Source organism: Scyliorhinus torazame, chromosome 18, assembly GCF_047496885.1.
Source record: "Scyliorhinus torazame isolate Kashiwa2021f chromosome 18, sScyTor2.1, whole genome shotgun sequence".
Classification (NCBI taxonomy): Eukaryota; Metazoa; Chordata; class Chondrichthyes; order Carcharhiniformes; family Scyliorhinidae; genus Scyliorhinus; species Scyliorhinus torazame.
The window spans coordinates 50,355,378-50,458,536 of NC_092724.1; the positions used below are offsets into that span (position 1 = coordinate 50,355,378).

The following is a 103,159-nucleotide window of genomic DNA, read 5'->3' on the forward strand; positions in this document are numbered from 1 at the left end:
GGCCGAATGGCCGCCAGCACTGGAAATTCTATGATTATTAATGAGGCTAGCATTTTATTTTATTAATTAATTGAATTGTAGTTTCCTCAGCTAATGTCTCCAGCCCATTCATCCAGGTCTCCAGATTACTGATAACTTTACCACAAATGCATCGCTATCCTGAAAAATGCACTGGATTTGCTCCAGGCTGTCAGGCAGGATTGAACAGCTTCACTTCTGGCTCGATGCAAGTAACGTATTAAAAACCTGACTGTTACAAAGTAAATATTTGCAATCCTGAATTCACTGGAAACTTTGCAGAAACTTTATTCAAGCCACTGATCCATAATAAAGCCCATCTTTTTTTTCCCAACTATACCTTTTGGAATTCTAATCACTCAAATGCATTAAAGGCGCAGGCCCAAATCAGTGCACCTTTAATCTGATTACCCATTAACCATTTGTTTTTACCAGAACTTGGAAATTCACTAATCTGGAGTCCCATATGTTAAATTTTTTGAGGTTACAATTTTGGTTGAATGAGGCCTGACCTAGCTTGCTGGCTGCTATCCTTGCAGCAATCTAATCGACTGCATATTCTCATTGCTCTCAAATCAGTCTTCAGGGACCTCCGATGCCAATAACACCTGCGAGTCATGGATCAAGTTTTTTTCTGGATTGGAGGATGTATTTATTTTAATCTGGCCAGCAGTACAATTATTAATTTGTGATGTGTGTGGATGTGCGTGTCATCTTCTTTCATCCACTTCTTCAACTCTATTTCTAATTGATGTGACATGCATGTTGAGTATGCAACTGCAACTCTAGTGTTACAACTCATGATTTTGCTGTGGGTTAACATTTATCACCACTTTAGAGCAGCACGGTGGCTCAGTGGTTAGCACTGCTGTCTCACGGCACCAAGGTCCCAGGTTCGATCCCGGCTCTGGAACAGTGGAGTTTGCACGTTCTCCCTGCGTTTACGTGGGTTTCGCCCCCACAGCCCAAAGATGTGCAGGGTAGTGGATTGGCCATGCTAAATTGCCCCTTAATTGTAAAGAAATAATTGGGTACTCTGAATTTATTTTTTAAAAATCAGTGTAGAGCAACTCTCCTGATGAGATCTTGGACCTCCAAGGAAGTCAATGTGAATATTCCGGTTGCGAATCCACACTGGGATTCAGGATAGATGTGTTCAGACAAGATCTGCAACCTGATGAGGGCAATGCAAATAGTTTTACCAAAATGCTTTTTTTTTTTTTAAAGTGTTTATTCAAATTTTCCAACAAAATTTTTAACAAACGCCCCCCCCCAACCAAAAATAACAAAAAGAAAGAAACGCAAACACAACAGTCAAAAATTATACAGAACTTTTACATTGAGTTTCCCCATATACAGTAACCCCCTCATATGACATTCAATGGTACCCGTAGGGAAGCCCCCCCCCCCCAACCCTTGGGTTGCTGCTGCTGCTGACCTCCTCCTAACGCTCCGCGAGATAGTCTAGGAACGGTTGCCACCGCCTGAAGAACCCCTGCATAGACCCTCATAAGGCAAACTTTATCCTCTCCAGCTTAATGAACCCTGCCATGTCATTTATCCAGGCTTCCACACTGGGGGGCTTTGCATCCTTCCATAATAGCAAGATCCTTCCCCGGGCTACCAAGGACGCAAAGGCCAGGATACCGGCCTCTTACGCCTCCTACGCTCCCGGCTCGTCCGTTACCCCAAATAGTGCCAACCCCCAACTTGGCTTGACCTGGACTTTCACCACCTTGGACATAGTCCTCGCAAAACCCCTCCAAAACCCATCCAAGGCCGGGCACGACCAGAACATGTGGACGTGAGTCGCCGGGCTTCCCGAGCACCTTCCACATCTATCCTCCACCCCAAAGCACCCACTCAACCTCGCCCCCGTCATATGCGCTCTGTGAATAACCTTGAATTGTATTAGGCTGAGCCTGGCGCAAGAGGAGGAAGAATTAACCCTACTCAAGGCATCAGCCCACAGACCCTCATCTGTCTCCTCCCCAAGCTCCTCCTCCCACTTGCCCTTTAACTCCTCTACCGAGGCCTCCTCTTCTTTCAGCTCCTGGTAGATCGCCGAAACCCTGCCTTCTCCAACCCATACACCCGAAATCACCCTGTCCTGAGTCCCCTGTGCCGGGAGCAGCGGGAATTGCCTCACCTGCCGCCTCACAAACGCCCTCACTTGCATATTCCTGAAAGCATTTCCCGGGGGTAACCCAAACTTCTCCTCCAGCGCCCCCAGGCTCGCAAACGTCCCATCTATAAACAGGTCCCCCATTCTTCTAATCCCTGCCCGATGCCAGCTCCGAAATCCCCCATCCATCCTTCCCGGGATGAACCAATGGTTCTCACGAATCGGGGACCAAACCGAGGCTCCCACCTCGCCCCTGTGTCGCCTTCACTGCCCCCAGATCTTCAACGTCGCTGCCACCACCGGACTCGGTGTACCTTGTCGGCGGCAGCGGTGCCATCGCCAGCACCCTCGGGCTCGTGCCCACACGACGCCATCTCTAACCTCTTCCATGCCACCTCCTCTCCCTCCATTACCCACTTACGGATCATCGCCACATTGGCTGCCCAATAGTATCCGCACAAGTTCGGCAGAGCCAGCCCTCCCTGTCCCTACTACGCTCCAGAAACACCCTCTTTATCCTCGGGGTCTTATTTGCCCACATAAAACCCATGATACTCCTACCTACCCGTTTGAAAAAGGCCTTGGGAATCATAATGGGAAGCCACTGGAACACAAAGAGAAACCTCGGGAGGACCATCATTTTAACCGACTGCACCCTGCCCGCTAGTGAGAGTGTCAGCACATCCCAGCTTTTGAAATCCTCCTCCATCTGCTCCACCAACCGCGTCAAATTGAGTTTGTGCAGGGGCCCCCAACTCCCAGCCACCTGGATCCCTAAGTACCGAAAGCTCCTTTCCGCCCTCTTCAACGGCAGGTCATCTATCCCCCTTCCCTGGTCCTCTAGATGCACCACAAAGTTCTCACTTTTCCCTACATTAAGCTTATACCCCGAGAAGTCCCCACACTCCCATAAGATCCGCATGACCTCCGCCATCCCCTCCACTGGATCTGCAACATACAGCAACAGGTCGTCCGCATACAGCGACACCCGGTGTTCCTCTCCCCCTCGGACCAGTCCCCTCCATTTCCTGGACTCCCTTAGTGCCATGGCCAGAGGCTCAATTGCCAATGCAAACAGCAAGGGGGACAGGGGGCACCCCTGCCTCGTCCCTCAGTACAGCCGGAAGTACTCCGACCTCCGCCGATTCATAGCCACACTCGCCAACGGGGCTCTATATAGCAATCTGACCCAGCCGATAAACCCCTCCCCGAACCCAAACCTCTGCAACACTTCCCAAAGATACTCCCACTCCACCCGGTCGAAGGCCTTCTCCGCGTCCATAGCTGCCACTACCTCCACTTCTCCCTCCACCGAGGGCAGCATAATCACATTGAGGAGCCTCCGCACATTTGTGTTTAGCTGCCTGCCCCTTACAAATCCCGTCTGGTCCTCATGAATCACCCCCGGGACACAGTCCTCAATTCTCGTAGCCAGCACTTTTGCCAGCAACTTAGCATCTACATTGAGGAGCGAGATCGGTCTATACGACCCACACTGCAGTGGGTCCTTGTCCCGCTTCAGAATCCGAGAAATCAGCGCCTCGGACATTGTCGGGGGCAGGGTCCCCCCCTCCCTTGCCTTATTGAAAGTCCTCACTAGCAACGGGCCTAGCAGGTCCACGTATTTCCTGTACATAGAACATAGAACATAGAAAATACAGCACAGAACAGGCCCTTCGGCCCACGATGTTGTGCCGAACCTTTGTCCTAGATTAATCATAGATTATCATTGAATTTACAGTGCAGAAGGAGGCCATTCGGCCCTTTGAGTCTGCACCGGCTCTTGGAAAGAGCACCCTACCCAAACTCAACACCTTCACCCAACACCAAGGGCAATTTGGACATTAAGGGCAATTTATCATTGGCCAATTCACCTAACCTGCACATCTTTGGATTGTGGGAGGAAACCGGAGCACCCGGAGGAAACCCACGCAGACACGGGGAGGACGTGCAGACTCCGCACAGTCAGTGACCCAAGCCGGAATCGAACCTGGGACCCTGGAGCTGTGAAGCAATTGTGCTATCCACAATGCTACCGTGCTGCCCTTGAGAACAAATAAATCTACACTATATCATTTAACCGTAATCCATGTACCTATCCAATAGCTGCTTGAAGGTCCCTAATGTTTCCGACTCAACTACTTCCACAGGCAGTGCATTCCATGCCCCCACTACTCTCTGGGTAAAGAACCTACCTCTGATATCCCTCCTATATCTTCCACCTTTCACCTTAAATTTATGTCCCCTTGTAATGGTTTGTTCCACCCGGGGAAAAAGTCTCTGACTGTCTACTCTATCTATTCCCCTGATCATCTTATAAACCTCTATCAAGTCGCCCCTCATCCTTCTCCGTTCTAATGAGAAAAGGCCTAGCACCCTCAACCTTTCCTCGTAAGACCTACTCTCCATTCCAGGCAACATCCTGGTAAATCTTCTTTGCACCTTTTCCAAAGCTTCCACATCCTTCCTAAAATGAGGCGACCAGAACTGTACACAGTACTCCAAATGTGGCCTTACCAAAGTTTTGTACAGCTGCATCATCACCTCACGGCTCTTAAATTCAATCCCTCTGTTAATGAACGCGAGCACACCATAGGCCTTCTTCACAGCTCTATCCACTTGAGTGGCAACTTTCAAAGATGTATGAACATAGACCCCAAGATCTCTCTGCTCCTCCACATTGCCAAGAACTCTACCGTTAACCCTGTATTCCGCATTCATATTTGTCCTTCCAAAATGGACAACCTCACACTTTTCAGGGTTAAACTCCATCTGCCACTTCTCAGCCCAGCTCTGCATCCTATCTATGTCTCTTTGCAGCCGACAACAGCCCTCCTTACTATCCACAACTCCACCAATCTTCGTATCATCTGCAAATTTACTGACCCACCCTTCAACTCCCTCATCCAAGTCATTAATGAAAATCACAAACAGCAGAGGACCCAGAACTGATCCCTGCGGTACGCCACTGGTAACTGGGATCCAGGCTGAATATTTGCCATCCACCACCACTCTCTGACTTCTATCGGTTAGCCAGTTCGTTATCCAACTGGCCAAATTTCCCACTATCCCATGCCTCCTTACTTTCTGCATAAGCCTACCATGGGGAACTTTATCAAATGCCTTACTAAAATCCATGTACACTACATCCACTGCTTTACCTTCATCCACATGCTTGGTCACCTCCTCAAAGAATTCAATAAGATTTGTAAGGCAAGACCTACCCCTCACAAATCCGTGCTGACTATCCCTAATCAAGCAGTGTCTTTCCAGATGCTCAGAAATCCTATCCTTCAGTACCCTTTCCATTACTTTGCCTACCACCGAAGTAAGACTAACTGGCCTGTAATTCCCAGGGTTATCCCTAGTCCCTTTTTTGAACAGGGGCACGACATTCGCCACTCTCCAATCCCCTGGTACCACCCCTGTTGACAGTGAGGACGAAAAGATCATTGCCAACGGCTCTGCAATTTCATCTCTTGCTTCCCATAGAATCCTTGGATATATCCCGTCAGGCCCGGGGGACTTGTCTATCCTCAAGTTTTTCAAAATGCCCAACACATCTTCCTTCCTAACAAGTATTTCCTCGAGCTTACCAATCTGTTTCACACTGTCCTCTCCAACAATATCGCCCCTCTCATTTGTAAATACAGAAGAAAAGTACTCGTTCAAGACCTCTCCTATCTCTTCAGACTCAATACACAATCTTCCGCTACTGTCCTTGATCGGACCTACCCTCGCTCTAGTCATTCTCATATTTCTCACATATGTGTAAAAGGCCTTGGGGTTTTCCTTGATCCTACCCGCCAAAGATTGTTCATGCCCTCTCTTAGCTCTCCTAATCCCTTTCTTCAGTTCCCTCCTGGCTATCTTGTATCCCTCCAATGCCCTGTCTGAACCTTGTTTCCTCAGCCTTACATAAGTCACCTTTTTCCTCTTAACAAGACATTCAACCTCTCTTGTCAACCATGGTTCCCTCACTCGACCATCTCTTCCCTGCCTGACAGGGACATACATATCAAGGACACGTAGCACCTGTTCCTTGAACAAGTTCCACATTTCATTTGTGTCCTTCCCTGCCAGCCTATGTTCCCAACTTATGCACTTCAATTCTTGTCTGACAACATCGTATTTACCCTTCCCCCAATTGTAAACCTTGCCCTGTTGCACGTACCTATCCCTCACTAAAGTGAAAGTCACAGAATTGTGGTCACTATCTCCAAAATGCTCCCCCACTAACAAATCTATCACTTGCCCTGGCTCATTACCCAGTACTAAATCCAATATTGCCCCTCCTCTGGTCGGACAATCTACATACTGCGTTAGAAAAGCTTCCTGGACACACTGCACAAACACCACCCCATCCAAACTATTTGATCTAAAGAGTTTCCACTCAATATTTGGGAAGTTAAAGTCGCCCATGACTACTACCCTATGACTTCTGCACCTTTCCAAAATCTGTTTCCCAATCTGTTCCTCCACATCTCTGCTACTATTGGGGGGCCTATAGAAAACTCCTAACAAGGTGACTGCTCCTTTCCTATTTCTGACTTCAACCCATACTACCTCAGTAGGCTGATACTCCTCGAACTGCCTTTCTGCAGCTGTTATACTGTCTCTAATTAATAATGCCACCCCCCCCACCTCTTTTACCACCCTCCCTAATCTTATTGAAACATCTATAACCAGGGACCTCCAACAACCATTTCTGCCCCTCTTCTATCCAAGTTTCCGTGATGGCCACCACATCGTAGTCCCAAGTACCGATCCATGCCTTAAGTTCACCCACCTTATTCCTGATGCTTCTTGCGTTGAAGTATACACACTTCAACCCCTCTCCGTGCCTGCAAGTACTCTCCTTTGTCAGTGTTCCCTTCCCCACTGCCTCATTACACGCTTTCGCGCCCTGAATATCGGCTACCTTAGTTGCTGGACTACAAATCCGGTTCCCATTCCCCTGCCAAATTAGTTTAAACCCTCCCGAAGAGTACTAGAAAACCTCCCTCCCAGGATATTGGTGCCCCTCTGGTTCAGATGCAACCCGTCCTGCTTGTACAGGTCCCACCTTCCCCAGAATGCGCTCCAATTATCCAAATACCTGAAGCCCTCCCTCCTACACCATTCCTGCAGCCACGTGTTCAACTGCACTCTCTCCCTATTCCTAGCCTCGCTATCACGTGGCACCGGCAACAAACCAGAGATGACAACTCTGTCTGTCCTAGCTTTTAACTTCCAGCCTAACTCCCTAAACTTGTTTATTACCTCCACACCCCTTTTCCTACCTATGTCGTTGGTACCAATGTGCACCACGACTTCTGGCTGCTCCCCCTCCCCCTTAAGGATCCTGAAGACACGATCCGAGACATCCCTGGCCCTGGCACCCGGGAGGCAACATACCTTCCGGGAGTCTCGCTCGCGACCACAGAATCTCCTATCTATTCCCCTAACCATTGAATCTCCTACAACTATTGCTTTACTATTCTCCCCCCTTCCCTTCTGAGCCCCAGAGCCAGACTCAGTGCCAGAGACCTGGCCGCTAGGGCCTTCCCCCGGTAGGTCATCCCCCCAACAGCATCCAAAACGGTATACTTGTTTTGAAGGGGAACGGCCACGAGGGATCCCTGCACTTTCTGCCTGTTTGTTTTTCTCCCCCTGACTGTAACCCAGCTATTCTTGTCCTGTACCTTGGGTGTGGTTACCTCCTTGTAACTCTTCTCAATCACCCCCTCTGCCTCCCGGATGATCCGAAGTTCATCCAGCTTCAGCTCCAGTTCCCTAACACGGTCTTTGAGGAGCTGAAGTTGGGTGCACTTCCCGCAGGTATAGTCAGCGGGGACACCGGTGGTATCCCTCACCACCCACATCCTACAGGAGGAGCATGTAACTGGCCTAGCCTCCATCCCCTCTTACCTGACAGAATATAGCTGCCCTGTGGACTAACTAGATCTCCGCCCACCGACCCTGCTCCCAGTCAGCTACACTTTCTGTAAACTCCTGGCTCTCTTCGCACTCTTTGCGGAAATGTCGGAAACAAAATGAAAGGAGCGCCTTACTCCCTCCTCACCTAACTCCCTTGGTCACCAAACTCTCACTATCACACTCAAATGCACCAAATTCAGCACTCAGTGCAAACTCGACTGTAAAACTCGACCGGGAACCCATCCGGCCCCGGGGCCTTCCCCGCCTGCAAGCTCCCCAATCCTTTAACCAGCTCCTCCAGCCCAATTGGCGCCCCTAAACCAGCCACCTCCTGCTCCTCCACCCTCGGGAACCTCAGCTGATCCAAAAATCGTCACATCCCCTCTTCCCCCGCTGGGGGCTCAGATCTGTACAGATCCCCATAAAAGTCTCTAAATACCTCATTTATTCTCACCGCACTCCGCACCGTATTCTCACCGCTATCCTTAACTCCACCTATCTCCCTCGCTGCCTCCCTCTTACGAAGCTGGTGTGCCAACATCCGACTCGCCTTCTCCCCATACCCGTACGTCGCCCCCTACGCTTTCCTCCACTGTGCCTCTGCTTTCCCTGTGGTCAACAGGTCGAACTCCGTCTGGGGTTCCACCGCTCCCCGAGTAGTCCCTCCTCGGGGGCCTCTACATATCTCCTGTCCACCCTTAAGATCTCCCCCACCAACCTCTCCCTGCTCTCTCTCTTCTCGTGGGCCCTGATTGAGATTAACTCTCCCCTGACCACCGCCTTCAGCGACTCCCAGACTACCCCCACCTGCACCTCCCCATTGTCATTGGCCTCCAAATATCTTTCAATGCACCCCCGCACCCGCCCGCACACCTCCTCATCCGCCAATAATCCCACATCTAGACGCCACAGCGGGCGCTGGTCCCTCTCCTCTCCTAACTCCAGCTCCACCCAGTGCAGGGCATGGTCTGAGATGGCTATGGCCGAATACTCCGTTCCCTCCACTTTCAGGATTAGTGCCCTACTCAAAATAAAAAAATCTATCTGGGAGTAGGCTCTGTGGACGTGGGAAAAGAATGAAAATTCCCTGGCCTGGGCCTGACAAACCTCCATGGATGCACTCCCCCCATCTGGTCCATAAACCCCCTAAGCACCTTGGCCGCAGCCAGCCTCTTACCCGTCCTGGACCTAGAGCGTTCCAGTGCCGGGTCCATCACCGTGTTGAAATCCCCCCCTCCATTATCAAGCTTCCTACCTCCAGGTCCGGAATCGGACCCAGCATGCGTTTCATAAATCCGGCATCATCCCAGTTCTGGGCATATACGTTTACCAGTACCACCCGTACCCCCTGCAACCTACCGCTCACAATCACGTATCGACCTCCATTATCTACTACAATATTCATTGCCTCAAACGACACTCGCTTCCCCACCAGTATTGCAACCCCTCTGTTCTTCGCATCCAACCCTGAGTGGAATACCTGTCCTACCCATCCCTTTCTCAGCCTAACCTGATCTGCCACCTTCAAATGTGTCTCCTGGAGCATAACCACGTCTGCCTTCAGTCCCTTTAAGTACGCGAACACCCGGGCCCTCTTGACCGGCCCATTCAGGCCCCTCACATTCCAAGTTATCAGCCGGATTGTGGGGCTGCTCCCCCCCCGCCCCCCCCCCCCCCCCCCCCCCCCCCCCCCAGCCGACTAGCCATCTCCTTTTCTAGGCCAGCCACGTGCCCGCGCCTCTGTCACCCCCCCCAGTCCCCCAGACGGCAGACATCCACCCCAACCACCTCTCCTACTTCCAGCTCCTCTTTGGCCAATGCAGCAGCAACCCTATACCCCCCTCCCTCTCCTCGCTAGATCCACATCTAGCCCTTTTGCTCCCTTCATAACACTCCCATAAGTCAGCTGACTCCTGCTGACTCCGGCCTGTCCCGCCCCTCCAAAGTGAGAATCTCCCCTCCCTGGCAGTCAGTGTGCGCTCCTCTCCAGCACCACCCATCCCCCCCCGGCCCCCACCCCCGTCCTTCCCTAGCGCGGGAAAAAGCCCGCGCTTTACCTGAGCCGGCCCCGCCCCCTCTGGCGCAATTCCCCATCCCCGGGCCTCCACTCCCTTCGTGGGGGTCTGCCCCTCCAACACCACCGCCCGCACTCTCCCACAGTCTCCCCATCCAATCCCTTCACCCATCCCCATCCAGCACCCAAACCAGAGGAACATTCCCTAAACGTAATAAACACTATATACACAGTAAACATCCCCCCACAACAAACATTCAATTTGAGTCCAACTTTTCAGTCCGTATAAAACTATATGCCTCATCAGGCGTTTCAAAATAGTGGTGCCGATCCTGGAACGTGACCCACAATCGCGCTGGCTGCAGCTTACCGAACTCACCCCCTTTCAATGGAGCACCGCCTTAGCCTGATTAAAACCCGCTCTCTTCTTAGCCACCTCTGCACTCCAGTCCTGATAGATTCGGATCTCCGTGTTCTCCCATCTGCTGCTCCGCTCTTTCTTGGCCCATCGCAGGACACACTCTCTGTCCATGAAGCGATGAAACCTCACCACTACAGCCCTTGGTGGCTCGTTGGCCTTGGGTCTCCTTGCTAGGTCCCGGTGAGCCCCATCTAGCTCCAGAGGCCTCGGGAAGGCTCCCGCGCCCTTCAGCGAATTGAGCATCGTGCTCACATATGCCCCAGCATCGGGCTCCTCTACTCCTTCGGGGAGACCCAGAATCCGAAGATTCTTCCTCCTCGACCTATTCTCCAGGTCCTCAAATCTTTCCGCCCATCTCTTGTGCAGCGCCTCGTGCACCTCCACCTTCACCGCCAGGCCCAAGATCTCGTCCTCGTTTTCCGAGGCTTTTTGCCGCACCTCCCGGATCGCCGCCCCTTGGGCCTTCTCTGTGTCTCCACTAGCTTTACAATCGCCGCCGTCATTGGCGCCAGCATTTCGGTTTTCAGCTCCTCAAAGCAGCGTCTCAGAAACCCCTGCTGCTCCTGCGACCACTGCGCCCATGCTGCTTGGTCTCCACCTGCCGCCATCTTGTTTTTTCCTCCCTCTCACTTTTCGCTGCTCCAAGATCACTTTTTTCACCGCTCCACTCCTGGTCCAATCCATATAATGTCGGGGGGACCTTTTTGTCACCTTCCCACACTGGAAGTTGTCGAACAAGTGCCATTGGGGCCCCTCTAGAGAGCCCAAAAGTCCATTCCCGGCGGGAGCTGCCAAACGTGCGACCTACCTAGGCATAGCCACAACCGGAAGTCGTCCAAAATGCTTTTTTTTAAATCATTGACAGCAGGAAGACCAATGTTATGATCCAGGATGTTGCCAAACTGCCATCAATCAAAATTGATAATGTGATGCTGGAGGCATCAATAGCTTCACATATCTATGCGCCACAATTACCAGCAATCTTGTCAGTCGATGCTGAAATCAATATGCGCACTGACGAAGTTGCAGCTGTTAATGAAGAAGTGTGGAACAACAACCCAATGAGAATTAAAATACTACACGTTCACCATATCTGCATCCTCAGTGCTATCTCAGACATATTCTTGACGTCTCTTATCAGGATAAGTCACCAACTCAGAGACCCTAGAATGTGCCAATTCCATCAGCATATACTCATCACATTTATGTCCATGCTGGTTTGGCTACATTCGGCAGATGGTTGCCGGGCATAGGCATAAAGATCATCTTCAGTATGATGAACTGGGTCACGACCTGATGAATGTCCGTACCTCTGCTATAAAGGTCCCAAATGGGATAAGATAATGGCAGATATTGACATGGACAGAGGGAGATGATCACTGACGGCCATGACGTCTGGAAGCTGACTGTCCGGAGGGGTACTAAGAGGTGACCAGAAACCGAGCTCTCAGCCAGTCCAGAAGATGGCCCCAGTGAAAACGTCTCGGCCGTCTTCCTCCTGCAGCAAATGTGCCACAGACTGCCACGCCAGATTGAAGCTTTAGTCACACCACATATTTATAGACCTGCCTGCCAAAGCACAAACCATTGTCTCATGAGATGGAAGGCCGCCAAACATTTTTATAGATTTCAGCCCTCCATATCCACATTCCTCAACCGGGGGGGGGGGGTGGGAGGTCTGTTGGATGTTTAGTTCTGTAATCCAGGGAGCTGTCCTCATTGCCCAGTTAACTCAGTAGACTCAATACCGAGATCTTGAGGGTCAGTTTCACCATGGGCAGTTCATTTACGAACCAGATATCATGTAAAAACCACAACAGAAGCAATCGGTCACAAGCCTCAATGTTGAGATTAATTGTGTGGAAGTTCAAACCTTCCACATATATAAAAACAACTCTCTTGGGGAAAACTGGAGCACATTGGCCTCTTCCTGTACGTACTGCTGGCTGGAACGCCTAGCTGCATGCATTAAGTTCCCATTTGGTTCCTGGAATCAGGAAAGACTGCTGGAAAAAATTACCCGGGAGAGAGTAAACTGGATTACATCCAAATTTTCAAATTCAGAAGCAAAAATAATACTCTTTTATGTGAGTTCTAATTCAGTGTGGTGACCCTCCAGCTTTGTATATGGCTCAGTGTTACAAGTCAAGAGTTTCCTGATCTCTCGGAGTCAGAGTGGACAATGTAGGCCTCAGGAAGTGTCTTAAAGCAAATACAGTTCAAGTTCAGATTTTCAAAACCATTTTATTAATGAAAACTAAAACTTAAAAATTATATTTTAGATTTAAAAAATGTCTACATCTGGGTTTTTCAACATAATTGCAATTCATAAAATTATGGATATTTACAGCTCTTTTACAGTAAATTTACTTGGTCTCGTCAGTAACCAGAAGGCATATAATCCTGTTTCTGCCACAACTGGAAAAGATAAATGTTTGTATGGACCCAATGCTCCTTTTAAGACACTTCACAGTTCGGTAATGGGTGTGATGTTCACAGTGACCTTTATGATCTCTTCATTATCTCTTCATGCTTGTTATGGGAAGGCAGCCTTGTACTGGGGAGACTTTGTGTCAGTGTTATTTACACCATATTGATATTTAGAGTCCTACCTCTGCTCTTTTACAACAGTGTCCCAACCTCCACAGCTTGTATCGCATCAGTGTTTTCATGCCAGTCTCCAGTGGCCTCGAGTGAGATTGGCAGATTAGTGCTTCATTCGGGATTATTCTGTGCACTGATCTGGTCCACATTAACTGCCCCAAAAACATTTTACAGGGAGCCCTTAAAAGCCAGAGCCGACATTTTATCGTGTCAGTCTGGGCTACAGTCATTCGTGAGTGTTATAAATATCGTGCACATCTATAAAAGGTACATCTCAAGTATCAACTACATCCAATTTACTCTCCCATGAACAACCATTGCATAATCGCTTCGGGATGCAGTTAGCTCGTTTGATATTTCTTTCCTGATTTGCATAATTCTTTCAGGGCTAGTTAAGGAGAAATCGGAATCTCTTGGGAGAGATTGGTTATGTTGTTGATTATTAAAGCTATGCCCAGTCCATCTTAAATTATAGTTCGACAAGTCAAAATTAATCCTGGCAACCTGATGCAACGTGTGGTTTGAGGTGGTTGTTGTTGTTCGCACCCAGGCTGTGAGTAAACCAGCTCCATTTTCAACTGGTTAAATGTGATCATGTTGAGCAGAGGTTTGATACACCTTAGTCACAAGGTGTTCTCTCCTCTCCGGTGGCAAATGCCAACACTCACTAAACTCCAGATACACAAAGATTGCTTTCCCTCCAGTATCATTTAACAAGTTACCACACTTCACCTAAGCTGGGCATCAGGGCTGAGATTGATTCGGGAAAGTTTGGTTAGCTCAGATGGCTGGACGGTTGGTTCGTGCTGTGGAAGGAGGCCAACTGTGCGGGTTCAATTCCCATACCGCCTGAGGTTGTCCACGAAAGTCCCATCTTCTCAACCTAGCCCGAGGTGTGGTGACCCTCCGGTCAGCTCTCTCCCTCTCAAAGGGGAAATAAGCCTATGGTCCTCTGGGACTGAGGCAACATTTACATTTTACTGGAAAGTTCAACAGTGGGTGAGGACGGTATGAATAGCTGGCTGATTTCTCTTGCTAGTCTCGGAGATGTGGACCAATTTAGTGTTCCTACTGCTGCTTCCCCAGCTAAGATCAGCTAGCATAGTCGACTAGGAATTGACTATTTACCAGATTATTCTCCAAGCTATTTGGAAAAGCTGGAAGGAAGAGTCTTCGGTCAAGAACCTGACGATGATTTGAGTGCTGGTGTCTCCAGTGTGGCAGCTCCAGGTCACACTGTTAGAGCATTGATGAAATTCTCCATCACAGAAACAGAAACAGCAGGAGTTTGAAAACTGACAAGCATTAATTGAGTGACCCAATTAACAATCTACAACATACAGATCGAAGAAAATAAAACAAAAAATTTTGTAGAAAAACAAAAGTTAACAGATAGTTCTGTTATGAAGAGCAAACCCAAATTGGTACAGCATCTAAAACAGGCAACCTGAGGGCAGAGTCTGTGCCAGATTTTGGATCATGCCGGTTTTCAGGACCGGCAGTTTGGACCAGGTGAGGTACAGAGCAGGAATAGATTGGCAGGTGAAGCCGATAAATAGTCTGGTGCACCTCTGTGCTGATGCAGTACCAAGCTGTCAACTTATTAGTTTAATAAGAATTAAAAACATGCATGACAGCTTATAAAATATGTCCGATTTTCAGACATTTTCAGTTTTTGGATAGTTGGATTTCAAATATTGCACCTGTGCATCCGTTCTAATTAACTGGAGATTGCCTTCAACCTAATGAGAGTTGGACATAAAGGTTTGATTTCCCCACCCTCCCTCTGGAGAGGTTTCCCCCTTCATGCTCCACAGACGCCTGCAGCCACTCCAGTGGCTGTTATTCCTCTCTACATCTAGGTGGCAAGCGGTGGCAGGCCGATCTCACATGCATGGCACCAAAGTCAGTCCAACTGCCTGACTTTCTCACACAAGTATTCCAGCAGGGATCAAGCCAGGGAGTGGGGACCCTGGCTGGACTTTCCCTTGCTCAGAGGCCAGTCACTGTTGCACCCATGACCCCACCCAGCTAAAATCCATGAATTCTAAACAGATAAGTGAATCAAACAGAATACCTGGTTTGTACGATGCAGATATTTGAAATGATTGAGAAATAAATCATTTTGCTCCCCCCTACAAACTGGAAACTCTTCGCTGAAATGCTACAAGAAAAATTCATATAAAAATATAATCACTAATGGTCAGCATCATTGGGCACGTGTCGTCACAACATAGGATGCAATCAGGCAAAAATTCCAATATTTAAAGTATTTTCCAGGTGAATGTTTTGTTTCCAGTCTCGGGAAGGTGTTTCTCAGTTAGCGCCTTGCATTGACCACAGTTGGCAAAGACTGAAATTCAGAGATGTCACTCTGCTTCCAGTGAAGCTTAATGGATCGGAGGTTCAGCAAAATCTTTGAGTAGCTAGAAAATCCCATTTTGGATTATTCTGCTGCTAAAATAAAGCTGAGTTCTCCAAACACCTCCCCGCCCCCCTCACACACACACAGATTGTTATGGGCTTGTTCACTGTTGTGGAAAATTTGAAATTCAATTACTGATATCACACAATTAGGTCAATTTCTTAATACACACTGATGCAAAGCCTTACCTACTACAACAATTCTGGCATATATAATGCATTATTGTTTCTTCCATTCACGAGGGTGTACTCAATCACTGTTCTATTGCTACCAGTGTGATCAATAGTCCTGGTGACAGTACTAACAGGTGGCACAGTAGCATAGTGGTTAGCACTCGTTTCACAGAACCAAAGACCCACGTTCAATGCCCGGCTTGGGTCACTGTGCGGAGTCTGCACGTTCTCCCCATATCTGCGTGGGTTTCCTCCAGGTGCCCCGGTTTCCTCCCACAAGTCCCGAAAGACGTGCTTGTTGGATGAATTGGACATTCTGAATTCTCCCTCAGTGTAACCGAACAGGTGCTGGAATGTGGCGACTAGGGGATTTTCACAGTAACTTCATTGCAGTGTTAATGTAAGCCTACTTGTGACACTAATAAAGATTATTATTAACAGTAGAACATGGACTAAAAGATCACTAGTTTCAAATAAATCTGTTTCGTTTGAAGGGGCCCCTTTTCCCTCAAGGGTGTTATTCTTGTACAAACATGTATTTGTGCTATTTTCTGCCATGGGTGTTAACCAGTTAATCTTCCCGTGTTAAGACAGCGCAAAAGGAATTTTTGATGATACTACATTAAGCATTTAGGCGATTGGAAATCTAAGCCACACAGAGCAGCAGCAGCCTTTATGGCAAAAGTAGTTTGTCGGGTAAATAACTGGCAGATTTCACTTTCTCCGCAACACGTTTGTAGCAAGGAGCTGCTCCCAGTGCTAAGTCAGGCAATGGCTTACATCCCTTTGGAAAAATTATTGAAACATATGAGGACCTTCATCTGCTCACAAAAAGCTGCAACCTCTTCCTAATGTCAGGGGAGTGTCTTTATAGAACAACCTTTAATCATCTGTGGTGTTGGTGCGGAAAGAGTGGCACAGCCGGTGAAATATTGACTTGCTAGCAAATTTTGAAATCAGCCTCATGGATGCGATGTGGAGGGCCTCAGCCCCGAACAGTGTAAATATAATTGTAATATCACATTTGCTCAAGAACAGGCAAATTTGTTTTCCTTCTGTTGGAAGTGCAGCCACAGGAGAACAGAACTAGCTGGTTGCAGCAGTCCCCTCTAGTGGCCAACGCCAATACTGCTTCTGGTGACAGACACTGTTTGTTTCTGAGACTGGACTCCCAGAGCACAAGCAGCCTGTTTTGTTAAACCCCATCTTCAAAGAGGAGCAATGCTGAGGTTGTTAGCGAGAGATGGGGAAAGTTTTCTTTCTAGTTTTACAAAGGAATACTGCTGGGAGTGTGGAGATTCATTTACAGTTAAGAGTTGAAGTGGGCACGGTTTAAAAGGGTGAAGGAGAGCAAGCGGACCGGAGGTCTGTTTAAGAACTCTGATAATAATCGATCATTTTCGGCAAGCACGAGGATGATTTGAAATGATCGAGAAAGTCACCTTGAAAATCTCACAGGAACATCAGAGGCCACTGCCGTTTTAGGTGCAGTCAATCAGTGCTGGTTTTAACAGACATGTCCCCCTTGGAAGGCATGAAACCTGTGCCACGTGCCTTGTCCAAGTGAGTGACTGTCACATGAAATTTTACCAAATAGCACCCCCTGCCCCCCACATATTAGTCAGACATCTAGTTGTACTTTCCACTTTCTTGCCCTACAAGGGCTGAGGCCAATTCAGTGCTACCCGAGGTAAGATCAGCAATATACACCTTGAAGGAGCCTGGAATCCTCTGATTTATTTATCTCTAACACATGCAGGGATTCACTAATCCAACCAATTATGACAGGGGTCTGTTAGTAACCAACTAACGATCAAAACGTCAAAGGTGACCCCCTGATGTTTTCTTCATCAGTCGGAGGATTTGCTGAATATTCGTAAAACTTAGAATCCGTTTTCCCCCTATAAGATGCCAGCGTGCGAGGTATTTACGTTTTACATGGCACCTCCCAAGATATTATTTTTAGAAGAACCCACAACAGTAAAGACCGGAATGACCAACAGTCACTTATTTCAGGCTCACTAGAACCTGGTCATGATATTGGAGTCTGGAAATACTGCATTTAAGTTCATGGAAGCATAGAATTTACAGTGCAGGAGGTCATTCGGCCCATCGGGTCTGCACCGGCCCTTGGACAGAGCTCCCTACTTAAGCCCACACCTTGACCCTATCCCCGTAAGCCCACCTAACCATTTTGGACACTCAGGGCAATTTAGCATGGCCAATCCACCTAACCTGCACATCTTTGGACTGGGAGGAAACTGGAGCACCCGGAGCAACCCACGCACACACGGGGAGAATGTGCAGACTCCGCACAGACAGTGACCCAAGCCGGGAATTGAACTGGGACCCTGGAGCTGTGAAGCAACAATGCTAACCACTGTGCTAACGTGCTGCCCCATGAGGTATGAGAATAAGACAAGAGCATGGATCCCAGTTCTATGGATTTGAACCTCTTTTACTGACTCTGCTAAGGGCCTAAAGAGCGTCTTGTTTAAATACTACACTGCAATACTTCAAATGCTGACTATACATAGGTCTATGCCTCAAATTCCCTGCACTGCCATTTCCAGGCAGCTGTTAAACATGACTCCTGACAGCTGCTCATAGCCAAGGGGAAACCACATTGGTTCTGTAGTTTTAATGGGGCCCTTTCCCTTGCTTGATATATGATGGGATAGTTCCAGCTAAATGATATTCCTTTTTGTTTCCCAACCCTGGACAGCAAGAGGCGAGGGAACAATGTTAAATTTCCACTGACAGCAGTGCTCAGCTGGGTGAGAAGCCCAACACACAAGAAGCAACTAGTCTGCTGAGGATCAAAGGGAATTTGGAGAGACTGGTTCAAAATACTGGTTCAAATCTTCCCTCGGTGCCATTAGGAATGCACTTTAGGTAGATTCCAACTTGGATTGGGGAAAAGTGCAAATCAATGCACCAAGACCACATGGAGTTAGAAAGCTTTCAATCTCCGAGGTGATGGGATGACACATTTTGAGGTTCCCAGTAACATGGACTACTGGTCCTTGTTGTAGTTTCCCCACCTTGTGAAGATGACAACACATGCAAAGGAGGAGAGAGCTGAGACTCTGACAGTGCCAGACCAATGAGTCTCAGGTTAAGACTACTTAGGTGTCCAAGTTTGCATTAAACAATTAAAGGGTACATGGGTCTTCAAATCAGAGGCACTTCGTATTCTGCAGCAATCCTGTCACATTCTAACCCAAATTATTAATACTGTGTAGATACCTCCTTGCAACTTTGATTGTTATCGTGGGCCTGTCTCCAGAGTCCCAAAGCATGCCTTCAAACCAGGGAATCTGGTCTTTTCATTTAACTCACCGACAGGATCCCGCTTGTGAGAATACAAGACCCAGGGAGCTAGAGCAGAAGGGAAAATTAAAATCACTCCCAAAAAAAACATTCTTCCGATCGTTACTCGAATGTAGTGTCTTGGAAGGTCTCAGTATTTAACATTTTGAATTCCCGCTGGTTTTCTACAGTGAAACTAAGACACCGACAGTCTACAAACTGAAACAGATGTCAACATTCAGCCACTCAGGCAAATTTGCTTCCATTTCTACCACAAAATCTATTCAAAACAGAAAACACTAAAACAATCACATTCCAATTTGACCCTGATCTCTTCTGAATAATTTCCACATTCACTTTTCTCAGTTCTCTTTTTTTTCCTCCAGCCTTGTTCCTTTCCAGCGATGCTAAGAATCGAGCGGAGGTCAGCTAACTGCAGGCACCCAGCTGGTAATAAATGTGTTCCAGAACTTTTACAAAGGTTTGGTCCTTTGGTGTCTTATTGGCCATGGATCCCTTTAATGCAAAGAAATAAAAAAAGCGATTAAGTTGAGATCTAACCATGCCTGCAAATCGCTGAAACTGATTGAATTTCCTAACGTCTCCCTGAAGCACCTTGGGGATTGAAAGTGCTGTTGAAATGCAACAGATTGAAGTTACAGACAAGGCAAAGCTGCACAATGCAGCAATCATTGCATTTGGTGATAGGAAACATTTTTCCAGGAAACCTCCGCAGTTGTACGTACCCTGTGCCTGAGAATGCTTACTGATGATCTCCATTAATGCAAAATCCCATATCAGCCTGTTCGTCATTCCACATTTCCTGATTTTACTTTTGCTGGTCTGAGGTGCACATGGAAAGCGAAACCCAGATAAACACACCATCTGGGATCGTCAAACTGCATTCGAATATTTACGGGAGAAAAGCCAACTTACCTTAACTTTATCCAGATACGTTGTCTCCTCATTCCATTTGTCTTTGAACTTCACAATGTCCGGAGCTGCTTTGTAATATTCCAACAGAAGCATCTGCCCAGGGAATTTCAACAAAATGCACAGATTATTAAAATAGTCTTGTCTGCCCTTCTTTATGCCACCTTCCCTCCCTCCCTCCGAACAGTCTTGAAGAGGTGTTTCAATCTGAGGTGTATCCACTCTGCCCGGTGATTTTTTTAAAAAAGCATTGTCCCATTTAGATGATGCCCGTCTTTGATATTGCAAAAGGTTTTAACAGCAGCTTTTGAGGTTGCATGCACTTGCGGCTTCTGACCACTGGGCGGGATGTTATTATTGAAATGTTCCTGAAAGGTTTGGAAGCCAAGTTAGGTTTTTTTTCTGACAGAATTGTTACAGCGCAAGTGGAGGACATTCGGACATTGCAGCTTCACCAGTTCACCGAACGAGCAACTCGCTCATTGCCATTCTCCTGCCTTCTCCCTGTAACCCTCATCACTAGGGTTTTCTCCTTGCACAAAACACCCCTCTGTAGTTCTTATTGACATGCCTTCTTCAGTCATCGATGTTTCATTCAAGTGCGACCTTCGGTCAGAAGTCAAAAATGTTGGACTATTCCAATTGTGAGGTTTCCAATGGTGATTCCGGCCCGTCTCCTGGCACCCACCATCTATTACCATTGCTGTTGTTTAGACTGCACTTGTAGCAGAGGACGACATGAAGCAGGAGATGGGAAAGATGGGAAGAGGGTGGGAAACAGGCCAAAATGCAGTTGGGTAAATTATTGCTACGAGGGCTCCTGAAGTATGGGAATCATGCTAAAGTGCTTTGGTTCAGGGTAGTCACTGGGAGATAGGCCCCAGATGCTGACATTCACTTTCAGGGGTCACTTTGGGAGAAATTGGGTTGGGGTTGGCAGGGGAGAGATACAAAATTATAAAACCACTGGGGAGTGTTTTAAGCCGCACTGTCATCTGGCACGGTAGCATTGTGGATAGCACAATTGCTTCACAGCTCCAGGGTCCCAGGTTCGATTCCGGCTTGGGTCTCTGTCTGTGCGGAGTCTCCACATCCTCCCCGTGTGTGCGTGGGTTTCCTCCGGATGCTCCGGTTTCCTCCCACAGCCCAAAGATGTGCAGGTTAGGTGGATTGGCCATGCTAAATTGCCCTTAGTGTCCAAAATTGCCCTTAGTGTTGGGTGGGGTTACTGGGTTATGGGGATAGGGTGGAGGTGTTGACCTTGGGTAGGGTGCTCTTTCCAAGAGCTGGTGCAGACTCGATGGGCCGAATGGCCTCCTTCTGCACTGTAAATTCTATGAAACCTATGAAACTTCAGCTATATTCAGCTTGTAATAGGCCACCACGCTTCCAATTCCAGTGGGTCATACAACAACTGTGTCCGGGCAGAAACTCTGAAGAACATTTCTCAATGTGCAAAGGGTCTTTTTTATCTTGTGCAACAAATCTAAGTCCAGCAGTCAAAAAACAGAAGTACCATTTCATGTAGGACATCAGACGTTAGAAATGTATCCTGCACGTAGGTCATCTCCACCTCCATGGGAATGCCGTAGTCATTGGGCTTTTGCTGGAAGAGATAATAAAATGTCAAAAGCAGAGACAATGCACAGACCAGGAGATGGCCTTATTAGATGATCAGCATTAAGATGGCCAAACCTTCAGCCCATCTCTACGGCAGCGATGCTGCAAGTGACGTATGGTGTCATGTTATAATGTCCCATTACCACTGCTAATTTCTTGACCCAGTGTCCACCTGTAATTCACCTCCCCAAGAATGAAGTCATAGGCCAAGAACTTCCATTCCTGCTCAAAACAGGCACATTCCATAGAATCTCTACAGTGCAGAAGGAGGCTATTTGGCACATCAAGTCTGCACTGGCCCACCGAAAGAGCACTCTAACTAGGCCCACTCCCCTGCCCTACCCCTATAATCCAACGCGCATTGATCACGGCTAATCCATCTATCTCGCACATCTTTGGACACTAAGGGGCAATTTAGCATGGCCAATCCACCTAACCTGCACATTTTTGGACTATGGGACGAAACTGGAGCACTCGGAGGAAACCTACACAGACACGGAGAACCTGCAAACTCCACAGTCACCCAAGGTGGGAATCGAACCATGGTGCTGTAAAGCACCAGTGTTAACCATAGTTCCCCCTACAGATACCAAGCCTGAACCAAATCTGGTTTCCAGTGCTATATAAGGGCAGCACGGTAGCATTGTGGACAGCACAATTGCTTCACAGCTCCAGGGTCCCAGGTTCGATTCCGGCTTGGGTCACTGTCTGTGCGGAGTCTGCACATCCTCCCATGTGTGCGTGGGTTTCCTACGGGTGCTCCGGTTTCCTCCCACATTCCAAAGATGTGCAGGTTAGGTGTATTGGCCATGATAAATTTCCCTTAGTGTCCAAAATTGCCCTTAGTGTTGGGTGGGGTTACTGGGTTATGGGGGATAGGGTGGAGGTGTTGACCTTGGGTAGGGTGCTCTTTCCAAGAGCCGGTGCAGACTCGATGGGCCGAATGGCCTCCTTCTACACTGTAAATTCTATGATTCTATGATCACCAGTGAGCAGCCAAATTAAGACCCCACTTAGGTCACTGGCTGGAGGGATTTTGTATAGGATCCAGATTTGCACATTAAAGCAGTCTCATGCCCATTTCAGATGTCCAGGTTGCTCACAGAAATATTCCAAACAGTAGACTTTAGACATTGAAGGAAAAGCTGAAGGAATCCCCCACTCATTGCTTTTCAAAGGCAAAATGAATTTCAAACCGTAGAAATTTAGAGCATACAAGGAATAGAAAGACCTGAATTTTATGTAGCATACTCATGCCCTTAGGATATCCCAAAATGACTCAGCCAATGATGTGCTTTTGTAGCCGTGTCACTGACTTAGCAAGCATGTGGAAGGACCCCTCCTGTTGATTCCCTTATTTCCCATTTCTTTTATTTTGTCATTATCGTTTTTGGTCCATGGATTTTATTTTTTTTTAAATGTATTTTATCCCAAAACATATTAAAAAGTAAAAAAACGGGGACTTCCGGTTGCGGCGATGCCCTGCTAGCCGCACGTTTCGGCGGCTCCAGCTCCAACGGACCTTCGGGCTCTTTTAAGAGCCCCAACGGGAAATTTTTGGGCGACGCAACCCGGTGTGGGGTGAGTGAATAGGGAGTCCCCCCCCAACGAAAGAGGAAAATATCGGCGCCGGCGGCTGCAGCGCGAGGAATCGTCGACGAAAGGGACAGAAAGGGAGAAGACACAAGATGGCGGCGGAGAAAGCCCAGGCGACATGGGGGCCCGAGCAAGACGAATTTCTGAGACGGTGTGTGGAGCTACTAAAGAGGGAGGTGCTGACCCCGATGCTACAGGCAATTGAGGGGCTCAAGGAGGCACAAAGGACCCAGGAGACAGAGCTCCGCGTGGTGGAGCAGAAGGTGACGGATAATGAGGACGAGATCCTGGGCCTGGCGGTCAAAACACAGACGCACGAGGCACTCCATAAAAAGTGTATTGAAAGGATTGAGGCCCTAGAAAAAAGAGCGCGAAGGAAGAACCTTCGGATACTGGGTCTCCCTGAGGGAGTGGAAGGAGCGGACTGTGGAGCTTATGTAAGTATGATGCTAAGCTCATTGATGGGAGCTGAGGCCCCTGCGGGCCCCTTGGAGGTGGAGTGGGCCCCTTGGAGGTGGAGTGGGCACATCGGATCCCGGCGGGAAGACCAAAAGCGGGAGAACCACCCAGGGCGACAATCGTGCGATTTCACCGCCTTAAAGATAGAGAAGAGGTCCTGAGATGGGCTAAAAAGGTGCGGAGTAGCAGATGGGAGAATGCAGTGGTACGGGTGTACCAGGATTGGAGTGCGGAGGTGGCGAGAAGGAGGGCGAGTTTTAACCGAGCCAAGGAGGTGTTACACAAAAAAGGTGAAGTTCGGGATGCTGCAGCCGGCACGACTATGGGTCACGTACCAGGAGAGACACCATTATTTCGATACGGCGGAAGAAGCATTGACCTTTATTAAAGAGGAGAAATTGGATCGGAACTGAGGGACTGATACTGTAGGGAATGTTATTGTTATGGTTATGGTTGATGTAAATAAAGAAGTAAATTGGGATGGGGGGAGACACTAGGAAATGTGGGCGCCGGTGAGGGGGGAAAGAAGGGACATAGGCGGAGAATGAGGAATGGGAGGGGGAGAGGAAAGGGAGCTGCGCCACAAGAGGCGGGTCAGATAAAGGGATGGTCCCGCGCCAGAAAGATTATGGCGGGAAGACAGGCACAAGGGAGTTCCCCACACGGGGGGGGGGGGGGTCAAGGAGTGAGCAGGAGTAGCCGGGGTCAGTTGAAGTCAGCTGACTTGCGGAAGTAATATGGGGGGAGCAATCACGCTAGAAAGGGATCTAGCGGGGGGGGGGGGACAACTGGGTTGCTGCTGCGGAAATCAAAAAGGAAATGGCTAAAGAGTGGGTGGACGGGGATGGAATGCGACGCCTGGGGAGCGAGTGGGAGCGCGGAGGCGGGATATGGGACTGGCCTAGAGAAGGTGATGGCTAGTCGACACGGGAGGGGGGCAGGTAGCCCCCCAGTGAGGCTGATCACGTGGAACGTGAGAGGCCTGAATGGACCGATTAAAAGGGCCCGAGTGCTCGCGCTCTTGAAACGACTAAGGGCAGATGTGGCTATGCTCCAAGAGACACACCTGAAGGTGGCGGACCAAGTTAGGTTAAGGAAAGGATGGGTGGGACAGGTGTTTCACTCAGGACTAGATGCAAAGAATAGAGGGGTGGCCATATTGGTGGGGAAACGGGTAGCATTTGAAGCAAAGATCATCGTAGCAGATAGCGGAGGTAGATATGTAATGGTGAGTGGCAGGCTGGAGGGAATGGAGGTTGTGTTGGTTAATGTATATGCCCCGAATTGGGACGATGCGGGATTTATGAGACGGATGCTGGGTCGTATACCAGATCTGGAGGTAGGAAACTTGATATTGGGAGGGGACTTCAATACCATGCTGGACCCAGGGCTAGATAGATCCAGATCAAAGACCGGAAGAAGGCCAGCAGCGGCCAAGGTGCTCAAGGGGTTTATGGACCAAATGGGGGGAGTGGATCCATGGCGATTTCTTAGACCGAGGGCCAGGGAGTTCTCCTTCTTCTCCCATGTCCATAAAGTGTACTCCCGGATAGATTTTTTTGTTCTGGGAAGGTCGTTGATCTCAAGGGTGGAAGAAGCTGAGTATTCAGCCACAGCGGTCTCGGACCATGCCCCACATTGGGTGGGCCTGGAACTAGGAGAGGAAAGGGAGCAGAGAGCACTCTGGCGATTAGATGTGGGATTGATGGCGGACGAGGGAGTGTGTGGAAGAGTGCGGGGGTGTATTGAGAGATACCTGGAGGTCAATGACGACGGGGAGGTCCGTGTGGGAGTGGTATGGGAAGCACTAAAAGCGGTGGTCAGAGGAGAGCTGATCTCCATTGGGGCCCACAAAGGGAAAAGAGAGGCCGAGGAAAGGGAAAGATTACTGGGGGAGATTTTAAGGGTGGACAGGGAATTTGCAGAGACCCCGGAGGAGGGACTGTACAGGGAGAGGAGACGACTCCAGACGGAGTTTGACCTCCTGACCACCAGAAAGGCGGAGGTGCTGTGGAGGAAGGCACAGGGGAGGAGGTATGAATATGGGGAACAGGCTAGTCGCCTGCTGGATGATCAGTTGCGAAAGAGGACAGCGGCGAGGGAGATAGGGGGAATTAGAGACGAAAAGGGAGCCATGGTGCGAAGAGCAGGGAAGATAAACGAGGTGTTCAAGACCTTTTATGAGGGACTGTATAGGTCCCAACCCCCAGAGGGAGAGGAGGGGATGCGGCAGTTCCTGGATCAATTGAGATTCCCGAGGGTGGAGGAGCAGGAGGTGGAAGGCCTGGGGGCACCGATTGGGGTGGACGAGGTTATTAAGGGGCTGGGGAACATGCAAGCAGGGAAGGCTCCGGGACCAGACGGGTTCCCGGTGGAATTTTATAGAAAATACGTGGACTTGTTGGCCCCGTTGTTGGTGAGGACGTTCAATAAGGCCAGGGAAGGAGGGACTTTACCCCCGACAATGTCGGAGGCGACGATATTGCTAATTCTGAAGAGGGATAAAGATCCGTTGCAGTGCGGGTCCTATAGACCTATTTCATTATTGAATGTGGACGCCAAATTGCTGGCAAAGGTACTGGCATCGAGGATAGAGGACTGTGTCCCGGGGGTGGTGCACGAAGACCAGACAGGGTTCGTAAAGGGGAGACAACTGAATGTCAACGTGCGACGACTATTAGGGGTGATAATGATGCCCCCAGTGGAGGGGGAGGCAGAGATAGTGGCAGCAATGGATGCAGAGAAGGCATTTGATAGGGTGGAGTGGGAGTATTTATGGGAGGTGTTAAGGAGGTTTGGGTTCGGGAACGGGTTTATTAGCTGGGTCAAACTTCTTTATGGGGCCCCAATGGCAAGTGTAGTCACGGGTCGGCAAAGATCGGAGTATTTCCGATTATATAGGGGAACAAGACAGGGATGCCCGCTATCTCCACTGTTGTTCGCGTTGGCAATTGAACCTCTGGCCATGGCGTTGAGAGACTCCAGGAAATGAAGAGGGGTGATTAGAGGGGGAGAAGAACACCGAGTCTCGCTATACGCGGATGACCTACTGTTGTATGTGTCGGACCCAGCGGGGGGGGGGGGGATGATAGAGGCTATGCAGATGTTGAGGGAGTTCGGAGATTTCTCCGGATATAGGCTTAACATGGGGAAGAGTGAACTATTCGTGATACACCCAGGGGACCAGAGTAGAGAGATAGAAGGCCTGCCTCTAAGGAAAGTGGAAAGAAACTTCCGATACCTGGGGATTCAGATCGCTAGGAGCTGGGGAACCTTGCACAGACTTAATCTGACACGATTGGTAGAACAAATGGAGGAGGACTTCAAGAGGTGGGACATGCAGCCTCTGTCGTTGGTGGGCAGAGTGCAGGCAATTAAGATGATGGTCCTCCCGAGGTTCTTATTTGTATTTCAATGTCTCCCTATACTAATCACTAAGACCTTTTAAAAAAAAATAGACAGGAGCATCACGAGCTTCGTGTGGGCAGGGAAAGTCCCGAGGGTAAGGAGGGAGTTCCTACAACGTAGCAGGGACAGAGGAGGATTGGCGCTACCGAATTTGGGCGACTACTATTGGGCCGCCAATGTGGCGATGATTCGGAAATGGATGATGGAGGGAGAGGGAGCGGCGTGGAAAAGACTGGAGAGAAAGTCCTGTAAAGGGACGAGCTTAGAGGCGCTGGTGACGGCGCCGCTACCGCTCTCACCAAAAAAGTTTACCACGAACCCGGTGGTGGCGGCAACATTGAATATCTGGGGACAATGGAGGCGACAGAGAGGTGTGCAGGGAGCCCTGGTGGGGTCCCCAATCAGGAATAACCATAGGTTTGCCCCAGGAAGAATGGATGGAGGATTTCAGAGCTGGCACCAGTTCGGAATTAGGAGGGTGGGAGATTTATTTATAGATGGGACGTTTGCGAGCTTGGGAGCATTGGAGGAAAAGTATAAGTTGCCCCGGGGAAACTTTCTTAGATATATGCAGGTGAGGGCGTTCACAAGACAACAGGTGAGGGAATTTCCGCTGCTCCCGGTACAGGGGATTCAGGACAGAGTGCTTTCGGGGGTGTGGGTCGGAGAGGGCAAGGTGTCAGAGATATACCGAGAGATGAGGGAAGAGGGGGAGGAGTTGGTGGGCGAATTAAAAGGAAAGTGGGAAGAAGAGCTAGGGGAGGAGATAGAGGAGGGTATGTGGGCTGATGCCCTAAGCAGGGTAAATTCCTCTTCCTTGTGTGCTAGGCTTAGCCTGATTCAATTCAAGGTGCTACATAGAGCACACATAATGGGAGAAAGACTGAGCAGGTTCTTTGGAGTGGAGGACAAGTGTGGGAGGTGCGGCGGAAGCCCAGCAAACCACACACATATGTTTTGGTCGTGCCCGGCACTGGAGGGGTATTGGAAGGGAGTGATTTCCAAGGTGGTGACGGCCCGGGTCAAACCAGGCTGGGGGCTAGCTCTATTTGGAGTTGCGGATGAGCCGGGAGTGCAGGAGGCGAAAGAGGCCGACGTTGTGGCCTTTGCGTCCCTAGTAGCCCGGCGTAGGATTCTACTCATGTGGAAGGAGGCGAAACCCCCCGGACTGGAGGCCTGGGTAAACGATATGGCGGGGTTCATAAAACTGGAGCGGATAAAGTTTGCCCTGAGAGGATCGGCTCAAGGGTTCACCAGGCGGTGGCAGCCATTCCTCGACTACCTAGGGGAACGTGAGAGGGAAGACAGATGACCAGCAGCAGCAACCCAGGGGGGAGGGGGGGTGGAAGTTTTAGTTTATGTTAAACGATTAGATTACCATGTTGATTAGCCATTTGTTTATTGTTAAACTTTCTTTACTGTTATGTTTGATCTGTAAAGGGAAAAAATTTTGATCGAAAAATTTTTCAACAAAACATATTTTTTAAAAAAAGTAAAGAAACATAAATAAATCAAAGTGCATTCACCACATCTCACAGTTTGTACAAGTTTTTTCCGCCTTAGAACCACTAGGGGTAGAAATTAGATAATAGTTAATCAGTTGTATTTGATGTCTATTTAATTATAGTTATTGTTATTAATTAAAGTTGATTGAGTTTAAAATTACAAAGCTGGTGACTGTAGTTATTGGGCAGCCAAAGACCAAATACTTCGAGTAATAAAAAAAAACAATAGTTAATCCCAATTGTGTTGCAAATCCGGGTCAAGTGGGGCTGGAATTGACCGCGTACCAGTCCAGGGTACGTAACATAACCCAGCAGCCAATGTGCACACTACAAGATTCCACTAACGGCAATCAGATAAACAAAATCTGTTTTGATGGTATTGTCCCCAGAGGAAAATATTGGGAAAATAGTACCATCGGCACTTTTATGTTCATTTAAAAGGTTTTGATTTAACATCTCATCCTATAATGGGGCACTCTCACAGCATTGAAACGATCCAAATCATGAGATGGGACTCAAAGCCGAACCTTTTGACCTCTGATCTTAGCTAGAAATTAAAGTATGTGGCCCATCGTGTCTGCACTAGCTCGTTCAAAGCTCATTATTCCCATTACCCACACTTAATTTGGCCTTTTTTTCAAATATTTCCCAACAACTCCTGTATAGCTGTTAAGAATTCTACTTTCATCAGTGTCTCTAGTATAGCATCCCATGTACACTCTGCATTTAAAAATAAAATCTCCTAACCTCTACCTTTGTTCTGCGTTTCTAAACAGCTCTGACAATGATTGCCCACATCTGCTTAGGCAAAATTTTGAACTCCTGTCGCCTGTTAATCCTCTTTGTTCCAATGTTTTCCCCCAGTTTTTCTGGTCTCCTCGTCCCAACTTAGTAAATTTCTTCTGTAGCCTTTTTATTACTTGGCTTTTGGATGTGGATGGTACTGGGATTGTCATTCATCAGTTGCCTCGAGGGCATTAAGAGTCATGTACTTAGTGTGGGACTGGAGTCACATGGAGGCCACAGCAGGAAGAGGCAACAGGTTCTCTTCCGTTAAGGACATCAACGAACCAGTTGAGTGTTTACAACAATCCAACTTTCATGATCTTCCATGGGTGTCAGATCTATTGAACGTTATTATATAACACCTAAATCCAAGCTGACATGTCAGTGCAGTACAGAGGATGCATTAGGTTGTCAAGTGTGGCATCTGAGGCATTAAAACAAGGCCTCGGCTGCCCTGTCAGGTGAATGTAAAAGGTTCCATTGTTTGGTTAGAGGAGCACAAAATGCTCCCAGTGTCCTGGCTACTATTTATCCTTCAACCAATATGACAAACATTTTATCTGGTCGTTGTCATGTTGCTATTTGTGGGACCTTCCTGTGGATAAATTAGCAGTCACATTTCCTCAATTTAACATTGACTACACTTCAAAATATTTAAAGCTCTTTAGGGTGTCCTGTAGGTGCTAGATTATTGCAATTTTTTCTTTTAAGAATCCATATAAAGAGCATCCACTACATTTCCTCAGAAGTATTCAGTTTGTCCACACACAACTTTCCTTTTACAGAGTAATCTTTGGAGGAATTCCAGAGGCCAGGAAAATGTTATCCGCTGATAACCGACTCGCCTGAGTCAGTGTGAGAGAACGTGGTTCTCTAAACTATTTAAATTAATCAAATGAGGTCTGATTTAATAGTGCTGATTAATAATAACCTGGTGCTGTACATACCCACTTTAGATCATCAGGAACCTACGGAAAATCTTCTTTTGCAAATTAATAACAAAATAAAAGACGCTTCCTCTGTGCTTTGAGGTAGAGGGATACAAGACTTGGCAGCAAAGCATATAAAAATGGATGGGCTTCAATCTCTCAAAGCTCCACATGAAACGGATTACTGGAGCTCAAGAAATTTCAATTCACTGATGCTTCTTCAGTTCCTTCCGTCTCCACTTTCTTCAGCAGCCAGCCTTCCAGGACAAGGGCAGCATTAACAACATCTTCTGCAATGTGAATTCTAACCCACAGCTCAGTTCCATCGTCGAGGGCTCAGGAAAGGGAGACCCTGGCTTCAACTGCCTCGCAGGGAAGGCAGAGAGGAAGAAATTGGGATCACTTGCACCATCAATCCTACACTAACGCTACATCAGGTTCAGCTTCTAAATGAACCAGGGCCCATCTTCAGAGGACTTCAATCATCATTCCAGAGTATAGGCAGGTTATAGGCAAAACACAGTGATGACAGATCAGCTTGTTGACTCCATCAGCTGCAGACAAATGCTGTGATGTTATTGAGGAGCCTGACAATAGCCATCCCATTAGAAAACAACATGATGGTAGATGGATCACTTACCTCTGGAGGAGGCATGACCCAGAACGGAGTAATTTTTGATTCTAAGTTGATGCTTCCATAATGATACGGCCCTTAAATAAAAAGAGAGTCAGTTATGATGTTTTTCCTCTTCCCTGGAGATTGGTGTTAATAAATGCAATAAGATAGAGATACCTTCCATTGAGACAATGAACATTACCACAATGCCTGCCCTGCACCAAGGAATGACTGCATCTCTGTCTTTGTGGTCACCTTAACCTAGGCCCGAGGACCACTTGCAGCCCACCCTCGCTTCTTATGGCCTTGAGCTTTTATTTCCCTTTTGCCCCGCTTTTCAGATTTCTAGTTCATTCCGTCTTGTGTTAATTTTACTTTGTCCTCATTGTCACTTCCGATTGTGCAGCAGTTTAGCGCTGTCCTGCCAACTAGGCTATTCTAACCTCTGAGCCAGAAGCTGCGGGTTCGAGTCACACTCCAGGACTTGATGGTCATGGAAGGTGTGGATAGATTAAAGAAGTTCATGACATGGCCAAATAGGCTGAGTATCAACCTGCAAATCCTTCCAGTACACCCATGGCTGGCAGTAAGAGCGGGGGACTTCCTGGTCAGCCCTATGTGGAGTGATGCCCACAAGGATGTCGCCTTTGGCGGCAGGCTAGTGACTTGTTCCAGGAAATATGAGCTATGGAAACAGACATCAGCATGTGCTTTGTCTGCCTCATGTCACTAGATGCAGGGAAGCTTCTAAGTCCAGGCCCACTGCTTCTTTTTGAGTTCTAAATTTCACAGCTGGAATCCCCTCTGCCATTGACGTTCTCAAATAGATATTCATCATGTGTGTGTCTAGGCATCAAATGTCAATGGCCTGATCACAGCCCAGCCTGGATCAACATACACATACACAGTTTCTAGCGACAATCACCGACAGATGATCAGGGATAGATATCTCAGCTGACATTCCCCCACCACTCCCAGAACACAAAGTCATTGCATAACTGCCATCTTTGAGGGCGCTGAATTAACTTCATAGAGCCACAAGTTTGAAGGTGGGACCGTTCTGCTCTGTATGGTTCAATATGGTACTGAATCATACGAGTGGTGAGAGCACAGAAGCCATTCAGCCCATCATGTCTGTGCTGGTTCCCTGAAAGAGCAACGCACCTCGGCCCACTGTCCAATAATGCCTTTTCTTCATTGTGCTGTAATTTATTTTCTCTTCAGACAATTATCCAATTCTCTTTTGAAAGCCATGACTGAACCTGCCTTCACCACACTCTAGAAGTGCATTCCAGATCCCGTGCTATACCATGGCATACATGCTCCATGCACGAACATGTTTGCACACACCAACTTTACTGCATTACTACATTAATCATCTACCGCCTTAATGTTATGCCCTGAAATGAATGGACCTCTTACCACAGATAAGTGCTAGACAGGGCTGAAAACTGTTGGTGGTTCCCTGTAGTTTCAGCTGATAGTCCATCTGGGAATCAATGTCTTGCAGAGAGGGCAGGGCCCGCGTATATGGGTGACTGTGGTACCAGCCGACCAACGACAACCCCCGTAGGAATAGGTTCTGGCAAATCTGTAGAAGAGAACTTTGTGTTTAGTTCAGACAAGACAGAGTCAGGAGCGACTGCATTGCACAAACTGGTTGAAGACCAGCAAGTGTTCAAGCACCAAATGTCGGACAAGCACTGTGTTGCATTTTTTAACTGAGATTCTATTCCAACTCCCAGAGAGAAGCAGCCACGGAAAGGAGGTTGAAACACATTTGCATTTAAAGGAACTACATGTTGAGAAAGAAAGCAAAGTTACTTCTGCTACACCCGACAGTCACAATGTGTATTTATAGCCAGTCCGTTAGGTTACAACAATTCAATGCATTTATATAGCACATTTATTGAAGCAAAACAGGAACATGCTCAAACAAAAGCGGCTCGGCGTCAAATTAATGTTATTTTAGTACAGGCGACCAAAAAAATTAATCGAAGAGGTAGTAATTAATGTTTTAAAAGGAGAGAGCTGGAGAGAATTAGGGGCTAAATTCCAGAGCTTAGGGCAGCTGAAAACACGCCGTCAGTGGTGGAGCAATCAAAATCGATAATGCACAAGAGACCAGAATTGGAGGAATGCAGAGATCTCTGCAGGTTGTGGGCTGTGTGGAGCAGTGGGGTGGGGACTATGGAGGAGGTTACAGACATAGGGAGAGGCCACGCTATGGAGGGTGAAAATATTAAAATTGGAGCATTGCCAGCCAATGTAGGTCTGCAAACACTGGGGTGATAGGTGAATGGGACTTGGGTGTAAGTTAGGATGGGAGTAGCAGAACCTTTAGTTGAGTTCAAGTTCAAACAGGCTGAATGATGACAGCATTGGAATAGTCATGATTAGAGTCATCAATAGCACTTGATGAGGGTTTCAGCAGCAGATGAGCTGAAGCCGGGCAGAGTTGAGCAATGTTATGGAAATGAAAGAAGGTGATCTTGGTGATGGAGCAGGTATGTGGTCAGAGACTCATCTTGGGATCGAATACGACACCAAGTTCGTGAACGTCTGGTTCAGTCTCTGACAGATGTCAGAAAATGGATGGAGTCGGTGGCTAGAAAATGGAATTTGGTTCAGGATCCAAAGATGGTTTCAGTCTTCCAAATATTTAGTCAGAGGAAATGTTCTGCTCATCCAGGCCGCCCGAACAGGCGCCGGAATGTGGCGACTAGGGGCTTTTCACAGTAACTTCATTGAAGTCTACTTGCGACAATAAGCAATTATTTATTTAATTTATTTATATTGAACAAGCACTCTATAAAATCAGAGACACTGAAAGGATCAGGAGAGATGTTGGTAAGGTACATATGAAACCTGTGTCAGGTGGATGTACCTTTAAGAAATGGGTATTTATCAAACAGCTGCAGTGATGTCAGTGTGTGGGTGGAGCTGGGCTCTGCTCTACCTTTTACTTTTGTTTTGTGCTGAAAGCTGGTTTTGGCTCTGTGGTTAGTTTCGCTTTCAGTTGGAGAGCTGCATATGAACCAAGCAGGTGTGTATTGATCTTTCTCTCTACAAGCTAAAGAATGTCTTCAGCTCATTGATGATTTCAAAGTAATACCTGTTTCTGTAGAGAATTCAAACCTGCAGTCTTTGTTAAAAAGTGTTTTGGGCTTATGGATGTTGTTAGGAAAGTTACGACGGGTTACCTATAGAATATTGTATTTGGGAAAGTATCAGTGTTTGTAGTTGATAAACTGTTTACTGTGTGTTTATAAAGTGTTAACTGAATTCATAGAATAAACATGGTTTTGTTTTAAAAATACTTTAGATCTCTGTTCCATCACACCTGTAAAGTGGGCCCTTGTGTTCCCCATAACCAAAATCTATTAAAAGTTGTGGGTCAGGTGAACGCCATGATATACTTTGGAGTTTTCTAAGCCCTGGTCCATAACACCTGGCATATTCTTGGATGATGTCGTCGAGGGCCAGTATGTTGATGCAAAATAGAAGTGGATCCTTGAGGGATTCCAGAGGTAACAATGTGAGAGAAACAGAGAAGTCATCAAGGGTGAATCTCTGGCTACAAATGGATAGATAAGAATGGAACTAGTTGCTAGTAGTTCCAGCAGGATGGATGACGATGGCGAGGTGTTAGGATGGAGCGTTAACCCTGTCAAAGGCTGCAGCCAGGTTGAAAAGCACGTGGAGGAATTGTTCACCTTTGTGACAATCAGACAGGATGCCATTTGGGCTTTGATAACAGCCATTTTTGTACTTTGGCAGGGTTGACACCTGATTTGAACTTTCAAGAAGGCTGGTTATGTATTTAGGAGAAGCCAAGACATTTAAGGGGAATTTGACATTTGAGAGGAAAGCGACATTAGGGATGGAGTGGCAGTTTGCAAATATGGCGTGTGCCAGAGTGGGGGGGGTCCTTTTGAGGAGAGGGGTGATGATGGCAGGTTTGAAGGAAAGGGGATCAATAGTTCAGGAGAATCGTTAACCATATCAACTAACATGAGAGTCAGGAAGGGAAGTTAGGGGGTCAGTAGTTTATTGGAAATAGGGTCGAAGGAGCAAGAGGTCGATGTCATGGATGAGATGAGTTTGGAGAGGTTAGATTAGATTATAACTCTAGATTGGGAATGTACTTTAGAGATAACCCAGAGGAAATTGGAAACTAGTTTTGAGACAGACGCCTGTGGCCAGGAACTGAAGACGGAAGTAGTCAGCAGATTTTGAGTTTCTGTAAATAACTACTGTAAACCTTGAATTGAAAAGTCTGAAACAAAGTTGAAAATAGGAATATTATCCAACAATTTACTCTTTCAGATTCCAGTAGGTCTAGATTATATTTCCACTCCCTCATTGGAGTATGGGCCCGTAACCCTCGACTGACTGTGCAGTGGAGGCAAACTTGGTGATCTAACCCTGGTTATACTGCAAAAGTGACCTTCGGTCTAAATCTTTCCATGATCAACATGTAATAAATGTAATAAATAGAGGAAATTTGCTGTGGATTGTTACTGAGCCTGAACATTTTAATTAAGTAGCAGGTTATCTCAAGCAATACAGTAACAGGTTCTACAAGATTTGCATGCGTGATAAAAACATGCTCAAAATACTCAGCAGGTCAGTCAGCAGCCGTGGAGCCAGAAATAAAGCTAATGGACTGCTTCAGGTCAGAAATAGAATAAGTTGGAAATGTAACAGGTTTTAAGCAGGGAAAGGGGAGGGGAGGAAAGAACTAATGAAAAGGTCCATGATAGGGTGGAACGCAGGAGAGATTAATTGACAGGGGGCAATGAAGGTACAAGGCAAAAGGAGATGGAAATGGGACAAGTAAAGAAACAAAAAGGTGGGTTGAGAGGAGTATGCGGAAATGGCAGAATCATCACCAATTTCTGTAGCCGAAAAAAAAATTGGGCAGCAAAAATGATCTAAAATCCTTTAACTCTGTTTACATTGGGAGGGTTGCAAGGTGTCAAATCGAAAGATAAGCTGCTGTTCATCAAGCTTCCAAATGCAAGAGAGAGAAGGACCCAGAGACAGACAGCAGCATCTAAAGGAGAGGGAGAATAAGGACCTAGAGATAGACAGTGGCACCTAAAAGATGTGGAAAGGAGGACTGAAAGAGGGGGAGAGAGGAGGATGCAGAAATAGACAGCAGCACCTAAAAGAGGAGAGGAGACCTGGAGACAGACAGAGAATCTAAAAGAGAGGAAACCCCAGAGACAGACAGCAGGATCTAAAAGAGAGGGATAGAGGGGGAACGAGAGACAGACAACTGCATTGGAGAGAGGGGAACCCGGAGATAAACATCAGCACCTAAACGAGATGGTGAGAGGGGAACCCAGATTTGTTCAGGAGGTGGTCATATCCCTTAGAACAGAGTCTGCAGATTTGGTCCTTGTCAGGGATAGGAGGGTGTGATTCCGAGTGAGGCAGGTAAAAGTGGAGGAGCCTCGGCCCTTGCATCGTCCAACATGTTTGAGATTCTTGCAGCCTCAATGGACAAAAGTGGAGGGTACAGGGTGGATAGCAAACTGACCATGCCACCATGGTAAAAGGGAAGCCATTCAAACGCGGGAGAGTTAAAAGGAATGCAATGGCAGTTGGGGACAGTATAGTCAGGGAAATATACAGTTCTGTGCAGCTGGATGTAGTCCAGAAGGCTACATTGCCTGCCTGGTGCCAGGGTTCAGGGAATGGGGGGGGGGGGGATGATTCTGTTGTCGTGGTTCATGTAGGTACCGATAACATAGTTAGGACTAGGAAAATGGTTCTGCTTGGAGAGTATGAGCAGCTAGGGGCTAAATTAAAACACAGAATCTCAAAAGTAATAATCTCTGGATTATTATCTTAGTCATGAGCAAATTGGAGTGGGGTAAATAAGATTAGAGAGTTTAATGCATAGCTGAAAGATTGGTGTGAAAGAAATGGGTTTTGTTTCATGATGCACTGGCACCAGTACTGGGGAAAATGGGAGCTGCACCACTGGGATAGTCGTCACCTGAACAGTGCTTGAGACAGTGTTCTGACAAGTCGTATAACTAGGACAGATAGGAGGGCTTTAAACCAAATAGTGGGGGTGAGGGATCAAGTGAGGAATGGTGTGGCAAAGCGAGAGAACAAGGCAAACGAGCAAGGTAGCAATAAAGGAATTGACAATCCAAGTGTGGCGGAACAGACAGAATGTGCAACAGCAGATCAGGTTAGAGGTTGTCAAGATAATTTTTTAAAAAAAGAGACGTTTCAGGCATTTTGTCTGAATGCATGCAGCATTTGTAACAAGATATATGGACTGACGGTACAAATAGAATTAAACGTGTATGAGCTAATTGCGGTGACAAAGGCTGGCACTGAATATTCAAAGATATTCAACATTTAGGACGGATAGGCAAAAAGGAAACGGATGTGGGGTAGCGCTGTTAATGAAGGATGAGATTAGTACATTAGTGAGCGGGGATCTTCGGTCTGAAGATTCTTTGTGTGGAATTAAGAAACAGCAAGGAGCAGCAAACATTAGTAGGAGGTGCTTATAAACATTAGTGGTAGTGCAGGGCATGGTATTAATTTGCAAATTAGAGAGTAACAAGAGTAACATAGTAATCACGGGAGACTTAAATCTAGCTATAGAGTGGGTAAACCTAATTGGAACTATTGCTTTGGTGACTGAATTCCTCGAATGTATTCAAAATGGTTTTCTAGAGCAGTATGTTGAGAAAGCAACTAGAGGACGATTATTTTAGATCGAATATTTTGCAGCGAGAAAGGGCTGCTTAATAATAATTGTTGTAATAGAGCCTTTAGGGAAGAGTGACCATAATATGGAAGAATAAAAAATGATGCATAGCTCAATCCAAAATTTGGGTCTTAAATCTAAACAAAGGAAACTACAAAGGTAAGATGAGCAAATTGGCTCTGGTGGATTGGGAAATTATATTAAAAGGTATGACAGTAGACAAGCAATGGCTAGCATTTAAAGAATTAATACATGGTTTACATTCCTTTGAGGCACAAAAAACCAACAGGAAAGGTGATCTGACCATGCCTAACAAAATTAATTAAAGATTGTTTTAGATCAAAAGAAGAGGCTTATGAAGCTGCCAAAACAAAAGTAGTAAGTCTGAGGATTGGGAGTGTTTTAGAATTCAGTAAAGGAGGACCCGAAACTGATAACGAACAAGAAAATAGAATATGAAAGTAAACTAGCAAGAAACATAAAAGCAGACCGTAAAAGCTTCTATAAAGTATGTAAAAAGCAAAAGATTAGCAAAGACAAATATGGGCCCTCTGTGGGCAGGGAGAGGATAATTTATGATGCAGAATGAGGGAAAGACAGAAATTAAACAAATACTTTGTCTCTGTCGGGTACAAAGAAACTTTCTAGGAATACTACAGAACCAAGGGACTCGCGAGAATGATGAAAGTAATTAGTATTAGTAAAAGAAGTAGTAACAGGAGAAAGTAATGGGACTGAAAGTTGATAAATCTCCTGGAACTGATAATTTACATCCCAGAGTGTTGAAACAGGTGGCTATAGAGATAGTGAATGCATTGGTGCTCAACTTCCAGAAATTCTAAAGATTCTGGAACGGTTCCTGCAGATTGGAAGACAGCAAATGAAAACACCATTAATTAAGAAATGAGGGAGAGTGAAAACAAAGAGCTACAAAGCTATAGTAGAGAAAATGCTTGAATCTATTATAAAGGATGTGATAACTGGACACTTAGAAAATAATGGTAGATCGGGCAGAATCAACGTGGAGTTCTGAGTGGGAAATCATGTTTGACAAACCTGTTGGGAATTCTTTTGAAAATATAACTGGCAGATTAGATAAAAGGGAATCAGTGGATGTGGTCAGGAAGTAAAGTTAAAGCACATGAGATTGGGATATTTCTCTGGCATGGATTGAGGATTTGTGAATGGACAGAAAACAGAGAGTAGGAATAAACAGGCCATTCTCAGTTTGACAGGCTCTGAATAGTGGGGTACCACAAGGATTAGTGCTGGGGTCCAAGCTATTCACAATCTATTGGGTTGCATGGTGGCACAGTGGTTAGCACTGCTGCCTCACAGGCCAGGGGCCCAGGTTCGTTTTCCCACCTTGGGTCACTGTGGAGTTTGAACGCTCTCCCTGTGTCTGCGTGGGTTTCCTCCGAGTACTCTTGTTTCCTCCCACAATCCAAAAATGTGCAGGTTGTGTGTAATGACCATGCTAAATTGCTCCCTAGTGTCCAAAAGGTTAGGTGGGGTTATTGGGTTACGGGATAGGGTGGGTCATGGGCCTAGGTAGGGTGTTCTTGGAGGGGATCGGTGCAGACTTGATGGGCTGAATGGCCTCCTTCTGCATTGTAGTAATTCTATATCAATGATTTGGATACCAGGATCAAATATAATATTTCCATAATATAACACAAAACTAGGTGGAAATGTAAGTTGTAAGGAGGATGCAAGGAGGTTTTGAGGCTAGGTGAGTGGGCAAGGACATGGAATATATTGTGGAAAAAAGTGAAGTTATTCACTTAGGTAGGAAAAACCGAAATACAGAGTATTTCTTGAATAATGAGAAATTGAAGAGTTAATGTCCAGAGGGAACTGGATGTCCTTGCTCATGAGTCACTGAAAGCTAACATGCAGATGCAGCAAGGAATTAGGAAGTCAAACGGTATGTTGGCCACAGGATTTGAGTACAGGAGGAAAGATGGCTTGTTGCAATTGTATAGAGCCTTGGCGAGACCGCAGCTGGAGTATTTTGTATTGCTTTTGTCTCCTTATTCAAGGAACGATACAGTTGCCACAGAGGGAGCACAACAAGGGTTCACCAAACTGATCTCTGGAGTGGCCGGACTGTCCTTTGAGAAAAGATTGAGGACACTCGGCCATTATTCTCTGGAGTTTCGAAGAATGAGGGGTGGTCTCATTGAAGTATACAAAATTCTTAGAGAGTGCGGCAGGGACTTCCAGTCGCTAAGCCGCACATTTCGGCATGTCCGGCTATTACGGACTTTTGGGCTCTCCAGAGGAGACCCAATGGAACATTTTTGATTGAATCCCGTGTGGGAAGGTGAAGTAAGGTCCCCCTTACGTTGTATGGCAGGGATTAGCGGTGGAGCGTCGGAGAAAAAGGCTTTGGAGCAGCGGCAAAAACGAGGGGGAAAAAACAAGATGGCGGAGATTGAGCAGCATGGGGGCCGGACCAGCAGGAATTCCTTAGGCGCTGTGTGGAGGAGCTTAAAAAGGAGGTGCTGGCGCCAATGCTGTTGGCGATCGAGGGGCTGAAGGAGACCCAGAAGGCCCAGGCGGTGGAGCTCCGTGAGGTGAGGGATAAAACTAATGAGAACGAGGACGAGATCCTGGGCCTGGCGGTAAAGATGCAGGCGCACGAGGCGGTGCACAGGAGGTGGGCCGAGAGACTAGAGGTCCTGGAGAACAGGTCGAGGAGAAAGAATCTCCGGATTCTGGGTCTCCCCGAAGGAGTGGAGGGAGCTGATGCCGGGGTGTACGTGAGCACGATGCTCCATTCGCTGATGGGTGCGGAGGTCTCTCCGAGCCCCCTGGAGCTGGAAGGAGCTCACCGGGTCCTGGCGAGGAGACCCAGGGCTGATGAGCCGCCAAGGGCGATAGTGGCGCGGTTCCATCGCTTCGCGGACAAAGAAAGTGTCCTGAGATGGGCCAAGAAGTTGCGGAGCAGTAGATGGGAGAATGCGGTGATCCGAGTCTAACAGGACTGGAGTGCGGAGGTGGCAAAGAGGAGAGCTGGCTTCAACTGGGCCAAGGCGGTGCTGCACAAAAAAAGAGTCAGGTTCGGAATGCTGCAGCCTGCGCGACTGTGGGTCACTTATCAGGATCGACACCACTATTTCGAAACGCCAGAAGAGGACTTTGTCCGCGAAGCGATGGACCTTTATCCAAACGGAAAAATTGGACTCGAGCTGAGGGGCTGTGGTTGTTGGGGGGGGGGGTGGGGATGTTGACTGTATACGGGGTTGTAAATATGGGTAAAGCATGTTTAATGGGTGGGATGATGGAGGGGGATGTGGGAAGAGTTCTTGTTACATTTTTTTTTCTGTTGATGAGATAGTGGGAAATGTGGGCGTCGGTGCTGGAGGCAGGTGAGACTCGGGGATGAGGGAACTGGGATAAGGCCGCAACAGGAGCTGCGCCACAGGGGGCGGGGCTGGCTCAGGAAAGCGCGGGCTTTTTCCCGCGCTAGGGATGGGGGGATGGAGGAAGGTAAGGAGGAGAGACTCCCACACGGGGAGATCAACGGGAAGGCGGGGGAAGCCGGGGCCAGCAGAAGTCAGCTGACTCACGGAAGTAGTATGGGGGGAGCAAAAGAGCTAGATGCGGATCTAGCAGCAGGGGGGGGGGGGGGAACACAAAAGGGTTGCTGCTGCACTGGCCGAGGGGGAACTGAAAATGGAAGAGGTGGTCGGGGCGGGGGGTTCCCCGTCGGGAGACTGGATGGTGCGAGAGGCGCGGGCATGGGACTGGCCTAAGGTAGGAGATGGCTAGTCGGCAGGGTGGGTAGCCCCCAATCCGGCTGATCACGTGGAATGTGAGAGGCCTAAACGGGCCGGTTAAGAGGGCCGGAGTGTTTGCGCACCTAAAGGGACTGAAGGCAGACGTGGTCATGCTTCAGGAGACACATCTGAAGGTGGCAGATGAGGTCAGGTTAAGGTAGGGATGGGTAGGACAGGTGTTCCATTCGGGGCTGGATGCGAATAGAGGGGTGGCAATACTGGTGGGGAAGCGGGTGTCGTTTGAGGCCAAGAACATAGTAGCGGACAATGGAGGCCGATACGTGATGGTGAGCGGTAGGTTGCAGGGGACGGAGGTGGTATTGGTAAAAATATACGCCCCGAACTGGGACGATGCTGGATTCATGAAACGGATGTTGGGGCGTATTCCAGACTTGGAGGTAGGGAGCTTGATAATGGGTGGGGATTTCAACACGGTGTTGGACCCAGCATTAGATCATTCCAGATCTAGGACCGGGAAGAGGCCGGCGGCGGCCAAGGTGCTCAGGGGGTTTATGGATCAGATGGGGGGAGTAGATCCGTGGAGATTTGCCAGGCCTTTGGCCAGAGAATTTTGTTTTTTTCTCCCATGTACATAAGGCCTACTCCCGGATAGGTTTTTTTTGTTTTGGGCAGGGCATTGATCCCGAAAGTGGAGGGAACGGAGTATTTGGCCATAGCCATTTCGGACCACGCCCCGCATTGAGTGGAGCTTGAGCTGGGGGAGGAGAGGGACCAACGCCGTTGTGGCGGTTGGACGTGGGACTGCTGGCAGACGAAGAAGTGTGCGGGAGGGTGCATCGAAAGGTATCTGGAGGCCAACGACAACGGAGAGGTGCAGGTGGGAGTAGTATGGGAGGCGCTGAAGGTGGTGGTCAGGGGAGAGTTAATCTCCATCAGGCTCATAGGATGAAGAGAGAGGGCAGGGAAAGGGAGAGGTCAGTGGGGGAGATTTTAAGTGTGGACAGGAGATATGTAGAGGCTCCTGATGAGGGATTACTCAGGGAGAGACAAAGTCTCCAGACGGAGTTTGACCTGTTGACCACAGGGAAGGCAGTGGCACAGTGGAGGAAGGCACAGGGGGCGGTATATGAATATGGGGAGAAGGCGAGTCGGATGCTGGCACATCAGCTCCGTAAGAGGATGGCAGCGAGGGAAATAGGTAGAGTCAAGGATGGCATGGGAACTACGGTGCGGAGTGCGATGAAAGTGAATGAGGCATTCAAGGCCTTTTACGAGGAGCTGTATAGGTCCCAGCCCCCAGGGGGAAAAGCGGGGATGCGACGATTCTTGGACCAACTGGGGATCCCGAGGGTGGAGGAGCAGGAGGTGGCTGGTTTGGATCGCCCATTGGGGTGGAGGAGATGGTTAAAGGACTGGGGAGCATGCAGGCGGGGAAGGCCCCGGGGCCGGATGGGTTCCCGGTGGAGTTTTATAGGAAGTATGTAGACCTGTTAGCCCCATTGCTGGTAAGGACCTTCAATGAAGCAAGGGAGGGGGGGACCCTACCCCCAACAATGTCGGAGGCGACGATCTCTTTGATCTTGAAGCGGGATAAAGACCCACTGCAATGTGGGTCGTATAGACCGATCTCGCTCCTCAATGTAGATGCTAAGTTCCTGGCAAAAATGTTGGATACGAGGATTGAGGACTGTGTCCCGGGGGTGATTCACGAGGACCAGACGGGATTCATAAAGGGTAGGCAGCTAAATACCAATGTGCGAAGGCTCCTAAATGTGATAATGATGCCATCGGTGGAGGGAGAGGCAGAGATTGTGGCAGCCATGGACGCGGAGAAGGCCTTTGACTGAGTAGAGTGGGAGTATCTCTGGGAAGTGTTGAGCAGGTTTGGGTTCGGGGGAGGGTTTAGTAGTTGGGTTAAGCTCCTGTACAGAGCCCCGGTGGCGAGTGTGGTCACGAACCGACGGAGGTCGGAGTATTTCCAGCTGTACCGAGGGACGAGGCAGGGGTGCCCCCTGTCCCCTCTGCTGTTTGCATCAGCAATTGAACCTTTGGCCATGGCGTTAAGGGAGTCGGGGAAATGGAAGGGGGTGGTCCGAGGGGGAGAGGAACATCAAGTGTCGCTGTACGCAGACGACTTGTTGCTGTATGTGGCGGATCCAGTGGATGGGATGGTTGAGGTCATGCAGATCCTAAGGGAGTTTGGAGACTTCTCGGGCTATAAGCTCAATGTGGGAAATAGTGAGCTCTTTGTAGTGCAGCCGGGGGATCAGGGAAGAGGGATAGACGACCTACCGTTGAGGAGGGCGGAAAGGAGCTTTTGATACTTGTGGATTCAGGTAGCTAGGAGCTGGGGGGCACTGCACAAACTTAATTTGACGCGGCTGGTGGAACAGATGGAGGAGGACTTTAAAAGGTGGGACATGTTGCCACTCTCGCTGGCGGGCAGGGTACAGTCGATTAAAATGGTGGTTCTCCCGAGGTTTCTTTTTGTATTCCAATGCCTCCCAATTGTGATTACCAAGGCCTTCTTTAAGAGGGTAAGCAGGAGCATTATGGGATGTGTGTGGGCGAGCAAGACCCCGAGGGTTCCTGGAGCGTAGCAGAGATAGAGGAGGGTTGGCGTTGCCGAATCTGGGTGGCTACTACTGGGCAGCCAACGTGGCGATGATCCGTAAATGGGTGATGGAGAGAGAGGGGGCGGCGTGGAAGAGGTTGGAGATGGCGTCATGCAAAGGAATGAGCCTGGGGGCGCTGGTGACGGCACCACTGCCGCTCTCGACGACAAGGTACATCACGAGCCCGGTGGTGGCGGCAACGTTAAAGATCTGGGGGCAGTGGAGATGACATAGGGGAGCGACGGGACCCTCGGTGTGGTCCCCGATCAGGGATAACCATCGGTTTGTCCCAGGAAGGATGGACGGGGGGTTTCAGAGCTGGCATCGGGCAGGGATTAGAAGAATGGGGGACCTGTTTATCGACGGGACGTTTGCAAGCTTAGGGGCGCTGGAGGAGAAATTTAGACTACCCCCGGGAAATGCTTTCAGGTATATGCAAGTGAGGGCGTTTGTGAGGCGGCAGGTGAGGGAATTCCCGCTACTCCCGGCGCAGGGGATTCAAGATAGGGTGATTTCGGGCGTATGGGTCGGGGAGGGCAAGGTGTCGGCGATATACCAGGAGATGAAAGAAGAGGGGGAGGCTTTGGTAGAGGAGCTGAAAAGGTAAATGGGAAGAGGAGCTAGGGGAGGAGATTGAGGAGGGGCTGTAAGTAGGGTTAATTCCTCTTCCTCGTGTGCCAGGCTTAGCCTGGTACAGTTTAAGGTAGTTCACAGAGCGCATATGACGGGGGCGAGGCTGAGTAGGTTCTTTGGGGTGGAGGACAGATGTGGGAGGTGCTCAGGAAGTCCATCAAACCATGTCCATATGTTTTGGTCATGCCCGGCACTGGAGGGGTTCTGGAGGAGAGTTGCGGGAACAGTATCTAAGGTGGTGAAAGTCCGGGTCAAGCCAAGCTGGGGGCTAGAACTATTTGGAGTAGTGGACCAGCTGGGAGTGCAGGAGGCGAAAGAGGCCGGCATTCTGGCCTTTGCGTCCCTAGTTGCCCGGCGAAGGATCTTGTTAATGTGGAAAGAGGCGAAGCCCCCCAGCGTGGAGGCCTGGATAAATTATATGGCAGGGTTTATCAAGTTGGAGAAGATAAAGTTTGCCTTGAGGGGGTCTGCGCAGGGGTTCTACAGGCGGTGGCAACCGTTCCTAGACTATCTCGCGGAGCGTTAGAAGGTCGGACAGCAGCAGCAGCAACCCGGGGGGGGGCATCTTTCTTGGGGGGGAGGGGGCAAGGGGGCCTTTCTGGGGGGCATTTGAGCAAGAAAATACATGAATGATCCGGGAAACTGATATGTACGGGAGGAATCCAATGTACAAAGCTCTGTATCATATTGACTTGCCATGTTCATGTCTTGCTATGCGAGCTTTCTTTCTTTTGTGTTATGGGGGGGGGGGGGGGGTTTGTTCTGCATGGTTGAAAATTTTGTTAAAAATTCTTAATAAACATTTTTTTTTTTTTTTTAAATAGAGAGCATGGCAGGGTCGACACAAGGACCCCCTGGCTGATGGGGTCTATAACCAGGGTGCACAATCTCAGAATAAGAGGTAGGCCACTTAAGGGACAGCGACGAGGAGGAATTACTTCACTCAGAGGATGGTGAATCTTTAGCCTTCTCTACCCCAGCTGGTGTGGAGGATTGGTCATTGAGTATATTCAAGACAGAGACTGATTGATTTCTAGATATTAAAAGGGATCGTGCGGGAAAATCCCTCGAGGTAGAAGATCAGCAATTTGAATATCAGAGCAAGCTCGAGGGACTGAATGGCTACTCCTGCTGCTATTTCCTTTTTTACTGTTGGCCTGTGTGGAAATGTTTAGGAGAACAAGGGCAGAAAGGTCAGAATGAGAGTGGGGCCGAGAATTAAAATGACTGGCAGCCAGAAGCGCAGGGTCACGCTGACAAACTAACGGACATGTTCTGCAAAGCAGAAGTCGCCTGATGGTGGAGGAGACTGCACAGTGAGCAGCGAATTAGGTTGCACTAAACTGACAGAAGTATCAGTAAATCACTGTTTCAAATGGCTGAAATGTTTGGAACCCTGGGCATCTCCTGCGCTTTCATGGGAAGATGCTGTGGGAAGGACAGGGGTTGTTGGGGGTAATTGGGGAGTGGACCAGGGTGTCACAGAGTGAACGTCCTCTTCAGAATGCTGAATGGGGAGCGAAAGATGGGTCTAGTGATGTAACCACTCAGGAGATGGTAGAAATGGTGGAGGATGATGCACTGAACACGGAGGTTGATGGGCTGTAAGGTGAGGATGAGGGGAACCCGATCGCAGTTGTGGGACTGATAGGATAAGAACAAAAGAGTGATAGGGAAATGGAACCTACATAACCAAAGGCTCTGGTGGAGGGGCATCATCAGTGGAGTACGAAAGATATATCAGAGACACGCCGTAGGAGGTGGCATTGTTCAAACACATACAGCAGAGACAGAGAATCTGGAAGAATGGAGGGGGTGTGGGTGGAATCATAGAATCCCTACAGAAGGGAGCCTTTTGGCCCATTGAGTCTGCATTGCTCCTATGAAAGAGCACCCTACACTCTATGTCAGCCCTATTCCTGGAACCTCACCTAACCTGCACATCTTTGGACTGCGGGAGGAAACCGGAGCACCCGGAGGAAACCCACCCAGACACGGGAGAAACTCACCACAGTCACCCAAGGCCAGAATTGAACCTGTGTCCTTGGGGCTGTGAGGCAGCAGTGCTAACCGCTGTGCCACCGTGACACCTCCCGTGGGAGCCCGTGTGTTTATTGTAAATGTTGGTTGAAAGCCTATCCCCCAAAAATGGAGACAGAGAAGTCGGGAAAGAAAGGAAAGAGTTGGAGGTAGACCATGTGAAAGTGAGACCATGTGAAAGTGAGACCATGTGAAAGTGAGACCATGTGAAAGTGAGACCATGTGAAAGTGAGACCATGTGAAAGTGAGACCATGTGAAAGTGAGACCATGTGAAAGTGAGACCATGTGAAAGTGAGACCATGTGAAAGTGAGACCATGTGAAAGTGAGACCATGTGAAAGTGAGACCATGTGAAAGTGAGACCATGTGAAAGTGAGACCATGTGAAAGTGAGTAAATGTGAAAGTGAGTAAATGTGGAAACTGGAAACAAACTTGAAGAAATCTTCCAGTTTGGGTCAAGAGCAGGAATTGACACTGAGAAAATCACCAAAGTATTGGGAAAAGACAGAGGTGACATCTAGAACTTAAACAAAGAATGCTCCATATATCCCATGAAAAGGCCGGTGTTGCTGGGACTCAAAAAGTTTCCCACAGAAGCAGCTTTTTATTTGGATGAAGTGAGTGCAATCAAAGGACAAGCTGTTCAATCTTGCTTTCAACTTTGGAAATATCTTTCCCTCAAGGGAACTGGGATTAGTCACCCAAAATGGAACAAAATCCCGCCAACCGGCGCGGCCCGATTCCCACCCCCGCCCAATCTCCGGTACCGGAGACTTCGGCAACCGGTGGGGGCGGGATTCACGGCGGCCAACGGCCATTCTCCGACCCGCTGGGGGGTCGGAGAATGACGCCCATGGTTTTCATCAAAAAAATACTATCCTCAGTGGAACAGATGCACTTTCAGCTCGTAGAAAGGGACAGGACTGGGCTTAACTGTGATGCATTTTGTAGTCAGGTAGTTTACCAATACTAACCCACGCAATATGAACATGGCTTGGGTGATCTAACGGAGGATGCATCACACCTATTCAGCTATACCTCAGTCAAGAGTACAAGATCATAATAAAAACGAAATACCGCAGATGTTGAAAATCTGAAACAAAAACAGAAAATGTTGGGGAATACTCAACAAGGCAGGCAGCATCTGAGGTGAGAAACAGAGTTAACCTTTCAGGTTGATGACCTTTTATCAGTTCCGTCTTTGACCCGAGATGTTAAATCGGTTTCCCTCCGAAGGTGCTGCTCAAGAAGCTAAGCTCTTCAGGACTGATAGGGGAAGAAACCTGGGAAAAGAATGGTAAGCTTTACCTCTTCTTCGACCGCAGAGGCAGAGTCCTTGTCGGAAAGTCGTATTCGACATGGAAAAGCTCGGAGAATTGTCAGCACTGTCAAAATACACACACAACGGTCAGTGGGGAACTGTACTGTAAAGCAGGGTAGAACAAGATATTACAGATTAGAGCATCAATTCTAGTAGAATTGGGCCCTCTGACCTACACCTCCACAGACTTTGGACAATAGAAAGAAAATTCAGAATGTGTGAGAGAGCAAGAGAATCAACGGAAAAAAGACAGATGGAAAAAGCGAGAGAAAAGCATAGCATTTAAAAAAAATATTTTCAAATAAAAACACGTGGGCCGAAATTCTCCCCAAACGGGGCGATGTCTGCCGACTGGCGCCCAAAACGGCGCCAATCAGGTGGGCATTGCGCCGCCCCAAAGGTGCGGAATGCTCCGCATCTTTGGGGGCCGAGCCTCAACATTGAGGGGCTAGGCCGGCGCCGGAGGGATTTCCGCCCCGCCAGCTGGTGGAAACGGCGTTTGTTGCCCCGCCAGCTGGCACGGAAATGACATCTCGGGGCGGCGCATGCGCGGGAGCGTCAGCGGCCGCTGACAGTTTCCTGAGCATGCGCAGTGGGGAGAGTCTCTTCCGCCTCCGCCATGGTGGAGGCCGTTGCGGAGGCGGAAGGGAAAGAGTGCCCCCACGGCACAGGCCCGCCCGCGGATCGGTGGGCCCCGATCGCGGGCCAGGCCACCGTGGGGGCACCCCCCGGGGTCAATTCGCCCCGCGCCCCCCCCCCAGGACCCCGGAGCCCGCCCACGCCGCCTTGTCCCGCCAGTAAATAGCTACTCTAATTTACGTCGGCGGGACAGGCAATTTCTCGGCGGGGCTCCGGCCCATCCGGGCTGGAGAATCGAGCGGGGGGGCCCGCCAACCGGCGCGGCCCGATTCCCGCCCCCGCCCAATCTCCGGTACCGGAGACTTTGGCAACCGGCGGGGGCGGGATTCACGGCGGCCAACGGCCATTCTCCGACCCGCTGGGGGGTCGGAGAATGACGCCCATGGTTTTGACTGAACTGTGGATTTGATCTCTCACTCTGTGTCATTCTTGACTATGATTAATGATTCATATTAGGCTTTTCCTCACTAGTTTGCTCAATTCACCCATTAGGGAGATTGCTGCATATGTATGAAAGACAAGAATACCTGTTCTTAAGGAGGCATTATTGTTGCACCCTCAGGTTACACTATTCTGCAAGAAAGGTTAGGTCTACATGACTCACCTCCCATAGAAATATCGTACTTACAAAATACTTTGTTGGAGCAAACAATGCCACTGAATCTGCAAAGTTGTCCAGCCAGACTGGACTGTGCAGCACCAGCTTTTGGAAATTGCCAGGAGCTTAAATAAAGACATTAATAAAAGCTGATGTAGGACAGCACGGTGACGCAGTGGGTTAGCCCTGCTGTCTCACGGCACCAAGGTCCCAGGTTCGATCCCGGCTCTGGGTCACTGTCCATGTGGAGTTTGCACATTCTCCCTGTGCTTGTGTGGGTTTCGCCCCCACAACCCAAAGATGTGCAGGGTAGGTGAATTGGCCACGCTAAATTGCCCCTTAATTGGAAAAAATTAATTGGGCACTCTAAATTTTTAAAAAATAAATAAAAGCTGATGCAATAGATGTCATATACTTAGACTTTCAAAATTATTTTGATGGAATGTGAGCATCACTGGCAAGGGCATCACTTTTGTCCTTGAACGGAGTGGCTTTCTGGGCTATTTCAGCAGGTAGTTAAGAGTCAACCACATTGCTGTAGGGTTGGAGTCACTTGTGAGCCAGACCAGGTAAGGATGGCAGATTCCCTTCCCTAAAGGATATGAGCGAACCAGATGGGTTTTTACAGCAATCATTGAGACTTTCATCAGCATCGTTACGGATAGACCAGTTTTTAATTTCAATTTCACCTAGATGCCATGGTGGGATTTGAACTCGGCCGGGATCCGGGGGGGGGGGCCTGTGGTGTCACATTTGGTGGGTCGGGTCCACGCGTGGCTGGTGCCATTTTGTACGTCGCAACCGCCGCAGGTTGTTGCCGTGCGCATCCGCGGCCAGGGACCTGGCCATTCTCCGTCCGTTTATGGCGCAGGAGCCTGGAGTTTCAACCCGGCGCCACTGCTGGCCCCTCACCGGTCCTGGATTCGGTGAGGGTTCGGCGCCGATTTTGGAGTCAATTCTCCATTCCAGCTGGCACTTAACCGCAGAAACGGAGAATCGAGCCCCATAAATACAAGGCAGTGACTAATAAATCCAATCGGGAAATAAAGAGATTTTTTTTTTTTAATAAACATTTTTTTTTTAAATTTAGAATACCCAATTAATTTTTTCCAATTAGGGGACAATTTAGCGTGGCCAATCCACCTAACCTGCACATCTTTGGGTTATGGGGGCGAAACCCACGCAAACACGGGGAGAATGTGCAAACTCCACACGGACAGTGACCCAGAGCCGGGATCGAACCTGGGACCTCAGCGCCGTGAGGCTGCAGGGCTAACCCACTGCGCCACCGTGCTGCCCTTAAAACTTTGGAAGTGGTTGTGGCAAACAGTTTAGATGATTTCAAGAGGAAACTAGATGAGTACATGAGAGAAAAGGGAATAGAAAGATATGCTGTAAAGCTGAGGTAAAGCAGAAGGCTCATAAGAGTACATCAGCTCAGACTAGTTGTATCAAAATAGCTGTCGCTAAATAATTCTATGTAAAACATTCAAAAGAGAATTAAATGGATAGATTTTATAATTTTGTGAAACTGTTTCTTTAATTCTGTTGTTACACCCAAGTGTTCACTCTACGCAACATCAGATCTTAAAATGATCTATCAATCTATACGTACACATATGGAAGAATTACAAGATCCTTACACTGTGTGCTCGTGTCCCATCTCCCTCCGAGGTAGCCCACCACCTCACTGGTGGTCAGGTGGCAATGAAAATCCTAAAGGACAAAAAAAAAAAGCTTTCAGGAATAGGAATAATAAAGGACATGGCTCAGCATCTGAGTGCACCTGCTCAATTTAATTAGGGTCTGTGAGTAAATCCCATTCTTTGGGACTATTTGCAATTTCAGTTCTAAAATTATTGTGGAAAGCATCCAAAATTAATTTCTTCGTCGCAAACTTTTCTTTTCTCTCTTATCTTCTATTAGTGCTCTCCCAAATTTTCCCCTTTTTGGAAGCTTTCCACAATAATTTTAGAACTGAAATCTGTTCAAACTCCTCCACTAGCTCCTCCAGGCTCAGGAACCCCTCCTCAATGAAGAGATCCCCAAATCTCTCAATCCCTGCCTGCTGCCACCTCCAAAGCCCCCCCAGAGCGAACCGGTGATTGTCACAGATCGGTGACCACACCGACGCCCCCTCCAGTCTCATATGCTTCCTCCACTGTCCCCACACTCTCAGGGCTGCCACTATCACTGGGCTTGTGGAGTACTGGGCCGGCAACAATGGCAGAAGTGCCATTAACAGCGCCTCCAGACTCGTGCCCTTACAAGATGCCGCCTCTACCCGCTCCCACACCGACCCCTCCTCCAGTACCCACTTCATAACAATCAAAATATTAGCCGGCCAGTAGTAATTAATAAAGTTCGGAAGGGCCAAGCTTCCCTCCCCGCACCGCAGCTCAAGAAAGACCTCCTTCACCCTCGGGACTTTCGCAGCACCATATAAAACCCGAGATCGCCGCGTTCATTTTCCTAAAAAATGCCTTGGGGATAAAGATTGGGAGACACTGAAACACAAACAGCAATCTCGGGAGGACTGTCATTTTCACAGTCTGTACCCTCCCCGCCAATGAAAGCGGGAGCCCCCTTTCATTTCCTCAATCACCCTGCCCAAATTTAGTTTATGAAGCTGACCCCACTCCCTGCCACCTGAATCCCCAGATAAGAAGAGAACTGTTGATTGGTTATACTGGTATTAGTCGGGTCTTAGCCCCCTTAGTCAAGGAATGGTGGACAGCGCAGATGAAGGAGGGGGGCTGGGTAAAGAAAACACAAAACATCTATTCCAAGTATTTACATCCGTGTTACTTGAACACTCACCACTAGCAGCAGCACATTGCTTGAAATTGCGACGTTAAAGGGCTGGAATTTGTTCACTGACGTGAATGATGTCAGTTCGATAAGTGTATGAGGATCCCTGCGGCAGGAGGAAGGAAACAAGTCAGTACATCACTCCCAACATGCCTCTGCATTCACAATGGTGGCACCCAACTTCAGCAAAACTGTACATTTGGGGACTGTGCATTGTTGGGAGTACAGCATGTGGGATTTACCGTGCATCGGGCCTTTATCAAGAAAGATAAGTTGCATTTATTACATGTCTCTCATGGGTTCACGGCGAATCAGCAGATTTTACAAACTATTATACAATGGAAAATTGCCGCTGCTATAACGTAGGAAACGCAGCTGGCAATTTGGCACAGCAAAGAGATAATGATCAAGTAATCTATTTTATTGATATCGATTCAGGAAGAAACATTAGCTTAGACACCAGGAAGATCTCCCTTGTTCTTCTTCCAATATTATCATGGGATCTTTGACCTCTAGCTAAGAGAATAGAGAGGTCCTCAGTTTAAGGTCACATCCGAAAAAGAGCTGAGGCTGAACTGGATGTCCCGGCAAGGTAGCACAGTGGTTAACGCTGTTGCTTCTCAGCGCTAGGGACCAGGGTTCGATTCCTGTCTTGGGTCACTGTCTTTGCGGAGTCTGCACGTTCTCCCTGTGTCTCCATGGGTTTCCTCTGGGTGCTCCGGTTTCCTCCCATAAGTCCCAAGAGACATGCTTGTTAGGTGAATTGAACATTCTGAATTCTCCTCAGTGTATCCAAACAGGCACCGGAGTACGGAGACTTGGGGCTTTTCACAGTAACTTCATTGCAGTGTTAATGTAAGCCTACTTGTGACACTAATAAAAATTATTATGCCATGCCTTTTCTGCAGCACAAACATCTCTCATTACATGAAAATGAAATGAAAATCGCTTATTGTCACAAGTAGGCTTCAAATGAAGTTACTGTGAAAAGACCCTAGTCGCCACATTCCGGCGCCTGTTCGGGGAGGCTGGTACGGGAATTGAACCGTGCTGCTGGCCTGCCTTGGTCTGCTTTCAAAGCTAGCGATTTAGCCCTGTGCTAAACAGCCCCAACCATTGAGCACAAAACAGGATAAAGATTTATATGATTAATTCTAGGCATTGCCAATAGGTCAGAAGTGTTTATGTCCCTGAGCTGCATAAGAGTAGGAAGCTCACAGGCTCTCAAGCTGGAGTGCATTTATACATCTCGTGTGGGCAGTGGTGCGGATGCAACACACCTGGCTAATGAAAGGGAAAATGTACCAGAATTTCTGCTTCCATTTGTTGGAACGTACATTATGGACAGAGAGTGAACACAGAAAATTGGATAACCTTGGCTATGGCACTGTGCACAGATGCAAACTCCTTCCACCCCCACACCTTCTTTCGAGGCAGAATGTTCTGCAGTCGCAGCAGCTCCCAGTCTTAAACCTTTCTGGTTTCCCCACCTCCCCTTCCACACTTTAAAAAGTTTATTTAGCCAAACTACCTCTTTGAACTCTTCTGAAAAGTTCCATGCCCACTTTGTTTCTCCTCTGTACAGCACCTTGGGATGTTTTTTTAATGTTGAAGGCATTATACAGACTCAGGAATCTAATCATTTGGTTAAGGTACCAAGAGCCACAGTGGAATTGTATCCTAGAGACTCGAGCCTTCAGGGTGTAAATATCAATTGTGCCACTAATTATCTAATCATCGGCAAACTAGATAAGAGGTCAGATCACTAGGAGGTTAAATATACCTACCTTCCTGAGTCTCTGCTGCCGATCACAGAGTATTGAACAGGACCCAAGTCTTTGCTGACAGCTTTCTTTACTTTGTGTCCATTGTCTTAAGGGTGAGAGAACATAACTCAATTAAGATGAAAGCGCAAATGACATCACAATAATATATATCATGAGACTTCCGGTGGCGACTATGGAGACTTCCGGTGGCGACTATGAGGGAGTAGGTTGCACATTTGGTGGCTCCCGTTTTGGTCGGACTTTTGGACCTTTTCCCCTGACTTTTTTGCGCTTGGAGTGCGGAACTGGAAAGCAATAGTACTCAGGCACTGAACCCATACAGAGTTGTATGGACTTAAGAAGCCGGAGGGACCGTAAACAGCAGAAGAAGTGGTCAAACAAGGGCACGGTGGAGGCTGTGAGAGAGACCAATGGCCGGTGTCCAGAGCAAGGCGCCGACAGTCCAGCCTACAATGGAGCAGCTGCTACAGGCCATGCAGGAGGTCTTTTTAGCTCTGAAGTGCGATAATTTGGAGCCGCTCCAGAAGTTGATGGACCGATTGGAAAAAAGGCTGGATGATCAGGCTGAGACGCTACAGGAGCTGGAGAAGACGGTGGAGGAGCAAGCAGACTTTCAAACGGTGGCGGACGTGGAGATTCGGAGGCTGAGGGATCAGCACAAAATTCTCCTGGAAAGGCTGGAGGACATGGACAACAGATCTCGCCGGCAGAATGTAAGAATTGTTGGCCTCCCGGAGGGGGCTGTGGGGCTGGATGCCGCCGCGTATGTGGAGGGTATGTTTCAGAAGCTGCTGGGGAACGAGGTGTTCCCTCGCCCGCTGGTGGTGGACAGGGCACACAGAGTTCAGGTGAAGCAGCCGCGACAAGGGGGTCCTGCACGAGCGATGGTGGTCCGGTTCCACAGGTACCTGGACAAGGAGCGGGTTCTGCAATGGGCCAAGAGCACATGAAGCTGTACCTGGGACAATAGCACCCTGCGTGTTTACCAAGACCTGAGCACTGAGGTGGCTAGGAGGAGGGGAGGCTACAGGCAGGTGAAGGAGATTTTGTACAAGAACAAGGTGAAATTCGGGCTGCTTTTTCCAGCGCGACTGTGGTTTACGTATGAGAGCCAGCACCACTATTTAGAGGAACCCGAGGAGGCGATGGACTTTGTTAAGAAGCAAGGACTGGCTCTGAGCTGAGGGCTCTTGGACTCATGGTAGAACTTTTAAGTCTATTTTGTTTCTCTCTCGCTTTGAGAGATGCTTGGGTCCGTTCTTTTAGTTTTTTTCGACCTTTTTAAGGTTGATGTATTTTGGTTGCGCTGTGTTTTTCTTGTTCTTTTTAGTGGTTTCCCTAAATGTTTCCTTTTTGGGGTCTCTTGTTTGGTTGGAGGTTTGGTAGGGGAAAATAGAAAAAGAAAATAGTTAAAAAGGTGGGGTTATGAAAATGAAAAATGAAAATGAAAACCGCTTATTGTCACAAGTAGGCTTCAAATGAAGTTACTGTGAAAAGCCCCTAGTCGCCACATTCCGGCGCCTGTTCGGGGAGGCTGGTACGGGTTATGATGGGGGTTTCGGGGAAATTTTTTGCAATCTTTTTCTGTGTGTGGAGGGGAAGATCTGAGAGTGCCTGGTACTTCTTATCTCTATCTGTTTGATCTAAATTGCACTATTGTAGGGGGTGTCCTTGACTTGTATAGAGTCAGTATAACGGAGAGGGTTCATGGAGCAAATGGGGGGGGGGGGGGAGCTGATCCGTGGAGATTTAGCCGGCCGTCGGCGAGGGAGTTTTCGTATACTCCCATGTCCATAAGGTGTATTCCCGAATTGATTTCTTTGTCATGAGTAGGGACTTGCTGGCCGGGATGGTGGGGGGCAGAATATTCGGCAATTACCATATCGGACCATGCTCCGCATTGGGTAGACCTACGGATTTGTAAGGACAGCTTCCAGCGTCCACAATGGAGGTTGGAAGTTGGATTGCTTGCGGACGAGGCGGTGTGTGAGAGACTCAGGAAATGCATGCAGAATTACCTGCAGGTAAATGATACTGGAGAAGTCTCAGCAGCAGTGCCCTGGGAGGCACTGAAGGCAGTGGTGAGAGGGGAGCTGATCTCAATCCGGGCTCATAGGGACAGGACAGACAGGGCAGAAACGGACCGACTGGTTCAAGACATTTTACAGACGCCCAGGAGCTACGCGGAGTCCCCGAGGCCAGAGTTACTCAGGAAACGACAGAGGCTGCAGGCCGAGTTTGGGGTGCTGACTACAGGAAAGGTTGTAGAGCAGCTCAGAAAGGCAAAAGGCGCGACATATGAGCACGGAGAAAAGGCCAGCAGAATGCTCGCGCAACAACTAAGGAAGAGAGAAGCGGCTAGGGAGATAGGAAGGATAGCGGATGGGCAGGGAAATCTGGTGGGGGACCCAGCAGGGCTGAACAAGGTGTTTAGGGACTTTTATAGCAAGCTGTACACTTCAGAACTCCCCAGGGGACCAGAGGGGATGAGACGATTCCTGGGCGGACTGACCTTCCCAAGAATGGGTAGGGGGTTGGTAGACGGGCTGGGGTCCCTGGTTGGGATCGAAGAGGGACTGGGGGGCCTGAAGGTCATGCAGTCGGATAAAGCCCCAGGGCCGGATGGGTATCCGGTGGAGTTTTACAAAATGTTTGCTGAGATAGTGGGGCTGGTCAGGGTTTTCAACAAGGCAAGAGACAGAGGGGTCCTACACCCGACGATGTCGCAGGCCACCATTTCGCTTATTCTGAAACGGGATAAAGACCCGGAGGGCTGTGGGTCTTATAGGACGATCTCTTTGATCAACGCAGACGCTAAGTTACTGGCCAAGATTTGGCGACTAGAATTGAGGACTGTGTATCGGACGTAATTGCGGAGGACCAAACTGAGTTTGTAAAGGGTAGGCAACTGGCGGCCAATCTAAGAAGGCTGCTTAATGTGATCATGATGCCCCCGGAGAGCAGGGAGGCAGAGATAGTGATAGCTATGGATGCGGAAAAGGCTTTCGACCGGGTCGAGTGGGACTATCTGTGGGAGGTGCTGGGTAGGTTTGGGTTCGGGGAGGGGTTCATTGACTGGGTTAGGCTGTTAAACCAGACCCCAGAGGCTAGTGTAAGGACGAACAGGAAGACATCAGATTACTTCAGACTACACTGCGGGACAAGACAGGGTTGCCCTCTCTCCCCACTGCTGTTCGCGCTGGAGAGCTTCAAAAGACTGGAAAAGCTGGTCCGGGGGGGGGGGGGGGGGGGGGGGGGCGGGGAGTGGAACATAAAGTCTTGTTATACGCGGATGACCTGTTGTTATACGTAGCGGACCCAATGGCGGGGATGGCCGGCAGCATGGAAATCCTGAGGGAATTTGGCCGGTTTTCAGGATATAAATTGAACATGGCTAAGAGCGAGTTGTTTGTAATTCAGGCGAGGGGGCAGGAGAGTAGGCTGAAGGGGTTGCCGTTAGGCTGGTAGGAGAAAGCTTTAGATACTTGGGGATACAGGTGGCACGGGACTGGGGCAGGTTGCAGAAGCTCAACCTGTCCCGACTGGTGGAACAAGTGAGGGAGGAGGTTCGGAGTTGGGATGCGCTCTCGCTATCACTAGCGGGGAGGGTGCAGACTGTTAAGATGACGATTCTCCCGAGATTCTTGTTCATATTTCAGTGTCTCCCCATTTTTATCCCGAGGTCCTTCTTTAAGAGGCTGAATAAAATTATCCTGGGATTTGTCGGGGCGGGGAAGTCCCCGCGGGTGAGGAAGGTGATGCTCGAAAGGAGCATGGGGGGGGGGGGGGGGGGGGGGGGGGCGCGCTTGCGTTGCTGAACTTTAGCAACTACTACTGGCCGGCCAACATAGCGATGATAAGGAAATGGATGGTGGGCACGGGGTCGGTCTGAGAGCGGATGGAGGCTGCTTCGTGCAGGGGCACCAGTTTTACGGCCCTGGTTACGGCGCCTCTGCCGCTCCTGCCGTCGCGGTACACCACCAGCCCTCTATTGGTGGCGGCTTTGGAGGGCGGGGATTACGAGGGTGGGTGATCTGTTCCTGGAAGGGATCTTTCCGAGCAGGAGGACGTTGGAGGTGAAGTTCAGGCTGGCGGGAGGGAATGACTTTAGATACTTACTGGTGCAGGATTTTGTGCACAGACTGGTGCCGTCCTTCCCATGCCTCCCGCCAAAGCGGAGGCAGGACAGGGTAGTTTCTCGGGGAGAGGTAAGTGATGGTAGAGTCTCAGATATTTACAAAGAACTAATGGGAACAGAGGATACACAGACTGATGGCCTGAAGCTCAAGTGGGAAGAGGAGCTCGTGGGGGGAGATGGAGGACGGTATTTGGGCAGACGCTCTGGGCAGAGTAAACACGACCGCAACGTGTGCTAGGCTCAGTCTGATCCAGTTTAAGGTCATGCACCGGGCCCACATGACGGTGGCCAGGGTGAGTAAATTTTTCGGGCTGGAGGACAAGTGTGCCAGATGCGCCGGTGGGCCGGCTAATCACGTGCACATGTTCTGGTCGTGCCCTAAACTCGGGGGGGTACTGGCAGGGATTCGCGGACATCATGTACCAGAATTTGAAAACTGGGGTGGTAATGAGCCCTGAGGTGGCAATCTTTGGGGTGTCGGAGGACCCGGGAGTCCAGGAGGAGAAGGAGGCCAACGTCTGAGCCTTTGCTTCCCTGGTAGCCTGGCGACGAATACTGTTGGCATGGAGGGACTCAAAGCCCCCGAAGACCGAAGCATGGCTATCGGACAAGGCGAGCTTTCTCCGTCTAGAAAAGGTTTAAGTTCGCCTAGAGAGGTTCATTATCGGGGTTCGCCCGGAGGTGGCAGCCATTCATTGACTTCTTTGCTTCTTCGTGGAGAATTAATCGTCAGCAGGCGGCGCGGGGGGGGGTGGGGGCTAGGGTAGTGTACAGTAGGCAGGTCCTTGCGAGAATGGAGTCGTTGTCTGCACTATGTGTTATTTGCTTTTATACACCAAAAATACCTCAATAAAATTGTTTATTAAAAAAATATATATATATCATGATACTCTCCTTATCCCCGTTTGCACGGTGATACAGCAGCAACGTCGTTTGAGTGATTGAGAGCCACTTCACCAGCTAGTTTGCCACCTTCAACATACAGTGACTATTTCTGAAGGACGTTGGCTGGAGCAGGTCAGTAAAAGGGTCAAGCTGAAGGATAAAGGGCAGCCTGTGCCACACACTTGCCCCCAACTGTCACCAAGGCAACCAATAGTGCAAAAGGTGCACCTCAACGAGGTCTGATCAATGCTACCAGGCTAACACCCACTGCATCAGAAAACATTCGATGGGAGCAACATTCCCCTAAAACAAAGAGAGAATATTCTGCACACAACCAGCAGGCCATGCAGCATTGAGCAGGCCTGTGTTCAAATAGGATATTCACATCAGCTTGTATCACACGGTGAGTCCAAAACATAAAACCTTACAAAAACTGACCGGCAATTTTCATCATTTTCCTTCTAACTCTGTCCCTGTAATAGATATTATAAGTGTAGGCCAAGAATCCACCATTACATGTGCATGCCACAGTGTATTTTCAGTGACTGCGTCTAATCAGGACACTGCTCCAGATGCCACTGAGATCGCAATCCACTCAGATCCACTGCTCGTCTTCTGGGCTTACTCCCAGGGAATTGAAGTACCTGTGACACGGATCAGTGCGGCTGCCCCCACTAATGACAGGGAGACCCATTACGAATGCTATTGTCAAGCCCATCGCTCCCACACAAGCCTGTCCATTCATCAACTGTGGGACCTTCTGTGGTCTGCAGAGAGCAACGTGTGGTCATTGGCCAGCTTTGGAAAGTTAAGTTTTCTATTGGCATCACACTGAAGGGGTTCAAACAATAAACAAACAGAACCAATCCAGAAACGCAGGGATCAGGATAGGTTGGGAAGTTGAGCTGAGGAGCAGCAAATGCCACTTAATGTGGATAAATATGAAGTAATAAGAAAGGAAAGCAGGAAGAATTTAGCATAATGGCTTGTGGTTACACAATACACCACAGTAGACTGGTGGATAGTTAGCCAAAACAAACATCACAGCATGCAGCAGTAGTAAAGAAAACCAACCAGAGTTAAAATTGGGCCCAGTTAATTCTGTACAAAACACTGCTGTGGCCACATGGACAGCAATGTCTGCAATTCTGGTCATTGCTATCGCAAGGAGACCTAATCTCTGGAACAGTCTTCAGCTGTTTCATGCAACCTCTTCCAATACCACAGAGTAAAAATGGGGAGATGAAAATGCACCCCACCCGCCGTAGCCAAAATAATGACACAATGTTGGATTTGAGGGTAGTCACCTCCTCCCCTCAGCCAATGAAACATTCTAATCCTATAAATGTTACAGTTTCAACAGTGTATACTATACCCAACGAGTCCGTGCTACAGCCTGTGTTCCTAAAGGAAAACATGCAACAATTACACCCAAGGGTAAAATAATGCCAGTTGATAATGAAAGCGACGTGGTACCCATCAGGCTAGAGTCTCGAGAACTTTTCGCTTGCAGTTTTCTGCTTCTCTCTTCCACCTTCTTGAGCTGATTATCCGATTTAGGAATCTTCTTCCCACGGTTTTCAAAGTCTTCCTCTTCAGGAATTTCCTCATCTTCTCCTTCACTGGCCAAATTCTGTAGCGAAAATGAAACCAGTGAGTGCCTCACCTAAAATGTGGACAGCTATCAAAAACATGTTTGGTCAATTTGCTTCCCACCCCTCCTAACCCAGGCATACGGAGGTCAGCAGAGATCACAAATGGCAAAATAAACATGGACCCACTTGGCCTAGCTAACGTGGTGCTACACCAGGCTCTGTCCAGCCTTGAAGCAAGACGCAATGTCTCTTTGAAGGATAGATTTGATAATTTTGCTTACGTCCATCAACAATATGCACATCTTCATTGATGCACTCGTAATGGAATCAAAATCTGGCAACAGCCATTCAAGCAGCCTATTTTATACATGTGATTTAAAGATTTTTTGACATTATTTGGAATACTGACTAATTCTGGAATTTCCTGACATATGCCATGCCAGGAAAAAAATAAACCAACATCTGCTATGAATAAACAATACAGAGGTTACTGTCTCCTTGTCATGACACTTGGATAATGTATGAATACAAACAACGACTTGTTGACAACACAGTGAGACTCCCTCTGCAACGTCTCATTAGTCACTCCCAGGTCAGATACAGCACTAACCCACTTTTACCAGTCCCCATCCTCACCTCAATAGTGAATGGTGATATTTAACCTTAATCTTTTTTTTTTTAAACGGAAGTCTCAATTTTCTTTCACCACAGACTTGGGGAAGATCAGTCAACACATTTGGAAAAAAATCCTTCCCTCTGTTATTTTCGCTCATTCAGATCTGGGCTGGACTTTAACTCATTTGACAACCTACAATTCCTTTTGTAGCTGGCTGGGCCAGCATTTGTTGCATGTTCCTAATTGCCCTGGAACTGAATGGCTTGCCAGGCCATTTCAGAGGGCAGTCAACCACGTCAAGGACATGAGTGAACCAGATGTTTTATTTCCCAACAATTGATAATTACTTTATAGTCCGGATTTATTCATTGAATTTAAATTCCACCAGCTTCCATGGTGGGATTTGAACAGCATCCCCAGATCATTAGCCTGGGTCTCTGGATTTCAAGCCCAGTGATATTACCACTACGCCACTGTCTCCCCCTAAAACAAAACTCCAGTGTGTAAAGCCAACAATACTTTGTGTTAAATTCCATTGTGGGCCATACCATTTCCACAGTTTGCAGTGGTGGCTGCTGCTTCCTCAGCCACATGGTCTTGTACTGATCCAGTTTTTGTCCCTTGTACTTCACAGACGCCCAGCCACAGCCAGATTTCTTGGCTGGGTTGACTAGTTTCTTGCAATGCGTGGCCCAGGCACTGGGAGAGTTGAAAACCTGGCTGGTTTCTTGCCATTGGATCTTCCCGTCGGGCAAAAGATCCCCCACAAAAGTCTTACCCTGTGAGAAAAACAGGACAGCAAACATCGAAGGTTGACAGGTCGTAGACAGAAAACAACAGCATGACCAAAGATCCCGTCAATATTTTAGAAGACTGACAACAAAATAAAAAAAGAAACGCTGCTTCCCTAATTCTCTGTACTATCCGGTATAGAACAGAGACATAGGGGGGGTTGCTAGCTTTGGACTTCAGGTTCTGTTGAATTGGCTGAATGACTCAATATTCCTGGACTCGGAAGGAAAAAAGTAGCAAAAAGCAACCACCAAAAAGTTGCAAAATGGATCCACAGGATAGGGCTGTGAGATGGCAACCATGGTCAAATAGCCCACTGGCACTGTTTGGTGCTGGGTTGCTGAGCCCTTGAAGATCAAGCAATTATGTCCTGGTTACACTTATCTTGTTGGAATTTAATCAACCTGGAGTTTGAAAGAGGCCCTTCGCGGTACTGTTGCCTTCTTGGTGAATATATCCTAGATCAGAACACAAGGATCCAATGGCATTGACAGATTAAAGGTACATGCAAGTTAATGAAAACATGGATTCAAACATTAAATGCGACTCCTGAGGCTCTGAGATACACAACTAAATGGCCCCCAAACAAAAGAAACCTTAGACACTCGTGTTCCAAGTTCAAGCGTGGAACGAAAGCCTGCATGAGACAGCAGAGGGTGGCCAACCCTGTGGAATGGTACCCCGAGAGCCAAGAGCCTCGGGCGAAGCAGGGAGCGAATGTGGGTGAGGGGGAGGTGGGTGGGGTTGACACATCATAGGTTTACTTAAGCTAGGATGTTTTCTTACTAAATAGTGAATGGAGAGCAGGCCTTCTCCTGGCTGGATGACTCGGTCTTTGAGAAGCACGCGCAGTGTAATCCCACGGCGAGTGAGCAGGGTCCCCCTGGGACTGCGCATTTTTCCAGCAGTCCCATTCTCTGCCTCTTCCAGGTTCATATCCACTTCATCCTCCTCATCTCCCTCTTCCACTGCGGGTGACGACGGGTCAGAAGCTAGGGGCAAACATACAATTTTTTAAAACGATAATGTCGACCAGCCCTCAGTATTACAGAATTGTTAAAGCGCAGAAGGAGGCCATTTGGCCCATCGTGGCTGCACCAGCTCTCCAAATGAGCTATGACTTAGTGCCATTCCCCTGCATTTCCCCTGTATCCCTGCCCATTGTTTCTATTCAAGTAACCATCTAATGCCCTCTTGAATACCTTGATTGAACCTGCCTGCACCACACTTCCAAGCAGTGCATTCCAGACCAGAACAACTCGTTTTGTGAAAATGTTTTTCCTCACATCACATTTGCAAATCACTTTAAATCTCTGCTCTCTCGTTCTTGATCCTTTTACAACTTTAAATCTGTGACCTCTCGAACTTGATCCTTTTACAAACAGGAACAGTTTCTCCCTATCTACTCCATTCAGACCCTCATAGTTTTGAATATCTCTATCAATTGTCCTCTTAGTCTTCTCTCCGAGGAAAACAGTCCCAACCTCTCCAATCTATCCTCATAACTGAAGCTTATCGTCCCCGATACCATTCTTTTGAAGCTCTTCTGCCCTCTTTCCAATACATTCATATTTTTCCTATAGTGTGGCATCAAGAATGGTAAACAATGTTCCTACTGAGGTCTAAGTAGTGTCTTGTATAGGTTCAGCATAATCTACTTGCTGTTGTACACTATGCCCCCATTAATAAAGCCCAGAATACTATATGCTTTATTAACTGCTCTCTCCACCTGCCCTGACACCTTCAATGATCTGTGCACATATACACGCAGGTCCCTCTGCTCCTGCACCACTTTAGAATGTACCCCTTATTTTGTATTGTCTCTCAACGTTCTTTCTACCAAAATAGGGTGGCAAAGTGGTTAGCACTGCTGCCTCACATCGCTAGGGACCCGGGTTCTCTTCCAGCCTTGGGTGACTGTCTGTGTGGAGTTTGCACGTTCTCCCCGTATCTGTATGAGTTTCCTCCGGGTGATCCAGTTTCCTCCCACAGTCCAAAGATGTGCTGGTTAGGTGGGGTTATGGGGATAGACGGGCGAATGGGCCTAGGCAGAGTGCTCTTTCAGAGGGTCGGTGTAGACTCGATGGGCTGAATGGCCTCCTTCAGCACTGTAGGAATTCTAAGGTTCTAAATGCATTCGTTCTCCGCATTGAACTTCATTTGTCACCTATCTCCCTACTCCACCAACTTGCCCAATTCCTTTTGAAGTTCTGCACTGTCCTCTTCACAGTTTACAATGCTTCCAAGTTTTGAGTCATTCGCAAATCTTGCACACCGAGATCTGAATCAATAATAAATGCACACACATACACGAACACATAAAAATAGCAGCTAAAGACAGATAGAGCTTTTGGAGCCCCATAACCTAGCACAGGTCAGAGTCTTTGCAAAAGGAGGGGAAAAAATAGGAAAGGGGAAAAAATTAAATAAGAATTCACCACTGGAAATTCAATCTCTGCAGTCAAGACCTGAGAGAACGACTTCCGGTTGCGGCTATGCCTGGGTAGGTCGCACGTTCGGCAGCTCCTGCCGTGAACGGACTTTTGGGCCCTTTTGAGGAGCCCCGGCGGCGCTTAGACGATTCCCGGTGTGTGAAGGCAGCAGTAAGGTTCCCCCAGCATTGCATGGAGTGGACCAGGAGTGGAGCGGTCAAAAAAGGGATCTTGGAGAAGAGAGGAGAACGGGCACAAAAAGGTAAGATGGCGGCAGGCGGAAACCAGGCAGCGTGGGCGCAAAGGACGCGGGAGCAGCAGGAGTTCAGCGGAGCTGAAAGCAGAGATGCTGGCCCCAATGAAAGCGTCGATTGAGAGGCTGGTGGAGACCCAGAAGGCTCAAGGGGCAGCGATTAGAGAGGGGTAGCAGAAAGCCTCCGAAAACGAGGACGAGGACCTGGGCTTGGCGGTGAAGGTGGAGGTGCATGAAGCGCTGCATAAAAAGTAGCAGGAAAAGTTTGAGGACCTGGGGAACACGTCGAGGAGGAAGAATCTCCAGATTCTGGGTCTACCTGAAGATGTGGAGGGGTCCGACATCGGGGCATATGTAGCCACGATGCTGAATACGCTAATGGGCGCGGGAGCCTTCCCGAGGCCCCTGGAACTGGATGGGGCTCACAGAGCCCTGGCAAGGAGGCCGAAGGCAAATGAGCCGCCAAGGGCCGTAGTGGTGAGGTTTCACCACTTTACGGACAGAGAGTGAGTCCTGAGATGGGCGAAGAAAGAACGGAGCAGCAGGTGGGAGAATACGGAGAACCGCATCTACCCAGACTGGAGTGCAGAGCTGGCCAAGAAGAGGGCAGGATTCAACCGGGCCAAGGCGGTTCTCCACCGAAAGGGGGTGAAGTTTGGGCTGTTGCAGCCAGCGCGATTGTGGGTCACTTTGCAGGACCGCCACCATTATTTCGATACGCCAGAGGAGGCGTGGACCTTTACCCAGAACAAAAAATTGGACTCGAACTAATGGATTTGCTGTGGGTTTTGGGAAAGCTGGGGAGCGGGAAGGGGTGATTGGATGTGCTATGTGTGTTTTAATGGGCATGAGTACTGTTTTCGAGGGGCCGCTTCTCGTTTTCGAAGGGGGGAGACCTTAGGTCATCGGGAATTGGGAGAGGTTGTAGGAGGAAGGGGCTACGCCACAGGGGGCGGGGCCGGCCCAGGTAGAAAATCGCGGGCTTTTTTCCCGCGCTAGAGGGATGGCGTGGCCCAACGGGAGGGGCAGTACCGGAGGGGTGTCCGTATCGATTTGAAGGGGGAGGGTGGGGACTTTGACTGGGAATCTAAACGGGGGTCGTTGGTAGAGGCGGGAGCGGCTGGGGTCAGCAGACTTACGGGAGTTCAATGGGGGGAGCAAGGGGGCTAGGTAGTTTTCTAGCGGGGGGGGGGGGGAGAAAGAGAACTGGGTTGCTTCTGCATTGACCGAAGGGGGGCTGGAGGCAAGAGGGGGAGTTGGGGCAGGGGTCCTCTGCCTGGGGGACTGGAGAGTGCGGAAGGGGTGGGCACGTGGCTGGCCTAAGGAAGGAGATGGCAAGTCGGCAGGGGGGCAGTCCTCCGATCCGGCTGATCACATGGAACGTGAGGGGCCTGAACGGGCCGGTCAAGAGGGCCCGGGTGTTCACACACTTAAATGGACTGAGGGCAGACGTCGCTATGTTGCAGGAGACGCATTTGAAGGTGGTGGATCAGATCAGGCTAAGAAAGGGATGGGGTGGGGCAGGTTTTTCCATTCGGGGCTGGATGCGAAGAATAGAGGGGTGGCAATCTTGGTGAGTAAGCGGGTGTCGTTCGAGGCGCTGAACATTGTGGCTGATAATGGGGGTCGATATGTAATGGTGAGTGGTATGCTGCAGGGGACCCAGGTGGTGCTGGTGAATGTGTATGCCCCAAATTGGGACGATGCAGGGTTCATGAAGCGCATGCTGAGTCGGATCCCGGATCTGGATGCGGGGAGCCTGATAATGGGGGGGGGGGACTGATTTCAAGAGTGGAGGGAACGGAATATTCGGCCATAGCGATTTCGGACCATGCCCCGCACTGGGTGGAGTTGGGGTTGGGGGAGGAAAGGGACCAGAGCCCGTTGTGGCGCTTGGACGTGGGACTGTTGGCAGATGAGGAGGTTTGTGGGCGGATCCGGGGTGCATTCAGAGATACATAGAGGCCAATGATAATGGGGAAGTTCCAGTTGAGGTGGTTTGGGAGGCTCTGAAAGCAGTGGTTAGGGGAGAGTTCATCTCAATCAGGGCTCACAGGGAGAAGAGAAGTTGGAGAGGGAGAGGTTGGTGGGGGAGATATTAAGGGTGGATAGGAGGTATGCGGATTCCCCTGAAGAGGGGCTGCTGAAGGAGCGACGGAGCCTCCAAACAGAATTTGACTTGTTGACCACGGGGAAAGCTGAGACCCAGTGGAGGAAGGTGCAGGGGGCAGTATACGAATATGGCGAGAATGCGAGCCGGATCCTGGCGCAGCAGCTACGCAAGAGGGAGGCGACGAGGGAAATTGGAGGATTCAGGGATGGAGGGGGGAACATGGTGCAAGTTCGGCTAAAATAAACGAGGTATTCAGGGATTTTGATGGGAACCTGTATAAGTCATGTACATCGCAGATCCAGTGGAGGGGATGGTAGAGGTCATGCAGATCCTTAGGGAGTTTGGGGACTTTTCAGGCTACAAGCTTAACGTGGGGAAGAGTGAGCTCTTTGTGGTGCATGAGAGGGGCCAGGAGAGGGGGCTGGAGGAGCTGCCGCTTAAGAGGGTGGAGAGGAGTTTCCGGTATTTGGGTATCCAGGTGGCCAGGAGTTGGGGGGCCCTGCATAAGCTTAATTTGGCACGGTTGGTGGACGAGATGGAGGAAGACTTTAGGGGATGGGACGTGTTGCCACTCTCCCTGGCAGGCAGCATGCAGTCCGTTAAGATGACAGTCCTCCCTAGGTTCCTGTTTGTGTTCCAGTGCCTGCCCATCCTCATCCCCAAGGCCGTTTTTAAGCGAGTAAGCAGGAGCATTATAGGGTTTGTATGGGCAAGTAAGACCCCGAGGGTCAAGAGGTTGTTTCTGGAGCGTAGTCGGGACAGGGGTGGGCTGGCGCTACCGAACCTGGGCAGTTACTACTGGGCAGCCAATGTGGCAATGATTCGGAAATGGGTAATGGAGAGAGAGGGGGCGACGTGGAAAAGATTAGAGGCGGTGTCATGCGTGGGCACTAGTTTGGGAGTGTTGGTGACGGCACCTTTGCCGCTACCGCCGACACGGTACACCACGAGCCCGGTGGTGGCGCCGACTCTGAGGATCTGGGGGCAGTGGAGACTGCACAGGGGTGAGTTGGGGGCCTCAATTTGGTCCCCAATACGGAATAATCATAGGATTGCACCGGGCAGGATAGATGGCGGATTCCTGAGCTCGCATCGGGCGGAAATTAAAAGGATGGGGGACCTATTTATCGATGGGGCTTTTGCTAGCCTGGGGGCGCTGGAGGAGAAATTTGGGCTACCCCCGGAAACGCTTTTAAGTACATGCAGGTGAGGGCGTTTGTGAGAAGGCAGGTAAGGGAATTTCCGCTGCTCCCCGCACGGAGGATTCAGGACAGGGTGACCTCGGGTGTATGGGTGGGAAAGGCCAAGGTCTCGGCGATCTATCAGGAGCTGCAGGAGGCGGAGGAAGTCTCGGTGGAGGAGCTGAAGGGCAAGTGGGAGGAGGAGCTGGGTGAGGAACTGGATGAGGGCTTGTGGATGGAGGCCCTGGTTAAGGTTAACTCCTCCTCGTCTTGTGCCAGACTGAGCCTGATCCAGTTCAAAGTGGTTCACAGGGCACATGTGACAAGGGCGAGGATGTTCAAGTTTTTTGGGGTGGAGGACAGATGCGTGAGGTGCTTGGGGACCCCAGCAAATCACGCCCATATGTTCTGGGCATGCCCAGCGCTAGAGGGGGTTCTGGAAGGGCTTTGCCAAGGCTCTGTCCAAAGTCTTGGATACTCGGGTAAAACCGAGCTGGGGGATAGCAATATTCAGGGTATCAGATGAGCCGGGAGTACAGGAGCCGAAAGAGGCCGGAGTTCTGGCCTTTGCGTCCTTGGTAGCCCGGAGGAGGATCTTATTAATGTGGAGGGATGCGAAACCCCCAAGCGTGGAGGCTTGGATTAATGACATGGCAGGGCTCATCAAGTTGGAGAGGATAAAGTTTGCCTTGCGAGGGTCTGTGCAGGGGTTCTCCAGGCGGTGGCAACCGTTCCTAGACTTTCTCGCAGAACATTAGGTGGAGGTCAAGAGTAGCAGCAACCCAGGGGGGAGAAGGGGTAGGGTTTGGCTCGTTTTTATTATTGTAAGGGGCGTTTGCCTCATTTTTTTCTTTCAGTTTGTTGGATAGTTTAATGTTTAGTGGGTTAAGTTGTTGGAGGGGATGGCGTAAGGCCTCCCTTTTCACTTTTCGTATGTATATTTTCTTTCCTTTTTGGAGAGTTTTCTAAAAATTTATTGAAAAACCTGAATAAACATATTTTTTTTAAAAAAAAAAGACCTGAGAGAACATGCGGCTGCTGTTTGGAGCAACTCCCGCCAGAGGCTCGGTTGTTATCGTATGGTGCACCAGTCTGTCTTCTGCCATCCTCACACATCCTCTGTAGCTGCAACCACTCGGTGATGCCCGTCATCTAGCTATGCCTTTCTGCTGCTTTACTCTTTTCATTCCAGGGGAGATCTCTGTAGCCTTTTAGCGCTGATCAAACGGCTATTTACTTATTACTCAGGTTTCTGAGCCATACAAGAAGTGGATAGAATAATTATAATAATAGAATGTCACATCTTATGGGTTTTCTTTTTTCCCCTTGTTACAAGCTTGAGTTTTCTGGTTGTTAACACAGCCTTTTGACTTCCGGTTGCGGCGATGACCAGCTAAGCCGCACGTTTCGGCGGCTCCAGCTTTGACGGACCTTCGGGCTCTTTTAAGAGCCCCAACGGGAAATTTTTTGCGACGAAACCCGGTGTGGGGTGAAGCAACAGGGAGACCCCCCAGTGGGAAAGAAAAAGATCGGCGGCGGCGGCCACAATACGGAGGATCCTCGAGGGCAGCGGCAGCAAGGAACAAGATGGCGTCGGAGGGAGCCCAGGCGACATGGGGACCGGACCAGGATGAATTTTTAAGACGGTGTGTGGAGCTGTTAAAAAAGGAGGTGCTGGTCCCCGATGCTACAGGCAATCGAGGGGCTTAAAGAGACACAAAAGGCCCAGGAGATAGAGCTCCGTGTGGTGGAGCAGAAGGTAACTGACAACGAGGACGAGATCCTGGGCCTAGCGGTCAAAATGCAGACGCACGAGGCGCTTCATAAGAAGTGCATCGAAAGAATTGAAGTCCTGGAAAATAGATCAAGGAGAAAGAACCTCCGGATCCTAGGTCTCCCCGAGGGAGTGGAAGGAGCTGACGGCGGGGCTTATGCGAGCACGATGCTACGTTCGCTAATGGGAGCGGAGGCCCCCTCGGGCCCCTTGGAAGTGGAAGGGGCCCACCGGGTCCCTGCGAGGAGACCAAAGGCTGGAGAACCACCTAGGGCGATGGTCGTGCGATTTCACCGCTTCAATGACAGAGAGGTTGTTCTGAGATGGGCCAAGAAGGTACAAAGTAGCAGATGGGAGAATGCGGTGATACGAGTGTATCAGGACTGGAGTGCGGAGGTGGCGAGAAGGAGGGCGAGTTTCAATCGAGCCAAGGAGGTGCTGCATAAGAAGAAAGTAAAGTTCGGGATGTTGCAGCCGGCGCGATTTACTATTTTGAAACGTCGGAAGAAGCATGGACCTTCATTCAAAAAGAGAAACTGGACCAGAACTGAGGGACTGATGTTGGAGGGGAAACGACAATGCTGATGTATAGAGGTATAAATTGTGGATGGGGGGACACACTGAGAAATGTGGGCGCTGGTGAGGGGGAAAAAGAGACACAGGCGGGGGATGGGGAATGGGAACGGGGCTGTAGGGGGAGCTGCGCCATGGGGGGGGCGGGATGGTCCTAGAAAGCGCGGGGTTTCTTTTTCTTTTCCCGCGCGAGAGAGATGACGGCGGGAAGATAGGCGCAAGGAGGATGGGAGTTCCTCACACGGGGGGGGGTCAAGGAGAGAGCGGGAGAAGCCGGGGTCAGTTGAAGTCAGCTGACTTTCGGAAGCAATATGGGGGGAGTAACCATGCTAGATGGGGATCTAGCGGGGAGGGGGAGGGAGGGGGGTACAACTGGGTTGCTGCTGCTGAGATCGAAAGGGAGCTGGTAAGAGAAAAGGTGGTCGAGGCGGGAATGCGCCGCCTGGGGGACGGGTGGGTGCGCAGGACCGGGACGTGGGACTGGCCCAGAGAGGGTGATGGCTAGTCGACAGGGGAGGGGGGCGGGCAGCCCCCCAGTCCGGCTGATCACGTGGAACGTGAGAGGCCTAAATGGGCCGATTAAGAGGGCCCGAGTGTTCACGCACTTAAAAGGACTGAAGGCAGACGTGGCCATGCTTCAAGAGACGCATCTGAAGGTGGCGGACCAGGTTAGGTTAAGGAAAGGATGGGTGGGACAGGTGTTCCACTCAGGGCTGGACGCAAAGAATAGAGGGGTGGCCATATTGGTGGGGAAACGGGTGTCGTTCGAGGCTAGGAACATTGTAGCGGACAGCGGGGGCAGATATGTGATGGTGAGTGGCAGACTGCAGGGAATGGAGCTCGTGCCCCGAACTGGGATGATGCGGGATTTATGAAGCGGATGCTGGGACGTATCCCGGACCTGGAGGTAGGGAAACCTGGTAATGGGGGGGGGGGGGGGGGGGGGATTTCAACACCGTGCTAGACCCAGGGTTAGATAGATCTAGATTCAGGACCGGAAGAAGGCCGGCAGCGGCCAAGGTGCTTAAGGGGTTTATGGACTAAATGGGGGGAGTGGATCCGTGGAGATTTGCTAGGCCGCTGGCCAAAGAGTTCTCCTTTTTCTCCCATGTCCATAAGGTATACTCCCGGATAGATTTCTTCATTTTGGGAAGGTCACTGATTTCGAGGGGGGAAGGAACGGAGTACTCGGCCATAGCTGTTTAAGACCATGCCCCACAATGGGTGGATCTGGAACTAGGAGAGGAGAGGGAACAGCGTCCACTCTGGCGACTGGATGTGGGATTACTGGCAGATGAGGGAGTCTGCGGAAGGGTGCGGGGATGTATCGAAAGGTACCTGGAGGCCAATGATGATGGGAAGGTCCGAGTGGGGGTAGTATAGGAAGCGCTGAAGGCGGTGGTCAGGGGAGAGTTGATCTCCATCAGGGCTCACAAGGGGAAAACAGAGGCCAAAGAGAGGGAAAGGTTACTGGGGGAGATTTTGAGTGTGGATAAAAGATATGCGGAGGCCCCGGACGAAGGACTATATAGGGCGAGGCGAAGGCTCCAGACGGAGTTTGACCTGCTGACCACAGGGAAGGCAGAGGCACAGTGGAGGAAGGCACAGGGGATGAGATATGAATATGGGGAAAAGGCGAGTCGCCTGTTGGCCCACCAGCTTCGAAAGAGGACAGCGGCGAGGGAAATAGGGGGAGTTAGGGATGAAACGGGAACCACGGTGCGGAGAGCAGGGAAGGTAAATGAGGTGTTTAAGACCTTTTATGAGAGGTTATATAGGTCCCAACCCCCGGAGGGAAAAGAGGGGATGCAGCAGTTTCTGGACCAACTAAGGTTCCCAAGGGTGGAGGAGCAGGAGGTGGCAGGCCTGGGGGCGCCAATTGGGGTGGACGAGGTGACCAAAGGGCTGGGGAACATGCAGGCAGGGAAGGCCCCGGGACCTGATGGGTTCCCGGTGGAATTTTACAGGAAATACATGGATTTGTTGGCCCCGCTGCTGGTAAGAACCTTCAACGAGGCCAGAGAAGGGGGGGACCCTACCCCTGACAATGTCGGAGGCGACGATATCACTAATCCTGAAACGAGATAAAGACCCGCTGCAATGCGGGTCTTATAGGCTTATCTCGCTCCTGAATGTGGACGCCAAGTTGTTGGCAAAAGTGCTGACAATGAGGATAGAGGATTGTGTCCCGGGGGTGGTGCACGAAGATCAGACAGGGTTCATTAAGGGGAGACAATTGAATGTCAACGTGCGCCGGCTATTGGGGGTGATAATGATGCCCCCAGCAGAGAGGGAGGCAGAGATAGTGGCGGCAATGGATGCAGAGAAGGCATTTGATAGGGTAGAGTGGGAGTATTTATGGGAGGTGCTGAGGAGGTTTGGGTTTGGGGAGGGGTTTGTCAGCTGGGTTAAACTTCTCTCTGGGGCCCCAATGGCAAGTGTAGTCACAAATCGGCAAAGATTGGAGTATTTTCGATTACATAGGGGAACAAGACAGGGGTGCCCTCTGTCCCCATTACTGTTCGCGCTGGCAATTGAACCACTGGCCATAGCGCTGAGAGACTCCAGGAAATGGAGAGGGGTGGTTAGAGGGGGAGAGGAACACCGAGTGTCACTCTACGCAGATGACCTACTGCTGTATGTGGCGGATCCAGTGGGGGGGGGGGGGATGACAGAGCTTATGCAGATATTGAGGGAGTTTGGAGATTTCTCGGGATATAAGCTTAACATGGGAAAGAGCGAGCTTTTCGTAATACACCCTGGGGACCAGAGTAGAGGGATAGATGGCCTGCCGCTAAGGAGAGTGGAAAGAAACTTCCGATACCTGGGGATTCAGATAGCCAGGAGCTGGGGAACCTTACACAGACTCAATCTGACTCGGCTGGTGGAGCAAATGGAAGAGGATTTCAAAAGGTGGGATATGCAGCTGCTGTCACTGGCGGGCAGAGTGCAGGCGATTAAGATGATGGCCCTTCCGAGGTTCCTATTTGTGTTTCAATGTCTCCCTATATTGATCACCAAGGCCTTTTTCAAGAAAATAGACAGGAGCATCATGAGCTTCGTGTGGGCAGGGAAGGCCCCGAGGGTAAGGAGGGGGTTCCTGCAACGTAGCAGGGACAGAGGGGGACTGGCGTTGCCGAATTTGGGCGACTATTACTGGGCCGCCAATGTGGCGATGATCCGTAAGTGCATGATAGAGGGAGAGGGGGCGGCGTGGAAAAGGCTTGAGATGGCGTCCTGTAAAGGAACGAGCTTAAAAGCGCTGGTGACGGCGCCACTACCGCTCTCCCCGAAAAGGTTTACCACAAACCCAGTGGTGGCGGTAACACTAAGTATCTGGGGGCAATGGAGGCGACAGAGGGGTGTGTTGGGAGCCGAGGTGTGGTCCCCGATCAGGAACAACCATAGGTTTGCCCCAGGGAGGTTGGACGGAGGGTTCCAGAGCTGGCACTGGGCAGGAATTAGGAGAGTGGGAGACTTATTTATAGATGGGACGTTTGCGAGCTTGGGAGCGCGTGAGGAAAAGTACGAGCTGCCTCCGGGGAACATCTTTAGGTATATGCAGGTGAGGGCGTTCACGAGACAGGTGAGGGAATTTCCGCTGCTCCTGACACAGGGGATCCAGGATAGAGTGCTTTCGGAGGTGTGGGTCGGGGAGGGCAAAGTGTCCGAAATATACTGGGAGATGAGAGAAGAGGGCGAGGAGCTGGTAGAAGAACTGAAAGGAAAATGGGAAGAGGAGCTTGGGGAGGAGATTGAGAAGGGTTTGTGGGCTGATGCCCTAAGTAGGGTAAATTCCTCTTCCTCGTGTGCCAGGCTTAGCCTGATCCAATTTAAGGTGCTACATAGAGCACATATAACGGGAGCGAGGTTGAGCAGGTCCTTCGGAGTGGAGGACAGGTGCGGGGGAAGCCCGGCGAACCACACACATATGTTTTGGTCGTGTCCGGCACTGGAGGAGTATTGGAGGGGAGTGGCGGGAGTGATCTCGAAGGTGGTGAAGGTCCGGGTCAAGCCAAGCTGGGGGTTAGCTATATTTGGGGTAGCGGATGAGCCGGGAATGCAGGAGGCGAAAGCGGCCGATATTGTGGCCTTTGCGTCCCTAGTAGCCCGGCGAAGGATTTTACTCATGTGGAAGGAAGCGAAACCCCCCCCCAGCGTGGAGGCCTGGATAAACGATATGGCAGGGTTCATAAAACTGGAACGGATGAAGTTTGCGCTGAGAGGATCGGCTCAGGGGTTCACCAGGCGGTGGCAACCGTTCCTCGACTATCTAGCGGAACGTTAGGGGGAAAATAGATAGCCAGCAGCAGCCCAGAGGGGAGGGAGGTAAATTGTTTTTGTTCTAGATGGGGTGAAGGGGCGGGGGGGGGGGGGGGGGGGGGGGGGGGAGCACTTTTTCGTGTTATTTTGTTAGTTCACTATTTTGTTTAAACAATGTTATCTATCAGTTATCATGTTACCGTTTTTGTTGATTTGTAAGGGGGAAAAAAAATTGTGTTTGAAAACTTTAATAAAATATATATTTTTTTAAAAACACAGCCTTTTGACTATCATTGAATTTACAGTGCAGAAGACGGCCATTCGGCCCATCAAGTCTGCACCGGCCCTGAGAAAGAGAACCCTACTTAAGCCCACGCTTCCACCATATCCCCGTAACCCCAACTAACCTTTTTGAACACTATTTATCATGGCCAATCTACCCAACCTGCACATCTTTGGACTTGTAGGAGGAAACCTGAGCACCCAGAGGAAACCCGAGTATCCGGAGGAAACTCACGTAGACACGGATTGGAAACATGCACACTCTGCACAGACAGTGACCCAAGCCAGGAATCAAACCTGGGACCCTGGAGCTGTGAATCATTATCCCTCTTTTAACTTCTGTATCACATCTACCAGCTTCGGTTATATATTGTCCTAAATCATCAAAGTATCTCCTTGTTCCAGTGTGGCACCATACTCTTCAAGCTTCAGTCTAGTTTATTCCAATTAATTCCTTCTAACTACCATTATTTTTGTCTTTTTGGTGCTCACACTCTATCCATATTCTAAACCTCAAGGATTTACTTGATCTACAATGTTTTGTATGGCCTCTTCTGATTCTGCAAGTTTGTTCGGTTCTTGCCTCCAATCTTTACCCCTGGAAGTGTATCTATTATTAATGCTCTGAATAATTTTTTACAGTCTTTTCTTACTCTTCATTTGAAACATATCTGAATATGTCCACCTGAGGGCTGGTTTAGCTCAGTGGGCTAGACAGCTGGTTTGTGATGCAGAACAAGGCCAGCAGTCAATTCCCATGCCAGCTTACCCAAACAGGCGGCGGAATGTGACGACTAGGGGCTTTTCACAGTAACTTCATACTTGTGACAATAAAAAGTTATTATTATTCTAGCCTGATGCTCGCTCTTTGATTCCAATATAGTTTCTGAATAAATCTCAGATCTTTACTGTCAATGTCAAATTTCAGCAATACGTCTATTACTTAAGAAGTCTATTACTTACAATCAAACACTTTCTCCACAGTCTATGAAGCATATGTAAATGCTATTGTTTAGAATCATAGAATTTACAGTGCAGAAGGAGGCAATTCGACCCATCGAGTCTGCACCGGCTCTTGGAAAGAACACCCTATTTAAGCCTGTGCTTCTACCATATCCTCGTAACCCAGTAACCCCAACTAACCTTTTTGAACACTAAGGACAATCTATCATGGCCAATCCACCTAACCTGCACATATTTGGACTGTGGGAGGAAACCGGGGCACCCGAAGGAAACCCACGCAGACACGGGGAGAACGTACAGACTCTGCACAGACAGTGACCCAAGCCGGGAATCGAACCTGGGACCCTGGAGCTGTGAAGCAACTGTGCTAACCACCGTGCTACCGTGCTGACCACTTTACTTCTCGATATTTATCCAAAATTGTTCTCTGGTTAAATACCCCCTCTCTTATAGCACAATAACATTTTCTCAGCTTTCCTACAGGTCTAAATAAAATCTCCTAATTGCTTATATTGAAAATTGTGGACCGTTCATTAATTTTGAGAACTTGAAAAGAACCACATATTAGGAAAACAAGGGTAGTTTTAAAGGGATTTACATCTGTATTGGTAAACATTAGAAATAATGCATACTGTTAAGTGGGTTTAATTTAATGTTTCTGTGCCTGGAAGGATAACACCTATAATTAGATTCATACTGGACAAAGATGTATGTGTAGGGGTTTGTTAAGTTCCAACTGTGTTTCTATTATGCTTAGAGAGGGCTATGGCATGAAGAATAGGCTAGCAGAGGTATGTGGGTGTTGCTTAGCAACTAGGGCCTTGCAAGGTGGAGAAACTTTTAAGTTTTAGTGTAGCTAATTTTATTGCAGTTGGAGATAGATAGTGAGAGAGAAGGCAGCTCTCACAGCTCGATTAGAAGCAGTTGGTTTTAGAAGGTAAAAGAGGGAACATCCTAGCTTTGCTAGAAGAAAAGCCATACTAAGAAGTGACGGCTAAGAAAACAGATGCCGGAAATCTGAAGTCCAGCTAGTTAAGGAAACTAGAGAAATGAAGAGAAGTGTCCAAGAAGTCTAGAGTTAAGTGAACAAAGACTAAGGTAATGCTCAGAAGAATTAAAGGAAGAGTAAACAAGGTGTTCTGATTAAAGAGGCAATTGCAGTAACTAGATTTAACGTGGGCCAGCATTCTTCAAAGATAAATCAAACATCTGAGGCTGTTTTAATACAGTCTATGAATGGAAAGTTAAAGCAATTGTGAGCAGTTTGCACAGCAATCAAGACAAAGAAATCCTAGAGGGGTTAGTGTAAAATCCTGGACTGGATTCCCTGTTAAAGTGGAGCAGAAGCTTTGTTTAAAAGTGTCATTTGGAAAATGGCGGTGGAATTCTTTCCTTTCTCTACTCTCACCTCAGTCCAGAGTTGTTTTGCATACTTGGCAACAGATAAAGCATAAGTGGTCAATAGTGCAGAGCGGACAACAGCCTATGGTTAAAGGAACATACTTAATATCCAAATTCAACAAAGCTTTCCCAGGCATTGTGTAGCTGTTGCGGGAGTTTCACAGGAAGTTGAAAGTGATGCTCAATGTAAGTGGCACAAGGCCATGCCAGAGTATTAGTAGGCAGTTAGAAAACTGAAACTTCCTTAATGCAATAGGAACAGGAGTAGGCCATTCAGTCCCTCAAGCCAGTTCTGCCTTTCAATTACATCATTGTTGATCCACAACCCAACTCCGTTGACCTTTATTTTCTCCATACTCTGTAATATCTCTGGCTAATTAAAACCTATCAATCCCATATTCAATATTTCTGAAATTAATAATTGATCTAGCATTGGTTGCTACTTGCAGAAGAGTGTAGAAGCATTTACTAATTTCACTCCTGGAAAATACAGCCCTAATCTCGATGGAGAGTGTTGGGCAGTGATGGGCAACCTAGGAGAGTGAGTGTTCCTCCTTCACCCGTGAGCCACAAGGTTGAAATTGGGCTGGTTCACTAACTATGGCCCCATGAATAAGATTAAATAGATCGAGCGCACTCAGAATAGTTCATAATGCGTTATAGAAAATGCTTAATCATTTACATATTTATAGAAACATCATCAACTTCAAATGGTTAAAATAAAATAAATATTTACACTTTTGACAGAGGGAGCACATGGCTCTCACAATCAATGTTGTAAGCAATCCGGATGCACCTCATTTCGCTCGCCCTCCCTTATCCCTTCAATCATACCGCTAGGAATAAGACTACGCGGATCGAAATCAGAGGAATGCGGCAACTCTCATGTAGGCAATGATCAACAAAATGTTTTGTGGGCTGCACTCAAAAACCAGATGGGCTGCATGTGACCCTACGGCTGCAAGTTGCCCTCCACTGTTGTAGGATGAGGGGGTAATCAATGGAAATAGTTTCTTTCCATCTACTCTATCGGTTGCCAAAGTTGGAAACTTTGATCAAATCTTTCCTTAAATCATAGAATAGAATCATGGAATCTCTACAGTGCAGAAGGCGGCCATTTAGCCCATCGAGTCTCGAGTGACCCTGCGAAACAGCACCCTACGTAGGGTGGGAGAGCACCATAACCCCACACATTGATCAAAGCCAATCCACCCAACCTGCACATCTTTGGACTGTGGGGGGAAACGGGAGCAACCAGAGGAAACCCACACAGACATGAGGAGAATGTGCAAACCTCACAATCACCCAAGGCCTTCTAAATTCCAGGGAACACAATCCTGATTTGTCCTGATTCACAATCCTGAGGGGCTGGTTTAGCTCAGTGGGCTAGACAGCTGGTTTGTGATGCAGAACAAGGGCAGCAGCATGGGTTTGATTCCCGTACCAGCTGAGAATTCTGAATTCTCCCTTGGTGTACCCGAACAGGCACCAGAATGTGGCGACTAGGGGCTTTTCACAGTCACTTCATTGCAGTGTTAATGTAAGCCTACTTGTGACAATAAAGATTTATTTTCTTCTTCTTTAGTTCTACAATATCTCCTGAGAATCTAGCCCTTGGTCTCATCCTGGAAAACCTTCACTGCACTCCTTCCAAGACACATATATCCTTCCCAAGGTGTGGTGCTCAGGACAGCTCACAGCAACACCAGGTGTGTTGCCTGGTGTTCAACCAATTTCCCCAACCATAAAGAGCAATATTGTCCTCACATTCAATCATTTCTCAGCAACTCAGTACTTCCAATGAATGTTTTCCTCAAAACAAAGGATCCACAGATGGAATGGACACGGCACCTTGAACAGCGACACCAAGGATCAAAGTTTACTCTGTTACTGTCCAAGGCGTATTGAGTTTGGGACAATCACAATGTACTCCGAGTGACCATGGGTCCACAGACAAAAGGCACTAGATTGGCAACGTCATCCTGCATGGCCTAAGGCATCTATCAGAGGCAATTAGAAAAACATCGCCTAGATGCAGCAGATACGAGATGATGGAGCAAAACTAACCATGTTGCTAACCATGCAAGACTCATCCTGGGAATGTTCCGACTATACAAGTGCAGAGGAAGCTTTACTCTTCATCAAACTAAGCTGCAAATACATAGGGCTGCTTGATGGGGCAGTGCAAAGGAAGCTTTACTCTGCTTACCATGCCACAAGGAGAAGCGTTGAAATAAGCAATCTAGAGAAGGCTTTACTCTGCACCACGGCATGGTGGCACAGTGTTTAGCCACTGGTCCTGGGTTCAATTCTGGCCTTGTGTGACTGTCTGTGTGGAGTTTGCACTTTCTCCCTGCGTCTGCGTGGGTTTCCTCCGGGTGCTCTGGTTTCCTCCCATAGTCCAAAAATGTATGGGTTAGGTGGGTTGGCCATGCTAAATTGCCCCTCAGCGTCCAAAAGGTTGGGTGGCGTTGCTGGGGTATGGGGATAGAGTGGAGGCATGGGCTTAAGTGGGGTGCTCTTTCCAAGGGCTGGTGAAGACTCGATGGGCCGAATGGCCTCCTTCTGTACTGTAAATTTGAGAACAGGTTATGTCATCTTCTCACTGCTCTGCGCAAACTGGATCTACTACAGCATTTTCTACGATTGACTATTTCAAAAGTACTTCATTGGCCGTAAAGCATCGTGACATCCTGGGGTTACGAAAGGTGCTATATAAATGTAATTCCTTCTTTGCATTGGGGCAAGTGGAGACTGCAATAAGTGCAAGGTTGGTGTCTGCTAGAGGAGTGCTGGGAGAATGGAACTGTAGCTGGTGTGGGACAAATGTAAATTTGGTATTTACGATCATGCGGCCATACCAACAATAATGAGCACTACGATCCTCTATCCTACACAGCCTATCCAACACAATAACCAAACCCTAATGAATATATATACCTCCTCTGCCACTCAAAGCCATGTGATCGCCTGGAAAGGGTGAAAAAACAGTTTAAAACTCAGGCCAATTTGGAGGGAAAGAATCTGGAAAATTCCTCTCTGGCTCCCGTAAGCTAGTCCAGGAGATCACTCTGGCCTTGAATTCCCTAATGATAAGGGGTGATATCCATCCCAACCAGAAAAGGGGTCCAGCCCTCGCTTGAAGGAATTCAGCAAGTCTGCAACAACAACAAGAGATGACAGCTGGCTCCAGGGGGTGAATGTTCTGACATCTAACCTCAATCTGGGCCTGACATTGACTGAATACCGTTAACCGCCTTTCCTCCCTAAACTATTTACGGGTCAAACTATTAGCTGGAACACTATTGATTCCCTTTATCACCTTATAATCCTCATTCAGATCTACACGAAGCCTATGCTTCTCTTAAATGGAGATTCTCCAATTCTTTTACCCTATCATGGAAAAGGTGCTTCATACTGGAATTAAGTGCCAGTCACCCTGCTCTGCACCTTTGCCAAAACCTCAATATGACCCACTATGCAAGGAGACCAAAACTGAGTATTCCAAATGAGGCCTGACCAAGATCTTGGACAAGGACACACCTGAACGCAAGTCTGGGACCAGTGCCTATATTGCTCTCTCCTCCAGACCCTATTCAGTCCTGAAGCTTACTTGTTGTAAGTGGTTATACCTCCTAGTTTTTAATTTCTGGCATTGTGCAAAAGGAGGCTGCAAACCAGACATAAATCCATTACTGACGTTTGAAAGGTGGGTCAAATGGAGATAAGACAAGAGGTAACAAATACGATCTGTAGCTGCTCTTGCATTAGGCTTAAGTGGTGTGCTAACTTCAGCAGTTCCTAATACCTGGGTCTTGCAACCCCAAAGTAAACTGGGTGTCAAGGAGACCAAGTAAAATAACAACTGGCCCTTCCGTTTGCAAACTACACAGGATCCCCAAGCTACACTCAAGTGCACTAGCAGCATCACAGAATCAGAATCTTTACAATGCAGAAGGAGGCCATTCAGCCCATTGAGTCCTCACTGCCTTGCTAAAAGAGCAATCTACCTAGTTCCATTTCCCTACCTTATCCCTATAACCTTGCATGTTCCTTCTTTTAACATAGAAGGATCCATAGAAGGTGGTGCAGTGGTTAGCACTGCTGCCTCACGACGGCGAGGACCCAGGTTTGATCCCAGCCCTTGGTTCACTACCGGCCCAGGGTCCCTGACTGTGTAGGCACACTCTCACCATGTCTGTGTGGGCCTCACCCCCACATCTCAAAAGATGTGCAGAATAGATGGATTGGCCAAATTAAAATTGCAACCTTAATTGGAAAAAAAAATTGGGCACTTTAACTTTATAAAACAAAGCGTTCAGATTCCCTTTTGAATACGTCTATCAAACCTGCCTCCACCACCCTCTCGGAAGTTCGTTCCAGATTCCAACCACCCTCTGGGTGAATTTCTTTCTCATCATGTTACTTCTACTCCTTTTGCCCATTATTTTGAATCTGTGCCCTCTAGTTCTTGGCTGTATTCTTGGGAGGGAACAGTTTTTCACTAGTTACCTTTTACCTTGTCCATATCACTCAGAATCTTGAATGTCACTGTCAAGTCTCCGCTTAGCCTTCTTTTCTCTGAGGAAAATAGACCGACCCTCCCCAATCTATCTTCATAGCTTCAGCTCTTTATCGCTGGAATCATTCTTGTGAATCTCCTCTGTACTTTCTCCAATGCCTTCAAATCCTTCTTCCAGTATGGCGCCCAGAACTGGACGCAGTACTCAAGATGAGGTCTAACTAGTGTTTTGTACAAGTTCAACATAACTTCCTTACTCTTGTGCTCAACGCCCCTATTACTAAAACGTGGGATACCAAATGCTTTATAACTGCTCTCACAATTTCAAGAAATATAATAATTTTCATATTCTTTAAGGGGCGGGATTCTCCGCCCACGCCCACCCGCCCACCCGGCAACCAGAGAATCCCCCCCCCACCCCCCCCCGAGGTCAATGGACTTTTCCATTGTCCGCGTCTCGCCCGTGGCGTTCTTGCGGTGGGCGGGGCAGGAGAACCCAGCCCAAGGTTGGCAGCCTAAGGACAGCACGGTAGCATAGTGGTTAGCACTATGGCTTCACAGCACCAGGGTCCCAGGTTCGATACCTGCTTGGTCACTATCTATGTGGAGTCTGCACGCTCTCCCCGTATCTGCGTGGGTTTCCTCCGGGTGCTCCGTAGTTTCCTCACACAGTCCAAAGATGTGCAGGTTAGGTGGATTGGCCATGCTAAATTGCCCTTAGATTAGATGGGGTTGCAGGGTTACGGGGAGAGGGTGGAGGTGTGAGCTTAAGTAGGGTGCTCTTTCCAAGTGCCAGTGCAGACTCGATGGGCCGAATGGCCTCCTTCTGCACTGTAAATTCTATGTATCTATGTAAGGTTTCAGATTTGTTGTAGGTTTGGACTGAATCTGAATGTTCCAGGGAAGTGATAATAGCCTGTGAGGCAATGAGCACTCTTGGGCTAGGATTAGGGAAATCAGCCCATGCTCACAATCATTGTTCCGCAATCGCTGTTGGGAAAGGGCTTCTACATGGAGGTAACATAATTGGGATTGGGAAACAAGACAAGAGAATACCAACAAACGATAGGATACTGAACAGTGTAGTGAAACAAAGGGGACCCTTCGAGTACATGTCCACAGAGTCCCGAAGGTACAGGACAGCAGACAAGGTGAATAAGACGACATGCAGGATACTGGATTTTATCAGCATAGAACACAAGATGGATATGCTAGAGTTGGACAAAACACTAGTTAGGCCACAGCTAGAGGACTGCATACAGTTCTGGTCACTACATGAAGGAGGTGATCACATTAGAGAGGGTATGGGGGGGGGGGGGGGGGGGGGGGCGGTGATTTACAAGTATGTTGTCAAGATTGGAGAATTATAGCTACAGGGAACGGCTGTAACCTTTAGTCTTTTGAACAGAAGCTTGAGGGACGATTTGGCTAAGGTGCATAACATTGTGAAGGACCTAGACAGAGTGGGCAGGAAAGCCCTATTTCCCTTAGAGGTGTCAATAATTGGGGGACAAATACCAAAAGGTATGCGCCAGAAGGAGTGAAGGGGAGTTGAGTAGGAATCTTTTCAGAGTCTTGGTGGGGTCTGGCACTCACTGCCTGGAAGGGCAGAAAGCCACGAGACATTTAAAAAGTTCTTGAAGGACTGTGGCCTACGAACCAAGAGCTCTCAAACAGGAATGGACTGCATACCTTTTTCAGCTGGTACAGCCACAATGGGCCAAACGGCCTCCTCTGCGCTGTAAATTATTTATGTTTCTATGAAGGTGAGCTAGTGACCAAGCTCGGCATCCATTCCCTCCGGGTCTAAGAGCTCAGCTCAAACATAAAAAATGGTCATTTCACAGAGTGGCAGGGGCCTCTGGAACTTTAATCCAGACTCCTAATTGCTGTCATGAAGTGAAGGGAGGAAGCTGAATCTTACATTTATTCAGCTTAGGAGTTCACCTCCGAATCAGAACCTAAATGCATAATCTAGGCAGGCAATCTAGGGCAGTAATGAAGGAGGGCTGCATTGTCAAATGTGCCAACTTTCAGGTAAGACATTAAACAGAGGATTTGATTGAACTTCAAAGTTGTAATGGGAAATAGTGAACATGATATTCCGATGGGCCCTTCCTCATCTAAGCCAATCTTAAATATGCTTAACTGTCAACCTAAACTATAACATTGAAGTCACTCATTTAACAAACAAACAAAAAAAGAGATCATCAGGCTTTAGCACACATTTGGGATTCATAATCATGAGTGTATTCTGCAATTTAAAGTTAAGAAATCTATTCAAAAGCCACAGAACCAAACAAGGAAATCAGCAACAGTACGTTCCCCAAACGCCACTTCTTTGACACTGAGTAACCCTTCACAATCAAGTGTTAGTTGTTGGTACTGTGTACTATGAAGTACAAGATGGATAGTTCCAAGTCCTACTCAAACACATGATCACCAGTATCTAGGCTGACACTCCAGTGCAGGAACTAACGGAGTGCTGTACAGTCAGCATTTCAGAAGAGACATTCAACCAAGACACCAAACCCCATCTTCCCTCTCAGGTTGATGTAAAACATAAAAAATAGGAGACCATTCGGCCCTTTGAACCTGCTCCTCCATTCATTATGATCATGGCTGATCATCCAACTCAAGAGCCTGTTCCCACTCTCTTCCCCCCCCCCCCCCCCCCCAATATCCTTTCATCCCAAGAGCTATATCTAACTCCTTCTTGTGCACATACAATGCTTTGGCCTCAACTACTTTCTGTGGTAGCGAATTTCACAAGCTCACCACTCTCTGGGGTGAAGATATTTCTCATCTCAGTCCAAAATGGTCTACCCCGTATCCTCAGACTGTGACCCCTGGTTCTGGAACATCCTTCCTGCATCTACTCTATCTAGTCCTGTTAGAATTTTATAGGTTTCTTTGAGCTCATTCCTCTGAACTCCAGCGAATACAATCCTAACTGACTCAATCTTTCTTCATGCGTCAGTCCCGTCATTCCCTAATCACCCTGGTAAAACTTTGCTGTACTCCTTCTATAGCAAGAACATCCTTACTCAGAGGCGACCAAAACTGCACGCAATATTCCAGATGTGGCCTCACCAAGGCCCTGTATAATTGCATCAAGAATCCTCTCGGCATCATGCCATTTGCCCTCTTTACAGCCTGCTGCACTTGTATGCTTACTTTCAGCGACTGGTGTATGAAGACTCCCAGGTCTCTTTGCACATTACAATTGCCCACACACTCAGCATCGCTGCACCCTCCTCATATCTTAAACTCCCATCCAGTTCTGTGTCATTTGCAAATTTGGAGATATTACATTTAGCTCACTCATCTAAATCACAAATATATATTGTGAATTGTGCTGGCGTCCCAGTATCGAACCCTCCTGTACCCCCTAGTCACTATATTTTGAAGACAAGCAGGGGGGCTATTCCACAGTGATCTGGCCAATATTTATTCTTCAATCAACATTACAAAAATAATAGCCAGTCATTATCACATTGCTGTCTGTGGGAGCTTACCGTACACTGACTGGCTGCCACATTGCATTACAACAGTGACTACACACTACAAAAATAATTCATTTGTTGATCTATATAAATGCAAATCTTTACAAATCTACAATGCAAAAGACATCCTACCTGCGACATCAGGAACATAAGTTAAAATATTACTATTTTTTTTTAAAAAAGCACCAAAACAATGACAGTTTGTACTACTTCAAAACTATTCCAGTTCAACAAAGAAAGAACAAAGAATACAGCACAGGAACAGGCCCTTCGGCCCTCCAAGCCTATACCGGTCATGGTACCAACCTCTGCCAAAACCCTCAGCACTTCCTTGTGCTGTATCCCTCTATACCCATCCTATCCATGTGTTTTGAAAGCCAATGTATCTGCTTCCACAACCTCCCCTAGCAACGCATTCCAGGCACTCACCACCCTCTGCGTAAAAAGTCTGCCTTTACATCTCCTCTAAACTTTGCCCCACAGACCTTAAACCTATGCCCCCTGGTGACTGACCCCTCCACCCTGGGAGGGTGCCTGCCAACCACTCTATCCATGCCCCATAATCTTGTAGATCTCTTATCAGGTCACTCCTCAACCTCCGACTTTCTAATGAAGCTAATTCAAGGCAGCTAATTTCCCCTTTTTTTAAAAAGACTGATCTACGGAAAGAAATGAACCCAGATGGGGGGGGGGGGGGGGGAGGAGAACTTCCTGTACAATGTATTCTAAACAATTTGTCGAGAATTAGTTAACCTTGCAGCTGTGATCCGAATTACTTGGAATTTCGAACAGCTTACAAATGGAACTGCACGTTTTAAAATAAATGAACAGGTCCTTTGGCAAAAAAAAAAGGGTGTTAAATCGAGGTTTGGTTTCCAGGTCGAATCTCTTCCTCACAAAAGGGGTGAGAGGTTTTGTGGAATGATTACAACAAAAAAGACCCAGGGACACAAACCACAGCACTGCCTGCACCGCAACCCAACTTGCTACAGACGGAAACCCCGCCCACCCCGCGCCCATTGGCCGCCCTCAACAGTAACAATGCCAGCTCGGCGCGCTGATTGGCTGAAGGCGCCGTCAATCACGCACAAAGCCCTCCGCTCCAGCAGGCTAGGTCGCACCCTCCCCCCCCCCCCCCCGCCTGCGCCTTTGTAACAAACTGAGGGGGACACTTGGGTTCATCTTGGTTTCACTTTTAACAATTGCGGGCGGACAAAAAAAAAATCAAACCTTAAAAAAAGACACCAGACTACCCCCGTTGTCCCCAAAAATAAAGGTTTAAAAACACAAACCTAGGGCAGGGGACGGCGGCTCCGACTGAAGTAAGATGAAGAATTAAAATCCATTTCTAATGATTAAGATGACCAGACATAATAAGACTTACCCATTCCTGTCAAGAAGAGGCTTCTTTTTTTTTCTGGTTTGACTCTTGAGCAGGTTGTTACCCTCCCTACTTACCTCCCCCCCCCCCCTCCCCTCTTTGGACCTTTAATGCTTTGGTGAAGTTAAGAGGGGTGGGGGGGTAGTGGTGTGGATGAGGTTAAAAGGGTTTGCTCCGAGGAAGCAGATTTGTTGATGAGAGAGAGACAGCCCAGTGACTAGGAGGAGGATGTTGAGCAATCCGCTAATTCATCACGTGAACACACAGCCAACACCCCACGTGTCTCATTCATCTCCCAAACACACAGGAGGCTCCAGCACCAAACACTCACTCATTCACCTCAAAGTGCCAGCCATCAAATTTCCAAATAGATATTTGGAAAGAAAGCACACACTGACACACACAAAATAATTATTGCTGGAAGTCTGAAGTGTCAGCAGAAAACGAAATGCTGCAAATAAAAAAAAACAAAAGACTGCGGATTGCTTGAAATCTGAAATAAAATAGAAAATGCTAAAGATCAAGGAGTACACTGATGTGTTGGGTACTCTGCTACACAGACGAACCAACACGGTTGCGAATGGTACAACTCGGTTTTATTGCTAACATTTATTTACAGTGGTAAACTGTTTACTGAGGTTCGATCATAACCCTAGAATCTGTGGACTTATTCCTAATACTATTTGTAGTGGCACTCAGCACATGGTGGATGTCTGAGTAGCTTGCTATGAGCTCTGCCCTGAGCCGTCTCCTGCTGGAATGATCAGGAAGTGTCGTGTTCCCTGTTTTGTACTGTGTATGCTCTTGCTTGTGATTGGCTGTGGTGTTGTGTGTGTGTTGATTGGTCCGTTGATCTGTCCATCAGTATGTATGTGCTATGATGTTTACCTGAATATCATGACATCCCCCTTTTGTACAAAAACATGTGCCTATGTGGTTATAAATAGAGCTGTGTACTGAGTGCAGCTGAATGCATGTGTGCAGTATCTACAGCATGTACATGGGGCTAAACTATATACAAGGGGCGATGTCGGGTGCGACATAACAACGAGGTTGTACCATAAACAAAGATCGGGGAAATGTTGAACGACAAAAACGAACTCCTGTAACGACAAGGAAGAACAGAAACATATTAACACAGTGGTATCATGAGTTCAATATACAAACAGGCTCATACGTCCAGTCTAGTAGGTGGGCGACGAATTTGGGTTGACCGCCTCAAGGGTGGATCTGGATCCACCGGCTGAGGAATGGGCCTGGTCACGGGCAACAACGGAAGGGGCGTGGTGGCAGGAAGCTCCACAAAGTCGATATCAGGAACAACAGGAGGGCGCGGTGTCGGTGTAAGTTCCCGTAGCGAGCGTGGAAGTAGGCGAAGAGCCCGGCGATTGCGCCTACAAATGGAGCCATCAGGCATGCGAACCAGGAACGAGCGGGGAGCCACGCGCCGGAGAAATTCGGCAGGTGCTGACCAGCCATCTTCTGGTAGGTGGATGCGGACGTCGTCTCCAGGCGCCAGGGCGGGAAGATCAGTTGCCCGTGTGTCATATGCTATCTTCTGGCGAACGTGCTGCTGTTGCATTCTGTGTAGTACCGGAGCATGGTAGGAGCCCATAGCCGGGATAACGTTCCCATTGTAGTCGACCATCTTGCAACGGGATGGCCAAATTGGTGGTCTGACCTTCATGACGTAGAAGGCTGACCATGCTATGAGGTTGGCGGAGGCGCCAGTGTCCAGACAGAATGTTATCGGTGATCGGTTGACCGTTAGGTTGGCACACCATTCATCACCCGGATTGACAGTGTTCACCTGCAACGGCTGGCGGGTCATGGCTGGAGACATCCGGTTCCCATCAATTACCGCAACACGGAAGGCGTCCCGGTCGTCTGTGTCACTGGTCTGGATATCGTCTGGGCACGACTCGTAGTAAGGAGGCTGAATGGTCCGCATGTCCCTGCGAGGTTGTCGGAATTGGGGAACATTGGCAGGTTGAGCTGCTCGACAGCAGGCAGCGTAGTGGCCCATCTTGCCACAGCGGAGGCATTGTCGGTTTCTTGCAGGACACTGCCGCTTTAAATGTGCGACTCCGCAGTTGCCGCACGTCGTGACTTCATGGCGTTCGTTGCGCCACCGCGCATGTGCAGTTCGGTCTTGCGTCGAGCGCACCTGCGCATCACGTCTCTCTGTGTCGACGTCGTTTTTGGCGCGCACAAACGCGGGAGGCCTCGAAAAACGCGCAAAATGGCCGCCCTCGTCCGGGCCGTGGGCCGGGAGGAACTCGATCGCCTGGACCCATTCGGCCTTGTAGAACGCCTGCCTCGCCGATCCGGCCACGTAGGACCCCTGCTGCGCCGATTCGGCCGCCTGAAATTGGGAGTAACGGCTAGTCGCGTTTTCATGCAGGACACAGGCTTCGATTGCGGAGGCTAGGGTGAGGCCTTTTATTTTTAAGAGCTGCTGGCGTAGGGTGCCCGAGGTGACCCCAAAAACGATCTGGTCCGGAATCATGGAATCGGAGGTGGTGTCGTAACCGCAGGACTGCGCGAGGATACGGAGATGCGTAAGGAAGGATTGAAAAGGCTCATCCTTACCCTGCAGGCGCTACTGGAAGAGATACCTCTCGAAACTCTCGTTGACCTCGACGTTGAAGTGTTGGTCGAGTTTGAGAAGGACCATCTTGTACTTGGTCTTGTCCTCACCTTCCGCGAACACCAGGGAGTTGTAGACATGGATGGCGTGTTGACCTGCCGTGGAGAGGAGGATGGCGATCTTTCTGGTGTCCGAAGCGCTCTCCTTTTCGTTGGCTAGGAAGAGCTGGAAGCGCTGTTTGAACAGCTTCCAATTAACGCCGAGGTTTCCAGCAACTTGTAGCGGCTGCGGTGGCTGACGGTGTCCATGGCGCAGGATGGCAGATTCCGGAGGATCCGTACGTCGGCCCCACAGTTAGTCCTGGTACTATGATGTGTTGGGTACTCTGGTACACAGACGAACCAACACGGTTGTGAATGGTACAACTCGGTTTTATTGCTAACATTTATTTACAGTGGTAAACTGGTTACTGAGGTTCGATCATAACCCTAGAATCTGTGGACCTATTCCTAATATTATCTTGTAGTGGCACTCAGCACATGGTGGATGTCTGAGTGGCTTGCTATGAGCTCTGTGCCCTGAGCTGTCTCCTGCTGGAATGCTCAGGAAGTGTCGTGTTCCCTGTTTTGTACTGTGTATGCTCTTGCCTGTGATTGGCTGTGGTGTTGTGTGTGTGTTGATTGGTCCGTTGATCGGTCCATCAGTATGTATGTGCTGTGATGTTTACCTGAATATCATGACATGTACCATCCAAGGGGCTTTTCACAGTAACTTCACTTGAAGCCGACTTGTGACAATAAGCAATTTTCATTTTTTTCAAGGGTCGGAAGAAGATTTCCTCAAAGCATGGGGTCCGTTTTAACAGCCTGTTCCGTGACCTGTTCAAAGCCTACAGCGAGTAGGGAAAAAGTGAGACACCAGCGAAAGCAGACAGGGACACACAACTCTAAGGGGAGAGGGGGAGGAAGAGAGGGGAAAACTCAGGGGAACAACAGGGGAAGGGGGGGGAAAGCAGGGGGGAAGGGGGCAGAAGCACCCCCCCGAACCCACAAGGCCTGCAACAGGAAACATAAAGGGAAGGAGGAAGAAGGGGAGAATAGGAGCTAAGGGAGATGCCAAGGAGGGGCCAGGTAGGGCGAGGCGGGGGGGCTGGGGTGGGGTGTGGTGGTGGCAGGGGGAGAGGAAACACCAAGAATGACTGTATGTACATAAGAACCGCATGTGCTGTAAATATTGAACGTAATGTTTTACTGTGTATAATTGAAAATGCCAATAAAAATATTTTTTTTAAAATAGAAAATGCTGAAAAACCCCCAGTGCGGTCTGGCACCATCTGCGGAGGAACAGAGTCGACGTTTTGAGTCCGTGTGACTTTTTCAGAGCAGACATCTTCAGATGCTGGAAATACTCTTTGTCATGATATTCAGATAAACATCATGGTGCAAACACACATACACACTGATGGACAGATCAACGGACCAATCAACACACACGCAACATCACAGCCAATCACCAGTGAGAGCACACGCACTATAAAACGGGGAACACTACAGTTCCCGCTCATTCCAGCAGGAGACAGCTCAGGGCACAGAGCTCACAGCAAGCCACTCAGACATTCACCATGTGCTGAGTGCCTCTCCAAGATAGTGTTAGGGCTGGGTCCACAGGTTAAAGGGTAATGAACGAACCACAGTAACAAGTTTACAGATGTTGTTATTGATAGTAATAAAACAGAGTTGTACTATCTGCAACCGTGTTGGTTTGTCTGTATAGCGGAACACCCAACACGACATAGTACCAGGATTGGAACCCAGCAACTGTGAGACCTACCTACACATCTTCAGGAATCCGCCATCCTGCGCCATGGACACCATCAGCCCGCCGCAGCCGCTCCAAATCGCTTGAAACCTCGGCGTCAACTGGAAGCTGTTTAAACAGCGCTTCCAGTTCTTCCTAGAAGCCACAGAAAGGGAGAATGCTTCGGACACCAGAAAAAATCGCCCTCCTCCTCTCCACGGCAGGGCAACATGCCATCCACATCTACAACTCCCTGGTGTTCGCAGACGGTGAGGACAAGACGAAGTACAAGATGGTCCTTCTTAAACTCGAGCAGCACTTCAGCGTTGAGGTGAACGAGAGCTTCGAGGGGTACCTCTTCCAGCAGCGCCTGAAGGGTAAGGATGAGCCTTTTCAATCTTTCCTGAAACACCTCCGTATCCTCGCGCAGTCCTGCGGTTATGAGGCCACCTCCGATTCCATGATTCGGGACCAGATAGTTTTTGGGCACCCTACGCCAGCAGCTCCTCAAAATTAAGAGCCTCGCCTTAGCCACCGCCATCGAAGCCTGCGTCCTCCATGCAAACGCGACTAGCCGGTACTCCCAATTCCAGGCGGCCGAATCGGCACGGCAGGGGTCCTACGAGGCCGAGCGGGTCCAGTCGATTGAGTTCCTCCCGGCCCGTGGCCCAGACGAGGGAGGCCATTTTGCGCGCTTTCTGCGGCTTCCCGCATTTGTACGCGCCAAAAGAGACGTCGACACAGAGGGACATGACGCGCAGACGCGCTCTACGCAGGACCGAACTGCGCATGCACGATGGCGCAATGAACGCCACGACGTCACGATGTGCGGCAACTGTGGATCCGCACATTTAAAGCGGCAATGTCCAGCAACGAATCGACAATGCCTCCGCTGTGGCAAGATGGGCCACTACGCTGCCTGCTGTCGAGCAGCTCAACCTGCCAACGCTCTCCAATTCCGCCAGCCTCGCAGGGACGTGCGGACCATTCAGCCTCCATACACTGAGTCATACCCTGACGATGTACAGACCGGTGATACAAACGACCGGGAAGCCTTCCGCGTCGCGGTCATTGACAGGAACCGATTGTCCCCAAGCAGGACCCACCAGCCGATGCCAGTGAACAGTGTTAATCTGGGTGATGAATGGTGTGCCACCCTAACGGTCAACCAATCACCAATCTCATTCCGTTTAGACACTGGTGCCTCCGCCAACCTTCTAGCACGGTCAGCCTTCTACGCCTTGAAGGTCAGACCACCGATTCAGCCATCCCGCTGTCAGATGGTCGATTACAGCGGAAATGTTATCCCGGCCATGGGATCCTGCTAGCTCGAGGTCACACACAATGCATACACAGCCACACTGTCCTTTGAGATAGTTGGATCATCGAAGGACTCCCTGCTAGGCGCACAGGCGTGCAAGGTTCTCCACCTCGTTCAGTGGGTACACACTCTGTCTCCAGAAGGCACGTCCGACTTCCCGGATGCAGAATTTAGGGCACAGCTCCACTCACTCCTTGCCCACAACCAGGAGGCTTTCGAGGGCATGGGCACATTGCCCTACACTTACAGAATACGGCTCAAACCGGACGCCACCCCGGTCATTCACGCACCTCGTAGAGTCCCAGCACCACTCAAAGACCGCCTCAAGCAGCAGCTGCAGGATCTCCAGGACCAAGGAGTGCTTTCCCGGGTCACGGAGCCCACACCATGGGTCAGCTCCATAGTGTGCGTTAAAAAGCCCTCTGGCGAACTCAGGATCTGCATCGACCCAAAAGACCTGAACATCAACATCATGAGGGAACACTACCCCATACCCAAAGAGATCACGAGGGAAATGGCCCGGGCTAAAATTTTCACCAAGCTTGATGCCTCAATAGGTTTTTGGCAGATTCAACTGGATCAGTCCAGCAGGAAGCTGTGCACCTTCAACACTCCCTTTGGCTGGTACTGCTACAACAGAATGCCGTTTGGCATCATCTCGGCATCCGAGGTATTTCATAGAATCATGGAACAGATGATGGAGGGCATCGAAGGGGTGCACGTCTATGTTGACGACGTCATCATCTGGTCCACCACACCACAGGAGCACATCAGTCGTCTCCAGCGTGTCTTTGCTCGGATACGAGAACATGGCCTGCGCCTCAACCGAGCCAAGTGTTCTTTTGGCCAAATTGAGCTAAAGTTTCTGGGGGACTACATATCCCGGTCAGGAGTGCGTCCGGATGCAGACAAAGTGAGCGCCATTACAGCCATGCCGCAGCCGGCAGACCAGAAGGCAGTGCTACGCTTTCTCAGGATGGTCAACTTCCTGGGGAAGTTCATTCCCAACCTTGCCTCCCACACAACGGCTCTTCGCCACCTAGTGAAGAAGACCACTGAGTTCCAGTGGCTGCCCGCACACCAGAAGGAATGGGAGGAGCTCAAGTTAAGCTCACCACAGCCCCGGTATTGGTGTTCTTCGACACCTCTCGAGATACGAAGATCTCAACTGATGCCAGCCAGTCCGGCATTGGGACGGTACTCCTGCAACGGGACGACACTGCATCATGGGCCCCGGTCGCCTATGCCTCGCGGGCCATGACCCCCACAGAACAGCGCTATGCGCAGATCGAGAAGGAGTGCCTGGGTTTGTTAACCGGCATAAATAAGTTCCACGACTACGTGTATTGTCTCCCTCCGTTCACCATGGAAACCGACCATCGCCCCCTGGTCAGCATCATACAAAAGGACCTGAATGGGATGACCCCTCGCCTCCAGCGCATTCTGCTCAAGCTCCGGAGGTACGATTTCCAACTGGTCTACACCCCGGGAAAGGACCTCATCATCGCGGATGCCCTGTCCAGAGCAGTGAGCATACTGCCCGATTCGGAGGGGTTCGTATGTCAGGTCGAAGCGCATGTGGCCTTCACATCGGCCAATCTGCCAGCTAATGATTCAAGTCTGGCCCGTATTCGTCGGGAGACTGCGGCTGACTCCCTTCTACAACGTGTGATGCGCCACATGACGGGAGGGTGGCTCAAAGGACAATGCCCACAATTCTACAATGTCCGGGACGACTTGGCCGTCATTGACGGTGTCCTCCTAAAGTTGGACCGGATTGTGATTCCACACAGCATGCACAGGCTGGTCCTCGAACAATTACACGAAGGCCATCTCGGGGTTGAGAAGTGCAAGCGGAGGGCCCGAGAAGCTGTGTACTGGCCGGGCATCAGCGACGACATTGCCAACATGGTGCTCAACTGCCGCACCTGCCAAAGGTTGCAGCCGGCGCAGCCCCCTGAGATGCTTCAGCCCCATGAGTTGGTAACGTCCCCCTGGGCGAAGATGGGTGTGGACCTTTTTCATGCACTCGGCAGGGACTACGTCATCATCATAGATTACTTTTCAAATTATCCAGAGGTCATACGCCTGCATTTGACATCGTCCACTGTCATCAGGACATGCAAAGAAACTTTCGGTCGCCATGGCATTCCGCTTACTGTCATGTCGAACAATGGGCCCTGTTTTGCAAGCCAAGAATGGTCTTCTTTTGCTGCTTCGTATGGCTTCACACACGTGACGTACAGCCCTCTGCATCCCCAGTCAAATGGCAAGGCGGAAAAGGTCGTCCATATCGTCAAGCGGCTCCTCTGCAAGACTGCTGATGCCGGATCGGATTTCTGCTTAGCCCTGCTGGCCTATCGCTCGGCCCCACTATCCACTGGCCTCTCACCAGCCCAGCTGTTGATGGGTTGCGCCCTCAGGACCACTGTGCCATCCATTCTTGTGCCTACACCTGACCATGCTCCGGCACTGCAAAGGATGTGACAACAGCGTGCTCAGCAGAAGGTGGCACATGCCACTCAGGCAACTGATCGTCCTGCCTTGGCGCCTGGAGACAACGTCCGCATCCACCTACCAGAGGGTGGCTGGTCGGCAACTGCCGAAGTTCTCCGACGCGTGGCTCCCTGCTCGTTCCTGGTTCGCATGCCTGATGGCTCCATTCGCCGGCGTAATCGCCGGACTCTTTGCCTGCTTCCGCGTTCGCTACGTGATCATACACCGGTGCCACGCCCTCCTATTATTCCTGATGTCGACTTTGTGGAGCTTCCTGCCACCATGCCTATTCCTCTGTCGCCTGTGGCCAGGCCCATTCCTCAGCCGGTGGATCCTGACTGTTGCTAACTTTGCCTTAGTTTAATTGCTCTGTTTTATTACCTTTGCTCTTGAGTCGCCAGGTATCTTCATGATACCGCCACGTGGTTCAAGTCCGAGTAATGATCAATAATCCAATACACCGATTAGTAAGATTTAAATCAAAGCACATTTATTATACACAGTAATCACTACTCATGGACAAATTCTACGTCTAAGCTACTTCTAAACTAACAGGCCTATACTTAACTTGGAACTGGCCCACCAGGTCAGGGAAACAAATGGCCTTTCGTGGGTTCTGAGCCTGCGGGATTCGAAGTTGGTACAGATTGATAGCTAGGAGCGCCTATCTCGTAGCAAGCATTGAAGTAAGACTTACAGTTTCGACCAGCTGCTGAAGAGCGAAGAGCTGGAGAAGCGGTGGAGAAGAGCTGGAGAAGAGAGCGACTTGAACTTGGGGCTCAATTCTTATAGTTCCCAGGGGCTTCCTGCCTTTTGGGGCGGACCCTGTACCTGGTCCCAAGTGATTGGACTTTGTCCCAATCGCTTGGTTCGATTTTCTCCAATGCTGGAGCGGTTCCCTGATCGATGGGTGGTCTTGAGGTGGTCGTTCACCTCCTTTTGTGTAGGCTTCTGCTGGCGCCGAAGAGTCTGGTTTGGCTTTGTGTGTCTAAATGTTGCTTATTATTCCCGGGGATTGCTCATTAGTATGCAGATGGCTGTTGTTTTGTTATGCTGATGATTGCTGGTATCGATAGTGTCTGGCCTTCCCAGAGGTAAATACACAGCTAACCTGCAGCTGCTCGTTTGTGCCTAGTTGGCTGACTTTCCCATCAGCCTTTGCCGTTCGCCATTTTGAATCGGGAGTTGGTTATTTTAAGTGGCTACATGACCCACCCTTGAGGCGGTCAACCCGAATTCGTCGCCCACCTACTAGGCTGGACTTATGAGCCTGTTTGAACATTGGACTCACTAAAGTGTTATGCCACAATGTTAATATGTTTCTCTTTTTGTCGTTACAGGAGTTTGTTTTTGATGCTTGATGATTACACTTGTTTTGTTTATGATACAACCTCGTTGCTATGTTGCACCTGACACCTTCCTATGTATATAGTTTAGCCTCATGTACATGTTGTAGATATTGCACACACACATTCAGCTGCACTCAGTACACATCTATATTTATTACCACATAGGCACATATTCTTGTAGAAAAGGAGGGATGTCATGAAATTCAGATAAACATCATGGTGCAAGCACACATACACACTGATGGACAGATCAACGGACCAATCAACACACACGCAACATCACAGCCAATCACAAGCAAGACCACACGCACTATAAAACGGGGAACACCACAGTTCCCGCTCATTCCAGCAGGAGACAGCTCAGGGCACATAGCAAGCCACTGAGACATACACCATGTGCTGAGTGCCTCTCTAAGATAGTGTAAGGGCTGCGTCCATAGGTTAAAGGGTAAAGAACGAACCACAGTCATAAGTTTACAGGTGTTGTTATTGACAGTAATAAAACAGAGTTGTACCATTTGCAACCGTGTTGGTTTGTCTGTATAGCGGAACACCCAACACGACACTCTTGTCCAGGAAAAGAGCCAAGGGGCTGAATTTCTCTTCCCCAGGGTCGATTGTGATCTCGATGTCAGCCTTGATTCCGGGTCAGGAGCCCCGAACAGAGACTGGCGAGACATCGGCCGTGATCCAATTAGGGATGGACGGCTGGGTCCCAGAGTTGGGAGGTCTGCTTAACACGGCCCGTGGGTAGAGCGCCTGACCCCTGTTGGTAGGGCAAGCAAGTGTCCTATATTTTAAGAGATTGCCTCTCGTTTTGACTCTTCATCCCGTGTCTCTCAAGGGACAGCTTTTGTCCCTCATTTTTAGGAGATCCTGTGGGAGACTGAACCTGGGAGTCTCTTCTTAACATTTGCCTCTTTGCGTGTACCACTTGCCTTGAGTGGCGGCACTGCAGCCGGTACGACAATAACAGAGGAATCAATCTCTATGAAGCTTGTTTTTAAATTATCTATTCACGAGATGTGAGCATTTCTGGCTGGGCTAGCATTTATTGCCCATCCCTAATTGCCCCTAACCGATAGCTTGCTGGGCCATTTCTGAAGGCATTTAAATGTCAACCACTTTCCTATGGTGCATTGTGAGTTGCTGCTAGCAAATATGTCCCTGACCTCCCACTGTGAAGCAACCTCCACTATGTCACCGGATTCCTGGCACAACAGGGGACCCAACGCACCATTAAGAAATGTTCATCCTGTTGTCAAAATTGGAGCTGATTATCCTGTTTTTAAAAAAGTATTGTGTGCAGTCTATCAGCCCCTGGACCTGGGGCATCCCGGCGATGGTGGAGAATCCTGCTGCCCGTGCATCTTGTTGGGCTTTGTCCATATCAAAGTTGATACAGTTTTCCACCCAGGCAAATAGGGCATCCGTGACCTGACGGATGCACCTGTGGGCTGTGGCCTGCAAGATGCCACACAGATGCCCGCTCGAACCCTGGAATGATCCCGAGGCTTAAAGGTTCAGTGCTGCGGTGACTTTGATGGCCACAGAGAGCGGGTGTCCTCCTTTTCCATGTGGTGCCAGGTCCACGAGGACATGGCATAGGAGTCGCATGTGCTGTCTGTCATCTGTTCGAACGATCAGCAATGCCTGTACACCCAGGGCTGTCGTGGGATTCACCCTTTCCCAATGGGTGGCTGGGTCCTCAGGGTGTGGTGCAGGATCTGTCACATAGGCTGCCACCTCGAGCCTCTGTTGACACTGCTGCCGTCGCCATCTCTGGCGTCTGGCAATTCGCCCTACCAGCAGTACCACTGGGGCCTGTTCTGCAGGGTCCAAAATACCCTCCATACCGTTCAATATCTGTAAGGAATTGGGAGAGGATGTTAGACTGACAAACAGTGGTGGCTCTCACCCCGGACCCTCTCCCCCATTGATCACCCCCTCCCTCCCCCAGACCCTGCCCACACACACCCGGCCGCTGGACATGTCCCCCGGTGCTGGGGTCCATCAACAGACCCCAGACCCTGTACTCCTGACACCCGCACATAACGTTACCTGCACCGGGTGTTAGTCCCCTCCCCATTGCACTTACTCACCCTTCAGCCGTGGACTTGTCCCCGATGCTGGGTCCATCCGCTGGGTATTCAGATCTCGGTTGCTGCATGTGTGGTGTTGTCTCCTGCAGTGTTCAGACACCACGGTGCCTGATTGGGATGCTAGGCAATGACTCCCACATGCCACACGCACACCCATGGGAATCCACTTGGTATATGTGAGGTGTTCATTTAACCATGATTGCCAATTCAGCAATAGCCTTCAGCCACATGGCCAGAGGCCTCAGCAGTCGGTGGGGGTTACAGATGGTCGGTGGGTCAGACAGGCAGGGAATTGCCCCCGAAATGGGTGTACATGATCCATGGGTTGGCATGGTGGAGCCACATGTGATTGCCCCCCCAGCGGACCACCCCTCCACCGCCGACCCAACCCCCCATGGTGGCCCAACCCAGCAGAGGGTAACCGCCGACCCGAGGGTGCCACCCCCGCCGAGAACTGGGACGGCAAGCCCAATGCCCCCGGGCTCTTTGCCTGTGAGTGAAGATGGCTACTCACCTCCTCGGCTCCCCACAGAAGCCCTTAAAAAGGAGTACTAATCGGCACCAGCGTGACCACTTGCTGAATCATGAGAGTCCGTTGGATGTGGGGTGGGTCCCGTTTATTGGATGGAAATAGAGCTTAAGTGGTGATTATTGGTTTCTCGCCACGCTACGGTGGGATCCTGATTCCACCCATGGGAGCGGGCCGGTTGCATTGCAAACTGTTTGGCGCCTGGCGCAGTTCTCGTTTATGGCCTCTTCCATTATTCATCGGCCTCGCCGCACTTTCGCTTGAGCTCAACGAGGCCAGAGAATCGTGCCCATTGTCTCTGGCAATTTCCCACTGACCATTGCGTTCCCAAACATTTCCACCAGCAACGGCGCCAATTTATCCTTGAACTTTTTATAAAATGCCACTGGAGAACCATTCGGCCCCAATGCCTTGCTGTCTGCATTCTCCCTATTTCCACCTGCACTTCCTTCACCCCCACCAGCTCCTCCAATCCTGCCCTCTCCTCCTCTCCTACTTCGGGACACTCCAATCGCCCTAAAAGCTCCCTTATATCCGACGCATCCTCCAGCGGATCTGATTCATAGAAATCCCTGTAGAACTCTTCAAAAACCTTGTTCACCTGCTCCAGTGCCCCCTCCAGCTCTCCCATCCAATCTGATTCTCCTATTATTAAGAACCCAGTGGATGTTACCTGAGAGAGTGTCTCAAAACCCTGAAGGATAATTTGAAACACTGGTTCCTCGTGGTGTATATTTGTTTGGAATAATATGAGGAACAATGTACTACCCAGTGAGGAGCCAGAAAAGAAAAAAAACACACAACAAAAGACTTTTAATATACACGATGACACTTAAGTATATTGATAACTAAACATACTGTTTTATCTGAAGTTACCTCTTGTTCCCAAAATATACCCACGTTCCCTGAACTCACTGGGACGCCCCTTTTCCCAAACAACATTCAATTTTAGTAACTCTGTTTAGTCAAATCCAGCTAATAGTTGCCACCAAATACCGTTTAGGTGACCAAGTCTGGGAAAATGTCTTGTCCTGCAAAAGTCACGAAACTGCGTCTTTTAGAGAAGACTATCTGCAATCTGCCGTGGGTCTAAATGTTCGATGGAACAGGCCTCTGTGGCTCGGATCAGAGATGGAACTGACCTGTCTGACTGTTGGATGGAGAACCAGCCTGCTTCCCCAATGAGGGTGCTAGCAGTTATCATGTTCAGTCTCATTGATATTCTACCCCGAGGATTCGGCTGTCTACATCTGTCAAATTTCCTGCCGTTAGAAGTTATCATTTGTATAGCCCCACTGATCTCTGCTAAACACGGTTTCTGAAATGTCCATTCACACCTCGCTGTCTCTGGTCACCTGCTAATCTTGTTACTGGGAAAATCGCATCTTATTATTCCTCTAGATGCCTGTTTGTCTTGTTATTTGTCTGTTATTTTGTTTTAACCTTCAGCTCACTGTATTTTTGAAATTTACAGTACCCAATTCATTTTTTCCCCAATTAAGGGGCAATTTAGCTTGGCCAACCAACCTACCCTGCACATCTTTGGGTTGTGCGGTGAGACCCATGCAGACACGGGGAGAATGTGCAAATTCCACACGGATAGTGACCCGGGGCCGCACAAGCTCACTGTTAACCTCATTCATTTCCCGAATTCCTAACATAGAACATAGAACATAGAACATAGAACAATACAGCGCAGTACAGGCCCTTCGGCCCACGATGTTGCACCGAAACAAAAGCCATCTAACCTACACTATGCCATTATCATCCATATGTTTATCCAATAAACTTTTAAATGCCCTCAATGTTGGCGAGTTCACTACTGTAGCAGGTAGGGCATTCCACGGCCTCACTACTCTTTGCGTAAAGAACCTACCTCTGACCTCTGTCCTATATCTATTACCCCTCAGTTTAAAGTTATGTCCCCTCGTGCCAGCCATATCCATCCGCGGGAGAAGGCTCTCACTGTCCACCCTATCCAACCCCCTGATCATTTTGTATGCCTCTATTAAGTCTCCTCTTAACCTTCTTCTCTCCAACGAAAACAACCTCAAGTCCGTCAGCCTTTCCTCATAAGATTTTCCCTCCATACCAGGCAACATCCTGGTAAATCTCCTCTGCACCCGCTCCAAAGCCTCCACGTCCTTCCTATAATGCGGTGACCAGAACTGTACGCAATACTCCAAATGCGGCCGGACCAGAGTTCTGTACAGCTGCAACATGACCTCCCGACTCCGGAACTCAATCCCTCTACCAATAAAGGCCAACACTCCATAGGCCTTCTTCACAACCCTATCAACCTGGGTGGCAACTTTCAGGGATCTATGTACATGGACACCTAGATCCCTCTGCTCAGCCACACTTTCAAGAACTTTACCATTAGCCAAATATTCCGCATTCCTGTTATTCCTTCCAAAGTGAATCACCTCACACTTCTCTACATTAAACTCCATTTGCCACCTCTCAGCCCAGCTCTGCAGCTTATCTATATCCCTCTGTAACCTGCTACATCCTTCCACACTATCGACAACACCACCGACTTTAGTATCGTCTGCAAATTTACTCACCCACCCTTCTGCGCCTTCCTCTAGGTCATTGATAAAAATGACAAACAGCAACGGCCCCAGAACAGATCCTTGTGGTACTCCACTTGTGACTGTACTCCATTCTGAACATTTCCCATCAACCACCACCCTCTGTCTTCTTTCAGCTAGCCAATTTCTGATCCACATCTCTAACACCAATGAAGTACGCTAAATGGCTACCTGCCACAACCTGCTGCCACTGGGAGCCTGCCAGCAAACACAACTGCAGCATGTTGCAGAGCCGGCCCAACACGATTTTGTTAAAGTTGCCACGTTCTCCCACTGCCTCCAAAGCAGCCTTCGCGAGACTGGGAAAATTCAGTTCAATATTTCCGCTTGCTGACCTTTCATCAGAACTGGGAAAAGTCAGAAATGTGGCAGGTTTTAAGCAAGTGAAAATGAAGCGGATAGAAAAACAAACAAAAGGACATGTCTGTGATAGAGTGGAAGGCAGAAATATTAATTGACAAAAGGGTACATAGTGCAAAGCCAGAAAAAGTGGTAAAGGGGCAAGTGAAGAAACAGAAAATGTGCCTAGTAGCAGAACTTGAGGAAAGAGACATGCTGCTAAAGCTTCTCATCTTGCACTCATCAGGACAGACACAAGGGGCGGGATTCTCCCGTACCCGATGGGGCGGGGGGGGTCCCGGCGGGATGGAATGGCGTGAGCCACTCCGGCGTCGGGCCGCCCCAAAGGTGCAGAATTCTCCGCACCTTCAGGGGCTAGGCCCGCCCCGGAGTGGTTGGTGCCCTGCCAGCCGGCGGGATAGGGGCCTGGCGTCACGCCAACCGGCGCCGAAGGGCCTCCGCCGGCCGGCGCGAGTCGCGCATGCGCGGGAGTGCCAGCGCGTGCTGGCATCATCCCCGCGCATGCGCGGGAGGGTTCGTCTCCGCATCGGACATCGCAGAGGACCACAACAGCCGATGCGGGGTAATGGAGTGCCCCCACGGCACAGGCCCGCCCGCGGATTGGTGGGCCTCAACCGCGGGCCAGGCCACTGTGGGGGCACCACCCGGGGCAAGATCCCCCGCGACCCCCCAGGAACCCTGGAGCCTGCACGCGCTGCCAGGTCCTGCCAGTAAGGGACCAACTCTAATATACGCCGGCGGGACCAGCATAGAACGGCCGGATCTTCGGCCCATCGCGGGCAGGAGAATCTGGACAGCCCCGGAGCCCATTGAGTCGCGCCGGACCCCGCCATTCTCCGAGGCTGGCGGCGCGACTCACGCTGGGCCGGTTTTTTCGGGGGCGGGAGAATTGGGAGGACGGCGGGGGCGGGATTCACGCCGACCCCTGGCGATTCTCCCACCTGGCGGGGTTCGGAGAATCCCGCCCCTTAATACCAAATTTCAAAGGCAACAACAATTTCTACTGCATGAGAAAAGGGTGCTGATCTGCTTCGCAAGTCGACACTAACTGGCTAAAACATTGCCATGGCGATGAAAAGCTTTGATAGAATGCTGTTTTTTCAGCAAAAATCGAATTGTGAATAGTAGAATGATGAATAGCTTCCATCCAAAAGTGATAAAAAGGAGAGAAATGAACAAGGAAACAAAAAAAAGGAAACAAAATGTCGTCTAAAATTGTTGAACTCACTGTTATTGATGGGTGCTATACAGTGCAAAAATAATTGGGACATGGAGGTCCTGCCCAGAGTAGGATCTCTTTATCAATTTCCTTCAGTTTATCACCTGATGCCAGACCATTTGCAAGCTGGCCGACTGCCAGGCATGAATACCAATGGCGGGAAACAATAGCCATAGAACCTTGTGGACAGGTCTCAATAATTAGGAGCAGGGGAGTCTGAAGATCAATGTTTCGTGGGGGAGAGGGAGGAAATTAGGAGGGGAGAAGGCTATATATCAGTGCTTGGGTGGGGAAGGGGGGGCATAACTGTGATACGGAATGGATATCAGGTACTGA

General features: G+C 49.1%; 1 protein-coding gene across 2 annotated transcripts; it reads right to left on the reverse strand.

Moving 5' to 3' along the window:
- Positions 1-12,721: 12,721 nt before the first annotated feature.
- mpnd (MPN domain containing) lies at positions 12,722-86,692 on the reverse strand. 2 transcript variants are annotated; one of them, XM_072482737.1, is made up of 13 exons: positions 86,470-86,692; positions 62,609-62,814; positions 61,579-61,809; positions 60,296-60,452; positions 53,797-53,881; positions 52,019-52,115; positions 50,842-50,914; positions 47,949-48,025; positions 32,286-32,454; positions 30,888-30,958; positions 21,461-21,550; positions 19,948-20,040; positions 12,722-19,527 (listed from the first exon to the last, which is right to left on the reverse strand). In XM_072482737.1, exons 1-13 carry the CDS (start codon positions 86,471-86,473, stop codon positions 19,441-19,443), a joined length of 1,440 nt encoding a protein of 479 aa, XP_072338838.1. In that variant the 5' UTR covers positions 86,474-86,692; the 3' UTR covers positions 12,722-19,440. The 2 variants fall into 2 exon arrangements, with proteins under 2 accessions (XP_072338838.1, XP_072338839.1); XM_072482738.1 differs by lacking the exon at positions 86,470-86,692 and adding an exon at positions 85,839-85,979.
- Positions 86,693-103,159: the final 16,467 nt, after the last annotated feature.

Bases quoted from the DNA above. Each gene is read 5' to 3' on its own strand.
- mpnd (XM_072482737.1), bottom strand. The intron at 52,116-53,796 runs GTAGGTATATTT...CTCCTGCCGCAG, and splicing joins GGCAGCAGAGACTCAGGAAG to GGATCCTCATACACTTATCG. The intron at 19,528-19,947 runs GTAAGTTGGCTT...TTTGCATTAAAG, and splicing joins CGTATCTGGATAAAGTTAAG to GGATCCATGGCCAATAAGAC.